The sequence below is a fragment of the Nannobrachium achirus genome (genome assembly GCF_963921795.1).
Source record: "Nannobrachium achirus genome assembly, chromosome: 6".
Classification (NCBI taxonomy): domain Eukaryota; kingdom Metazoa; phylum Chordata; class Actinopteri; order Myctophiformes; family Myctophidae; genus Nannobrachium; species Nannobrachium achirus.
Genome location: NC_137815.1, coordinates 58,862,471 through 58,982,470, shown reverse-complemented (window position 1 = coordinate 58,982,470; position 120,000 = coordinate 58,862,471). Strand labels below are relative to the sequence as shown.

The window sequence follows — 120,000 nt, the reverse complement described above, 5'->3', positions numbered from 1 at the left end:
GGTACAGAATCATTCAGTGTGTCATTATGTTGAGATGCTGCAGAGCAACATCCTTGGCTGTAGTTGCTACAGTCAATACCTTGTAGAAAAGCATCACCAGATGAGTGGAAATAGTGGAACTCCAAAATAAAAATGCTTTTAGCATTCTATATTGTGCTACTTCAGGGCAGGCTGCTTACGCATTTTGGCATAGTGCCTTCATCAGAGCATCATAAAACATGATGGTATAATTCTGCAACACGCACAGTAAATGTTGGGTTTGACACAGCAAAACAGGATCTTGAAGCAAATCATGGTTATTATCCAATGAATAACCATGAAATCTAACCTAGACATCTAACCTAGAAATGACAGAGGATGTATGGATAATATCCATCCATACATCCTCTGTTATGTCTAGATGTAGAACAATTTACTGCCCCTAGAGGGGGCAACCTCCCCAAGTTGTCGCGAAGGGAGATTCGCCAATCGAAACCACATGCAGCCACAGGAACTTTTTCCATACCTTCATACCTTCTTATAAAACGGTAGTAGCCTGTTGGCTTGGATCATGTCATCCTCATGTCATGCTTTTTTTGCTCTTGCTCTTTTAGTTTTTTTTATGTAATTGAACTCTCACACAGCACATGTGCACTGAAGTGGATAGGTACAATAGCCTATAATTTGGTGGTTCCTTGAAATTGTCAATCTGTATGGCATCCCCATAACCTCCTATGCTGAGTTGACTTTTATCTATGAAGGATATTTTTATAGTCATTATACCTGTGGTGTAAAGTAATGAAGTCCTTTGTTACAGTACGGGGGAGGGGGTGGGGGTGCATTTGTGCTTGTCTGTAATGTATCCTCTCTAAGCATCATGCAATACAGCATGTTTATGCATTTGTGTTCACCTCATTACCAAGAGTGCTGTTGTTTTCATGTGTTTGTAATTAGCTATCTATTGCCACTGCCGCCAGTTCTACTGCTCATTTTCGTTTTACTCAAGCACTACTTTGGAACCCATTCAAAAAGCAAGCAGCAGTTTTTACAAAACCACAACTGGCCATTAACACCAAATCTCTTATTAATACTCATCATCCTCTTAGTATCCGGCTAAAATCATTGTCAATGCTATAAAATAATGTTTTGGTATCAAGTCATTTCCTCTTGCTGAGAAGGTTTTGAACCACTATTTGTGAAACAGTCATGACCACAGAACTCCTGGGGGTGAAAACAAATGTGATATGTGACAACGAGTCATCATTTGAAAACAAATGACAAACAAGTTTAAAGGCTGTGTGAGCCAAACTGAAGTAAAAAAAAAAAAAGCAATTCTTCTTTTTATTTCTTTGAACACCTGGGCTTTGCACGTTACTCAGCTGCAATGTTGGCTGTGCTAACTCAAGAATGAAGGTTTTATTACCGGGCAGTGAAGCAGGTTCCTAAATCAGGTCCTAAGGGCAGTCATCTCCCCTGCATGCACAGTGGGACCTGTTCGTTCCATTTATGTTATCTGTTATCTATCACTGTTTCTGGACACTGAGTTCTTGTTAGTCTGGCAGGAGTGGATCGACAGAGAGAGAGACAGAGAGACGGATAGGCAGACAGACGGACAGACAGACAGACAGACAGAAAGACAGAAACACAGACAGAGTGCGATTGGTGGGCACTGAGGGGTGACAACATGAAACTCAACACATCTGGCACTTCAGACAATGTCTGGGCCAGCTCTAAGATTTACCATGGGATGGTCAAAAGGGTTTCAGTCTATCAAAAGTGAACATAGACTTTGCAGACATGCAGGACATGTTGGTGCTGTATTTGATTTATTGCTGCATTATTATTATTGTGTAGTACTGTGTGTAGTATGTGTAGATAGTCCGACTGACAGACTGACCGACTGACCCACCCACCCACCCATCCATCCATCCATCCATCCATCCATCCATCCATCCATCCATCCATCCATGAATCCATCCAGTGGGGGAAATTCAGTACCACATGAAACACATCAGAGATACAGCAAAAGTGATACTACTAGGAATAAAATAATAATAATGATAATAACAATAACAACAATTAAAAAAGGAGTGAACAGGTTCTAACGAGGGATAGGAATAAAGTACCAGAACCAAAGGCTCAGGATTTGCATTTTGTATGAGCTATAAACAGATAATGAATCACAGAGTACAAAGTCACATCTGGTGCCAACCCCGAGTTTCCCGAGTTTGAAAAGGTACTACCGCTGTGCCAACCCCGAGTTTCCCGAGTTTGGGCCGTTTTTGAAAAAAAAAAAAAAAAAAAAAATCAAAATCTTTTTTTTTAAATCTTTTTTTTGGACCTCCAGAAATGTATTAGGCATGATCGCGATCGCGAAATTGCATGTTTAACCCCCATATCAACCCATTCTTTCAAACATGGCAGCCATGTTTGTTTACATCTGAAGAAAACATAATGGCTGATAAATCATGAATGCCTGAACGGATTTCCAAGCGGATTTTTTTGTTTGAAAGCTGTGAACAGTGTGCACACACGTGGTGCATCATCTAGGCATGGGTGAGCACTTTTTACACAATTGCGCAATTACATGGAAGTCTATGGTAACCATGGCAACGTGGGACATTGAAGAGAAAAAATCATAGCAACATAAGTGTTAACAGTATTGAGTATTGACATAACATGTTAAATATAGTAAAATTGTCAAAGTCTACATAAATAAATCCGTCCCCTGTAGTGTGGGTAAAATGAAGAGTCAGAGTAGAAAATATATATTTTAGCCCTTTCATGAAAATAGAGCAGTTGCTCCCATTGGTGTGCTGAAGCACACTCGTGTGCTGTGTCACAAGGCCAGGTGTGCCTTGGGATTTTGTGACCAGAACCACATATTATTGCAATACACTAGTATATTTGTGACATTTCTGGTTCAAATGGTTGTTGTTGCTACTGTGATGGAATTTGTTAATAAATATTAAGTGAAAAAAAAAAAAAAAAACATGTTTACAGAGAGTTACTGTAAGAGTAACAATGTTAAAGGCTATTATGGATTTGGGGATATGAACAGGTGTGCCTGTTTTTTACTTTCCCTGCTGTGCCCCGGCACAAAAAGTTTGAAAATCACTGAAATAGAGTAGGCTAAAATATAGCATTCACAAAGTTAGGATCTCTTAGCTTTTACTGTAACCATTTCACTATGAGTTGAGTAAAAACTCATCAAAGCACGGTAGCTGTTTCAGTATTCTTTGCATCTAATCTATTATAGGAACCTGGAATATTATACAGAAAGAAATTCATTTAAAATGGATCCTGCAGTGAAGCGTCCCTGCTACAGTATATGGTGTGATGCATGCAGCATAGACAACAAGGAGTCATTTGGAGCTACAGTACAGCATGTGATATGCTTGGTCTCCTCTAGTCTCACTACTCCATTACACCGTAAACTGATTTGATGGGCTATCGCTCTCAGTCTGTCTCCCCTGTTGCTTCCAATTTCTTTTTTTATCTCTCTTTATTTTCTATCTTTATTTTTGCTATCAGTTCAGCTCACAGTCTGCATTCCCGTCATTCAGCATTGTCGTTCTTTCTTCTGTATCTTCTCTGCTTTTATCTTCTCTACTTTACGGCAGTGGCTCAGGGCTAGAGAAACCATCATTAGAACACAGAGGGTTCCCGAAGGGTTCCCAGTTCAATCGAGTAAGTGTCGAATAGTCCTTGAACCTCTGTTGATCCCAGTGAGCAACTAGAGGCCTTGCATGGTTTGGTTTCCTCCGCCATCGGTGTATGAATGTGTGTGTGAATAGGTGAATGTAATGTGCAATCTCTGTAAAGAGCCTTGGATAAAGGCGCTATATAAAATGCACCATTTACTCAATTTGTTTTACTTAATACCACTACCACTATCTATAATACTAACTATACAACACCCCACTGCCCACCCACCCCACTCCCACTAGCTTATTAGGCATTTTCTCGAGAGGGGCAGCCAGCTGTGCAAGAGTGCATGCTGTTGACAGTGATTTGTGGGTATGTACTGTACAGTACTGTACTGCATGTGTGTGTACTGTGTATGGTAGGGATCCCAGACACAGGCTGAGGCTGAACTATCTTGGGGCCCGATGTTGCGAGGAAAATTGCAGTCCAAGAAATCGCCAAGAATTCCCACTGGGAAACTCATGTAAGCTGCAAAGAGAGAGTTGGCTCTCTGGGACGTGCTGTCAGGTTCGATTGCCTCCCTTGTGGTTGGTGGGTGGTGTTGGGATGGGTTAAGAGACAAGATGACACATGGCGCAAGGGAGTTTAGGCAACACCAAATGACAGCCATAGCATATGGGAAGGAAGGTTGAGGGAGATGAATATTAATTAAATAGGAGAACAATAACAAAAACAGTCAAATACAGTGTTAATTTAACAGTTAAATGAACACATTCTACACAGTGTTCTCCACTGTCTACTATAAGTGAATAAAACTGAATTTAGAATGGTAAGAAGAAAGTAGGAATCTGATCAAAGCCACCCTGTACCTCTGGGGTTTGTTTTCGACGAATATCTACTCCTATAGATGCAACGCGGCGACCTAGAGGGGAGGCCGTCGTAGCCGGCCGACCTTCTAGTTCATTACAGGAGTCCTGTGCCTGGGGGTGTGGGATGACTGAGGGATTGAATGTAGGAGTCTCAGAAGTAATGTTGGGGAAGCCAGACCGGTGCCCGTTGGGCAGAATAGTCAATATCGATGTCCAGTTGTGCAATACCCGTTGTATCTGTCTGGCTGGAACTCTTTTATGCCCATATATGGTGTTCCGTGTCCAGGCCAGTCTGTGATGTCATCTCCAAATTTGGGCACTGTAGTGATGTCAGTCTGTGATGTCAGTCAGTGATGTCAGTTGGGCTTTGTTGATGTCAGTTGGGCATTTTACCATGGTGGCGACACTGTGTAGTATCAGTGATGTCAGCATGCAGACAGACGGTCAGACGGCAGGCGGACAGACATGCGGTAAATTAATAGTTAGAAGCACATTTTAAAACAGGAGAAGCTAGACCCAACCTATAAAACAAAGCAATGAATGAACAATTAAAAAGTAATTATATTAACCTGTTTTTGGGGCTCAGTAAAAGGCAGCGTCTTCAGCTTTGAAATAACTGATGGTTGTGGGAGTTTGTTCCATAAATGTGGTGCATAAAAACTGAATGCGTCTGCATCATGTTTAGTTCTGACTGGTAGTATACTGTATACTGTATGTGCGCATATTATGCAGAAATGAGATCTAGTAATACAAAGACTGAATTTATGCAATGGTCTGTGTTTACGTGGATGTCATTGAATACCTTAGCAAGAGCAATACTAACTGGACTCTATAGTATATCAAAGCAGTTGTTTACTGCCAAGCAATTACTGTATGTTGTTGAATGACAGCCTTTTAAAAGATTTTATTTATGTTCATTAGTGACAGTAATGTTGTTCTTTTTTTAATTGTGGCTTGATTACGGCAATTGTCAGGGCCTTTGGGAAGCAACCCGAGAGAAAAGACATGTTGACAATTTGTAGAAGATCTGAGGCCATTTGAAGCATTATGGGGGGAAAAAAGCCTGTGGCAAGGCTGCAGGAGGAGGATTTCAGATGTTGTGTGATGTCCTCCAAATGTTTAATCTGCAGTAGTTTGTGGATGGAAAAACCATGAACTGAAAGTGAGTGAGGTTGAGATAATAAAGGAAACAGATCGATTGGAACAGAGTAAAAGGAAACCATAACCCATGGCTTTGTGTTCCAATAAACCAGGCTGTTGGTGCGGTTTCATGGTGTGTGGGTTGCGCTTGTTGGGCAGTGAAGTTACTGTATAGCACTGGTTCCCAAACAGTGGGTTGGGACCCATTTGTGGGTCGCAGACACATTTTTAAGGGTCCCTTAATAATTTTTTGTCCTACGTTTTGTTTTTAATTAATATTATTTTAAAAAACATTGCCCAAAAAGCTATTTTTCTTTTTTTCACGAATTTAAAACAAAATCCAATTATTTTATTTTTAATTTTTCCCCCCAGTAATTTCATGAAGAAATCAATGAAAATCTAAGAAAAATAATGTTTTCAAATAAATGTAGTGGAATGTAGCCTACAATATTTGGATCCGAGATGTAGTGGAGAGAAATTGGAAATTGGATTTACTCAAGTAAAGTAAAAATACCTCAACATTGTACGTAAGTACAGTACTTAAGTAAATGTACTTAGTTACTTTACACCACTGCACACGGTTCATGGGTTCACTGGTGGGGGGGGGGGGGGGGGGGTTGCATTTCACACACACACACACACACACACACACACACACACACACACACACACACACACACACACACACACATGCATAATGTTAGTTGGCTGTAATGATTGAAATGATTTGTACTTTATTTCCACAGATACTGATCAGACAGCCGGTCTGCCACCAGGTGTGACCACATCCCATTCTGGTCCCTTTGTGATCCAGTTCTAACCCTGGTGTGACTCTGCACCATGGAACACTTGCTGTGCCTTCTAGCTCTGAGCTCACTGGCTTTCAGCTATGCCATTGGTAAGTACATGCACATTTACAATTTAGGCATTTAGCAGATGCTCTTATAATCCATAGTGACTTACATAGGGTGACCAGATGTCCCGGGTTTGGCCGGGACTGTCCCGCTTTCAAGCTGCGTGTCCCGACAAATATCTCTAAAACACTAATATGTCCCGGTTTTCAACATTCACTACAAAATTGTCCCGGTTTTCGCCAGAATAGCTGTTTTCAGTGGTTGCATAGACATTTATCATGTTCTTTTCATGAAAACATGTTCACCTAACCAATCACAAAACACGAACAAATTCATTGCGTGTATGAATTCAATGCTGAGACTGTTTGTCAATCACTCACTGCCTGTATGCAACCCTGGGTGTATGTGCGCGTGCACAAATGTTAGAGAATGGGCACGTGCGTGCGCGGTAACGTGCACATTGCTTTTAGGGTCCTGGTTTTAGGCAACAGTGGGTCACGTCCCGGTTTGAGCGGCTGAAAATATGGTCATCCTAGACTTACAGTAAGCAAGGACACAACACAAGGTAATACATTACATGCATGGAAATAGTCATCTTTATCTAGGATCATAAGTAAACCAAGAACCATCAGTCTGAAAGCACACACTAGCAGGCACACATGCCTACCATTGTACTAGAAATATCAGTTTGGGTGTGATTGATGTGCCACGTTTAAGTATGTGCGCACGTGTGTGTGTGTGTGTGTGTGTGTGTGTGTGTGTGTGTGTGTGTGTGTGTGTGTGTGTGTGTGTGTGTGTGTGTGTGAGTGAGTGTGCGCGCGCGCGCGCGTCCGTGTGTGTCAAAACTCAGGGTGTGGCACATGGGGCGGTGGGGCAGTAGTGATGGTTGGGGGGACTGATTAAAATTTCATGATTGTTGTTTTAGACAGGCAGGTAGAAGGAGGACTTCGATTTTCTCTGCGATGCCCTTTTGCATTGGAGCTCTTTACAGTGAAATTCACCATTCCCATGAATGATAGATGGCAATGAGGTTGCAGCCGAGGTTTGCTGAAATTAACAGGCCGTGCCAAAAAAGTACTGAAATGTGCAGTCATGCATAGTCAGAGCCCCCTGGGCACAACACGTTTTACAGAGAAAGCTGTTCATTATCTGTCGATGGTGGGCTGAATAACATGCACGCACACACTTACAGTATGCACCTACTTCAACACATCCATGTGCAGGCACACGTGCATGAAAGCAAGGTAGAAGAGAATAAACTTTCATGTCAATGACTCAGAGGCACAAAAGTATACAAGCATTTTCAAAAACACACGCGCACACACACACACACACACACACACACACACACACACACACACACACGCACGTGCACATGCGCGCACGCGCACACACACACACACACACACACACACACACACACACACACACACACACACACACACACACACACACACACACACACACACACAACAAACATGTTTCTTGTGTTTCTTTGAAAAATCAGAGACTGTGAGCTGCTCTCAGAGTCTGCCTCACTGTCAGAATCAATATGCATTATTGATTCTAATAATGTCTTGACAATATACTACTGTCACGATCTGTATGGCTCTCTATAATTACATGTTTTGGAACTGCAGCAATATACTTGAATGTCATTTTCCAAGGTATTGAGTGAGAGTAGGAGACAGAGAGTGGAATGACAAAACAGTCCATAGCAGCAGCCTGCTTTACGTAGATGCAATGCATCACTAAGCCGAGGTGCACTGCATCTCAATTGTACCCCCTTGTGTATACCATACATGTACACATGCATAAATGCATACCTGTGCAAGTACACAGACCATGAGCATCTGCAAGAGGAGCTCAATTTGTTGCGTATGATGGATGGATTTTCTGAATAGGCCTACTATGCCACACAAATATATCACAGATGTTTCTCAAACTCTAGTTTTGCTTCTTAGTCTCTACCTCCAACAGCCTGGCCCATGCAGCCCAGCCAGGTCTCTCTGCCTCTCCTGCTTTTTAGTAAACTCCAAATACATTTTCAAGTGGGTCACCAATTTCATCCAGTCAGGAGGAGAGAGTACCCATTTATCAATTTAAAATGTGATTCCAATTCTAATTTTGTCAGCTCATTTGTTTATTTATTTCATCACTTTCAATTTCACTTGTTTGTCACTTGTATTCTGTTAGAAATCTCTGTCCTGATTGGTGTCTATGGTTGTGAGTTAAAGCCTTGGGTTTTTCCGGGATAAACAAGATAATGACTACTCAGGAATTGTGCTTTGTGGATTAGAGACATGATTTCAAAATATTTTAATTAAGATGTTTTCTGATTTCGTCTTGATGGTTTGCCACAATTATCTCTGTCTGTCTGTCTGTCTGTCTGTCTGTCTGTCTGTCTCTCTCTCTTTCTCCCCTCTCTCTCTCTCTCTAAATGTATTATGTCATTCTCGATTATTCATTAATTTATAAGTGGAGTACGTGGAGTATATATATTTTTTGTCAAATAAAATAATATAATATTGGAACTATTGAGCTGTTGAGCTATTGAGATTAACATTTTCTCTCCCACCTCATACACTTCCTCTCCAAAGTAGCCTTCGCTCCTCTCTCATCTTCCTTGTTTAATCTCCACCTTGAAGAAACCCAATTATTCGTTTCTATCTCACTCTTTCCATTTTACCCCCCCTTATCCGCTCCCTCTAATCCTGACATCTCCCTGCTCTCCACCTGTTGCCTCCACCCTAATCAACACATTCTCCTCCTCTCGCTGCACTGAAAGGTGTTCTCACCATTCTCCTTCCCTCCTTCTCCTCCTCTTCAGAAGAACAGTGTGATCTTGTGCGTTTCTCACCTGTGTCTCTTTCTCATGTTCTTTCTCTCTTCTTCTGCTCTCACTTTTGCGAAAGATTTTAAAACGATATCTTAATCGCAATGCTATAGAAGCTCATGGCTGAGAACCTGCTGGCTTATTGTTGTTTTTTTGACCAGCTGCTTTGCTGTGTTGCCAGGCGGAGACGTGTGCGTGTCTGGTCATGACAGTGGGCCGGTGTTTGAGGAGCAGCCAACTGGTCTGGTTTACCCAGAAGGCCTGAGTGAGGGCAAGGTCACACTCAGTTGTCAAGCCAGAGCTAACCCTGCTGCCACCTATAGGTCAGTAAAGCACTCATACCACACACATGCACTCACACACACACACACACACACACACACACACACACACACACACACACACACACACACACACACACACACACACACACACACACACACACACACACACACACACACACACACACGCAGTCACACACACGTTGTGAGCTTCAACAGATTTTAATAAATGTTACACATACGGGTTAGATTGAGGTAAGTACCTGTGACATACTAGCGTCATGTCCAGGGGGTGTATAGGCTTATACGTCAATGACAGACAATAGCTGGTTATATAAAAACGTATATTTTGATGCCAATACTTTTGTACTTTTACTCAAGTATATTTGGATTGTAACAGAGTATTTCTACATTGCAGTATTGATAGTTTTACCTAAGTAAACCCTTTTTTGGGGGGGTTCTAGGTGGCGTGTGAATGGCACTGAGGTCCCCCTGGGGTTGGATCCTCGCTACACTCTGGTCGCAGGAACCCTGGTGATCAGCAACCCTCAGCATGACCGAGATGGAGGCTCCTACCAGTGTTTGGCCATCAACCGCTGTGGCACCATCATCAGCCGTGCTGCCAACCTTAAATTTGGCTGTAAGTGACAACAGATGGTGGGGTCATCTTGTTTTTCTGCAGCATTGACGCATTTGGTCTTTATTGTGTTTGGCCCATTACTGTGTAATGGAAGCACCTGATAATGTTTTGCCCATGTCAAGAACTGGTTTCAGTCACTTTAGGATCTGAGCCTGTTTTATCGATTTGTGTTGTAAATCAACTTTAAAACTGGTCAATAATACACTTTTAATGATTTTCCTCGCAAATGCATGTGATTGCTTTCTTAGTATTTACATCCTTATTTTCTTCTAAGTTCTTAATCTGTTTTCTCTCTTCAGACCTCCATGACTTCCCTCCAGACAGCAGGAGTCCCCAGACGGCATACGAGGGTGTGGGGACCTTCCTGGCCTGTCAGCCCCCTCCCCATTACCCAGGTACCGAGAGCTCTCCACTGCATCCAAAAACAATGCTTAAAAATTGCTCATAACACATTTTTGTGAAATAAACGATTCAGCCTAACAATCACATTGAACCGTTCTTTACCCCATTAACTGTTTCCCAAATTGACCAATTCTTTTATGGTTCACGACTCGATAAAAAAAAAAAAAAAAAAAAAAAAAGATTAAAATACATTTTTATAATGAACAAACAAACATGAAATTCCATTTAAAAAAAATATATAATAATTAAGAAGTCGTGAAATAGACGATCTACAAGCTCGCAACGTGGCGCGACGCGTTATGTGCTTGTAGATCTACTATTTTCACTAGTTCCCGGCTAACGTCTCTCTTTTGGGACACGACCTGGTTTGGGAACCACTGCTTTACACCTAAGAAGAGCACCATTGTATAGCTCTGTAAGACTTATACAATACCATCAAATTGTTCTATAAAATAAAGAAGTTGTACAATAACTCCCTCCTGTCTTCTCCAGCGTTGTCCTACCGCTGGTTCATTAATGAGTTTCCCAACTTCATCAAGCCGGTGGACGGCAGGTGGTTCGTCTCCCAGGTGACAGGGAACCTGTACCTGGCCAAGGCGGAGCCTAATGACACGGGAAGCTACTTCTGCTTCACCACCATCAACCTGGACATCAGCACCAAGAGCACGTTCAGCAAGGCCAATCAGCTCACTGTCATGGCAGACGGTACGCGACTGTGTGTGTGTATGAGTGTGCGTGCGTGTGCGTGCGTGCGTGCGTGCATGCATGTGCGTATTTGCGTTTGTGTGTGGTTGTATCACAACATTAGAACCCACATACTGTATGTTCAACCCCCGAAACAATTGCATTTTTTTCTTGTGAGTCATAGACTAGTTACACTAGCACAAAGCAAGCCAGTGAGTGCAAAAGACTTTCGAGTGGATGGATAAGATAAGATCAATTTTACAGAAAGATGGATAACTTTAAAAGAGTGCCTATACATCACCAGTTGTTGGTTGTGAAGAAATAAACTGGATCGTTATCAAGGACCTTGCAGAATAAACACATCTCACAGACCAAATAGACAGAGATTTTTAGACAACATAATTATTTCAGACGGCCCTGCAGGAGACTGTTCTGTATTCAGTAATGGTATTGTCGCTGTCAGGCAGAAACCTTGTATGTCCATTGTGGTGGAGAAAATTCACAAAGGACTGGAGAAACACCTTGTATCAAGGAATAGATGAACTCAGAAATAAGTTAAGCGTCAAAACAGAGAAGGTTTAATCACATCTGTTCATGAACAGAGGTCAAAGCACAAAATGGCAGAGACATTTGAATGCAGGATGAGCTGTCCTAATATACGATTCTCTCGAATATGGAACTCGCTGGATGCGGAAGGGGAGTCTCTGGCACCGTTGACAGATGTCTGTGGGGTCAGAAAGGTTCTCAACGGTACCAACCACTATATGCTACGGTAAATGGCCTTGAGACAGTGCCGCCCGTGTGGGGGTACCAGGAAACATACAGTAGTTAAGGCAGGCATAAGTACTACAGTGCCTCTGTCTTATTCTGTGAGAAAGACATAAGATGTTTAATGAACCTTTACAGAAAAACATGTTCTCATTTTGGGAAGAACTCAAATTGACCTGTGAAAGGAAAGGACAAATAAGGCCATTTCCGTTGCTGCTGCAGCATTTTATCTAATGTGTTATAGCTGAACCTGTTCTATGTTCTGTATACACATGCATATTATATTTTGTTTGAATAGAAGTATTAAGAGTCGTTCATTAAGTCGCTAATTCAGTTTGTTTGAGCCTGCTCCAAACTAGAGTGTCTGTATGTGTCCATAATGGCCATAAACCACTCATACATACACACTATTATTTGTTGGGCTGTGTGTGTTGCTGCAAAGGAGAGCAGAAAAAAAAAAGTTACTAGAAAGGACAAAAATGTGTCCTTTCTAGTAACATCTGGAATAAGGGCCTACTGTATGGTGATGTTCTGGCCGACACACCTGGATGAACCTAAGTGAACAACAACAGAATCAGCATACAGATTCATCATAACTATATTCCCTCCACTACACCAGTACATCGTATCCATTGGAACACAGGTTCTTTTTTACATTTCATGAAAAGTGATAGTTTTGGACATACAAGGTTTCCGCACGTCAGCGGCGATAATAGTCAGACGGCAAACTGATCTGGTAGCAGGACAAGGACAAGCCTCTATCTTCTGCAGAGTCATAGCCTACAGTACATCTAGAAACAACAGAAACATGTTATCAGTAGAGAGGAGAAAGTACTGACTTGAAAACTATCACTTACGAATGATGAGAATGTTGCTGAACAGAAAATTGGTTGGTCCAGATAAAGATCTTATTTAACAATGAGTTATGTACCCAACAGTATATTAGAATGACCTTTTCCACTGAACCGTGGTGACAAATGCTTCTCATACTACCGGAGCATTATTGTTAATAACTTTTGACTTGTCTGGATACGAATGCACAAGACATTTTTTTCAACCCTCCAGCAATCTACAGTATATTACATTTACAACCCGAATGTGATTTAATAAGTAACCTTATACATTCCCTTCACAATAGCAAATCCCAGGAAGTCAGCTCCGAGCATCAAAGTGCGTTTCCCGGCAGAGACTTATGCACTCGCAGGACACACTGCCCAGTTAGAGTGCTTTGCATATGGAAAGTAAGTTCTTAGTCCAAACATTTTTCAGAAACCTTACTTTGTCCTTCTTTTTTTTTGCAAACCCTTTGCTTCCCTTTATTCTGCATATTATCTTGTTTCCAACTCTATTCTCTCCCTCACAATCAATCCATCCATCCATCCCACCCACCACTTTCCCAAACACTTCACTCCACAGTCCAATCCCAAAGCTGCGTTGGAGGAAGGTGGATGGCTTGCTCCCTGCCAAGGCAGGGGCCAGTGCAGAGAGCCCCATCCTCACCCTGCCTGACCTGTCGTTTGACGACGAGGGCACGTACGAGTGCGAAGCTTACAACTCAGAGGGAAGTGACATGCACCAGGGGCGCATCACTGTGCAAGGTGGGGCGAGAACATCAACATGTCATGCATTGATTGCATTCACAGGCACATTTACACATACTTTTACGAATGTCCAACTAGAGTACAGTACATGTCATTGTCCATCGACTCCTACAATATAAATGTTACAGTCACTAATGTCAAACACGTGTGCTGTGCATGGGACGGACAGGACATGCTAGGCATGTCCTAAAGCCAGGCAAACAGCTTTTGTATTGAATGAGAGCGGTACACAGTAAGTAACTGTGGTTCAGTTCAGAAAGAGAGAAATGAATTATAGAAATATACAGGGCACTTTGTCCTATGAAGACAATCGGGCAGATGCTCGGGCATTGGTTAGCTCTGTGTGCATATGCCTGCCTGACACAATACACCAAATGATGGATCCAAAACATGAATTTCGTTTTTGATTTTCTCCATTCTCCACTCTTCCAAATTTAGTCATTGCCAATTCCCCATGTGTACTGCGGTCCCTGACGTTGCCAGCCCACCCACTGTTGGGCTGGATAGGGTGTAGACAATCCTGTGCCTAATCCCATATGCATGGGGTTGCCAGCTGCAGCTTTTCACCACAATACACAAGGTGCCCGACCAAACAGCAGGGGTCGCTAATGCAGTGACAAGGACGTGGTCCCTTGCGGTTTCCCACCCGCAAACACCGCCAGATGTGTTTGTTGTGGCCAAGAGGGAGGCACCGCTGTTATACCTCTATACGCACAATCTCCCCCAAAACATGGCCCAACTAATTCCACCTGTTGGTATTGATTTGTCGACTAGACTGAGACAAACTAAAGCTGTTCCTGTTATGCCTAGACCCCATGTCAAGACACTTTATGCAGATACAAGTTTCCACACTCTCTGATCAAGTGTGCAGTTGTGTTGGGATAGTGTAACAAATGGCTACCTCATTTTTGGGTTCATAATACCATTCGGTGACCTGCAGATGGTGGCATTGTCATGTGGGAAGAGATTAGCTCATCTACTTTAGATAGACACCTACTTCACACTCCCATACACCTAACCCTAACCCCCAATAAAAGCACAGTCTTAAGGGATAATAATTGATGGTGAGCCAGTCATTGTTGAGAAATAAACCCCCACAGGATGATTAGATCCGGACGCGAAGCGGAGGGCTCTAATTATCCCGCTCATTACACAGCTACTTAATTAAGAAATTAATAAATTGACCCAAAAGTATCAAAACAAAGGATTTCATTGCTTACAGTAATGAAAGTAGTCCATTAATTTATGCCAGGTCACAATGTGTCCAGTGCAACGTGTCGCCTCGGAAAACAACAGGAAGTGCTGATCAAATAGAATACATTTTCGGGTTACTGCATATTGTATTGTCATTGTGTATTTCTTGCTTCAAATGTTTTCAAAAACATTCTTGAGAGCAATGTTTTGCTGTAAATTACATTGAGTTTTTGTCTACATAGCTGTCGTGTTCGGCTCGGCAAAAATGAAGCAGAGGTGGTTCTCCGATCCTCTCTAATAGGTTATTAGCCCTGAGTCCGATTCATCATACCCGAGTCTTATTTACGTGGAATGCACTATGCACTCTTACAGGTGGGCCACTGTGCCACCCCACTTGGTTGTTCTTTACCTTATGTTGAGGTTGGGTGGGCCTAAACATTACACATTACCCTTAAACCTTAAATATGCTCTGTACAGTATATTTTATTCATTAAAGATGGTGCCATGATTTTTTCCGCCTCTAAAACATGATTATCAGCTATTATGATTATACTAGGAGGAAGATTTTTTCCAAAAAAGTGTACTGAAAGAGTTCAAATTAGGTTTTTATGTGGCCACACCCACCAGTTCATTAAGTATGCCTGGTTGTCATGGTGGGTGGTGACCCAGCTGAAGTTGGCCACACCCACAGTGTTGGGTGAATGGTAAAAGGGGAGGGGTTGATTATATGATGTAATTGTATCTGTGTTTTGGACCGGCACTTTTGACCCACAATGTGGCAGCGTCCAGGAAAAAAACAAATACAAAGGGAATACATAGTTGCTCATAACAACCACACCAGTGGGTCTAATGAAGTATTGTCAACCTCCTAGACACATGAAAACCAGAAAAAGTACAAAACTATGGCACCACCTCTTTAAGGCAGGGGTCTTCAACGTTTTCAGGCCAAGGACCCCTTAGTTGAGAGAGAGATGAAGCAGGGACCCCCACAACCTTTTCATAGATTCCATATAGTTTCATCGTTTGATAGCACAATCATCAGTGTATTTTGGAATCATGTCAATTTGTGTTTTCAGATATTTAACCACTTGAACCGTCAACTTCACTTTTCACTCTGTACTTAGTCTGCTCTTTTTACCCTCTACACCAAACCTCTTAGCCGAAAATAGCCGATCTACAAGCTCAGCTATTTTTGGCTAAAGTTCTCAGAAAAAGAAAAAGTTTCTATCACACAATGATTTGGAGGACCCCCTGTAGTAACTCTGAGGACCCCCTGTTGAAGACCCCTGCATTAAGGTGTTACCTTTATCTTGGCTGTTACATTTAATGTGTTAAGTCTCTCCGCATTTAATGTGTTAAGTCTCTCTCTCTCTCTCTCTCTCTCTCCCCCACACTTGTCTCATCCCTCAGCCCAGCCAGATTGGCTGCAGGTGATGAGTGACTCTGAGGTGGAGATCAGCTCAGAGCTCCACTGGAGCTGTGTCGCTGCTGGCAAACCGCGGCCCTCCATCCGCTGGTTACGCAACGGGCAGCCCCTCAGCACACAGGTTCACATATTTCTATTTGCTCATTTGTGATTTCTTTACACCCACCCACACACGCACACACGCACGCACGCACGCACGCACGCACACACACGCACACGCACACACACACACACACACACACACACACACACACACACACACACATACAAGGTGAAGTTGTGTTGAAGTTTGTCTCTCTATTTGTCATGCTTTCATCTTCTTCACTTCCTTCTACCTCTGACACCAGGACCGAGTGGAGGTGAATGGGGGTCGCCTAAAGATTAATAACTTGGCCCTGGAAGATTCTGGGATGTACCAGTGTGTAGCTGAGAATAAACACGGCACCATCTATTCCAATGCTGAGCTCAGAGTCCAAGGTAGGTGAGCAGGGCTGGATGGACTGCAGTGAGTAAACATTTAATACACATACCCAAGTACTGACAAATCCAGTCACAACATAATGCATTTGGATTTCCCTGGCCTGAAAACATTGAAGACCCCTGCTCTAAAACATTATCCTTAAAAAAACCCCAAGGAAAATAGACTTAGACGGCTAAGTTGAAAGCTTGGTTTTGTGACAATATTCAGTCCCCTAAAACATTTGACATCTCTGAACAAATTTGACAGAGAAAAGTTGCCAGAATTGTCCCTCCCTCCCTTCCACTTATAAGGACCATATTATGGTCTTTAAAGAGCTGACAGCACCCTCTCCCATCTCTCTTCTCTCTTCATCCATCCATCCATCCATCCATTCCAGTCCAGGCCCCAGACTTCAGGTTGAACCCAGTGAGGAAGCTGGTACCTGCCGCCCGGGGCGGTCAGGTAATGATGGAATGTCGACCGCGGGCCGCCCCGAAACCTACCCTGTTCTGGAGCCGTGGCACAGAGTTGCTCACCAACAGCAGCAGGTATTGCACTGTATTAGATTGTCAACGTCATTATTCATAGTCATTATTCATAGTCGTTATTATCCTACCAATTTATTAATTGAGAACAAATGGATCGCAATGGAAACAAACAAGCCATAGTGCTAGACCTTGTATTGAACTCTACTTTCCGGTGCTTTTTTCTGCGAACTGCTAATAAAGTAGTCAATCAATCTATCAATCAATCAATACCACAGATTAACAAAGGGATTTTTGCTTTGGATTTTTGATAAGAAAATTTGCTGTAATTTGTCATAATCAAGTTTTTGAAACTCATTTTGTTCAACATGATAATCAACACAAATCAACACAATATGTGGGCAGTGTACTTGTACTGTATGTACAGTTCTTAAATTATTAATGGGGATGTTTCTATATATATTCTATATAGGTCATTTCATTTAGAGGTATCTACTGTACAGTACCACACCAAAAATATGGATGAAAGATATTAGAAGCGTCAATATCTTTACTTCAGTGGTAACATTTAAAAGAACGGTTCATTAAATTATAGAGAATAATGTAATGCTTATTGGATCTATAAACACTCGCTATTACTAGGCACTGATACAGTACATAGACCTCTACAACGTCACTACAATACTCACTACTTTTTAAATGCATAACCATCATAAATGGAAAAATGTGGTGTTTCAGTGTAAACTTATCACTGTGAAATATCCTATCACTGTGAAATATCCTAAGTGAGAAATGTAGTCAAAGACAACATGACACTGTATTTTGTACTATATCCCAAAAACGTTATAATTACACAGTCATGCAACTCTAGCACCACTTCTTATTCAGCACTTTACCCGTACACATCTGTTGGCCTGGGCCCTCCTACAGTAAACTGACTTCCCAAAACGCTGTTGATAAAACGGCATCAAACGGCATTTTGTTGATAGTAGATTACCTCTCAATTTGGCTCTTTTCTCCTCCTCTACTTTCCTCCATTTCCTCCAATGTGCACCTGAAGGCTTATATTGTCTTTTCATGGTGAGTGCACCGTGCAACTTACTTGTGCAAATTAATGCAGCTGAGTCACAGCTTTTTGGGTTGCCTGTTAAGTGCGCGTACATCCAACCTACGCTGTTTTTCCAAATGCTTGAATCAGCCCATCAATGCCAAAATGCAACTTCTTTAAAGATGTATTTATTTATTTAAAAAAAGGCACAAAAAGAAACATGACTAATTGAAAATAATCAGTACTCTACAAAGGTCTGTATTATTATTAGATCCATACACCCGCTGATCATGACAAATTCACAATGGAAAAATGCTTCTCTGGACATTTTTGAAAACCTTAGTTTTTCGTCTTTGCCAGGGTGACGGTGACTCCAGATGGAGTTCTGTGGATCCATAACATCAGCAGAGCTGATGAGGGCAAATACACCTGCTTTGCTGAAAACTACTTGGGCAAAGCAAACAGCACTGGACATCTGTCTGTTAGAGGTTAGATGCACACACGCACACACTAACACACACACCCACGCACCCACCCATGCATGCATGCACAGGCTAATCGTAAAACTAACCCTAACCCATATTTGTACTAATTGTAACCATAACTCTAAAATATTCACTATTTTCTAAGAACAATTCATGAAATTCTGAAAGAATATGCACCTCACTTTTTGGGGTGATAGTGTCAGAGAGAGTGGCAGAATCCTACTCCACACTCTCAAAGTTGTTCTTAACTCTCCATTCTACTGCTGTACAGCGTTCTATGCTGATCCTAGATCCCCCTCCCACTCTCAGTGCTCAGTGTGAAGAAAAAGAAAGTCGCATTGCATTTTGATGCGTTTTAGTTTCAGCATAATTAAACATGCAGTGCCATTTGGAAGCCCATTTCTCCACAATGTGCTCATTCGACATGAACACTTACCCTATAATCACATTGTCCAACCGTGACTATAGACTACCTCCTGATAGGTAGTCATGAACAGCGATGCTTTTGCAAAAGGCAAGCCATCCAAGTTCTAAAACCTATTATTATCTCTGACTGACCATGATGCAATGTGATGTGAGCTAATGCAGTACTGTAGATCAGCTATTTTCAGTACACGACACCAGCATGCAACTAAATAAAAGGCTTCAAGCTTTAGTTTGTACTTGTAGGCATTGCTTTCATTAATACTGAAAATAACAATCCTGCCGGCTAATGACCTTGCCCCCTCTCTGTTTCTTTATTTATTATTCCTCTCTCACTCAGGCTAGGGCAGTGTCTAGTGGAGACACTAGGTCCATGTTTTATGGTTTTACTATCCTCATGGTCCCCACAAAGCTAGTAAAGCATGTTACACACACACGCACACATGCGTGTATGTACACAGGCACGCACGCACGCACACGTGCGTGCATGTACACAGGCAAGCACAAACACACACACATGTAGACACGCACGGGCACGCGCACCCACTCACACACACACATGTAGACACGCACGGGCACGCGCACCCACTCACACACACACACACACACACACACACACACACACACACACACACACACACACACACACACACACACACACACACACACACACACACACACACACACACACACACACAAATCATGCAAGCGAATAACCTCTTTTCATACAGCCATCTCTAACCCCCCGACCTATCTATTTGTGTCCAGACGCCACCAAGATCACCCTGGCCCCTTCCAACGCTGACATTAATCAGGGGGACAATGTCACGTTGCAGTGCCACGCCTCCCACGACCCCACCATGGACCTGACCTTCACCTGGGCCCTCAATGGGGTCCTGTTGGACCTGGAGAATCCTGCTGGGCCCTTCCATCGTGTGCAAGGAGTGAGTATCATAGTACTACTCTAGAGGAAATGTTTTTTAATGGGATGATAATTTGTGGATTGCGACATGGACAGATGGAGTAAGCAGACTTTTGTGTGAACGAGGCCCTTCTTTAGGGGTTCTTTTGTTGGAGTGGGCACAATACTGATAGTGAAATGCACTGTACTACAGTTGAAGTAGACTCCATTGAAATAATACCCATGATTGGATGATGGGAGTCATTGTGGACAGTAACACTGTAGTAGTTAGGGTTTTAACAGATAAAGGGAGACTCCATGCCTGGTTCAATTTACTATTTGGTCATGGAAAGTTCCATGGTACCTGAGCACCAGACCAGACAGAATTAAACCTCGAATGAGATCGGGTATCCATTACATATGCTGCCATTTCATGTCTAAAACTGATAATACCTGTTGTACCCAGTCTGAAATAGGCTTTACTTAGCTCTCTTATGTGGATTGTTTTGCTTGTCTTCACTCACCTGTCCCTTCTTGTCCTCTGCCTGTGTGTCTTCAGAAGGAGACCATAGGTGACCTGTTGATAGTGAATGGCCAGCTGAGCCAGGCAGGACTGTACAGCTGTACGGCTCAGACGGTGGTGGACAGCTCTTCTGCTTCTGCCAAACTGGTGGTCCGAGGTAAGGCAGACCCTTAACACATCTGTTATTTAATAAGGAATTTGGAACAGATACAGCTTACACTAGGGGTCTTCAACGTTTTCAGGCCAGGGACCCCCAAACTTATGGGGATATGGAACATACGTTCATTATTTTGAACATAAGACATGTGGGAAAGGTTTACAAAAAATATTTAGAAATACAGTATTATGGGTTTTTTTTGTTTTTTTTTCTCCAAGCAACAATTTCGCAGACCCCCTGCAGTACCTCCGCGGACCCCCTAGGGGTCGCGGACCCCCTGTTGAAGACCTTTGGCTTACACGTTGTGAATAAGCAAATGGTGTCTTTTGTGATCTTATGCAGTAACCTTTTGTGTGTGTGTGTGTGTGTGTGTGTGTGTGTGTGTGTGTGTGTGTGTGTGTGTGTGTGTGTGTGTGTGTGTGTGTGTGTGTGTGTAGGCCCTCCAGGGCCCCCTGGAGGACTGGTGGTAAAGAACGTTGCAGAGTCGTCAGTAGAGCTCAGGTGGAGTCGCGGCTATGACAACCACAGTCCCATTGGGAAATATGTCATCATGGGACGATCATCGCTTTCATCCGAGTGGAAGAGGATGAGAACAGGTGCGTGTGTGTGCATGCGTACATGCGTGTCTGTACACATGCATTAGACCCTCCAGAAAAACGTGATTATGCTATTGCATAATTTCCCAGCAAAATCAGCCAAATGCCGCTGATCACTTGATTTCACAATCCCCGCACTTTTTCGCATAAAGTTATAAAATCTTCGCTCCACCCGTTCGCTCTCAACCATAACCCAGTTGCACGGAGCTTCCGGCGCCGCAGCCGAGTGTGATCTACAAGCTCACAATGGCTGCATCTGCGACGCGACGTGAGCTTGTATGTCTGCTGTTAACCGGAAGTGTGGTGCAAAAAAAATCTCCAGTAAATTCCCGCGGAAAGAGGTGAATACGTTTTGCTGGGGACCCCTAAAGGACCGCTGGGAGAACCAATACCATACCTCACTTTGAGAACCAATAGGGTGTAGGAAAATCAAGGATTTTCAATTTTTTCTGGAGGGTCTAAATGCATGTTGTGTGTCTATGTCTGACTCTTACTTTGAGTCAGACTGCTTTCCTACCAGTACTGCAACTGCAGGTGTGAGTTAGTGTGCTTAATGGTTGCCTTCCCCCTCCCGTTAGATCCTGTTAACATCGAGGGCAATGCAGAGTCGGCCCGTGTGATTGGACTGATGCCCTGGATGGATTATGAGTTCCAGGTCATCGCCAGCAACATCCTGGGCAGCGGAGAGCCCAGCATGCCCTCACACACCATCCGTACCCAGCAAGCAGGTGAGGGAACCATGGCAATAAGGATGTGACACAGAGGCGTCAATGGACCGTTTGTCAGCCTTCTGATTGGTCCCTGAGACTCCCTGATTGGCCAACCAGAAAAAATCATTCACTTTTTGCTATCGGGGGTGGAGTTGTGCAGTGAGAGAATGTTGCTTCAGGCTTTCAACAACGGTCCGCTCTGCGCGGCACGGAGAGCGTGCAGTACGGCGGCGCGATTTCGCTCATTATAATGAATAAGCTTCAACAAATTAGTTCACATGGACCTTATCAATGTAACTAAGAGTTTCGATTGGGTACATATATTTTAAATGGGCAGAATTACAAAAGCCAGCCTATTATGTGAGGAGAACTGTAGGCTGGCTGTCATTTTCCTACCCAAAATGCACTGCGCTTTCTCTTTCTATTTATCTTCTCTGTCTGATCCAGAGGATTAAACTAATTAAAACATATATTTTCGGGGGTAAACTACTGTTTTGCTATGTAACTACTGTACTTTTTTCTTCCCTTTTTATTAATATCACGTAGATGTGTTTTTTTTGGTACTTTATATAGCTGTAATGAGGCTATGAACAATCTTTTTTCCCCATCCACTTCCACTATAAAATAATCTGCAATGGTGATTCTGTCCCACTGGGATTAAACAAATTAAAACATATATTTTCGGGGGAAACCCCCTGTTTTGCAATGTAACTACTGTACCTTTGTCTTCCCTTTTTATTAATATCACCTAGATGTTTTTTCTTTGGTACTTTAAATTGCAATAATGAGGCAATGAAAATACCCTCTCCCCCCATTCACTGCCACTATAAAAACAATCTGCCCAGGGTCATTTGTACCACCATAGTAACAGGGCAGAATGGGGCGGGATTTGCAAATGAGAGAATTGGGTATGGCAGGGGTATGCAGCTGCCATACCCTGGGTCCAGGGGGGGAAATAAAAGTTACTTTTATATAAATCCATGAATGTCTCTTTGTCTATCTGTGCTGGTTATTATGTTGTTAAATTACAATAAAATAACTACAAATGCAAAATTTAACAAAATGGTCACTTTAACAAGGTATTATAATTATATTCTCCACACTTTTATTCTCCCCATCTTGACAGAATGGTATATTCCCAGGTTCCGCAGGTCAGCTGCACAGGTGCAATTCATTTAATATTGTTAATTGTGGCACGTTTACTAACATGCCAAGTTTATCTGCACTTTCTTGAACAGCCGTTCCAGGCTGCCATATCCAGCCCAAGAAACCGTAGAAATGGGGGGGGGGGGGGAATAGAATGTACTTCGTAAAATAAATGTATCATTCATGCCTGTCGCTAAGTCTTGCACGTGCAAGACACTAGTCATGTTGCCATTTCATGTCTGTTGCTAAGGTATGGCAACATGACATGTTGCTTTTTTTCTGAACTGTCGCCACTGATGTGACACTATGTGACGCTTGTTATCTCCCCTCCCTTTTAACCACATGAACCCTAGTGTCCGTATTCGGGGCATGTCACAAAACAGTAGGTGAACATTCTGGCCAAACATCAGATCTACAAGCTCACAAAGAAACGACTTAAAGAAATTAATAATACTCTAGCTTTGGTCAAGTGGACTGAGTTAATCAAAATGCCTGTGGTCAGATTCTTGGTGATAATATTAGCACATTTTAGAAGAAGAGAGTGAATTGGAGGTATCTTTTTATAGATGTATTTATTTATGTTTTGATCTTTGTTTCTCTTTATTCTTTGCAGTCTGTAAAGTACACAAGGAAAATGTAAAACTTTTGGAAAAGGCTGTATGTTTAATGTTATACAGTATATTATATAGCATTTTATTGGATACTTGATTGATACTACAATGTATAAATGGCAATACAGGAGTATTAAGGAACACATTGCTTTTGCATATACTGGAGCAGACAGTGAATGTGCATAATGTCTGTTGGCCAAACCTATGGTTTTATATTTGTGCACACACATTATCTCTCCCTTAGCTCCCACAGTGGCCCCGAGTGGACTAGGAGGAGGAGGAGGGGACCGCAATGAGCTCATCATCACTTGGACGGTGAGTGTATCAGAGGGTGTCAGCATGAGTGCTGCGCTGAATCAGTGGAGCGTGGCATTGTGAAATGTGCCATGTAAATGGCTCCTCAAAAAACATCTAAACTGCTATTACATTTTCTTGAATCCCCCAGACGATGGCCAGAGAGTACCAAAATGGGGATGGCTTTGGCTACATACTGGCATTTAAGAAGAAGGACGACCTGACATGGACGGTGGTGTCTGTTCCCCATGTGGAGTCATCACGATATGTCTACTCCAACCAGAGCCTGTCACCTTACATCCCCTTTGAGGTGAAGATCAAAGCCTACAACCGCAAGGGCGAGGGTCCCTTTAGCCAGATCGCTGTGGTGCATACGGCTGAGGAGGGTAAGTAAGCAGAGAAGACAAGATCAAGTTTGGAGTTACTGTAACGTTCGACTTCAGTTGTTCCTGTGCATAGTGCATATACTGTGGGAGTTTGCTGGGTTACGTATTTCATACAGAATCATTAAACCCATGTTTGTTGCATGCAGTGTTTAGGAACACCATAAGAGGGCATCCACCACATAGAGAGGACAACCACAGTCATTGTCAAATACTTTGTCAGTGTGAAATAGTGTGTTTGTAATTCCAGTCGTTCCCACACTGGCACAACATGCCAGGGCCCAGATTTATTGAAGTGCACATGAAGTCAGGACTGAGTTTCTTTTTTAATTCACAAAAGATTCTGCACACCTGTCTAGCCTTCTGGCAGGTACAGTGGAACAATTCTGCATTTAGTGTGTAACATTTTACAGAAGAAACTGCAAAAATGTATGATGTGCTTTAATAGATGACATGTCATACTGTACCTTGTGAAGATCTAAAAGTGCCTGCGGGCCTGGTAGAACACCTTGTGACTCACTTAGTTTGAGAGCCATTTCAATTATTAACCTTCATGATGATTCATGATGGCTCCTACTGAACTCCTACTGACCTCTTCCATAGTATACTATTATATGGGCCCTATCTTGCGTCCAAGTCACGCTACCCACTATTTGGGAATTTAGCATCGCACAAAGGGTGTTCCCGAAGCTGTGTTGCCATCTTGCGGCACCAGCCTTATCCCTAAAACACCTGCGCTACCCCTTACATTATGCGTTGGTAATTAATAAAACCAATCAGCGTGCCAGGTGCCATTGCCTATAAAAGCCGGCTGCACTGTGCCTTATGCCCAGTGCTATAGTAGACTCTCTCCCTCTCTGCACATGGAAGAGGCAGTCCGACATTGATTGCCTTGGAATAAAATAATATTTGATACACCAAATTATCACTCACACATTACTGAGAACTTAAAATTACAGCAATCACTTGTGTTCTGGATTCATCAAACTGAATGGTTTGGTGTGGTTATAGCAAACGCAGATCAAACAACATTTTATTTGTCTTTGCTTAACTGGCAACTGCTGATGAAAACACAATGTATTGACACAAGGAATTAACAATCACACTTTTGTGTGACTGTTAATTCCTTGTGTCACACTAAAATTGTAATGACTATCACGTTCACAATCACTTAATTCAGTGCAGCTGCATTTAGTGGGTAATGCTGCTGCACGATACCGTTTGTGCGTAAATATCGGATAGTGCATAGCGTCATGGCACTGCGCACGGTAGGGCCCTATACAGTATGTACTGTACCGTAATACACCTTTATTCGCCCCACCCTCAGAGCCCACAGTGGCACCATCCAGTATCAACGCCACAGCCCTGAGTGCCTTCGACATCCAAGTGTCATGGGAGTCTGTCCAGCAGCTCAGCGGCATCCTCAGGGGATATGAGGTCTGTGTGAAAGTAGCCAAACATCTCTTTTTGCAAGCTTTTAGGCTCTATGGATAATGGGAATAGCTTTTATTTTAGAATCCTGTCTTTGACATTGATTCTAAGCCTGTCATATAAAATGTGCTACATAGTATAGTATATAGCTAAACTTAACATAATTGTTTATTTTCATCACCTCTATTTCATGTTATTCTGTTCCAGTGTATCACATCCTGTGTCAAGGGTAAACTTCTTAGTTGGGGTCATTTCAAAGGGTCATTTTCAAAACAGGGTCATTTCAATCTGGCTAGATCCAGTTGACACATTGCTGAAGTATAATTACTGCATTAGGTTTAATTATGGAGGCATCGTAGTGCCTCCTTACCTCATCATCATCTTTGAGTATTTTGTTCCCTCCCTAATAAAAGTATTAAGGATTTATTAGCTTAATGCCAGGCGGAGACAGGAGCTGTTTATCTTGGTAAAGTTGAGTGGTTGCTATCAGTGTCTCTCTCTGGTGATTAAAGAAGAGCCCGCTACCTTATTATCACTATCAACAAGGTTATGTAATTACTTTTACGGCTATTACTCGTATGAGATGGAATTGTTCTCAAAGTTTTACTTTCAGTCCTACCCGTTGCTTGATTTCCAAGAGGCCATTTGGAATTAGAAAACACATAAAGTCTAATTCAATAATTTGTAAATGTCTTTTACAGAAGAGGTACAGTGTGGGACCTCAACTGTCAAGTTCGATATTAAATGAGCAGAATGGTGACAACACGCGTGTGTTTGTTTGTTTGTTTGTTTGCATACATTATAGATCCGCTACTGGCGGCAGCATGAGCGAGAGGCAGCGGCAGACCGAGTGCGCACAGCTGGACTCGAAACAACCGCACGGGTGTCAGGGCTTCGGCCCACCACTCGTTACCATGTGGCTGTGTTGGCTTACAACAGTGCCGGCACTGGACCCCCGTCACCACGGGCAACTGTCACTACCAGGAGACCACGTATGTCTGCCTGGCACATGCACGCATGCACGCACACATACACTCATATACTCTCATATTCATAGAGCATTGGAATTGGAAGGTTCCCGGTTTGATCCCTGGCTCCTCCTGGCTGCATGTCTAAGTGTCCTTGAGCAAGACAGTGAACCCCTAATCTCTCAAGCCAGACAATCTCTGAATGCTCCGTAGTCTCTAACTACGCCTCCTGAATAGGCGATAAAGGAAGCTGTCATCTGTTCTTCAGTTTCCGTTCACCAAAATATCTTTAAATAGCATTATGAGCATTAATGAGTTCTTATAACTATAATTATACAGTGTTATAAGCCGATTATAATACATTATAAGTATGTCTATAATGCATTATAGACATAGCTTAGCAAGTGTTACCCTTATTTTTTAATGTTCAGAAATATATCGTCACTGTCTGGCCAAAACCTCCGAACTCCATTTTTTAGGTTTTAGATTTTTTTGCATAAATCAGGGCTATTGTACACCCTTTACGTCTGTGTGTTGGTTAAAATAATATTTAACCAATGAAAATTAGGAAAAAGTGGTTCAGTCAGAAAAAAAAAGGAAATACATAATGCACCATTTTCCATTTTCCACATGCACAGATAGACTACGATCAACACCTCAGACATGCAATGTCAATCATATTCATGGTTATGATCACAGTTTCATAACTGCGTTAATGTATCCTTGAATATACTCTATTCAGGCTTAAATGTATCTAAATCTGTGTCAACTGTCCAGAGGTCATGTTCGCCTGTCGTTTGCGTGAGGGAAAGTACACAGTTTCTAGCCACCCCGGCCTTGGGGGATGTAAATAAATTCAGCAGGTCTGTTTCCGGATGTTAAACTTAGGGTGTCATTGACAGTGTGACGGAACCACTCCTCTCCCTGAAGCTAACTGTGGATGTGTTAACACCACGGTCCATTCCTGCTCATATGGCTGCCTTAGCTGTGTTTAACCCATTGATCCTGGGCCCCGCCCTCCCACAGGGTCCCTGAGTGACATAACTCTGTGTGCATGTGTGTGTTAATGTGTGTGTGTGTGTGTGTGTGTGTGCGTGCGTTGCTGTGTTGAGGATTTTACTGTGTCTGACCATGAGACCAGGCAGGCTCCAACATTTGGTAAGAGCGGCACCAGAGTGGCTCGGAGTGGAAGAGTTTTCAACTGTTTTGAAAACTCGCTCCTCTCAAAATCTGTCCGCTCTGCTCCGTGATGTGCTCCCAATCCGTTTCACACACCACATGCTCTGATACCACTATCTCTGTGGTAGTTATAGAGGGTATGCGCATGCATAAAGTGAATGGCAAATCGAGTGGCAAATCGAGTGATAAAGTGAGTGGCAAAGTGAGTTTAACGCTGTTTAATGTCGTTTAATGCAATCAGATCTCAACTTTTATGTTTGGACATATGGGCTGTCAAGGCCAGAAAGTCGCTTTTTGCCACTCAGTAGGCGTTCCTTCCCGCATAACTTCTGGCTATGATGATGATGTCACGCGCATACCCTCTATACTGAGACACATCTCTAAGTCTATGCTAATCCAGCCATTTATGGATAATGGATATAGTAAATGTAATTACATTATTTTGATAAATAACAGTTCATGATTTGTTATATCGTATCATTTGTTTCATTGCATTCCAGGTGAGATTCTTTCTTTTTATAGGCGTTTTTTATTACCTGCAGTGTCTTTCTGTGTTTCTTTGGAAATTAATACATTCAACTCAGTGTTTTTTTCCTTCGCAGCTCCAAATCGTCCTCCAGGCAACGTGTCTTGGAAGACAGATGGCTCATGGGTAACAGTGAGGTGGGACCATGTGAAGGCCATGCACAATGAGTCAGCCGTACTGGGCTACAAAGTGAGTGTTGGAGTGTGCTGTATTTGAACTAATCACATCTATTACACAATTTACATTTACAGTGGTTCCACGATACTGTATCTGATTTTGTTTCCCTTTTGATAAGTTACAGTGTGCTACTTGTAATCCAAGGTAGATATGGCTACATATCTCATAATCTTATAGCTGGTAATAAAGGATGGCAATTTAAGACCCAAAGATAATTTGGGCTGAGCTGCACAGTGCACACCTGACAGTTTTGTGTGTTGCATCACACAAAGGTAAAACAAACAGCAATCTGGGAACCCATTCAATAAAAAAAACAAGTGAATTAAAAGATTAATTGTTTGCAGAATCTGTCTTGAGAGATTAAACAAACAATGTTTTCAGAATAGTTTTACAACAACACAGGATTTATACTGTATAGGGAGTATAATAATATAATGGTATAACAATAATATAACTTTTATAGAGTTGCATTAAGAGGATAATGCTTTGGAGAGACCTTAAACACCCTTTACCTTTGTCTGATAATATGATTAGTTATTTCATAGTTTCTTTTTCCATCTATTCAATGATAGGTTCTGTACAAACATGAGGGCCAGACAGCGCTGAAGGTTCTGGACAAGGGGAAGACGTCAGTGAGTCTGCCATTGCCTAAAGACAACGGTTACGTAGTACTGGAGATCCGATCCTGGGGTGAGGGTGGAGATGGAGCAGCGCACGAAACCATTGTGTCCCGTGACTCAGGTGAGAAACATGCATACGAGTACACTTACAGTTGGATTGCAAGAGGGAGGTCTTTAATACTGTAGAAGACATTAAATAAGTCAGTGAGAACATTTCTAATGAGTCACATTTCATTAGGATCTTAATTCCAGTGTATTTGATGAAAGTAGGCTACTATAAAAATGTTCCAGAAATAACCTTTTTTCCACTGAATCTTAATGGCCTTGGCTTCATCAACTTAACATCTGCTGTTGTAGCCATGGAAACCTTTGGGCTGTCAAAAATCTTTAATGTTGAGCATATAAAAAACTCATTTATCTATGAGGTTATTATGATGTATTCTCTCTTAATCTTGAGGCTGTCAAGAAAAGAGCAGTATACTTTGGCATGTCACACATTAACATGTTTTTAGGATTGTACAGTTTGCACATGTACTTTAAGTACTCTGTGTTATTGCATACAGGAATGCGAGGGGAATGTTTTCATTAAAAGCATACAGTGTGCGCTAATATTACTATTCCAAAGGTTAGTTTGGAAGGTTAAAATACCTACACATACCAAATACCTCCATGTGGTCCTCTGTTTCCCTAATTCTAAGCATGAGAACACATTCTTAGCTCCTCAAATTCAGGTAGTTTCAACACCACCATTAAACATTGCCCTTATCAGTCCAAGAGGGGCGCATTGACTTTTCTTATTGCTGGTGATACTTACATTAGCTGTACAGCACTTCAGGTCTAATTAGTGGAGGTCAAACTCACTATTAGCTGTAGGTATGTTGTACTTCTGACAGCTGCTTAATTCACTGTGGGGCCATAGCTCTGTCCTTCAGCCCTGTTCTCTATTTGACCACCGCACAGGTATTTTGTTCATGAGTGACAGAAGGCCAGAGAGGTCAGATATTCTGTCTTAATAGGTTTTCCCTCTGGCTATTACGAGCTGTCAGTCACCACAGTAACATAACAGGCTAAGGGGCGAATGGCCCTAACAGCCCTGCTGCACTGCAGGAAAACTATCAGAGAACACTGGGCTGCTAGGCTACCAAGCCACGATATAGAAAGATGTCATGCATCCCCAGTCTTCATCAGTAGACCATATTCACAAGGCGGCCATCTTGCCATGAAGTTAATGAAATGCCTGCCCGTTGCCACCCGGGGGTTTTCAATGCAAAATGCAAACATGGCTACCAGGTGAATATGTCAGTTGTTATTCCTGTTCAGATACCGGCAGTGGTGTAAAATAACATAGTACATTTACTCAAGTACTGTACACTGTTAAGGTATTTTTACTTTTCTGGAGTATATTTCCATTTTTCAGTGCTTTTACTTTACTTGCGATTTCGATACGTTTTAATAATTTGAAAACTTGTGAAGTAGCACTTTCTACGTTTGGTACTTTAACGCATTTTGATACCAATACTTTTGTACTTTTACTCAAGTAAATTTAGAATTCCTGACTTTTACTTGCAGAAGAAATGGTCTCTCACTCTCTCACCCTTTTCTTTTTCCCCTTCCAGGAACTGGAATGATGGTCCAGAACAAGGCCTGCTCCTCACTGTCCCATCGTGGACTTCTTCTGCTCGCCAGCACAGTTTCCCTCACTCTCATTGGCTTATTGGGCCTGTGATCTCCTCTGCCAGTCCCAGGACATTTTTATTTTTCATATTCTAATCCTGTTGGTCAAAGTCTTATCAACCTGTGTCTTTTTTTGGTAGGGGGTGGGTTTCAGGACCGGTCAGGTAGGGAGTGCAACAAGACATGTTGCAGCACTGAGGGAGGTGGGGTACAGGCTGGGTGGGATGACAACAATTATTGAAACGTTTGTTTTTATAAGAAAATCAAAGAGGGGCTTTTTTTTTAAACTAAAAAAAGTGTCTGTGGGCATTACAGGGGGTGGGGTGGGTTTGACTACCTGATTGTGTATGTATGTACTGGTATTTATGTACTGGTGCCAATAGAGACCATGCCTTATGGGGACCATCACATTCGTGGCTAACGCTTCTCTTGTATCTGTGCTGTGGCCCTCTGGCTTTTCATACTGTATTTCCCTGAGTCAACAGCTAACAGTGTTATTGGTCGTGTCTCTATTCCAGTCAGTGTACATATAAGTGCTACAGTATATACAATGGACATTTTAGAGTCGCCCATTCAAGCACTGAGGAACTTTTTATTGTTGAATTTTAGGCCTCTATTCATGTCTGTATTTTAGACTGTACTTTTTGCTTCAGCTGTACTTACAGCAAAACTACAGAGAGACATAACTGGTCCGAATGATTGTTTACATTTTCTATCATTTAGGTTTTCTTTGAAAGAACTTTGACAGGGAAGAAAGAAAGTATGTAGAAATTCTTTGTTTACAGTTTTTGTGCCTGCGCCGTTTACATAATTCAGACACAAATCGCTGCTGTCGGGCAGAAACCCCATATTTCCATGTTTCTTTTAATGTTATTTTTTTATTTATTTTATTTTTTTTTGTAAATTACAAACTACTGTACATCATACAAAGATTTTGTGCAACACTTTTGCGTTGCACAAAAGTAGTGAAAATAGCTGATCGGCTATTTTCTTTTTGAATTAATAATCAAAGGAAAGGAAAGGTTTTGGACATGCAAGGTGTCCACCCGACACAGAAGAAATGCAAAAAAGGGTCTTCGGGTTGGTCACTAGGCTGCAGCCTTGTTGTCATGCTGGCTGATAGTACAGCAATAGTGCAGAGGTTGATTGTTGAGACGAGAAGAATAACTACTGATGATTAAAGAGCCGCTCAACAGTGTTCAGTGTTATCGCAGTTGTTACAGCTACCATTATCCTGTTAACATATCAGCTGTTATGCAATATGCCTTGTTCATTGTTTACATGACATCTAGCAACTGGATATTGTCCCGGTTAACAATGGCAGATGGCGTTCCTCTGGTCCTGAATGTGTCGTGCTGAATTGGTCATCTTATCAGCTTTACTCTTGAAGCTAATTTGCAAATTAGTTTTTTTCTGTTTTGTTAAGCTGTGCTTGTGTGGCTCAGAACATTCACATATTAGTTGTTCTCACTTTGGACTTTGTAACAAGCAAAACAGACTGGACACAAGTGTATGTAAAATATGTTTTGTGGAGGCTTATCTTCTTTTACTTGGTGTGTTATTGTAATTACTTTGCTGGAATACAAGGTTTGGTTCTCTGGAATATTGGTATTGAGGGTAATTTTCACCATGATATTTAATCATTTGTAGTAAAATGAGTGATAATCAGCATCACTTTGTTTATTTTACTCTCAAATGAAACCCATCAACCTGTCCATTTAATATTAGCATCAGCTCAAATTCAACTTCAAAAGGTTTGGTTTTACAGTATGTATACCAGATACAAGCTCCAAGTTCAACTATTTGCTGTTTACCGAGCAACAGTTCTGCCTACATACCACTTAACTTTTATGTTAACACACAGTAAGAGAAAGAAGAGACAATGTCTATCTATCTATCTATCTTTCTATCTTTCTTTTTTTGGTACACAGATTACTTTGGAAGTGGCAAAGATGGGTGAATGATTGATTGGCAGCTTTTTTTTCTTGCTTTTTTTACAATGCATTTTATAACATCAGATGATCAGAAAATAGTTGAGTTATTTACTTCAGTATGTTGCACCCATTATGCCAAAACTACAGTTTTCATGTAAATGAAATGGGACAGATTTGTTTGCTTTATTTTCAGTAGCTATAGGTGTATCCAATTCCAAACCAATACAGGATGAAGTACAATATGAACAAACACAGGGTAGCATGATAAAAGCAGATGTATCATGGATCTCACCTAATAGTTGTAGGGAATACTGTAATTCTTGTTGTACACACATATTCTTTCACTAGTGAAATGTACTGATGACAGCCAAATGTCGTGTCACCAAGCACTGTATAGGGAGAGACACAATGTACAATGTCATCGTTTAGCCTCTGAACAAGTCAGAAAGCCATGCATTGAACAATGTATTTGTTTTGTTTTTTAAATGCTTATTATGTATTAAGTGTGTTTATTTATTTTTTATCGCAGAAGCTTTCTTATTCAGCCATAAAAATCATAGCAGTTTCACACCCTGTCTAAAGCCTAACGACTGCTCCATTTTACAGCCTGTGTCACATGACAAAAATAGCCAGTCTACGAGCTTGTAGACCAGCGACACCCACATAAAAAAAATTATAAATCAGGCTTAAGGTGACCTGTGACCAGTTACTGATTGTTGAACTTGAAAGTGACACACTTCCTGGTGGAAACAATGAGGCGGTCTTTCTTCTGGCAGGGTCTGAAATACACTGGACTGGATAATGCCGTTACGCCTTTCCAAATGTGTGATTGAATGGAAATGTGAAGAGGGGGGAGGGCGGGGGGGTTTGATCACTTGTACTGTAAATATTATTCAATAAACACCATGGGATTGTATTTAAAAAATACATGCATTTATTATTGTCAGCGTTGTGTCGTTATGCCCAATAAGTACAAAAGTGTACCTGTGCATGTACTGTACCTTTTCCAGTAAAAGGGCAGCACCTTTTCCAGTAAGCCGGTCATATCATTAGGTAATCGGCCAGACTCCCACTACCCTGATTACTTATCAATTGCACTTTGCCACCAGTTATTGTTCGCTAATAAGGAAAGTATAAATCACAAAGGACAGGGACAGTCACTGAACTCTCTCTCTCTGTTCTTCTTGGAGAAAGGTACTGTATCATCTCTGGATTTGTAGTACTGTATGTATCAATCTCAATGTGGACTGTACATTTTGTAAATCCCATGTTAATCTAAATTGGTTTGACAGCATTTGGCTGTATATTGCTGTGGCCTTATTAATGTTAATCATTATTAATGTTTGGTATTTCTTGTAGTTCCTGATAAAAGTGTCTGGATTCGAAAAAGACAATGGTGAAACTTTCTCTCCTCACAGGTATAAACACTGTTCTGTTCATTCTGTTATACAGTTATTATGTTGTTAATAGTTGTGTTTATGCATCATCTTGTTGGGTTCATATTCAATTAACTAGTCTGTTTTATTTATGTTTGTATTACTTTTTATAGCCCTTGGGGTTCTGCTTACTCTGCACTTCGGTAAGCATTTTACTCTTTTCTATCTCATGTTAACTCCAGGGAGCCACAGTTTTAGATTTGATTCTCTTACTACCTCGATTTGCTACAAGAACAATTGGTGACAGAACAGCATTTTGTGATATTGATTTTAAGAATGCTACACAAAAATATGTAAATGATGAAAATAACAATAGATCGGTTGCTAGTAGCATGCTATGAACAGTGACTGTTGCAGTATTACGATTAGTATAAACACTGTATCATAAGGATCAGAATTTAAACAAATGAAAACTTGAGATTCTTTCCCGTTTCAGTATCCTCCTCTAATCTGGTGTGCCACATGACCAACTGGGCCCAGTACAGGCCTGGCAATGCTAAATTCACCCCAGGAAACGTGGATCCCTTCCTGTGCACTCATGTGATCTATGGCCTGGCCACCATCAACAGCTTTAATCAGATCACCAACATTGAATGGAATGATGTAGAGCAGTACCGCGGCCTTAACCAGCTGAAGACTGTGTGAGTTCATCTAGTCAACATGGTTAGGCCGTATTTCAAGAATAACTGAAATAGCCTATCTACAAGCTCACACGCTGTCATACGGAATGTGAGCTTGTGAATTGCTTTTTACAATTTCTGTTTTTAAAAATATTTGACAATATGAAAATTGCCCAAGAGATAATGGAAAGTGGTTTGCTGTTCATAGAGAACGGGGTTAGGTAGGCCACCTATTTATCTCCACCAAGGGTTCCCACTGGAATATCCAATGGAATCTTTGCTTTGAATTTTGGATAAATTAAGAAACTATCTCTAGCAAACAAAGGCTTATGATTTTAACATGTTTTGTTCGATAAGATAATTTTCACAAATCAACACACTTTATCAATATTTTTAACCACACAGGAAATGTTTTAAAAAGCAAATAACAGCTTCAAAATTCACGTTTGGGATATTAACAGGTGTAATTTATGTCATATTACAAAACATAAATGGTTCATACACCTTACATAAAAAATAAATACATAAAGAAAAGAAAAACAGCGGTAAAATAAACATTACAAATCTGGCAAAGAGCAGGGTTTTATAACTACAGACTGTAACACTCTATTTGACTATTCTTTCTCTCCCTCTCTACCCTTAGTAATCCTATACTGCAGACTTTGCTGTCTGTCGGAGGCACAGTCAATGGACTCAGCCCGTAAGTCTGATTATAACACAGTGTCAACAGTTATAGCAGAGTAGCCCTGCCTGTAGCCCAGAATGGACAGAGGGCATTACCCTTTTATGGGCACCATATGTTTGATTTCTGACTATCCTCTGTAGCTTAGTTTAGTCCTCGCCAATTTCAGTGGTTTGGTTCTTACATCCCACCAGATTCATCAGCATGGTCGGCCGGCCTGAGAGCCGTGCAATGTTCATCAGGTCTGCCATCAGCTACCTCCGTGCCCATAACTTTGACGGGTTGAACCTGGCATGGGAGTACCCAGGGCACAACGGCAGTCCACCTGAGGACAAGCAGAGGTTCACTACGTTGATCAAGGCGAGCAGGCTTTTGTTCTTCCAAAATACATTTTGTGCATTAATGTCCTCATCGCTTTCAAAAAGACAAACTAATGTTGGACTACACTGTGATATTCGATTTCCAATATTAAAACAAAACAAAAGCAACTGAGCGAAGGAATCAGTTATTTTCACCTAGTGACATAATGTAAAAATGTAAAAAAAATAATAATACAAACCCCATTGTGAAATAGGGGGGTCTCCAGTAACAAAGGCTTTTTGGGTCTGTAATCTGTGTGTTTGTATATTCTCCCAACAGGAGTTGGACCAGGCCTTTGTGGATGAGGCAAAAGACAACAGGAGGACCCAGCTACTGCTGACAGCTAACGTGGGCGCTTTCCTCCCCACCATCGAAAGAGCCTATGAGGTTGAAGAGATCGCACCGTAAGTTCAAATTGGCAGGAATTCACTTGTCTCACTTGTTTCTAGGAATTCACTTGTCTCACTTGTTTCTTGTGTCACAGCGAAGTACAGTACAGTACAGAGGGAGTTAACGACATAAACCATGGTGTCCCTAATTAGAACATATTACAATATTACATATTTCTTTTTAAGATTTGTTTTTGGGCTTTTTATGCCTTTATTTTGATAGGATAGTAGACTGACAGGAAATGGGGAGAGAGATTGGGAATGACATGTGGAAAAGATCGTCCGGATTGGGAATCGAACCGGCGACGCCAGCAGGCATCATAGCCTAGTATGTGGTATGCACCTTGACCACTAGGCCAGCGGGCACCCCCACAATATTACATTAGTCACTCCCCCCTCCCCCCTCCCCCAAATAAATGTAAAAAAAATAGCAGCTCTACAAATTCACAAGCGACGTGTTGTCAGGTTGTAGATCCGCTATTTCCGCAAATTTGCCATACGTATAAGGGCTTAAACAGTTAAGTGAAGCTACAGTATAGTTATGGAGTGACCATTCCACTCCCCTTTGTATATTTTGAAAAGTGAGAGGGTGAGGTCCAGAAGCAAGGCATTAATGGGATTAAATGCCTGGTCGTCAAAGATCATGTGGGGCCAACGATCATGTGATTCCTAACACCAGGCATTACTAATTAGATGTAGTGTTGTTAATGTTTTACTACTTTTAGTAAAATTACGATATATATTTTACATTAACAGTCACTTGGACTTCATCAATGTGATGACCTATGATTTCCACGGCCACTGGGAGCCAGTTACTGGACACAACAGCCCACTGTCCTACAGCAGGGTTGACTCTGGCTCACATATTTACCACAATGTAGTAAGTACAAATGCATGCACGGATTGCACGCACGCACGCACGCACGCACGCACGCACGCACGCACGCACGCACGCACGCACGCACGCACGCACGCACGCACGCACGCACGCACGCACACACACACACACACACACACACAGGTACCGGTATGCATGCTCACCCACAGGCACGCACTAATGACAATACATGCGGTTAAATTACTCCCTACAATCTCTACTGTCTTCCTCTGTCTCTTTCTCATATTCATTGTCTACCTCTCTCAGAAATTTGACAGTCAAGTTTCTGCAGTCATTGTAATATCATGCCAACCGTGCCATCATAGTCTGAGGAAAAGACCTCAGAAATTAAAGAGAGATTGGTCTCTCTACCAAACACACACAACATTTAAAGAACAGACGAACAGACTATAACTACCGGTATACTTATTTACTTGTTTTTTCAGAATGCCTCCATCTCCCACTGGCTGGCTAAGGGTGCTCCAGCTGAGAAACTGCTGTTTGGCTTCCCTACCTACGGACGTACCTATCGCCTCAGCAGCTCATCCAACAGCCTTGGAGCCCCAGCCAATGGACCCGCTGATGCTGGACCCTACACACGCACGGCTGGCTTCTGGGCCTACTATGAGGTGCCTCCTACTAGAGCTAACTTTAAATGAAACAGAATGCCTCCCTGATATTTGCTGATAAATTGAGATGGTGATGAAATACAAATACAGTAATACAAGGTCCAATCTCTTTTTTTTTTAGATCTCTTGAGATCGTTCTCAAGCGTAATAGTTGTGCTTTTCTTTTCCCATCAAAGTTTTATTTTTCATTAGAGATTTTCTTTTCCTGGCTAGGGATGATGTTTGTTTCTTTTGTTAAATGTGGGCCCATAAGTGCCCTTTGAGACTGTAACCATGATTCAGGCTATACAGGTAACCTTGACTTGACTTTTCAGTCTGATAACTGTGTAATGATGCGTCCCTGTGCTTCTAGGTATGTGGCTTTGTTGGCAGTGCTGTTGTTGATTGGATTCCTGAACAGTCCGTGCCCTATGCCACCTATGGAAGTGCCTGGGTGGGCTATGATGACAAACGCAGTGTAGCTGCTAAGGTACATCCACTCTCACCAAAAACGAACACTAAAAAAACATCCACTCTCACCAAATTTCAATTTATCTCTCATGAACATCTGTATGTTACAAAGGAAAGGACAGATAAAACAGAAAGATTTTCTGCACAGAAAGATCCTTAGTGTTAATTTAGACCTAAGAGTGTATCAGTATATTTGTTGCTGTTTTTGATCTCTTATATTTCAACATCCTGCAGGTCCAGTGGATGAATAATATCAACCTGGGTGGTGCACATGTGTGGACACTGGACATGGATGACTTTGATGGGGCATTTTGCTCAGAGGGGCCCTATCCTCTGGTCAACCACCTGAGGAACTCAATGGGTAAATACTGTACCTACATACACACTCTGCACATGCATATGACACACTCAAAAAACCAGGGTGTGGGTGCCAGTGCCCCCTACCTAACATGAAGGTACCATACAGCCCCCCACACCCAATTCAAATGTAAGCTTTATTTTTATTGTGAATTGTGACGAGGGCTGTACCGTCCTAGTTGAGAAAACACTACTCTAAACACTCTGCAGTCACCCCACCCACCGACTGGGAGAGGTTAATGTGTTACGGTCAACATGGAAAACATTCTAATACATCATCAAAATAGCAAAGATATGTTAGATTTAACTCATTGTCTGCCAGCTAGGATTCAGAGCATTTTTCACCAACCTGAAAAATCGCTGAATATTCTGCGTCTCGCCGATCCGCGCGCGGGAGCATTCAAAAGAAGCCCACGGGTGTCCTAGAATGGGAAAATAATCCTTGTCCAGACGCGACCATCCATTTGAAAGATAGAGGCTTCCACATCAACTTTGCCTCATTGCCATATAACAACCATTGGGCTATGTGTTGTTTTTTCCCCTTTTAATTCCGGTTACGTCATCGACGTGTCAGGAGACGTCCAGTGGAATCCGAAAATAATTGGTGACCCCTAGTCTAGCGAACAGCGCCATCCAGTGTCGAAACTCGTCAAACTCGTCCTGTGGCAGGCAATTTAGTTGGGATCAAGAATCAGAATTACAATCCCTTAATTACATCAAACTACAGTGACAACATATTTTTAAAAACCAGTGTTTCTTTTATTTTCACGCTGTGTGCATCTTTTCTATAGGCTTCCCCCCTAAGCCCACCACTACACCAGCCCCGACCACTACCAAGGATCCCGTGGCCTCGTTCTGTCAAGGTCGACCTGACGGCCTGTATGAGAACATCGCTGACAAGACCACCTACTTCCAGTGCTTTCATGGGAATACGTACCTGCACAGATGCCAGCCTGGCCTTATCTACTGGGACTCCTGCAAGTGTTGCAACTGGCCTTGAGACCGCCTGGGCCTCTCGTCACAAACATCATACTCACCTGACAATCAAATCTGCTTTATTTGTATGTACTGTATTGTAAACATACAGTATGATAGTAGACCGCAGCAGGAAAAGTAACAACAAGATTATTTTTTCCTGTTAGTCACAATCTCCAATCCAATCTCCAACTGCCGACAGTAGATAAATGTATGTTCCTTAATAAAATAACGTGTAATGTATCATTTCACTGCTCATTTTTATTGGTAAAAAGTCAAAGCTCTGTATTCTGATAGTAATATTTATGGTGTTTGTTCAAAAGAGTGTAGCAACTCAATGTAAACACTCATAATCTGTTCAAAATGTAATCAAATCATGAGCACACAACGCAATAATGGATTTTTTTTGTTTTTGTTATATATGTGTTTCATTAAGAACCTTACGTAGCCGCTCATAATGTAATGTAATACGGCTCATATTGCTGAGAAAAGTGTTATATCGTATCAGTATCATGTCAGCATCACGTTCAGTATCATGGTCAGTATTTTTTTTTCTTTATTTATTTTATTAAAAAATAATGTAAAAAGAAATGACACGCCCAAATTCAGTCAAAATGTGAGGGAGAATGCATAAAAAACGGCTTTAGAAGTGGCATTCTCCAGGAAACATGAATTTTACATGAATTGATAAAACTACATTACGTTACTATTGACTATAGAGGGTATGGACGTGCAATCGTACCCGAAAGTTATGTGGGAACGCCTACTGAGTGAGGAGTGCGCTTCCTGCTGCTATATGTTTTGCCACTCAGTCTGTCCATGGTGCTGATCCTGAGTGGCATATGCATTGCATACCCTCTATTACAAAGAAAACATTAATATTACAGAATAAAAAAACAATATAGACTTATTGTACCAAAGAAAAGAAACAAAAGTATGTTACAACAATAAAAGCCATAGCCCATAGGCTTCCAGTATGTACATTTCCTACTTTCAGGTCTTGTATTTTCTCTATTTATTAAATAAATACATAAAATATGTCATTTTATTTTCATTTTAAAAATGTACACAGGTGTATACTGTGGAATACATACATACATAAATACAAGGGCTGGTCAGTGTCCTGGTCAGTATTTTCATTTAATTTCATTTTATTTAAAAAAATCCCTTGAGATGCTTCATCAATCAACAGTAACATCAACAAAACATAGCCTACACACGAGGGCTCTCACACCATCCCAGATCATTCTACATGTTACAAACGTCATCTTAAAAACATAAAAATAAATAAATGAAAATATCCTGGTGTCAGTATCCTGGTCAGTATTCTGGTGTCAGTATCCTTGTGTCAGTATCCTGGTCAGTGGTCAGTATTCTGGTCAGTATCAATTATAACAATATCGCGGTGCGAGGCTTTGTAAGCTTGGATCGGCTATTTTCAACATTTTAAATCATTATTAAATTGCTAAATACAAGAGCACGCACAGAAACCTTACTTAGTCATTCGCTACAGTAAAGAAGTTCTTCAAATCTAACACATTAACAAAAACTGTGACATTATTGAAAGTGACAGTTCTCTATGGGAGGTATTCAGAGAACCCCCGGGTATTAGTTTTAGAAGGGCCCCGACCATCAAAGATAAATTCGTCAGGAGTTAATCTTCCTGCTTCCAAACCTACTGTAACACATGGCTTTGCCGACCTAAGGGCAATTTTTGTTGTGGTCACTGCAATTATTGTACAAACAACTGACACTTTCAAAGATGTGTGATGCAACAAGACCTATCCTATCACAAGCTTTATAAACTGCAACACCACCCATGAAGTACCCCATGGCCAAACATTATATTGAAGCTCAACATGGGCGTGATGCAACTCTAAGAGTATCTGGTATCGAAGTCATCAGCTCTGATGCCTGGGGTGGGGATGAAATCAAACGCCTCAAACAAAGAGAGGCATACTGAATGTACACTCTCAAGGGCACTTATTACCCGGGTCTCAATGAGGACTTTGACCTCTCATCATTCTTATAATTATTGCTTTCTGAATTATTACATTGTATACATCTTTTTATTTGTTTGATTTCCCCTTTTTGTCATTGGTTTAAAGTTATGTAAAGAGTTAAAGCTGCTTTAAGAAACTACTCAACTGGGTTCCTATATATGGTGTATCTGTACTTCTGACTCACTTAAGTTGATGTTTTAACTGTTGTATTGTACACTGGTCTTAATGTTTCCCTTTAATCCTCTATAACCACGGTAAAGCTTTTTTAACAGACTGTAGGTATACCTGTTTTTGTGCTTTCATTCTAGACAACATGTGTAGGATGCCACCAGGGGGCCTGTAGGCTGCAGACAGACAATGACAATATGCTTAACTACTTGAACCCCAGTCCCCCTGCAGGGTCCTATACTAGAGACACTAGATTAGATAGCTCTGCCACCCCAGCATCCCCCAATAGGGATGCTACAGTTCATGTGGTTGATATGACATAATAAAACATGATGAATCATGCTTAATGTGACATTTTATTCTCCCCTCCTGTAGTACTAGTACTACAACATATCCATCGCCACATACTGTAACTATAAATTACAGTTGCACCATATTGGCTATGAACTTAAGCACCTGAAGACAGTTCATCTCAGTAGTTCGATACATTCCGAGCCTTTGAAGTGCTCTTTTATCAAGCTTATCTCCGGTTTGTCTAGCACACGAGTGGAATAACACACAAAATAATCATCGTAATTGGCCTTGGCTGGTCTGATAAATAACATATCAGTAGCTGAGCCTCAGTCTGCACATAGACCTGAGATGGCAAACCAGGCCTGGCATTGTTGGATTCAAGGTCTTATAGATAGACCTTTATTGCAATGTTTGTGTTCATGCATTATGCATTTACCTAACAGTCCTTAGTCCTTTTGATAGTGTGTGTGTGTGTGGGTGTGTGTGTGTGTGTGTGTGTGTGTGTGTGTGTGTGTGTGTGTGTGTGTGTGTGTGTGTGTGTGTGTGTGTGTGTGTGTGTGTGTGTGTGTGCGCGTGCGTGTGTGCGCGCGTGTGTGCGTGTGCACGTGCGAGAGTGCGTATATATAACTATGCAATAAAATTATCAGTTAATTTTAAAACCAACAATCCCCATTATTTATGCCCCTCAGCAGCATTCATGTAAGATAAGAATCTGCAGTAACAGTGAGTGAGTGAGTGAGTGAGTGAGTGAGTGAGTGAGTGAGTGAGTGAGTGAGTGAGTGAGTGAGTGAGTGAGTGAGTGCAGCAGCAGCAGCAGCAGCACAGTCTGGTGATGTGAGATGGAAATAGAGATATCTTGAAAGTCTTCAAGCATCTGATATTAATTCTAGTTGAGTATCAAAAGTAATTATCTGAAAACGGTACCTGACCAGAACCCTAATGTTGATCTACATTGCTCCTCAGGTTTAATGTTTCAAATATTTACATTTAAATATATTTGTCAGGACAATGATAGGTCATCAGGTTTAATGGTGTCCAGGTGTAGAAGTTCAAAGTACACAAGACAATGCTGACATTATCTGCTGATCTAAGATATGACAGTTAATGGACTAGTGACAGACTGTGGTCACTGCTATTGACCTGCAGGACAAATGATTGAAACAAGTTGGCATTGTGCTTGAATGCAGATCTTTATGTGTGCACTGTAAATCATTTGAGCGTTAATTTACAAATGGAACCAAATGGACCCCCAAGTTCCATTTGGTTTCATGTTGGATAGATAGAGAGACCTTTATTGATCCTTCAGAGGAAATTCAGTTGTCATACCGAAGTAAAGCAGGCCAGCTATGAAACACAGTGCAGATACAGAAAACATACAAGTAAAAAAAAAAGGGGGGGAAATAAATAAATAAATAAAACTAGTAAGACGCCTCAGGGCGACAGTCATATGCAAGGTTGCGCCAATTCTTGGCGATCTGGCCAGCAATGTATATTGGACCAGTTACCCATATATGGTATAGTAGTATAGTACATCCCTTTTATGCCCATACTGTACATGGAGATCCCTGTCTGAACCAGCCACACATATATGGGCTGTCTTCCTCCATATATGGGCATTCCCATATGAAGTCCTGTTAGATATGGGCTTAATATTGATGACATCAGGGTTCTATATATGGGCATAAAAGGGATTATGTTAGAGTGGTTCCCATGACATCACAACATACAAAATCTTTTATGCCCATACATGGAGATCCCTATCTGAACCAGCCAACATATATGGGCCATGTCTTGGCCATCTGGCCAGAGATATACAGGGGTCTTCATATATGGGCATAAAGGGGATTCTGGGGAATACCCATATATGGACTTTTACATAGGTGATGTCACCTGTGATATCACCTGTGATGTGTCAAGGGAACCACAGTGTCAGGCGTGACCTTCAGAGATACACATATACGTGGACAAGATGTGCCGGACATCACAGTGACATCAGAGCATAATGTCAGAGCAGCAAACCCATAGACCGTAAAAATGTGTACAATTTCAATTTCTCAAAGTAAACTTGCGACCTACGGTCGCAATAAGACTAAGCAGATAGACTATAAAAAGTGCCAAAAAACAAAGATAAAAACAATTATAATCATTTAAAACCGTCAAAACATTGTATGTGCGTACATGCTCGGCACGCGTGCACACACCAGGACCATTCGTTTTCCGGTTGCTTTTCAGGACTGGTGATTCTTACATTACTACATAACCCACATATGGTCAGAGTCAGGTGGCTTGTCTAATATTTGATTATTTTATAATTGTTATCATGCTATGTGTCAGTATCCTGGAGTCAGTATCCTGGTGTTAGTATCCTGCTCACCCAGTAAGTAACATGGGTGAAATCCTTCATTATGCAGGCCCATCAATGCAGTTAAAAGAGCATTAGAGCATAGAAGAAGAATTAAGTGCATAAAATAAAATATTTGCTAAATCAGCATGTTGATGAATGGTTACTAACAGTCAATGTTTGGTGCATTTTAGTTCAAGGACACATCTTATCACAAAACCTGTACATGTCAGTGTTTTCTTTCAGTAGATTAAGTCTGTACATATACAGTACATAACAATGAACGCACTCAACAACCTCTCTGAACTCCTCCACCCTCATGTCCCCTCCCATCCCCTCAGGTGGTGATGCTCAGATCCCGGTGGCCAAAGAAACGCTTCCAAACCGCTCTCAAAACCCACCTCTTCATTGCTTTCCCCAGATAAACACTCAACTCTTGTTTTAGCTTTACTAGCCCTTACCCGTTCAAAGATATGAGCTCCGAAATGATGTGCAGTGTATGGGTTATGGGATGTGCACTGTGCACACAGTATATGAGGGATGGAAAGTAACTTTAACTGGTGCTTGCATGATAATATGTAGGAGCATCAATGTAAGAAATACCCGTTTCGTTTAATGGCTACAGAGATACTGTCCCCCCGCCCGCCTGCACACACACCCGCCTGCCTGCACACACACACACACACACACACACACACACACACACACACACACACACACACACACACACACACACACACACACACACACACACACACACACACACACACACACACACACACACACACACACAGAGCTGGTTAAACATGCTGCCTCATGCTAGATCTAGATGCAGAATAGATATGCCTCATGCTAGATGCAGAATAGATAGTAGATACACCATAAAAATGCTAATATACAGCATATGATTTGTGAAAGTGACAAACGGGCTTCACAGTTATGTCAGGTGTGTTCATATGCTAATGGTGATGCGATTTCAGATCAATTGCTCCAGCCACTGAGGAGAAACGCTGTTTCAGACAGACAGACAGACAGACAGACAGACAGACAGACAGACAGACAGACAGACACTCACTCAGACATTTGGAAAATTATATGTTTGATATTGTTATTGATTTGACTCTTTAGATTATTTGTGCTTTTTCTTAATGAAGTTGATTCCATGTAAAGCAATGTTGAGTACCAAGAAAAGTGCTATATAAATCTGGTATATTATTATTATTATTAATAATGTATTACTGTAAAGATGAAGTTCATTTTGTTAGTGAAAATCACCTATAGACAGAGATTAGCGATGAGTTTGAATCTGCATTTCCAATTCCACTCCAATCTACAGATTCTCTGAGGCTGAATGAAAAAATATTGAATGTTTAACAGTAGTTTTTTGATGAAATAGGCTGATTCATGAGAGGATTTTACACATTTTATTATTTTAATTTCAAATCAGTTTTAGTTAAAAGAACGACTGATTTAACCCAATAGTTATACAAATAGGCTATAGTAAATAGAACCCATCACAGAGTTAGTCACTTATAAAGAATGTGATGCCACTAAACAGACTTCAGAAGCTTTATTAACCATGTACAAAGGTAGAAGGAATGTACCGTATCTTGGTGCAGGTATAAATAAAAATGACAAAAAGATTAAAAGATAACACACGCCTCAAAGCTTGGACAGTGTCTATCATTGTCAGGCTAAAGGGCCGTCGACAGAGATTATTTTTCTTCTCGCCCCGTCTGTGTGTGCATGTGTGTCTGCAGAGCTAACCTCCAAAACGCTGCAGCATCAGCACCAAACCTTTTGTGTATGTTGCCAGTAGCAACTTGAAAAAGAGAATGCAAGTACTCGTCCTTATGGACAGGCAATACTTCATTTAATCGGGTGCCAGGCTCTGAACAGAATTCAGTGAAATCACCAGCACTCACTTAAAAAGTCCTTCTAGGCTCTCTTTATTTCACGATCCAGCGGCAGCACCGTGGATGTTTTGGCCGGAGCCTTCCTCAGCGTGAATGTTAACGCGTGGTGGCTTCTGTTGGTTACGCCGTGGGGTGGCGATGCCCCGTCCCACAGCACTGGGCATGATACTTGGGCCCGGTGGTGTGGGCAGAGGTTTTTGGCATCTGCTGCAGCTGGATCGTTAAATTAATAGAGCCTAAAAGGACTTATGGTTGACCGGAGTTCCTCAGGATTCTCTAGACTATTCCACCCTAGCACCCTGGTATCCTTGACCTCAATTTGAAAAACCATATCTGCAATGTTACTGAGATAGCCTTTTACCACCTGAGACCCTACCTCTCCCTATAGAGGATTTTCTTCAAAACACAGTTTTTGCCACTACTCTTGTCCAAAAATTATCTCTGTCTCATATTGTAGGATATACATTTTTGATATTCCATACTGATTGGCAAAAAATGATTTCCAATGTTTATCGACCCCAAAATTACATTATGTCTTGTGTAGTGTAGGACAAATGTGACAAATGCCACTGTTTGTTGCGTGTGCTTGTGTGCATGCATGTGTGTTTGAGTGTGTGTGTGTGTGTGTGTGTGTGTGTGTGTGTGTGTGTGTGTGTGTGTGTGTGTGTGTGTGTGTGTGTGTGTGTGTGTGTGTGTGTGTGTGTGTGCGCGCGCGCGCGCGCGTGTATGTGTGTGTATGTGTGTGTGTGTGTACACCACCAATATTGTAATTTTGTCAAACTTTCGTGAAACTACTTGACCTCCACTGGGTCACATATTGTTTGTGTCTGTGTACTAGGCATATATTATGCTATGTGCAACATTATGCTATGCCATATACTGTACCTTATCATTAGCCATATAGTTTTAGGTCAGATTTCACACTATCTTATCCTTTTCTGTGAGTCACGACCAATCCCCACCACCCATTTTCCTTTGACAGCATGTGGCAACTTCCGTTTCTAGTTGTTGTAAAATCTCGAGACATTGCCTATAAAAGGAGCTGGATGTCACTGGCATTTTGCGGTGCTCATCATCATTCAGAGGTTGTAAGGTCAACTTACAGGTATGGATGGTTATTTTCTTCTTTAAACCTTCCCAGAATAAGGTGCCTTAAATGTATTTTCCTGCTCCTTTAGTTGGCAGAGAGAGTTGAGTACTGTACTTAATAATACTGGAACTTGTCATTTGGGATCAGTAGATCAGTAGAGGTGGCATATACAGTAGAGTAGCTACTGTGGGAATGTATAAGGTCATTAGAATGTAAGGTCATTAAAATAATTAGAATGTAAGGTCATTTTAATATATACAGTAGTTACTGTTGGAATGTAAGGTCATTAGTGTGAGCCGCATGTAAGACAAAACCAATGGTGTAAAGTAAGTACATTTACTTAAGTCCTGCTGTACAATTTTGAGGTATTTGTACTTTACTTGAGTATTTCCAATTTCCAATACTTTTACTCCACTAAATCTCTGATCCAAATAATTACTTTTACTCCACTACGTTTATTTGAAAACTTTAGTTACTAGTTACTTTGCAGATATACATTATAATCTTATAATAAACCACTTTATCCCTATTTTACAGTATACCTTGTATATCTATCTACAAGCTCACAATTTATCGCATCTTGACGCGTTGTTATTGCCACTATACATTAGTATTAGTATGTTACTGATGTGATGTGTTGTGCAATTATGCTGTCTTGGCTGTTATATTATATTATATTATATTATATTATATTATATTATATTATATTATATATTTTTTTCTGTTATTGACAATCCTATGATAGATATTTGCATAATGATTAGAATAATTATCATGATTAATGTCTGTATAGCCTGGCTATTATGGATTGAACTTGAATGTTGTGCCATAATCCATTCAAACATCTTCAATGGATCAAACTCCCCATTGCAGTTAGAACTGCAGATTTCACGTAAACTGACGTCTCACCTCTTCAGACTCCACCTTAGCCCGTAGCTTTTGACCTAGTCTTGACAATCATGCAGACTTATGCAGAGGTTCAATTTTTATTATGTTATTTACAGTAGACAGATGCTACTGTGGGTTCTATGTTTCAATGTACAGATTAATATTTTGATACCGGTTAGTAGGCTATATTGTTTAGAGACTGATGCTACAGTATGTTCTTGGTTTACCTGTGATCCTAATTACTGAGGCTCTATACGTACAATGTCTCTCTGAAGTTTTTATTGTAAGTCGCTCCAGATAGGATCGTCTGCTAAATGCCTAAATTGTAAATTGTAAAGCTTATATATTGACAAATCTTACATCTCCTCTGGTATCTTAGAGACTTGTGAAGTTGTGACCTCTCAGATCAAGATGACCAAGCTTACTGTCCTAGCAGGTACATTTCACCATCAGCTACACAGATGTCACACATCATCATAGCCTCAAGGAATTATAAATACTGTAATTTACCATATGCTATTGACTGCCCGGATCTAACATGCATAGCTACTGGTTTCTGATTTTCCTTTTCCCCCCCTCCTTAGGCTTGTGCTTGGCCATGTGCCAGCTGGGTAAGTATAGTAACAGGTCATAAAATAACATCTGCTTCTGCTGTTGCATAACACTTCACTCACACTTTTACCGTTAACATTTACTGTTTATGACAACCGTTTTTCTTCCAATTCCAGCCACTGCCTCCCAAATGGTGTGCTACTTCACTAACTGGTCGCAGTATAGACCTGGGGAAGGGAAATACACGCCCCAAAATGTGGACCCCTTCCTGTGCACCCATTTGATTTATGCATTCTCCATCATCAACCCTAACAATGAACTTGTCACCTATGAATGGAACGATGAGGTTCTCTACAAGACCTTCAATGGCTTGAAGAAAACGTAAGCGGGTGCTATTTTATACAAAGTACAGTACACTACAGTAACACGTTTTTATATGAAATTCAGTGCAGAGTTATAAACAATTGTCTCATAAAAACTAAAAATGTATGTATATTGCTATTGCTGATGTAATGAATACCTACAGTAGCATGTCTGTTATTTCACAGGAACCCTGAGCTGAAGACTCTGCTGGCCGTGGGTGGATGGAACTTTGGTTCAACCCAGTGAGAATCTCTTCATTCTTTACAGAATTATGTTACCAATGCCTGAAAAAGAAAAGTTTTGAACAGCAGTAAGATGTTGTACTTAAATACAAAAAAAGAAATAGGACGATGAAGTATTTATATCAACCACATTAATCCTGGTGACCCTATTTTGTTGATCAAAAATCCTCAAAAGTAACCTAGTCCTATCATACTTAATTTATACTCTTTTGTATACCTTGAGCTTGTAGATTAGCTATTTTTGCCATGATACACCATCGTATGACAAAGTATAAATCAGGTTTAAGTGGTTAAAGTACCGGCTTCATTGGGGATGCTTATCCATCCCCAATTATTGTTCAGCTGAAGTAAGAAAAACATATTCACATTTTGTTTATAGGTTCTCCATCATGGTGTCCAATGCTGCCAACCGTCAGAAGTTCATCCAGTCGTCCATCAGATTCCTGAGGACTCATGGCTTTGATGGTCTGGATCTGGACTGGGAGTATCCTGGTTCCCGTGGAAGTCCACCTGTGGACAAGCAGAGGTTCACTCTGCTCTGCAGGGTGGGTCTTCAGCTCAGTCTTTATGTTCAATTTTCACTTTAGGTTCACAGCTGTGGTTCAGTTACATAATTTAGTTTGTATAAGGCAGGCCTGACTCTTATTGTCAAATTCCTCACAAAGGATGACAGTATTAATTCACTCTTTTAAATCTGACAAACTGCCTTACCAGTTGTGGTTTCAATTTACAGGAGCTGGTTGCCGCCTATGAGGCTGAGGCTGCATCGACTGGAAACAGCCAGCTCATGCTGACTGCTGCTGTGTCTGCAGGAAAGGGAACCATTGATGCTGGATACGAGATCGCTGAGATTGCAAAGTAGGTTGTTGTGTAATTTGAACAAATAATTTACTTTTTGTAAGAAAATGAAAGAGTCTGTCATCATCTACTTTTTATACCTGTTTATTATGTTTCTCCAGGGTTCTGGACTTTATTAATGTGATGACCTATGACTTCCACGGAACTTGGGAACGAGTGACAGGACACAACAGCCCACTGTACCGTGGCTCTCAGGACAAGGGTGATCTCATCTACTTCAACACTGTAAGGATGGCAAAACATGACCATAGTAGATGTTATCATTATAATTTTAATGATCTGTATCCTGCAACCTTAGTACTTTGATACAAGGTCAATAGTGAACAGTCACAGTTCAGACAACAGCTCGGGGATATACGCATAATGTACTGTATATTGCTAAGCGATATACAACTTCATCCTCAGGATTATGCCATGAAATACTGGAGAGACCAGGGAACCCCCGTGGAGAAGCTGATGATGGGTTTCGCCACTTACGGCCGCACCTTCCGTCTGACATCATCAAACACTGGTGTTGGAGCTCCGGCTGGCGGTGCTGCATCAGCTGGACCATTCACACGGGAAGCAGGCTTCTGGTCCTACTATGAGGTGAGTGTCTCACAGTGGTGTAAAGTTAAGTGCATTTACTTAAGCACTGTACTTGAGTACAATTTTGAGGTATTTTAGTACCTCCAATTTCCGATTACTTTACTTTACTTCTACTCCACTACATCTCGGAGGCAAATATTGTACTTTTACTCCACTACAATTATTTTAAAGTAACTTTTTACTAGTTACTTTGTAGATTTTGATAATTATTACAAAATATACATTACCCACTGCCCTATATACATTTGAAAATAGACGATCTACAAGCTCACAATGTGTCGTATTTTGTGAGCTTGTGGATCTACTATTTTCAAATATTTGTATGCATTTGAAAACTTGTGAAAATGGGACATTCTGCATAATGAGTACTCTTTACTTTTGTACCATTTTGATAACAATACTTTTGTACTTTTACTCAAGTAAATTTTGAATTCTGGACTTTTACTTGTAAGGGTGCCCTCACACCAAAATACCTATGAGAATGGAATCCAAGTTCCGCCAATGCATTTCAATGAGAGTGAAGCGGTTTCATGCCAGCAGAAGATTTCTGCAAAAAACACTCCCTTATCATTGAAATGCATTGGCGGAACGCGGATTCCACTCTCATAGGTATTTTGGTGTGAGGGCACCCTAACAGAGTATTTCTACTTTGCAGTATTGATACTTTTACTTAAGTAAAACATTTCAGTACTATTCCACCACTGATGTTTACATTAACACAACTGTAAAAAAATGAATTCTAATTATGATTAGTAGATCTACCTATATATTTACTTGGTCTGACAAGGGAATTAAAGGCCACAGATCTATTTGCATACAGTAAAATAAGATTAGAATCCAACACTGTTCTTTTTAGGTCCTTTGATATACTGTACATGGTTATGGATTACATACAGTACATGTCGGTTATACTACTTGTATATCCCTACCTTTTTTTATTTCCTTTTTTGTGGTTCACACAGGCACAGGTAATTCAAAATGGTAATTAAAACATTCCTTTATTTTGTCTCTTTCAGGTCTGCACCTTCTTGAAGGGCGCAAACATGGGGTGGATTGACGACCAGAAAGTTCCCTATGCCCACAAGAACAACGAGTGGGTTGGCTTTGATAGCAAGGAGAGCTTTGCAATCAAAGTAAGTGATCAATGGCAATAACTCATTTAAACAAGATACAGTAGCCATGGAGAAATGTGGGGTAGGGGACTTTCATATGGGGATATGGACATGGAGGATTTTGTCCACTCACTGTTACTTTTCAGGAAATGGAAAAAAACACCTGTGTCAATGGATCTAATGTAGTTATTGCGACTGTCAGGTCGCAGTTACTATCAAAACCTCCACCGGCTGTCAGTCTGTCACGTCACGTCACGTCACGTCACGTCACGTCACGTCACGTCACGTCACGTCACGTCAAAGCCAAAGATCCTGTGTGCAAAGCGGTACACAGTATCTCTACAGTCATGTCATCCAAATGCATCTGTCCCATCTAGCGCCACCATCTGGCCGATTTTCTAAAACACATTTTTGGACACTGCTCCTACAGATTTTGCCCTAAAATCACGCAAAGCGGTACACAGTATCTCTAAAGTCATGTCATCAACATGGATCTGTCCCATTTCCCATATTCCCTCCTGATTGGCTACCATTGCCTACTAAAGGTTGTGTATGCTTATCTCCCGATTTAGGGAGTCTTACTGGTTATTTGGGGACAAACTATCCTCATGGATGTACTCGTACATCAAGCCGCCTCACTCTACAGGAGTAGGAGTTGGGCCACATGGCTCGTCAAGGCTACTTACTTCCCGTAGTGGGATATCTTCACACTAAAGTAATATGAGTAATGAGTCAGTGTACACTTTGCTTGTATGGAAAAGGTCAGAGGATACTACGACAGAGGATGTCTTAATCTACTGTACCTAGTTCGGTCGTTAATGTTGTTGTCCTGCAATCTACAGGTTCAATACATGAAGGACAACAAGTTTGGTGGTGCCTTTGTGTGGGCCCTGGATCTCGATGACTTTAAGGGAGACTTCTGTGGTGAGGGAAACCACCCTCTGCTGGGCCATCTGCGCAGCCTTATTAATTCTGGTAAGCAGAGTTGTTTCTCATCTTTCTTTCTGTGCTCATAAGTGTTGCACAATGAGAGGTGACAAGGAAGATGATTAAGTTGTCAAGATTCAAGATGTTTTATTTGTCACTGACTTAAATAGGTACAGGCTGCGAAATATTGTTGTGACTTGTCCTTCAGATTGTGCAACATACTGTACATGTAACCAAAATATTAAAACTATTTTTTTTAAATAAAATAGAATGGCAACAATGAAAAACAATATATTAATAATAATAACATTAAGCGTTAACCCATAACACTTAAGTTAAATCTTGCACAATGAGAGAACACAAGGAATATGGTGCTATACGTTATCTCACTTTACTTATACTTTACACAGAACGAGGAATATAGCTTGTTAATTCTCCCTTACTCAATATCTTAGTAAAACATGCACTTTCTGCTCCTGTCAAACCCTCAGATCTGCCTCCTACGCCAACCACAACCAAAAAACCTGGTGTTACCACCCAAAAGCCAGCCACTACCACTACCAAACCTGTTGTGACCACCAGCAGGCCCACACCACCTGTCCCAGGGAAGGGATTTTGCAAAGACAAAGCTGATGGAATCTATGCCAACCCAGAGGACAGGAACACCTACTATGTGTGTGCAGGTGGCAGGACCTACCTTCAGTCGTGTGGAGGTGGCACTGTCTTTGAAGACAGCTGCAAGTGCTGTGTGTGGCCCTGAGCATTAGCCAGCCCAGATGAGTCGTTTTTTGCTGCTAAAAGTCTCTTGGAAAATAACTTAATTTCGGTTATGTAGACAAAGTGTTGTAAATGTGGTTTCATTTTTTGTGAAATTTGTATTTAATTACATAACAATAAAATAATTTATCATACAGTTGGAAGTTAATTTCTTTAACTGCTGGAGGTGTGAAACATATTTTTGACACAAACTTTGACGTATACAAATGATCTACTACGTAAGTCATACATCACTCACTAATTCGTCCTCAGACGAGCCCCACGGTGGCATATCCAGTCATCTTCTTCCTCTATCTGTCTAGCTCATCACTTTACTTTACAACTATGCTTTGTAACCATGAGATAGCAGTCATATTGAGCAATTTAAAAAAATACTGTGCACATTTGTTAATGACCCAGCAAAAGGACACCAATTCAATCTTTCAATGGGCAGAATTGTTAGCAGAGTTATGGAAGGGAAAATTAATTGGCCAAGGACATAATGTAGCTGGAGTTTTTCCTCTGCATTTAACCCATTCTAACTATTAGGAGCAGTGTACAGCTAACATCACCCAGGGAGCAGTTAAGGTTTCAGTGCACCATCCGCTAACCTCCAAATTATCCTACTCTTGAACCAGTGTGATACACCAGATTAAAAAGTAGATGACTATTGGCAGGCAGCAATGTATAATAATAATAATAATAATAGTAGGGGTAATAATAAGGGTAATAATAATACATAATAAAAGGGTCCTAAGGGGCTACCAGTGGTTGCCCCTTAGGAGGACCCTTTTAGGGGGTTGGACTGGGATATAAACTCAGCCCTGGCATCTTGGCCGAGTTGGCCCAGACCGGCCCACCACAACCAGCATGAACCGAACATAGAATATCTATAAGCCAACACGTTGAGGCAGCGATGCGTTGTGGGCTGTGGGATGTTATATGTTTGGGTGGGACTCCTGGGCCACAGTAACCTGTGACTGGGCTACCAGGGCGGTACAGATGATAGAGAAGCCAGTGGGTCAATCATGTGATGTCTCTCTGCTCCGTGGGCTGGTGCTACTGAATGATTGGCCCTCTCCTCGCCGCCCAGCCCAAAAACTACTGTAACTAGTCCACCCCTGGCTACCACACTGAAGTGAAAGCTGTGTCGTCGAATGTCCGCTTATTGATACGAGGGATGAGGGGAGCCTCAAGTCAGAAGACTGCAGATTCTGTGCTGAGGTATAACCATGGAAGAGGTCTGTAGGTGATGCATAACTTAACCAGAAGCCAGGGGAGGTGCAAGGCTGGGAGTGATGTACTGGCTGCCAAGGCTTGGTATGGGTGAGCACTCTGGAAGCTGAGTTCTGCATAGCCTACTCCAGTCTGTGCAGAGCTTTGTTGGGGAGCCCGAACAGGACACTATTACTCTCGTCCGAGTGGGAGGTGATGAATGCATGGATGAGGGTCTCAACCAACGGAGTCAGAGAATGACGGACAGAATCTGGCTATGTATTTGAGGTTGAAGAAAGTCGATTTGGTAACAGATTTGATTCATAAGAGAGAGTATTTATGTATGTATACATGATGCCATGTAAACAATATCTGAGGATCAATGGTCAGGTCGGTCATGTTACATCAATCAATTATCAATCTTGGAGCAAAAGCAGTAGCATGGATATGATTAATTTGACAGGACCCTAAAGCAATTTGGATTTATATTATTAATATTGGCCTATTCATGTCACTATCACTTAGCACTCACTTTAAATCATCTTGGAATTGTATTTGATTTATATTTGTATGCAAAGGCCAAGTGTGCTCAATTAGTCCAATAACATAAGTAAAAACCAAAAGTAAATGTAATAGTCCAAAGGTATAATCCATAAGATGTCATAGTTATCTATTCATGTTGATCAATTTGTTAGAGAGAACAACTGATTTACCAGTCACTAAAGCTCTGAGAGTGCTAGATGGTCTTTTACACCAAGTAAATAATTGACTAATTTAGTTTCACTCTTAACATTATCTTATCAACTCATGTTCACATTTTTATAACACCCCACTCACACAAGTTAATCAATTAATTACTTTACAATCCCTCCCTCACTTGTCCTGAATCAATAGTATAAAAAGCTAAATATACTGTAACTGCTATTCACTGGTATTTCATCTGATGAAGGTTCTGAGGTAAGCTTGGGGGAAAATTCATCAGGGTCGACAGAATTGATGTAACATTTTCACCAGGTTTTCAGGACTGAAAGTTGAAGTTGTATGCTAATTAAATTGAGACTGAAGTAAGTTATATCTGTGAGAAATACTTACTATTGTATTACTGATATAAAGTATACAGTAGGCTATATCAGAAGGTGTTATGTCTTGCTGTCCATTTGTGTATATTATACTGTACGCTGAGAAAATAGTGTACAATTACATATTGCATTGTTGAGCTCTGTTCTGTTTTAAGTGCTTTATATATATTTGTTTTTTATTAATGCAGTGAGCCAATAAAGTAAGAGTCTACAAAGCAAAACATTAAGTGTCTGACCTGTTATGTTCCCCAAACTTGACAATAATGAATTTTCTGATACTCATGTTTTGTCTTACAGTAACATTATGAAGTTGTGAAATTTAATATCAAAATGACCAGACTCACCATTATTGCAGGTAACACAAATGCATCTGCCATCGTGTAGGCAGGCTGTTTTGTTGTTATATTTCTGAACATTTTTAAAGGTGTTACATTCACAACAACTCTATGATACATGGCTTTTTTGACATAATGTAGCAGACAGATTCCTCAATGTTCCCAAATGACAGATTGTGTGTAATTTGTCTCTTTCCATAGGCCTATGCCTGGTGTTATGCCATCTGGGTAAGTACAAATTCAATCAGATCAATAAGTAATTTGTCTGGGGACTTGATTTGGACACTAGCAGCAAGTAGCCTAAATATGTGCAAAACAATACGCATACAGTTTCACGATATGTAGCACTCAACATGACTTTTCCTAAATCTGCTCTCTTTGCTTCAAACTGTCGACTACAGCAATTGCCAACCACCAGATGATATGCTACTTCACCAACTGGTCCCAGTACAGACCTAATGAAGGAAAATACATGCCAAAAGATGTGGACCCCTTCCTGTGTACCACCCTGATCTATGCATTTGCCATGATCAACCATGCCAATGAAATTGTCACCTATGAATGGAATGATGACGTTCTCTACAAGTCCTTCAATGAACTGAAGATAAAGTAAGTAACATACGGTATTCAAAGTACAAACAGTAGATTTCTCCATTTTCAGAAAAGGCTAGGGAGCTTTTGTCGCTAATGTGTTGTGCACCGGAAAGCAAATAACAGACTCAAGGCATCAGAATGTACATGTGACAATACCCCATCATGTAGAGATAACATCAGTCTAACTAATCTCTCCTGCTCGGGTTTAGGAATCCCCATCTGAGGACTCTGTTGGCTGTTGGTGGCTGGACCTTCGGCTCAAGACAGTGAGTATTCTTTTAAATAACATGTATATGCACAACCTGCTGAAAGGTTATCATGACGGTTCTTCTTTTTTCTGGAATTATTATTTATTCAAGGGGTCTTCAACGTTTTCAGGCCAAGGACCCCTTAGCTGAGAGAGAGATGAAGCAGGGACCCCACTACATATTGTTGCAGATTATAAAAGGTTAATAGATTTCTTAGACAGACAGCACTGTCATCATGTTGGAGTAATGTGTATTTTCAGTCATTTAACCACTTGAACCGTGAAATACTTTGGTCTTCTCTTCTTTCCGTCTACAAACCTCTTTGCCAAAAATAGCCGATTTACAAGCGCCAGGCTATCAGCTATCAGCTATTATTGGCTGATGTTCCACTCAGAATAAGGATGCTAGGGTTCACGTGGTTAATGTAAAAAAACACGATCCTATCACACAAAGATTTGGCGGCCCCCTTGTAGTAACTCTGAGGACCCCCTCGGGGTCCCGGACCCCCTGTTGAAGACCCCTGATTTATTCTATTCTATTTTTTATTTATTCGATTATTTTGCTATAGCTATAAGCCATGAACAGGATGGAACATTAGACCATAATTGCGATACCTCAACCACCCAGGTTCTCCATCATGGTGTCCAGTGCAGCCAACCGTCAAAAGTTCATCCAGTCGACCATCACATTCCTGAGGACTCATGGCTTTGATGGTCTGGATCTGGACTGGGAGTATCCTGGAGCTCGTGGAAGTCCACCTGAGGACAAGCAGAGGTTCACTCTGCTCTGCAGGGTGGGTCTTCAGCTCAGTCTTTATGTTCCATTTTCACTTTAGGTTCACAGCTGTGGTTCAGTTACATAATTTAGTTTGTATAATTTAGTTTTTTGGGATGCATTGTGGCATTTGCAGGAACTTGTTGTTGCCTATGCTGCTGAGGCCAAATCTACTGGCAACACTCAGCTAATGGTGACCGCTGCTGTGTCTGCAGGAAAGGGAACCATTGATGGTGGATATGAAATCGCTGAGATTGCCAAGTGAGTCTGATGTACCTCATTAGAGAAGAAGGGGACTGCTAATAGCATATCAAAGCTTTTCATAGTGATCATTTCCATCATTTCCTCATGTGTCCCCTGCAGGGAATTGGACTTCATCAATGTGATGACCTATGACTTCCATGGGACTTGGGAATCGTTCACTGGACACAATAGCCCACTGTACCGTGGTTCCCATGACACGGGTGACCTCATCAACTTCAACACTGTAAGGAAACATACTGTACTGTAACCACATCAGCATACACTTTACCGGTTGTTTTAAATCCAACCTCCTTTCCCATTTTAGGACTTTGCCATGAAGTACTGGAGAGACAACGGCACCCCAGTAGAGAAGCTGAGGATGGGTTTCGCCACTTACGGCCGCACCTTCCGTCTGACAACATCAAACACTGGTGTTGGAGCCCCGGCTAGCGGCCCAGCATCAGCTGGACCATACACACGGGAAGCTGGCTTCTGGTCCTACTATGAGGTGGGTCTGGAGAATGATAACGGTAATTAAATAATTCTGAGGGTGAGCAGCTAATTTGACAGACAAGAACATAGAAAGACACTGATTAATTCCATAAGATTACTCTTTTCGTTCTTCGTTCCTTTTTCTAGTGACATACAATGTATACTACGTGATTGTCAGGTATAGCCTATACTGTATCCCTTATAACTTTAGTTTTTCGTTTGTGGTTTAGATCTGTGGCTTTTTAAAAGGCACCACCCTGCAGTGGATTGAAGACCAGAAAGTTCCATATGCCACCAAGAACAATGAATGGGTTGGCTTTGATACCAGGGAGAGCTATGATATCAAGGTAGGAGACATATTATCACCATATATTACACACATCCATGGTGCAATCTTTATGGCATAGTTCAGTGAATCATTCTTTCACCCCTTTGTCCTTCCACCCCACAGGTCCGCTACCTGAAGGAGAATAAATTTGGTGGTGCATTTGTGTGGGCACTAGATCTGGACGACTTTGCTGGACGATTCTGTGGAGAGGGCAACCACCCTCTACTGTCACATCTCCACAAAATCCTTGATATTGGTAATGGCGAAGAATTTCATGAATAAAACATAGAAGACAATATCTAATGTATAATATTTCTGTTATTCACTCAATATTACATAAATAACAATACTTTTTTCCACTGCTCAGAGCTGCCCCCCTTGCCCCCCACCACTACACCAAAACCTGGTGCTAGCACAACCAGACCCACAACTACCACCACCACCACCACACATGCCCCAGGACCCGGTTTCTGCAATGGCAAACCAGACGGCATCTACCCTAACCCAGATGACAAGTCCAGCTTCTACCTGTGTGCAGGTGGCGTCACCCACATTAGGCACTGTGATTCTGGCACCATCTATGATGAGAGCTGCAAGTGCTGTGCCTGGCCCTGAGCAATGAATGGGTGAACAATATGGCTAATATTCACTTGAAACACTGGATATTATGTTCTCATCTTAAGGCACGATAAAAGATATTATATTTGCTGTGTAAATAATTATCACCTGAAATCTTGTTGTGTCTTGATTCGTTTTGTAACGTTAAAATTGTGTTTTCTTTTGAAATGTTGTGTACATATTATAGCTAAACAGATTAAAGTACTTATTTTGCATGCTGTTGAGTATTATTTCAATCCACAGATTATGATTTGAGATATTCCCCCCAAAATAAATGCATTCTATGGAGATAGTGCCTAATATTCGTCTTTATCTAATATGCCCCTCCCCCTATGCACTAGCCTAGTAAATTACCAACTTCCGTAATCCAGGAGGAAATGAAATAGTTTCCAGAAGAGGGCGGTTTACGAGGCTACCTACCGGTATGCACAGGGGACATGGTGCAGTCCAATCACACAATTGGGTCCTTAAAAGCCCCTCTGAAGCAGTTTGTAGAGCTCATGCCTTTGGACCACAAGGTCATGGGTGCGATGCCGGGCACTGACCTACAGACCTGCCTCCCAAAAAGAATGCATACCTTTTTAGATGATTTACCTGTGGGAATAGATGCTGTGGGTCTTGTGCCCAGTGTCACTTCACAGAAAATTGTAACTTATTTTATCATCCAACTACAGGACAACAGGTTAAAATAAGAGGCAAAATAACCTGCTCAACTACTCATGTTATCTACATGCTCAAGTGCCCCTGTGGGAAAGCATATGTTGGAAAAACTACACGGGCCTTAAAGACCTGCATTGCAGAACACAGGAGTACTATTCGAAATGGGGACGAGAAAAGCCCAGTAGCAGTACATTTTAAACAGGCACACCACAATGTCTCATCATTAAGATATCTAGGAATAGAGAAAGTGCAATCTCCAAGACGGGGAGGAGACATAGATAATCTCCTTTTGAAGAGAGAAGTGTGGTGGATCGACTACCTGAAAACAATGGCACCTGTAGGCCTAAACGAAGATTTTGATATTAGGCCTTTTTTGTAAAGAAACTAATAGAGGGTTTACTGTTGTGATAGTTTGTCTATTATTCTGTGACTTGATCAACATGAAGCTTTGAATCAAGTCAGGATCTGATTTCCTTTAAGAGAGGTTTTTAATTCTCTACATTTTTATAAAAAAAGAAAAAAACATATAAATATTGCTAGAAAATCATGTATATTCATATGTAATCATGTCCTTTTAAATCATACTTCTGAATCATGTCTATAATGTATCACTGATATTCGCTCCAGCTCACCAGGTGGGGCTAATAATCACCAGTGTTGAAAATGTATATAAAGACATTGTTTCCTATATATATATATATATATATATATATATATATATATATATATATATATATAAATATATATATATATATATTCCTATATGTTATACTGAAGAAGACCCCAACAGGTCGAAACGCCTATATTTTTTGCTGCTTGTTAAATAAAAAATTGGAGCGACCAAGAAAGTGAGTGCGAACTACCTTCTTTGTTTCTGCGATGCCGGGCACTGCCAACTCAGCATATGAGTAGCATAGCTTTGGTTCGGCAAGTCATGCGGCAAGTACTGGGAGCTGATGGTAGGTGTGGCGCTGGCGCGCCACTACAGCAATCCATCTCCCAGGGGTCTAGCGCATCGTAACAGGGACAGACTCCCACTTGTTACTGACTGATACAGACAGCGGCAGCTGGTCATTTCTTGGCCAACCCTAAATTCCAGTACTAATCCGAACTGATAACAAAAAACGAATAAACCTAAATACAAATGAAATAAACAAGTAAGATGCCCTAAGGCAGAGAAGACAAACTAAATGGCCCTGATAAAACAACTTGCTTGGCCTTGATAAGAGAAAATGCAATGGATGTACACTCCAGTCCAGTCCTTAACTTTATCACCAAACTTGCAATAAAAAGTATGTCCTTTTTGTGTGTAGTATGTAGTGCTGAAAATATAAACTAAATTAATAAACCAAAAAAGACAAGCATCCACTATGTTTTACCAACTTTGTATGGCTGCTGGTGTGGCCATCACATGTGGCCATCACAGTTCCATTAACAAAGAAAGATAGTATTTCCCTCATACTGTACAAATTACAAAACTCACTCTGTAATGTCTTTCTATTATCTTTCTCAAATGTGTAATAGCCAATGTAAACGTTTTTACATGGTCAAAATATGTAAACATGTCTAACTAACCCATCAACTTTTGGCTTATTCAAAATATCAATCAACTCAATCAACCAATTTGAGAAATGTTTTCTATTTCAGTTGATAGTTACAATTCACATTTACAGCAAAGTTCCATGACCATATTATTTCCTGCCGTTCTGACCAGAACGTGAGATTTATTTTTCACTGTCAGTTGTCAGTCTGTCCAAATCAGCTGATGATGATGCCATAACGTAAAATGGACTCTACAGTCGCTCTATATCAAATCAACACAATAGTCTGAGTCTACAAAGAAAGTGCCACAGTCCGGGCACCTAGGCTCTAGCCTGGTTTCAAGCCCTTTTCCCAAAGATCTTTACTGCATGGCACGTTTCTCCCCATCTCTCTCTCTCTCTCATCTCTTCCTGTCCTTCTCCACTTTCCACTATAACAAATAAAGGCAGAAAAAAACAAAAAATATCTTAAAAAAAAGGGGGGGGGGGGGGGGGGGGGGGAGAAAGTGAAGGTGGATGATGGATTCTTGCACTAACACTTGTCCCATACATGTGCCAGTTAAGTTTCCCATTAAAGTGGACACCTAAGTACCTGCTTGATGTCATGGTCATGTACAGTATGGCAGTCGTACTGGGATTGACTTTGGATCCACCGCAATCTCCTCAGTTTTACGTACACTGATTTAGATACCTTTATTATCCCAAGGGGGAAATTCAGTAATTTTAAATTTTAAATTCAGTAATTTTTTGATTTGTATTTACAGTTCGTGGTGCTCATCACACCAACCCACAAAGATAACGGTGTGATCAGAAAATGTTACTACGAACTGAATGGATTGTGAGATGAGATGACACAGTAGTAAACAAAGTAACAGTTCCCAGAGGGGCCCAGTGCTGCTTATTGCATATCAGAAAGCGCTGAATTAAATTTCTCCTGTTGTGGATAATAAAGAGATATACCACTTCATCAAGAAAGTATTCTAACCAAGCTAATTTATTAAGAAGAACATCTGGAAGGATTGTTACTGAACACTCTAGTATAGCTCTATTTTCTGATATAGAGCATATCAGAAAATAGAGCTATTTTAAACATATTTTAACAAAGGAATACAACAGTATTTGCTTATTTTTACAGCACGTTCAATGTCAATTTTATGTGTTTATGCATCCCACATTTACAAATTGCAACCATACAAAGCAGATGAAACCATGTATAATTGCCATCTGTAGTCAAGCACATCATTTGAGTACAAAGCTGAGAGGTCAATGGGATCTGCTATTCCAGGTCCAAATTATGATAATGAAAGATAAGCTTGTTTATTCAGTAACATTTATGACATTAATACTTTGGCCCAACAATATAAATTTCCATTTTATTGATTAGAGTGATGTGTTTGTTCTTGTAATGGGCATCAGTAGGTTCACTGGACAAAGTCTGCAAGTCACTGACATAAAAACAGGAATGACCTAAAGGAGGCATAATACATTTCGACATTGTCTAATTGTCTAAATAACGTTAAAACATTTAAGTGTATGTTTTGTGTCTTGGTTCTTTCATCAGGTCAACTATCACTTGTGTCCTGGATCGTTGACTACAGTGGCAGACCACGTTATGTGTGCCAGAGATGGGATGTATTTGAAATACGTCATTTTATTCTCTATTCTGAGATGCGGGTCATGAGACAAACTTCATATAACCTTGCCTCAACTAGTGAATGAAGTGTTGTGGAAATGTCCTTATGCATTAAAGATTGTTTACTTCTGTGATAACTACACAACCCATAAATGGACAGCCAAGCCTAATATTTGATTGATATTTGATTTGTGATGATAGGTGTCAGTACCCTGATGTCAGTATTCTGGTGTCAGCATCATGTAAGCGCAGTATCATGCTCAACATGGATACCAGTACTGGTAGCCTGGTCCTGGTGTCAGTATACTGGTCAGCATCCTGGCAATGTCCTGGTGTCAGTATCTTGATCAGTGTCCTGGTGTCAGTATCTTGATCAGTATCCTTGACATTATACTGGTGTTAGTGTCCTGGTATCAATATCCTGGTCAGTATACTTGTCAGGATCCTAGGGTCAGTCAGTATCCTGTTCAGTATCCTTGAGTCAATATCATGGTCAGTATCCTGGTGTCAGTATTATGGTATCTGTACAGGCGTAGAGGCAGCTCTGTGTTGTATTGTGCATTCGGTTTCATGCCATAGTTCTCTTTTAGCTTTCAACGATAAAATGGTGCTGGTGGTGTGAGCAAAACCACCTGCAGCTCAATGTGACAAAGACCAAGGAGCTGGTCATAGATTGGAGGTAAAAGAAAACACTGGTGTCCCCCATTTCCATCGATGGGGGTCAATGTGGACATTGTGGAGGACATTAGTTCTGTGCCAATCAGACAAATAGAAACACCTGTGTTGGTCCTCAACATGGCCGTTTAGGACTACAAATGCATCCCATGAATAGTGGCGTCTAGTCTATGTCCAAGCGTGTCTATGAAGGGAGCGCTCGTTTTATGGTTAGATGTCACAGTTTTTGTCCACGACGCTCAGTTATTGTCCACGACATTGCAAGCGGCGCGAAGGCCAGCGGACAGGGCCGCGCGGCCGGCGGAGCGCTGCGCGAGTTACGAAGCCGTGGTGAATGCAATAGTTATATTTATGCCCACGATAAACGCCACGATAACCTCCTAACGCATTCTATTCACCTCCTCTGCGCGGTCCAAGTGACTACAATGGAGCGCTCCCTACCTCCAGTTCAGCCAATCACAGGGGGCTCGGCGGGGACCGGAACTTGGACAAGCTTGCGTATCAGCCAGACGCTGAATAGTGGCCGGTGCCTTATTTTTTGCTGTGACGTCTGACGTGTAGGGGAAGTGCAGTACAGTATAGGCCTACAGCTGTGGTGTTTTTAATGTGTTGATTTTATCTTATGTTTTATACGTTATATGTCACCCACTTTTCTCCCCCACTGTAGTCATTATGCAAATTGACTCCTCCCCAAAAATATTTCTGTGTGTTGTCACTACTGGTGGTGTATCCTACTGTACTACTGGCTACTGGCTCACCTGCCAGTCAGTTGTGCCATAAGTGAACACAATGTCTAATGATATGTGCAGTAAATATCACAGTAACACAAACACATCATTACATGTGTCCCAATCTGGGGACCCATCCAGTAAAATTAATATATATATTTCTTTCTTTGACCATCCTTCCGTCTAGACATTTTCAATGTCCTTTTCACTTGCATCAATAAGGATGTTCTTATTTGTCTTCAGTTGGTATCAGTGTGCATCAGAATTGAGTTCAATTAAACTACCAAATTCCAAACTACACTTATGAACTTCAAAGTCTCTCAGTCTTCTAATCAATGCATTTTATAGCTATCTTCATCAAGATTGATGTTGAGAAGCATTTCTACAGTGGAGGCAATATGATGCTATTAGTGCTAACAGTGGACAAAGTTCATCTGTATCTAACCAGTGTGGAAAATAGATAAAGCAATCTGAAGATTATACTGCGAGTATTGGAACATGACTTTCAAGTGTTTTTTTTAGCTAAATATGACCTTCAGATGCCTGAAGAAGGTCATGACCGAAACGTTGCATTATTAAATAAAAAATAGTTCTTTTGCCAAGTGTAAGATGGTGTGCGGGTCATACATCTATTTGTGCATGATTGAAAGTATACATTGATCCCTGCCTACGCACACGTCTCTAAGCCTATCAGGTGATGTGCATAAGACCTCTAAATATGATAAAAGAAATGGAGGTTGAGATTGTCCATTAACCTTTTGGTTTTGTTGTAAAATTAATATGTAGCAACATTGTATCTCCAATATTGTTGCTGTCGGGAAGAAACCTTGTATCTCCATATTTCCACTATATTGAAATTAATTAAACACACCACGATGTGACTATTTTCACTATTTCATTTTCTTTTAATAATTATAAAAAAGGAACTGTTTTGGACATTCAAGGTTTCCAACTGTCAGCAACGATATAATATGAAAAAAGTAATTGAATAAGGATTACATTAAATTACTTACAGTGCAGAGCTGGATATTTCAGTATTTGTCTACCGTGTCAAAATCACTACATGCACTTGTATGACTCAAATGACCACTCATCACAGGGGCATAATACTGTACTGTAAATATAGACTGCAGGCAGCACAACATGTTGTGCTGGAAAGACATACATTTGTCATATATCTTTTATTTTCATATGATACATCATGCTGCATCATGATGCAGAATGCATCACTAGTCATGCTGAAATACTAAAATATATCAAAACACAGATTGAACACAAAAAAATAACTCAGGGTTGTGTTGATCGTGTCCCAAACAACAATAAAATAAGATCTGGTTGTCCCAGAGGTGAACTGGGCCTTTAATGTTGATGACATCAGGGATCTCCATATGGGCATAAAAGGATAGAATACACTTGCAAATGAATTCTGTCTTGGCCATATATGGAGTGTGACATGAGGTGTGACTGACTGATGCACATGAGCTGCAGGTTTTCATAGTAAATGTGATACTTTATATTTATTATCATGATGGATGGATTTGATAATGTTACACAATGATGTGACTAAAGGGCCCACCTTATGACACTGACCCATCAAGTCATACTGTACATTGTGTAAGAGCGTTGCATGCGATGACCATAAATTAACTTACTTATCTCAACAGTTTATTATGACCCAATCATGTTTATCACTCGGTGTCCTTTCCACATCTGTTTGCTACAATGTGGGGGTTCACTAACGCCCACTATGGTGTCCTAGTTTACACAGTATAAAAAGCTTGATGGTATTGTTTTTCACTGGCTCTTTCTTTGATTATTGGAGTACCTACAGTATAAGCACGGAGCACGGTAAGGAGTTGGTGGTGACGCACACAGATTTCTCCTTAATCTCCTAATCTTGACTGGATTGGGCTTCATTGTAATTGTTGGATTATATCATTAATATGCTGGCGGGTAGATGCTGCAAATATTGCCATGAAAATACATGCTAAAGATTTCTGAAAGTGAATGATTAGATACTGTATATATTCTACCATGTTTACAATATCACTTTAATCTGCTTTATCAGAACAAACGTTCCGAGTGAAGGCTCGAGAGCTTTAATATCAAGATGACCAAGCTCACCATTCTAGCAGGTAAATGGTTGCACTAAATGTATTGCATGTACATGGAATGGGTGTAACCATCAGTTATTAACCCCAGGTGTCTGTTTCTTTCCTTAGGCTTATGTCTGGTGTTATGCCACATGGGTAAGTAATGTCAGTATACTGTATATGACATCAGTGTTATTTTTTGTTTCGGTTATACAGTAGGTATTAGGTAACCAACAGCTGACAGGTATCCAACCTGTCATACAAAGTATTTCTGTATTTGCTTGAACATATATATGGTTGACAGTGACGAAGTTCTGAATTTGAGTACATTACTCTTGAATTTAATTAATTGTATTGTTTTTATATACTTATGAACTTCACTCCACTACATTTCAAAGACAAATATTGTACTTTTAAATCCATTACTTTTCTTTGAAGGGAATAAGAATCTTGAATTAACCATTATTAAAATAAACTAGCCGATGTACAAGCTCACAACGTGACATTTCTGGAAAATCTTTAAATGTTTTTGAAAAATGTCCCAATTTGAATACAGCAACACATTGATATCAAAAGATATATTGAATACTTTTTACTGAGCAACATTCACTTGTAGTTGAGTAATATTTGAATATCTATCTATATTTTAACTCAAGTGCTGGGGTTGAATACTCAAATCCACAACTGCATTTTAGTTTTTCATATTCTGCTTATTTAAATGCAAAAAATAAGATCTGCATGCTTTCTCTCAACGATACAGCAACTGCCGACCACCAGATGATATGCTACTTCACCAACTGGTCCCAGTACAGACCTAATGAAGGAAAGTACATGCCCCAAAGTGTGGACCCCTTCCTGTGCACCACCCTGATCTATGCCTTCTCAGTAATCAACACCAACAACGAAATGGTCACCTTTGAATGGAATGATGAGGTTCTCTACAGGGCATTCAATGGCCTGAAGACCAGGTATGTGATCTAGGACAGATCTGCAAGCACATACTTCTCAATATGCCTTGAAATGCTTTTGATGATTCGAAACCTCACACCTAATCTTATCTGACCACATCTAGAAGAATACAATATGAATAGAATAGCCTACTTCAACAATGCACAGGTCAATAAATGCTTGATAATTTGACAACATAAGAATTCAACTCCTGTCTTCTTTAGGAATCCTCAACTGAAGACTCTACTAGGTGTCGGAGGATGGAACTTCGGTTCAAAACAGTGAGAATTTTTTTTCCTCACATCCCTTATTATATGATTATAAATATACTCTGCATATCCTAGTTGCATCACAAGTTTAACGTTTTATAGTAAGGCTATCAAGTTATTTTTCAGGTTTTTGTGAGCATCACACTGTAGGCTACTGGATAACTGCAACAACTTTTCTTCTCACTAGGTTCTCCATCATGGTGTCCAGTGCAGCCAACCGTCAGAGGTTCATCCAGTCAACCATCAGATTCCTGAGGACTCATGGCTTTGATGGTCTGGATCTGGACTGGGAGTATCCTGGTTCCCGTGGAAGTCCACCTGAGGACAAGCAGAGGTTCACTCTGCTTGTCAAGGTGGGGTATTTTCTCCATGACCACTTTTTCAACCCATCTTCTTATAGTTGGTCCTCATTAATGTGATAAAATGGTAAAAAGAATCTACCCTGTCTGTGTCTCACGGAGGGATGTGAACAGAAACTCGCCTACGAGTGACTTTTATTAACGCAAGAACAATGGCTTCCATTATAGCTAGCTAACTTCCCAGGGATAGAAAGCCCACAGTTAGCTTGGTTTCCCCATCGATGATGTCACTGGTAGGCGGAATGAGACACAGACAGAGTAGTCAAAAATACTACCATATTATAACGAGCATTAGTGAGGATCAAATGAAGACAGGTTGAAAATGGGTGAAGTACGTCATCCTTTAACTTAAAATCACAAACATCACTATGTTCATTCACTGCTAGGGCTATTAAAACATACCTATGGTGGTTTCAATTTACAGGAGCTATTTGCTGCCTATGAGGCTGAGGCTGCAGCGACTAGAAACACCCAGCTCATGCTGACTGCTGCTGTGGCTGCAGGAAAGCCAACCATTGATGCTGGATACGAGATCGCTGAGATTGCAAAGTGAGTCTAGCATCAACGGCTTCTGGAACAGGAAGAGGAAGTGGAAATTTCCACAGCAAACAATTCTTAATATTCTGTGGTGAATAATGTTTGTGTGTTTAATGTGTTTCCCCAGGTATCTGGACTTTATTAATGTGATGACCTATGACTTCCATGGTGGATCTTGGGAGAAATCCACTGGACACAATAGCCCACTGTACCGTGGCTCTGAGGACAAGGGGGACCTAATCTACTTCAACATTGTAAGGAAACATGCAGGCATATTTAGCATATAGAGCAAGAGGCTTTTAAAGCTGAAGCTGGTGATTGGCACAGGTTCTACTGTGTTATATACTGTAGGTTCCAAGTAGGTTGGTAGAATAGAATAGAATAGAATAGAATTATTTGCCATTTGCATGAATGCATAAGAAATCTTGGAGCTCAGCTCCCAGGTTCAGCATTTAAAAAGAGACAGGAAATACAGAAAAGACAGAAAAAACATACAGTACATCCTACAATCCTACATACTGTATATCCTACCATACTCTTTAAAAGGCAAATAGAATAATTACCGCAAGTAATTCATAGTCCAACTAAAAACATCTGTCATGATTCAGTTCATCTGTCATGATTCATATTCATTCTTCCTTCAGGATTATGCCATGAAGTACTGGAGAGACAATGGAACCCCATTGGAGAAGCTGAGGATGGGTTTCCCCACTTACGGCCGAACCTTCACTCTGACTACATCAAACACTGGTGTTGGAGCTCCGGCTAGCGGCGTTGCATCAGCTGGACCATACTCACGGGAAGCTGGCTTCTGGTCCTACTATGAGGTGATGTGAATACAAATATCTATCATCTGGTCCAGCACAAATTAAACTAATATTTATCATTAGCTTTGTAAGGGGCACCACCGTGTTTTTGAGTGGTGCTCCTGTAAGGAGCGAACTGCTCCTACATCTGGCTTTGTCCGTTTGTCCCGCGTCTGTTTGTACGCCCAGGGTCACATTGGCCAAGCTTCGCAGGACACTTAATGAAATTAACTCATAAATAGCACCGCTCACTTCACACTGGGTGTGATTTTTATGCAAAAACTGAGCTCCTTTCTCTGGTGACATTACAATGTATAACACAGCAGGCATTCTATATATTTTTCTAAATGTTCTTTTTTGTGGTCTAGATCTGTGGCTTTTTAAAGGGCACCACCGTGCAGTGGATTGAAGACCAGAAAGTTCCATATGCCACCAAGAACGATGAATGGGTTGGTTTTGATACCAAGGAGAGCTATGATATCAAGGTAGGAGGCATTTTGTCGCTCTATATTCCACACATCCACGGTGCATTTGTTAGAGCAATTGTTGAGTGCTCTAGCAGTGAATCATTCTTTAACCATTGTCTTTTCAACCCAGGTCCGCTACCTGAAGGAGAATAAATTTGGTGGTGCCTTTGTGTGGGCACTAGATCTGGACGACTTTGCTGGACGGTTCTGCGGACAAGGCCCTCACCCCCTAATATCACATCTCCGCAAACTCCTATCCTCCGATAGTGGTACATTTTTAAGAAGCTTTGCCTCATTCCATACTCCAGATCAGATTTTTGGTCATCTTTCTGGTCAGCTTATAATAAATGTACAAAATCTCATCCGTCTGTTGTTCTCGTATCTCGAGAACTGTCCAACTTCAAATTCACTGCGTGCGTCGCAGACAACCCGAGGGATTGTCATGCCCGGTGTTGAGCCGGTCGGATAGCAATACGCCCAAATATAGGCATATGGAGATCCAGTTGTGCAAAAACTGAAGATCCGACCGCTATGAGCAGATGGTACTGACCGGCTACGATGTGTGTCGGCATATTCGGCGAGGACCCGAGGGCATGATGCACCCTTATTGGGAAGTCGGTCAGAACTGCAGATCCAAAATATAATATGACGTCATAGATTGGCCTATAGCTCCGTATTTAACCGTGCCTTATATGATACCCCCATATGGGTATAAAAGGGACACAGACAGACGGGTACACTGACAACGGGTACAACGGGTATTGCATAACTGGGATTGTTTGTGACTTGCATTGGTCCCGACAGAGTAGGCTATAGGCCAGCACCGGTCTAGTATTTACTAACCTGTGATTACAAATGGTTGCTGTTGCTTTACACCCACCATAGACACAGTACCGTTATCGCCACTAAGTATGATGCAAAACTTATCTTCCATTTTTGATAGATTAGAATTTTTTTAAATACATATTATTTGCTTTTACATGGCTATCGAGTTGTTGCTGGTCATCCTTGATTGGAAAGCACTTTGGGTCAAATGCTGTTGTTTTTAAATGTTCTATATGTATAAAGATGACTAGTCTTACTCTTGACTTCCATATTCTCTTCTGCCCATTTAGAGCTGCCACCCCTGCCCGCCACTACTACCCCAACACCCGGTGCTAGCACAACCACCAGACGGCCCACAACTACCACCGCCACCACGCGCGCCCCAGGATCCGGTTTTTGCAGCGGCAGGCCAGATGGCTACTACACTAACCCAGACAACAAGAGCAGCTTCTACCAGTGTGCAGGTGGTGTCACCAACCTGAGGCCCTGTGCCGCTGGCACCATCTTTGTTGAAAGTTGCAAGTGCTGCAACTGGGCCTGAGCAATCCCTTATAGTGTTTGTTTGCTGGTGAACACTCTCAGTGGTATATAATTATATTCTTTAGATATTATATTCTCATCTTAACAGTTTGCCAGCCGAAATAGAATGGTTGTTGGTAGATTAGCCGTGAAATTTCTATTATTGTATTGTGATCTGAGACATAATATTATGTTTATAAACATGAGCCTGCCACCACTCCTTCTTGGACCGCATCGTTGTTTTTTCTTTTTTTTCCCCCCAGGTCATTAGCTCACCGTGATTATCTGGATCTCCGTTGGGATAGAGTGGTAGTTTTGTCCGAGCATCGATCTCCCTGTGCGTTTCGCGTGCGCGATCCGTGCGCATAATAATCCATGCATATAATCCAAGAATGACTGAACAGTCGATGTGACCATTTTGGCTAGCTTAGCCCTTAGCACTCCAGCTATGCTAAGGTTATCCTCCAGACAGTAAACGGACAGTGTCAAGGAAGCATGAAGAAGGAAAGGCCATGACGTCACCTCTGCTTCATGTCAGAGCAGCCATGAGCTATCGATGGACGAGCGGTGACTAGGGAAGGTTAGACGATCGCCGATTTTCAGATAAAAATCATTTATTTCGGTTTTAATGACCCAGTACGGGAAAAGACGACGCGGCTGAGACTCCTTGCTCAGATGTCCGATATATTCCGGTTTTAATATTAAGGGGCTCCCTGTGGCTTGGAAAGGGTTAAGGCTGATCAAAAATAAATATATATTTACTGTGTAAACAATGTTTCCTTGATTAGTTAGAATTCAGTTTTCTAGAGAAATGTTACTGTATATTTTAAAGTATAATATAAATATTAAAGTACATCTTTGCATATTGCTGAGTATTATTCCATTATTCCATTCTGCAGATTTATTTTTTACGAAAGCATTTTATTCTATGCATTTTGTTTCCTTAAACGCACATCACATAGTTTTGAATTCATAAATGGTTTGTAATAGATAACAAAGATGAACAAATAGGCATCCCCGGTCCGGGTACTAACGTATAATTTGTTTTTCTCTTCAAAATAAAACTCGAAAAAGGCCAAATTCCCATTTTTAACTTTAAAATGTAAAATGAAAAACAGAAAACAGGACCATAGACCGTTTTTCTAAATGTCTGTAAACATTGGAAATCAGGTGGAACCAAGTTGAAAAACGCTCTGTTTTCCTTTAAAGCCATTTGTGTTTTCTTAATTTCCCTTCAAAAACAGAAAACAGAAAACAGAACACTGACCCCCGTGTTCCGTTGTTATATTATCCATCTGCACTCAAAGTCAAGTGCAAAAGACGGCTTGTTCCATAGTTCGCTTTGATTCACCGTCATTGTCAATGAAACCAACCAAAAGGACGTGGCGGAGGACCTTCAAAATAAAAGTCACGCCAGCTGAGCTACCAGTCCAAGCGCCAACGACTTGCTGCGTGTCTCTCTCCCATTTTCTGTCAGTCTACTCTCCTATCAATAAAGCTATAAAAGCCCCCAAATAAAATAAAAATAAAAGTCACATGTTTGAGGATTTTACTGTCAGGAAACTTTGCCAATTAATTGGTTGCCTGTAGCTTCAGATGAAACAAACGTGTTTATGTGATATATTGCTATATATAGACCCTATAGTTATATTATTTTAAGAGCCATATTAATTAATAATTAGGTGGGGAATTGTAGGCTTAACCTATTGCATTATGCCAGTGGTTCTCAACCTGTGGGTCGAGACCCCCTGGGGGGTCCCCAAATTATTTCGGGGGGTCCCCAGATGATTAACCTAATTGTTTTTCTCTCTCAACAAACCAACATAAAGTTTAAGTGTGAAGCGGGTTTATAAAATGACAATTTAAGGACTTTCTAATACCTCTAAAATGACAAATTAAACATTGGCCAAACTGTCAAATATTAGAAAATTTGAAATTGTGAATATAGCCGATTTACATGCTCACTGAGCATGTAGATCTGCTATTTTCACAATAGAACTGTGTTATACAAAATGTAATGCTTCAACTCTTAGTGCTCGTCAGGGTGGGGGGGTCCCCAGTGAAAATATGATTATTTTGGGGGTCGCGGCCTGAAGAGGTTGAGAACCACTTAATTATGCAATATAGGCCTACCTTTCCCCTTTTAATTGCTCTCCTTTTTGGGTAGGTAGGTCATATGCAATTTACTCATGACCTACCTACCCAAAGACATCTAGTAAAAGTCAGCAGCAAAGGCTCCCATAACCCACCTTAAAGGTCATATTTGGCATGTTTATGTATAGGCTATATAAGACACCCTAAGGGCGAAAAGCGCCCTCGCCCTAAAGGGTGAGGTCGCACAAAACGGAATTCATTTGCAAGTGTGATTCGAGTTGCGGTTGGTTGTTTAAGTTGGACAAAATGTGGACAAAATATTTTCCAAAATATGGATATGATGTCCATATATCAGGGATCTCCATATATGGGCAGGTCAGCTATAGACATTGAGGCATTTGTAAATGAATTCTGTCTTGGCCATATATGGAGCTTCCATATATGGGCATTGCCAAATATGGGTCAACTGAGGCGTTAAGCTGCCTTATGCACACAAACACACGCACGCACGCACGCACGCACGCACGCACGCACGCACACACACACACACACACACACACACACACACACACACACACACACACACACACACACACACACACACACACACACACACACACACACACACACACACACTCTCTCTCTCTCTCTCTCTCTCTTGGAGTTGGAGAGGTGGGCACCTGGACAACTGGGTACTAGGGACATTCAAACGTTTCAAATGTTCTGTAGAAGTTAATCATGTTCATTTTGTCACATGATAAATGTTTTGCACTTATACATAGGACTTTTCCCAAACATCATGAAAGCAGAAAAACATTGTGAAGCACTGATCAATGACAAAACTTCGCATTTAACGGTAGAGCTATAGATTTTAAATGTAATTTAAAAGGTAGGCCTATAAAGGGCCATTCACACTGAGCAGTAGCAATATAAGTATATAACAATAAAAAATATAGTTTTTAAATCGTTCTAAGCCAAGTATATATACCGGTAGGCCTATATATATATATATATATATATATATATATATATATATATATATACAATGGTGAAATATAGTTATAGTTATCTTTATAGTTATGTGCCCAGTGGGAAAGGCGCTTAAGCACGATTATAATTGCGACCGTACGGAGCATTTACTATCAAACCCGTCAGAACCTTGACCGTCAGTGGGTAAGTAGATAGGTAACACCTCAATGTCTATATCCGACCTGTTGTGACATCACATCGTTGACTCATTGACCAAGGCAGCTTAACGCCTCGATGTCATAGCTGACCTGTTGTGACATCACATTGTTGACCCATATTTGGCAATGTCCATATATGGACGCTCCATATATGGCCACTTTTCGCCCTTAGGGCGTCTTACTGCCAAAGATGACCTTTAAGGTGGGTTATGGGGGCCTTTGCTGCTGACTTTTACTAGATGTATTTGGGTAGGTAGGTCATAAGTAAATTGAAATTGCATAATGACCTACCAGTACCTACCCAAAAAGGAGAGCAATTAAAAGGGGAGTGGTAAGCCTATATGTATATTGCATAATGCAGTGGTTCTCAGTCAACCTTTTCAGGCCGCGACCCCCAAAATAATCATATTTTCACTGGGGACCCCCCCCCCCCCCCACCCTGACGAGCACTAAGAGTTGAAGCATTACATTTTGTATAACACAGTTCTATTGTGAAAATAGCAGATCTACATGCTCAGTGAGCATGTAAATCGGCTATATTCACAATTTCAAATTTTCTAATATTTGACAGTTTGGCCAATGTTTAATTTGTCATTTTAGAGGTATTAGAAAGTCCTTAAATTGTCACTTTATAAACCCGCTTTACACTTAAACTTTATGTTGGTTTGTTGAGAGAGAAAAACAATTAGGTTAATCATCTGGGGACCCCCCAAAATAATTTGGGGACCCCCCTGGGGGTCTCGACCCACAGGTTGAGAACCACTGGCATAATGCAATAGGTTAAGCCTACAATTCCCCACCTAATTATTAATTAATATGGCTCTTAAAATAATATAACTATATATAGCTATATATCACACAAACACGTTTGCTTCATCTGAAGCTACCCTATGGTATGGAAGCTACAGGCAACCAATTAATTGGCAAAGTATCCTGACAGTAAAATCCTCAAACATGTGACTTTTATTTTTATTTTATTTGGGGGCTTTTATAGCTTTATTGATAGGAGAGTAGACTGACAGAAAATGGGAGAGAGACACGCAGCAAGTCGTTGGCGCTTGGACTGGTAGCTCAGCTGGCGTGACTTTTATTTTGAAGGTCCTCCGCCACGTCCTTTTGGTTGGTTTCATTGACAATGACGGTGAATCAAAGCGAACTATGGAACAAGCCGTTTTTTGCACTTGACTTTGAGTGCAGATGGATAATATAACAACGGAACACGGGGGTCAGTGTTCTGTTTTCTGTTTTCTGTTTTTGAAGGGAAATTAAGAAAACACAAATGGCTTTAAAGGAAAACAGAGCGTTTTTCAACTTGGTTCCACCTGATTTCCAATGTTTACAGACATTTAGAAAAACGGTTTATGGTCCTGTTTTCTGTTTTTCATTTTACATTTTAAAGTTAAAAATGGGAATTTGGCCTTTTTCGAGTTTTATTTTGAAGAGAAAAACAAATTATACGTTAGTACCCGGACCCAAGGTCTGACTGGTTAATGTCATGTTGGGTTTTTATTACAGAGGAAAAAGAAAATTGAACTAGTGTAGAAAAGCATGTTCCATGGATCTACCACAATTTGTACCAATGGTCAGGGAATAATTATTCTCCTCATGTGGTCTATTGGTCACACTACTCTAAAACAGCAGTAGAGATGAGATCGTTTTTAATGAGGGATGATATACGATTTCAGCATCACCAGTGTGCAGAGTCTGCAGACTCTATTATTTTTTATGATACAATTTGCTTGTCTTGCACCTGGTCCACGGATGTGCATGCACTACCTTCTTCATGATATACGATGAAAACATTGCATCCTTAACGGTGGAGTAAATCATATATTTGTTCAAATAAGCCTTAAATAGTTGAATTAATCATTAATAAGGAGTGTTGGTTCAGTAACATGTGTCTTCCCTTCTCTCCAGCTCTCCAAAATAACATAACACTCAATGATTAATTACTATCAGCATGGAGCTTTAACTTTTGAAAAACCTTTTTTAACCAAATATATCACTTACTGAACACAACCTTTATCTATTCTGTAAATACATTTTCACTCGATCATAAAAAAACAATAAGTAGTAGTTATATTATATAATAATACACTTGTGACTTTATATGTTTACAATCAATTCAATCAACCAATTAAAAAAAGCCCACCTGATGGATTAACAGACAATAATCATCAATTAAACAAGATTAACATAAACATAATAGGCCCCACATGTTAGAGGTTGTGATGAAAACATGGTGCCATTCCCCTTGTTGGGGGTGATAGTGCATGCACAAATCCACTCTAGCCCAGGTGCTGGACAAACGGCAATACAAGAGAAGGATAGAGTCCGCAACACTGGTAATACTCAGCTCTGCTTTATTGCTTCAAGCAATAAAGCAGAGCGTGTTGCGGACTCTATCCTTCTCTTGCCATTCCCCTTGTTCTCTGCTCCCCAGATAAGACCTCACCCTATAAATATTCTAAAGATTCACTGTTAAAGCTCAAAGCTTGGGCAAAAGAACATACTTATTTATGTTTGGAATACCTTACACAACTACTATTTTATGTGTGTCTATGCAAAATGCAGGTTTGACAAATTTCCACCTTTAATTTGAATTTCATGTTTACAGATTGCAACCATGACAGACAAAGTAGATGCCATCTACTTTGAATCTACTTTACATCATAGTACAAACCTCAGATTTATGGGATCTGCTTTTGTTATCACAAACAAAAAATGCTCCTCGGAGCATAGGTCTCCACCAGGTGGGTTATTCTGGGCCATTAGTAGCATTATCTACTGGTAGGTTATTGTGGGCCAGCAATGTTCGGAATTCAGTCATTATATAGGTGAGTGGAATCTGTAGCAGTTGAGGGATTAATGTTGATGAACTTTAGATGCCAATCCTATCAGGATGGAATATGAAACATCTGACAGTTCCGTCTTGATCACATGACTATATAGATACTGGGTACCTTGCGTGATGTTTGGAAAGAATCTGTAGGAGTAATATAAAAAAGATTGGCCTCCTGGTGGCACGAAAAATGCAGGGCAGAGGTTTTTCCTTGGCCTCTAGGGAGTGTGCATGCAAAGTTTCACACTATTCTGTCCAGTTATAAGTAAAAACGTGAACCGACCTCATGATTTGAGGCATCTTGTTCAAAACGGACCACTCTTTTTTTATTTTTTATTTTTATCCCACAATTTTGTAACCCATTTTTTCACCCAGTGCTAATTGCCTATGTAATCCTGGGCTCTGCTCTCCCTCTGCCGCGCCTGGGGAGACAACAGACTGACCTCATGCTTCCTTCTATGCATGAGGAGTCCAAGTTGCTTCTTTTCACCTGACAGTGGAGATTTCCCTGGTTTGGACGTAGCACGTGGAAGGAACACGTTATTCCAACCAGTTCCTTTCCATCAGGCGCCCCGGCTGGCCAGGGGGAGGCATTATTGAGACCAGGATTACGTGCATGTTTTTGTGAGGGTATCAACCCTAGGAGACACGGAGAGAACATGCAAACTCCACACAGAAAGGCCCTATCGCCAACCCCACCTAGGGTGTGGGCGCTGATGACGCGGAGGAGGAACACGCCGCCAGCGCCCACAGCGTCCCCCGGCGGGAATCGAACCCAGGACCTTCTAGCTGTGAGGAGAAGCGCTAACCACTGCGCCACCGTGTCCCCTAAAACAGACCACTCCTGAGTCCTGACCTGCCAACTTTGGAAGTCAATCGTACCCAATCAGGTTGGAAAATGACAAATTGGACAGATCCGTCTTGATCACATGGCTATAGAGATACTGTGTAACAATTTGCGTGATATTTGGACAAAATCAGATCTTCAGCCATGCCTTCAGCCTGGCGGAGACAATGAAAGAAATGAGCTTGCTGTTTCAGTAACCTTTGTGTCATCAATGCTCTGGTCAATCTATATAATTAATTGATAAGAGGGTAGAGCCATGTGTTTGTTCTTATCTAATTGGCATCAGTAGGTTCGCTGGACAAAGTCTGCAAATTACTGACATAATAACTTGCCCAAGGTCTCCCAGCTGCACAGCTTTGAGCTTGCGGTGGTCTATTTTTTTGAGTGGCCTAATAAAGGAGGCATAACAATAGGTAGACATTTTGACATGTGCGCGCACGCACACACACACACACACACACACACACACACACACACACACACACACACACACACACACACACACACACACACACACACACACACACGCTCTATGCCAAATTTCTTGTGCACAGTTACTAGGCTAACGTTGAATCCCAGTCATTTTTGTTCATACATTTGCTCTATCCATCCATTCATCTTCAACTGCTTATCCAGAGTCCGTGGAGTCCACAGTTTCAGCATAGAGCTCCAGATGTACCTTTCCCGCAACATTAGCCACTTCCTCCTCCAGGGGCATTCCAAGGCCAGTGTGGAGATATAAAACCCCCATCTGGACCTTGGTCTACCAGGGAGCCTCCTCCCAGTGGAACGTGCAGCACTCCCTGGTGCACCTGTTTCGAATAATATCAACGCACTTAATGCGAAATTCTCACGTGTTTTCAGACGCTTCAATGCAGAGGTATCCGTAGATACCGGATACTGGGTATCCCGGTATCTCACAGTGGATGGTTGAGAAAAAAACAATGAAACAGTGGCTTGATTAGTAGTGAAATGTCGACATCTAGTGGTCAACCTCAGAGGTACACAATAATAAAACCTGAGCTGAATTCCTGCATCGAACTAGAGGCCATGGATTCTCTGTTCCCCGGTGTAATGCTCCACGCCACAGACCCCGACGCTCCGTCGCGGCAACTCGGCTCGCTAGCGCTCGCCTCGGTGGCGACTCACGGGGGTCATCGGCGCCCAATACCACTCAGCCGTGTTACCGAGATATGTGCCGTTATGGACAGAATAGTAAATATTCAGTCCCTCACTATCCACGTCTACCCCACTGCACGTCTACCCCACTATCCACGTCAAAGATAAATGCACAAAAAAGGAGTCACATCATCCGTTCATTAGCTCAGTCAGTAGAGCACGGATGCAACAAACCCACGGCTTGGGTTCGATTCCCGTGAGGGGAATATAATATTCAAGGCGACAGATGTCGGCGCATGCATACATCAAAGTGCATGGAAACAGTATACCCCGTGGATACTCTGTGGATACTCTCTGCATTCAAACGTCTGAGAAATGGTGAAAAAGTCCGATTGAATGCGAAGAGAGCAGTCGAAGCTGGTGCCTAGGGAGACGCTCGGGAGGCGTCCAAACTTTTTAAAATAATTTTAAATTTCTTTTAATTTGACCAAATTTGGCAATGAATGATCTCATCGACTAGACTCTTGTAGAGCCAAGCTGTCTTTACTTGGCTCCAAAAAGGAAGCGACTGCCAGTCGAACTGGACTGAACCCTTGCTCAAATTACATCACCATCTGGACTCAGTATAGACCTGGAAAGTGAAATACTTGGGAAAAATGTGGACCTCTTCACGTGCCCCCATCTAATCTATGCCTTTCTCCATCATCATGTGAGGAGAGTCATGAGATCATCCAATATATAGTTTAGGCGCGACATTTGAACATCAAGACCAACTAGATCTGTAAATTGAGCGAGCACATGCTGCCTTTCAAACATGAAAGCGGCAGTTCCGAAAATACAACAGAAAATAACAGAAAAGGGTAGAAAAGCTCCCTAAATTTTTAAAACTAGGCTTAAAACACTTTTATTTTCACAAGCCTTTGAATCCCCATGATGAACTTTTTCGATTAGAGGCCTTTTCTTTTCTTTTTCTCCCTTACTATTTTTAATGTTTTTAATGTAAACTACCATGGTTACGTTGTCAATTCTATTTTTATTTAAATTTTTTGATTGTTTGTAATGATGCATTTTTAACCTGTGAAGCACTTTGGTACAATGAGAATTGTTTTTAAATGTGCTATATAAATAAATTTGATTTGATTTGATTTGATTTAAATTAGATTCATTTGTTTATGAACAGTGCGACTACCTAGTACCCACCCCCCCCCCCCCCCCCCCACCCACACTTACACACATACCGTGACATCCAGTAATAGCATTGCAATTTCCATGATGATCATAAATGAACTTATCTCAACAGTTTATTATGACCCAATCATGTTTATCACTCGGTGTCCTTTCCCATGTTCGTTACAATGTGGGGGTTCAATAACGCCCACTATGCTGTCCTAGTTTACACAGTATAAAAGCTTGATGTTATGGTTGTTCACTCTTTGATTATTGGAGTACCCATAGGTAAGTACGGTGGAGGAATTGGTGGTAGCGCACTGTGACTGTCGCACACAGATTTCTCCTTTATGTCTCTTAATACTTACTGAGATTTATATTCAAATCAAAATTCAAGTCATTTTTTGTTTTAGTGAGGTTATATAGGCAGTAGCTTGTGTTTACTAATATTTAATACAACCATGACCTGTAATTATGGATTAAGCTGTATTGAGTTGACAAGATTAGGCTTCATTGTAATTGTTGCCAGTGGGTAGATTCTACAAACGTTGTCATGAAAATGCATGCCAAAGATTTCTGAAAGTGAATGATTACATATATATTCTACCATATTTACAATATAACTTTCATATTTATCAGAACAACGGAGAGTGAAGGCTTGAGAGCTTTAATCAAGATGACCAAGCTCACCATCCTGGCAGGTAAAATGGTTGCCATAAACCTTCTGTAAACCAGATTAAATGTAGGCATATTGCGTGTAGAATGGGTGTAACCATCAGTTATTAACCCCAGGTGTCTGTTTCTTTCCTTAGGCTTGTGCCTGGTGCTATGCCACATGGGTAAGTCAGAATCTCTATGACATCAGTAGCCAATTGCTTCAAATAATCATACCTGTCACGAAATTTGTGTTGGCCTACATTAAATGTAGGATTAAAAAGAATAGAGGTCCGCACAACAGCTGATGCTCACAGTGTTTATTAGATTTAAAACACTGCAGACGTTTCACCTGATGAAGGCCAGCTGATGGCCGAAACGTCGTCATACTTTATGCCAGTGTTTTAAACCTAATAAACACTGTGGAGCATCAGCTGTTGTGCGGACTTCTATTCTTTTTAATCCTATGTAGACCTGAGCCCAGCACCAGCACCTTTGTTCTTCTACATTAAATGTAGGCCAACAAAAATGCATGTTCAAGCAAATCCACCAAATGTTATAATACAAGTTTAACTTAAAGTGATAGTTCACCTATTTTTGACATAAAGCTGTGTGAAATACTTGCCATTAAAACAATGGTTAAAAATGTATTAATTGATTACCAGAGTCCCGTGGTCAGAGTTCTGGTCGTTCCAATGGGGTGGGGGCCATTTGGCATGGCCCAATCATTGAAAATAGATTAATCCACAAAACTAGCGTCATTTGTATTGTTGGCCTATTTCTACCATACAGAGCGAGGTTTCGTTCTGATCAGCTGCCTGCAAAGCACCTTGTTTTGGGGAAATACGTTGCAGCGGCGTAGTGATACTGGACACAAAAAATAGTACCATGTGACAGAGGGGTCAAAGTGGAACGAAAGTTGGTCTATTTGGTAGAAATAGGTCAATCATACAAATGAAGCTAGTTTTGTGGATTCATCTATTTTTAATGATTGGGCCATGAGCCCCTGCCAAATCACCGGAACTACTTTATATTCATCTAAAACTGACCAGAACTCTGACCACGGGACTCTGGTAATTAATTAATATACATTTGTAACCACTATTTTAATGGCAAGTATTTCACACAGCTTCATGTCAAAAATAGGTGAACTATCACTTTAACTTCCTTTAGACAGAGGACAGAAAATAAGACCAGTGACACGTCTGCTTTCTCTCAATACAGCAACTGCCAACCACCAGATGATATGCTACTTCACCAACTGGTCCCAATACAGACCTAACGAAGGGAAGTACATGCCCCAAAGTGTGGACCCCTTCCTGTGCACCACCCTGATTTATGCCTTCTCGATTATTAACACCAACAATGAACTGGTCACATATGAATGGAATGACGATGTTCTCTACAGGGCATTCAATGACCTGAAGACCAAGTAAGTTACGGTATCTAGGACAGATTTGCAAAGCACCTACTTCTCAAATATCCTTGAAATGCACAGGTCGAATAATATTTGCTAATTGTGCATACATTTCTCTCCTGTCTTTAGGAATCCTCATCTCAAGACTCTACTAGCTGTTGGTGGATGGAACTTTGGTTCAGCCCAGTAAGAATTCCTTTTCAACCCAAGTTATATGACTATAAATATGCTCTACATATTTTACTTAGTTGAATCACCAGTTTTACTGATATTGTAAAGCTATCAAGTAATTTTTCAGGTTTTTGTGAGCCGCACTGGACAACTTTAACAACTTTTCTTCTCACTAGGTTCTCCATCATGGTATCCAATGCGGCCAACCGTCAGAGGTTCATCCAGTCAACCATCACATTCCTGAGGACTCATGGCTTTGATGGTCTGGATCTGGACTGGGAGTATCCTGGAGCTCGTGGAAGTCCACCTGAGGACAAGCAGAGGTTCACTCTGCTCTGCAGGGTGGGGCATTTTCTCTTAAGTCCATTGCTTAACTAAACATTATAATATTCATTCACTGTGCTAGATCTAAAAAAAACGTACCAACGGTGGTTTAAATATACAGGAGCTGGTTGCTGCCTACGAGGCTGAGGCTGCAGCGACTGGAAACACCCAGCTCATGCTGACTGCTGCTGTGTCTGCAGGAAAGGGAACCATTGATGCTGGATATGAGATCGCTGAGATTGCAAAGTCAGTCTAGCATCAACAGCTCTTATTTAAAAAAGCAGGAATTGTAAATTACCACAGCAAATAATTCTTATGGTGGCTAAGCGTTTGTGTGTTCATGTGTTTCCACAGGTATCTGGACTTTATTAATGTGATGACCTATGACTTCCATGGAACTTGGGAGAAATTCACTGGACACAATAGTCCTCTGTTCCGTGGCTCTCAGGACAAGGGTGACCTCATCTACTTCAACACTGTAAGGAAACATGTTTAGCATATACTGTAGAACAAGAGGCATGGGCTGAAGTGATGGTGATTGCCACATGTCCTACTGTGTCACAATGGTGCCATGTTTGTTGGTGTGTTGCACTCATTCATGACGACTTCTATTGTTCACCTTCATTCGCCCTTTAGGATTATGCCATGAAGTACTGGAGAGACCAGGGAACCCCAGTTGAGAAGCTGAGGATGGGTTTCGCCGCTTACGGCCGAACCTTCCGTCTGACTACATCAAACACTGGTGTTGGAGCCCCGGCTAACGGTGCTGCATCAGCTGGACCATACACACGGGAAGCTGGCTTCTGGTCCTACTATGAGGTGATGTGAATCTAATGTCTTGTTTAGCACAGGTGAAAGCATTTAGCTGTTTTATTGCGCTTCTCAGATCTGTGGCTTTGTAAAGGGCACAACCCTCGTTTTAAAGAAAATACTGAGAACTGCTTTCTCTGGTGACATTACAATGTGTAACATGACTGTCAAGTATTCTATATGCCTAACTTTTCTTATTTGTGGTTTAGATCTGTGGCTTTTTAAAAGGCACCACCCTGCAGTGGATTGAAGACCAGAAGGTTCCATATGCTACCAAGAACAATGAATGGGTTGGCTTTGATACCAGGGAGAGCTATGATATCAAGGTAGGAGACATATTATCAGCATATATTCCAGCCACACCTCCATGGTGCATTTGTTAGAGCATATAGTTCTGTGAATCGTTCTTTCAGCTTTTTCCTTCCACCCCACAGGTCCGCTACCTGAAGGAGAATAAATTTGGTGGTGCCTTTGTGTGGGCCCTAGATCTGGACGACTTTGCTGGACGATTTTGTGGACAAGGCAACCACCCTCTACTGTCACATCTCCACAAACTGCTTGATATTGGTAATGGCAAAGAATTTCATGAGTAAAACATACGATACTGTTATTCATTAAATATTACATAATTAACAATGATTTCTCTTTTTTTTCACGGCTCAGAGCTGCCCCCCTTGCCCCCCACCACTACACCAAAACCTGGTGCTAGCACAACCAGACCCACAACTACCACCACCACCACCACACATGCCCCAGGACCCGGTTTCTGCAACGGCAAGCCAGACGGCTACTATGCTATCCCAGATGACAAGACCTACTTCTACCAGTGTGCAGGTGGCGTCACCCACATTAGGAAATGTGGCCCTGGCACCATCTATGATGAGAGCTGCACGTGCTGTGTCTGGCCCTGAACACTACCTACTAGAATATTTGACAATACAGTAATGTTTTATTTTTATTACATTTTTTAGCCTTTTTATTATTTTTGTGTAAAATGTCAGTGAATGTATACCTATTTTCTCTCTGAATCTAAACATCTTTCTCATGTGACAAAGACATTTTTGAGATTGTGTTAGTTGTTTGTGTCTGAAGCTATTAAATAATAAACAAGTATTTTTCCTGCAAAATGCGATTGTCATTGCAGTCCTTTAACCCTGTAAAATATACATAAATATATGCCCATGAACTTGTAACTCGAAACTTAAGTGGCTTTAGTGAGGCTCATTGTACTGGGCGTCATAATACAGGTCAAAGTTTAGCACACAGCTGATTCTCTTAACACTTCTGTTACAGCCTCAGCTCATGTCTGAGGGTGACAGGTCCAGGGGGGGTGTATCACCATCACCACAGAGCAGAGGGTGTGAGAATTACCCAGGCTAGAGGGGACAGTTGGATTTCAGACAAATCCTCTCAAAATGATATTCTTCTAGCGTGGCTCAAAGGCTGTCAGATATTGGATGACCCCTTCATGACATCATCACAGGATATTTGAAGTGTCTTTTGACATTTCTGTTGGATGGTCAAGAAACTTGTTTTAACAACAACAGCAGCAAAGTCTTACTGACAGAACGTCTTGAGATTGCAAGGCTATCAAATTATACACAGCAACAATTGTTTTCCCGCGCATCCTCCACCAACATCTAGCATGTTTATGCCAACAGTTGTACAACACTACCCTTGAGGTAGATCCAACAGAGTTTAGTGTGACATCTCTTTGTCTCACATGTCTGCGTCTGTGAAGCACTATGTCACCAGCCACATATCATTACACCATTGGATATTAAAATGTACAGGTAAAGGCTTTGGGTTTCGTGTAAGGCTACAATGTCAGCAGCGCTCTAGGTGGGGGAAAAAAGCATGTAATTGGGTCACTCTGGGAACATTCTGACAGCAGTATAATAAATAAGAATATCCCATATCCACTGCTTTTTGTCAAAGTGGTGGTGTATAATATGAGATTTTTTAAAACATCCTCACACAAGAGTTTTTTTTTTTTGTGTGTGTGTGCCACACTAAATTGGTCGTTTATTTTATCTCCTGCCCTTCTTGTAAATCATACGTCGGAAAGGCGAGTAAGATCACTGAAAGCTTTTATTGCAGCACTATTAGAAGCAAAAACATAAATTATCCAGTAACAGCACATTTTGTTGAATTTAGTCATCCTGTTCCCTCTCTAAGACTAAGATACAGTATAGTGGTATTGAGAAGGAATCACTGCCCCCAAGAGGAGGTAACTGGGATGTTTCTGAGAAACCTGTCACCTCATGGATTGAATATAACTTAGGTCAGTGTTTCTCAAACTTTCAAATTTCAAGGTCTCCCCTTTACTCTGACAGTGTGCAAATGGAACCAAATTCATTTGTTTCCATTTGTGCACTGTCAGAGTTACAGACTTGTACGGGTCAATTTAGACGCCCCTAAATTAACCCACAGTGTCCCTGGAATCCACTTTGAGAACCAATGACTTACATTACGTAGATTATGACTTGTAGTGTTTCTCGTAATGTAACTCTATTTATTGGACATTTAGATTAAGTTGTTTATGGTTCATCTAGAACTGAGGTTTAACTTAATTGTAATCTATTAGAAATACTACAAATAAATGTTTTTTAACAATGTTTAATGTTCCTATGCTTGGCCAAGCAATTTAAGGTAACATTGTAATCTGTAGTATGAGACATAGGCCTAATGCTTCTTGTTAATTTCTTTCAAGTGATTTGATTACTGTATTTCACTGATCGTTAAGAGTTTAAAATTCACTGAAGGCCACATGATTGTTTTTCTCACCCTAATGGTGGAAGGTTATTGTCTGATCTCCATCACATTACTACACAGTAAAATCCTCAGGCCAGATTTTACTCCAAGAGTGTGCAGTAGGTCACCTGAAGGGTCCATTTGGTTCCATGTACTCCCTTGGAGTTAAATTAACATTATGGATTTTACTGCAGGGTGTCAGGTGCAGCCTAACATAACATGTGCTATATTATTGTTGATCTTAAAGAAGGCCTGAGGGCCACAACAGCATCCAAATGAAAGAGATATGCATATGGAGCCAGAGTGTGCAACAATTTCCCCTACTTGAGAGTAGGGGAGATTTGTTTTATACATAGGCCTACTTGATGGGTTGCAAGGAATCTCACATTAACCTTTTCATGTGATTTTCTTTTCTTCATTTTTTTCAAAAAGAATATTATTGTACTTTAATGAAAATAAATATATACACCAACACTGGTATTTTTGCTGTATGTTTAACCGTGAAAACGTAGTGTACTGTCCTATACAAAATATATCACCAGTACAAACTATATAATATACTGCATCTCAAATTATGACTTTAAGTTGATTAATACCGTAGGTCATATTACCTTTACATAAGGTATGTGAGATAACAAAAGACAGATGCTATAACTCTACCCATGGGCCCAGCCCATGTCCAATACATCATAATGTCGTTGTCGGGTGAAAACCTTGTATGTCCAAAACCGTTCGTTTAGCATTTTATATTTTAAAAATGATTTAAACTAGTGAAAACAGACGATCTACAACCACACAACGCCTCGCACCGCGAGTGTACTTGTAGATCAGTTGTTTTCACTACTTTTGTGAGATGGCCTTGAAGCAGGGCTTTACTTTGCGAAAAACATTTACAAATTTGAAACTTGGAGATACAAGGTCTCTGCCCGACAGTGACGATATGTATAATTATGTCTCTCGTGGGAACATCTAATTTTAATGTAGATGCTGTGACCATTGCAATGCTGTTCCCACGTGACTTAAGAGTAATCGGAGAGGTTGTGTGACGTTAGAGTATGAATACATATTGTTGTTGTTGCTCTGTGTGCAGTCTGTGAGGTAGTGCTCCAGGATGGGACTTACCCTCTCCCCAGCGCTCAAACTGTGTGGAATAAGCAAGGGCTGCTAACATGAATGCAGGAATAGCATGCATAATTGGTGAGCACTTCTCTGTTGTTTTTGCCATCTTGTGTCCGTGAATGCCCTGTCTTATAGTCATCTTAAAATTAAATCAATTATGTGTGTAACTTTAGTTTGAATACAGCACTGTTGAATTGATATCTGCATTGTGTCTTCTACAGTTGGTCTGCAACTTTTCATTCAGATCGGTGAGTGACAAAATACATTTTTGTCAAAAACGAATGGCAAAAAATTTAAAAATTTAAATATGTATTTTTCTGTTTTGTTGTTTTTACACACAATCTACACGTCATTACAAAACTAATAGTTCTATTCTGTTTCTCGTCCCAGCAACCACCACCAAACTTGTTTGTTACTTCACCAACTGGTCTCAGTATAGAACTGGCATAGGGAAGTTCCTACCAGAGAATGTTGATCCTTTTCTGTGTACCCACGTGGTTTATGCCTTTGCCATCATCAATTATGCTAGTGAGATCACTGAATCTGCCTGGAATGAGAACACTCTCTACAAATCATTTAATAAGCTCAAGGAGAGGTATGAATACACTTCTCTCTAAAATGTTGCACACTTGTGTAGGCTATATTGTACATGCCATGTGTAAAAACTTCACTCAGAGTCAAATAAACACTTAGAATTTTGAATTTGAAATGGTCTATGGTCTATATAGAAGTTAAATACTATATTTAATATCTATTTCACTATTTAAGACCATTTCACTGTCTTGTACAATGTTCAAAATCTGCATCTTAATTCAGAACACTTAGTTTTTTGTTGATGTCCACTGGAGAGAATTTTACCAAACATATTAGTTAAAGGGATATTCCACTTTCGGGAAAAAAAAAAGAACTTTTGGTCATTTTATCGTCTAATCAGGCTTTTATGAACACCCTGAACAGTTTTTAATTTGCTTGATTTAATATTTAGATATTTGATGTAAAGATTATCAGGCCCTCCAGGCCCAGGTTCTCTCCCCATACACACCCATTGTAACTTCAAACTCCATTTTAACCATAATAGATTCATTAAAAACACCCATTATGTTTTCTGGTGACTCATAATACCCTCCTAATACGTGAGCAGGCTGTGTTTTTTCAGTAACTTTTTTTATTTATTTTTAATCATTCTTTGGGAAAATGGAAAAAAAATAATTACAATAACAAATCATTAAAAATAAATGAAAAGAGTTACCGACCTGGAGGACCTGATAACATTTACATCAAATATCTAAATATTTAATCAAGCAAATTAAAAACTGTCCAGGGTGTTCATAAAAGCCTGGTTAGATGATAAAATTACCAAATGTTTTTTTTTAAAGTGAAATATCCCTTTAATATAGGTTTTAAGTATGGGAAAAAGAAGGAGAAAAAAGCTGAATTTCCTTTTTGGGCAAGCAAAGTTGGCATTTTAACTAAGTAGGAAAGACATAATGGATGGAGGGCAGAGGTGTGACTGTTAAGCAGAGTTTTTAGAATCTAGTTAAATAGTTAATATAAATACTATGGAATAATTGAGGACTTTAATGTGTTCAAAAATATATGGGGCTATGAAGGTGTACTGTTTTTCTGTAAATGATATGGGAATCAATTTTGATGTTTCTCTAAATGAACTTTTGTTTGAAAAAGTTAATCTAGAACACACTCTTAAGAATATGTTGGAATAAATTACATGGTTAAAACATCTCTCTCTCTCTCTCTCTCTCCCCCCCCCCCCCCCCCTTCTGCATTACCAACCAATGTAGAAATTCAAGTCTAAAGACTTTACTGTCTGTCAGAGAAGCGACTGATGGTGGATCCCAGTGAGTGAATCTCTCATGCTAACTATTTCTGAAAGCCATCTAGTAATGTATCATTACTTGTCTCTTGGGTAGAAGTGTGACAGTAAAATTATGTATGTTTGTACCATAGAATTTATTACATTTCATGATTTTCTGAATGTACTGTAATATGACTTGTTTGACAGCTTCTCCACAATGATGTCCAAAGCAGCAAACCGTCAGACATTCATCCAGTCCACCATCAAATTCTTGAGAGCTCATGGCTTTGATGGTCTAGATCTGGACTGGGAACACCCTGGACATTCCCCAGAAGACAAGCAAAGGTTCACACTTCTCTGTAAGGTACAGTGACTCGAGTGTCTGTATTTTGCCTACATACCCTATACATTCTATTTTTTGAGCGGTGCTAACCGCTCCTACGTCTGACTTTGTGTGTAGGTCTCTATTATCCCTATGTCCGTATGTCTGAGATTAACATGAGATTAACGTTAAAGAAAATACGCAGAGACTGACATCACCACAGCTGATGTCACAGACAGAACGACCAATACAAGGAGATATGCACGTGTGTCATGTCAAACATGGGTGGAACCAAAACAAAGCGATGCCGCTTCTTCTGCTTGTGGTTTCCGCCTAGACTGGATCAAACGGCCCGTTGTAAACGAATACCAGGCTTTCGTCCGAGAAAGCCTGGTGAAGCGAGGTTAATGATATACTGTACTGTTTTATGTAGGAAATAGTCACTCCCTGCCCACACATTTCGAAATATTTTGTTGTTACAACCTACGGTTCTAGATCAAAATGTAAAGCTTCCAGTTATAGTTCCACCATGAGACAGATTTAAAAGTGTCTACTGGGTGTGCGCATGCAGTTTGACGCACATTGGTCGAGCAGTGTGAACAAGACTGGCTGTACACAGACTGGCTGTACACATTCACACTCGCACAAAAACTAGTTTTTGCCCCCCGGCCTGTCAAAGACAATTAACACAGATCTAAAAGATAGTTCAATTAGTATCTCAGATCATTATTGCCATATTGTGGCTGGTACCTGGATGGAGACATGTGGAGACACACCCTCCTTTGTACTGAACGAAAATCCGTGTCACATGACACTACACTCCATTTCAGTATGTTAAACACTTACTTTCCCTCTTTCATCCTACAGTACCATTCAAGTTGATAATAGTCACAAAGATAGAACTAAGAAGTTCAAAGAAAGGCTTCCTATTTCAGGTAGAACGAGGACACAGAGTATCGTCAAACAATAACAGATGACGTTGCCCTTGAACATAATTTACTCTCGATCATTTCCCGGGGCAACCAAGGAAATGGAATCGCTTAAATGATTTGCCTCCTTTTTCACACCACCTTATAAGCATCTTCACCTCAGGTTTAACGTCCTTCAGATGAAAAAGAAAACACACAATATCTTTTTTCTAGGAGCTTTCAGAGGCATATGAAGCTGAAAGAAAGGCCAGAGGGAGACAACGACGGCTCATTTTATCTGCAGTAGTCACAGCAGAGATAGGTGCCATTGAGATGGGATATGAAGTCGCTGCGATGTCAAAGTAAGGCTTGCAATGCTGTCAACAATTTAGATATAACCGGATGAAGGCCTGTGAACCAAAACATTGTTGTCTCGGTTCCAAATAAATATATTTTAATTGGAAGTGAAGAAGACTGTGCAGGAGTCCTTTCTTATAAGTTAAGGAATGTGTTATTGATTGATTGTGTGTGTGTGTGTGTGTGTGTGTGTGTGTGTGTGTGTGTGTGTGTGTGTGTGTGTGTGTGCGTGTGTGCGCGTGTGTGTGTGTGTGTGTGTGTGTGTGTGTGTGTGTGTGTGTGTGTCTCTGTAGATACCTGGACTTCATCAGCGTTAAAACATTTGATCTTCATGATGGTCAAACCAATGTGACAGTCCACCACAGCACCTTGTACCACGGAACAGCTGCTACTGAAAATGACACCAACATAGTAAGAAATATGCAATATATCACAGTGCTTAAAGGACAACTTTGTTTTTTTTACAACAAGGGTTCATATTTTAGATTGTAATTAGAGAAAAGAAAAAGTGAGTGTTAAAATGTTTTCATTTGCTTAGTTCTATTGTTTTATCGCGTTTACTGTGCTAAAATGTGGGGCATGCGTACGCATGGGGGCATGCGTACAAGTGGCTAAATATGTCTTTTTAGACACAATAAGCCAGCAGTTTCTTTATTGCTATTTACAGTAACACTTCCAGCCCCCATAAGTCACATCTAACCATGAAAGGTTGCGTTGTATCTTGGGAATGGGCTTATGCTGTGTACAATGACATATTTAGCCACTTGTACGCATGACCCCAGCCACTGAAAAAAGAATCTCTAAAACAATAGAAAGAAGTAAATTAAATAGTTTTATAACACTCATCTTTTGATATTCTTTAATTACAATCTAAAATATGAACCCATGTTGTAAAAAACTAAAGTTGTCCTTTAACTATTTTTATGGTAGGAGACCTGCATACTGTAGGATGAGCCCTCAATTATACAATTGACTGGATCTCAACCAGGTCTATGAGTTTGCCTTGTCAATAAAAGCAATGCATTGGCTATAGCACTCAACAGCCTATCCTCTTTTTGGTCCTCTCAGGATTATGTTATGCAGTACTGGCTGGACCGAGGAGCCCCTGCAGGGAAGCTGTTAATGGGCTTCCCCACACATGGGTGTTCCTTTGCCTTGTCCACAGCGGAGAGAGGCCTGGGTGCCCCGGTCAGTGGCCCTGCTGTACCTGGCCCGTATACCCAGCAGATGGGTATCTGGTCCTACTACGAGGTAAGGCAATGTAGGAGCCAATGGATAGTTGTAAAGTTCGCAACTTGCTTAGAAAAGCGCTATAAAAATGCAATCCATTATTATTATTATTATGGCTAATTAACTTCAAGTTGACAAAGCACTCAAAGCATCACACTGCAATGTGTTGTGAGCTTATCGTCTATTTTAGCGCAATGTTTACCTATTATGCCATGCCTAGAATTGGGATGCTATAAGGTATGTGTAGTTAAGATGCTTGTTTCCCCTTTAGATATGCTCTTTCATCAGAGGGTCCTCCGTCTACTGGATTGATGCTCAGAGTGTCCCATATGCCGTCAAGGGGAACCTATGGGTGGGCTTTGACAACCAAGCCAGCTATGAAGCCAAGGTCTGACCCTGCTGGCGGACGCAGACAAGATACATTTTTAAATTACTCTCCTGTTTAGATTAACTACTTATAATGGATAGTTATTATAAAGTGTTACCAAATTATTTTCAGATGGACCAAAGTGTCCTACTTCCAACCCAGCTTCTCTCCGTTCTCCCTTATACAGGTGGAGTATCTGAAGAGCAGGGCGTTTGGAGGGGCCGTGGTATGGACACTGGACATGGATGACTTCTCTGGACAGTTCTGTGAGCTGGGCAGATACCCACTGATAGCCCACCTGAAAACTCTACTCTTTAATTGTAAGACCTACAGCCTACAGACAGAGTCATGTGCAGTACAGTACAGTACAGTACAGTACAGTACAGTACAGTACAGTACAGTACAGTACAGTACAGTCAACAACATTTTAAAATGTTTCTTATTTCATCGTATGACAAAGTCGCTCTTTGGGAGTAATGTGGTCATACACCTAATGGTTTATATTTGGCCACACTCGTCGCTGACTACGGTGTTGAGGAACACATATTGATCAATTTTTTCCCTTACTTTCCTAGACTCGATTGCAACAACATCACCACATCAAGCCACTAACCCCACAACCTCTTCCTCGTCCTTCCCTTCTGAAGTCACACACGCGACACCAGAGCAGCACACCACCGGGAAAGTCCCCATTACCACAACAAGACCAGGAAGCACCTGCCAGCAAAACATCACTGTTGTGTTTCCCAATGCACGCTTCTGCAAAGGAAAACCTAATGGATTGTACACAAGATCACATGTTCCACAGAGCTATTACAAATGTGTGCATGGGAAGACATCACAAGTGAGATGCCACAGCATCCACACTGTTATAAAGGACCCGGTGCACAGCAAGGGAGAACAGGCTGTGCCACTGGGGAGTATAGTTTTAATTCATCTTGCCATAGCCACACTACCCCATGTGTTGAGAGTGTGGTGCAACAGGTGATTTTATATTGTATGGGAGAATTCAAACACTCCTGTTCCTACGCTATGGAGGAGTGAACTTGGCGTGGACAGAATTGCCAATTAATTAAGAACAAATATATATCAAATATTTTTTAATAGTTTTTATGACCAGAGATTCCAGTATACAATAACTCACTGCTGTAATAATCTTGCTAAGAATCTATATTCATACTATATACACTAAATGATGTCAAAGAAATTAAGACTATATATTGACTGGTACTGAATAAAATATTTAATTCTCACTTGAGCCATGTGAAAGAAAACTGGTTTCATTCCTCAAAAAAGTTGATAACTTCACAATCAAAGTGGGTGACAAGGTCATAACACGAAAAAACGAAATCTCTTACTTAGGATGTATCCTTGAAGCTAATCTTTCCAGCGAAAAGATGACTTCTAAAGTAATAAATAAAATCAACCAACGAACTCGCTTCCTACAGAGGATCGCCCCAATGGTCAATTTCAACACACTGAAGACCATAGCTGGTGCAATACTCCAGCCCCTATTTGACTACGGAGTTCAGGTATGGTATCGTGACGCCCCACAAGCCCTTAAAACTAAACTCCAAACAGCCCAAAATAAACTAATTAGGGTCCTGCTTACCCTTCCCTATCAGACTCACCTCACCGCTACTCACCAGTTAAGAGTGGGGTGGCTCAGAGTAGATGACAGAGTACAGCAACTTGCAATGGGCCTGGTGTACAAGATACACTACACCACTATGATACCCAAGTACCTGTCAAAATACTTTATAAACATTAAGGATGTCCATAACTACAACACCAGAGGCAGCGCCACAGATCACTTCCAACCCAGAGTCAAAACCAACAAAGGGTCAAACTCGTTTTTCTGCTATACCACCAAAATGTGGAAAGCCTTACCGAAGGCCATAAAGGAGTGTGGATCACTAGCATCCTTTAAAATTGCCCTAAAAACCACTTACAGGCAGCAGCCGTTCGCAACTGGTAAAAAAATGAACCTAGCCCAACCCTACCCTCCCCTGCCCCTTCTTTGTATATACTGTTTGTTTAGACTTACTGTTTTCTTTTTTGTTTTTCTTTACATATCTACTGCATAGTACTGTGTTCTATTTGTCTGTCATTCAATGTTATATGAGATACTTAAATGGTTTCCAGTGGAAATAAGCTTAGTCTTTTCATGGATCTCCTTTTAGTAGACCTTGTACCAGTGAACTGTACCGTCATGAAACTGTACCTTTTCCTATGCAAACTTCTAATAAAGTCTTCAATCAATCAATCAAATAATAAAACTGCATCACATTAACAATACAGCATTTTGCACCCCTTCTCCCAACACAAAGCGACCCCTGCTCATTCATTGACCTTACCGAAAGGGGTCATTTACAAAACATTTCTGTTACAAATTAGTTTCAAAATAAACTGGTCCAATAAAGTTAAAATGTTCACACAATTGCAAGTTACTTCTTGTATTATCATAACTCATTACATTCTATACCTTGCTTATTGCAGCAAACAGTCCAAATGGAGTGTGTATTAACTTATTAAGACCACCAGATGGAGTCAGAGGGCACTGGCTCAATGAAGGTACATTGTATCACCCATTACTCTGCTCATGGCTCCATCTTCAGTAATGTAGATTCGAGTACGTTCACGTAATGAGGATGATTATTCTCACGACTGGTTGACAGTAACTATTCTCAGGACCTGATTTATCCTTGGTGAGATGTTCTACAATAGGCTACATCAGTACCACCTCAGAAAATATGTGTCTCTCCAAGTACCACCATAATAACTGGTGTTAAAATACAGGCGCGTAGACCTATCCCATCCTACTCAGCTATTCACAGTTAACACAGGAGTCCAATTTATTCATTAAATTCATGGAGATTATTTATTTTTTTGTTGCATTTCTAAGCCAATAATTTGATGACCAGGTCATCAGACAGATTTAGCTACTACATTTGTTAAGTTCCCATGCAAACTGATGATTTCTAATGTGACTAATCCGTTCTAAAATCCTCTATTAACAGCTAGGTGTGCCCTCATCCTCATTTCAGCATGGCTTGAGCCTATTTCAACCAATTGCTTGGTCAGAAGAACTACTGTATAAATATTTCACTCCACTTATGTTTTTTTTTTCTTTTCTTATTTTTGGGAAACTCCTCTGAGTAGGCCTACCACCAGAGGGTGGCCCATGTACCACCAGTGGTACACGTACCACAGGTTGAGAACCACTGGGCTACATCAAAGACACACATTCCACATGACTGTGTCTTGTGTTGTGACATGGATGTTGGCTGTGCAAGGATGGTGGAATGAGAGTGCCTGGCAGCTGCCCATCTTGCTTGATCTTCTGGCTACTGATCTGGTGTTTATATGCTGTGCAAGCAAACCAAGGGCAAGGATGGATGGTCATTGATTCTCTCAAAGGCTTCTACAGCAGTGATGACGCTGTGAAGGCAGTGTCGCTAGACACCATGGCTGACAGGTCCTGGCACATTGTGCAAAACTTGCTGCAGCAGCTTCATGTGACACTGGGACATACCAAATATAGGCCTTTTTTTACAAAGTGCTTTATGAAAATGGAAACTATAAAATGCCACGGTTAACACCATTAAAAGAGCAATTAAGTACATTATTTTAAAAGATATAATAATAATAATAACACACTTATAGATGGATAGACACCTGCAGAGCCACAGCGTAAAAAAAGGAAGGAAGACAAAATAATCTGCAACACTAAAGCTTATCTTTTTCAAGGTCGAGAAAACTGGGAGTACACACAGCATCTAAACTCCTTCACACGGTGGGAAGTCATAATAGAGACTATTATAATATAAACTCTATGCTAGACTGTAACTGCTTGTTAGATTAAGGTCCTTTTTTCAAAACCTGCCAATACAGTAATGCTTGACTGCACTGCTACAGCTTACAAAATATCTGCTGTATAGGTAAGAAACTATTAGGACACACTACAGCTATGCTTGAACAACAAATAGTAGCTAACAATATGATACACATACAAGAGAGATTGCTCCTTTGCTCTGATCAGGGCAGTGGTGTAAAGTAAATAAGTACATTTACTCAAGTACTGCATTTATTGTGAGGTATCTTTACTTCACAGGAGTATTTCCAATTTTCTGTACTTTTACTTCTACTCCACCACATCTCAGAGGCAAATATTATACTTTTGGAATTATTTTAAAACTTTAGTTACCAGTTACTTTGTTGATTTTGATTATTACAAAACATACAGCCCTAGGATTTGAAAACTTGTGAAACGGGACATTGTGCATAATGAGTACCTTTACTGTTGTACTTTAAGTAGCCTATATATTTGATATCAATACTTTAATACTTATCGTAAATTGACTTAAGTACATTTTGAAATCTGGACTTTTACTTGTAACAAAGTATTTCTACAGTGCAGTATAATCCGTGTACAAAAAAATGACTTTTTCCCCACCACTGTATCAGAGGTATCACTTAATTTCCTACAGGGTGTGTCCTCAGCAGGAAAGTTTCCATGGTGTTTACTTCAACCTTGCACTTTAAGACATATATTCATGTTTTGAGCGTTGGCACCAGCAACTAGAAGCAAATAAAACAAAAAAATAAATACATTCCTGAAAGGCACTGACCTTTCTCTGATTCATCCTGGTCAGGTCCGTTCATCAGATCGGTAGATGTTATCCAGAAGACTGACTAGGTGTCTTCTCCTCCCTTCCTTTTTACTGAAAATAAAATACATCACAGTTTAACATGCAGTTAACTATGACAAAATAAAGAAAACAAACCACAATAGCTGTCTTAATTCCCTGAAATGTGCACTCAATCTTTCTTTCTTATTTTCTTTCTTTAAAAAAAAAGAAAAAAAAGAAAAAGAAAAGACAATGGATTAATGGAGTGTATGTGGTGTGGTAGACAATAATAGAAACAGCAACCATGACAAAGGAGTATTGACCTTGGTCTGGTCGTACTGGCTGGTCTGGAGTAGGCCTACTGGCTGGTTTGTGTACAGTAGCCTACACACAGTCAGTCAGTCAGTCACACACACTAGACTAGACTAGACTGCTCAACCCAATGCAACTGAATGTGAACAGAATGCAGCGAAATGGTTTCTGTGGGGAAGGTAAGGATAAGGATTAAGGAAGGATCAAGATGTTGATGAAGTAGTCTACACAGTACGACGAGACCCCCCACGAGACCATAGCACGAGACACGAGAGTAAACTGATTGAAAAACTCAAAGCTATTGGTCTTGATAGCACAGCAGTGAGATGGATGCACTCTTACATGGGGAGGGAACAGATGGTGGAAGTCAACGGAACCCTGTCCCCCCCCCTCCCAGTAAACTGTGGAGTACCTCAAGGGAGTATACTAGGACCACTGTTGTTCTTAATATACGTAAACGACATGTCATCTGCTTGTGACTGCAATCTGTTTCTGTTCGCGGATGACCCGGCTCTCCTAGTCTCAGGCAGAGACATTTTGCAGGTTGAAAAGGCCCTTAACTGTGAACTTAACAAGATCTGCACCTGGCTCAATGACAACAGACTCTCAATTCACCTAGGCAAAACTGAATGTATCCTCTTTGGATCTAGTCAGAAACTTAGCCTAGTTGAGAACTTCACAATTAAAGTAGGTGACACTGTGATAGAAAGAAAAAATCAAACCTCGGTTCGAAGTGGAGCGGTGAATCTGAGCAGCTATACCCTGCGTGTGTTTTGCTAAATGCCTAAACTGTAAACTGTAAACTGTGCCTGTGAGTGAGTGGTGAGTGTGCCTGCCCTGGCCTGCACAAAACAGCGCCCCTCCTTTAACTAGTGTGTTGTGTGTGGCCACTCAAGGTATTGCCAGGCTACGGACACGGCCAGCCACCCAGCCACCCACCCACCCACCCAGGGACATACCCACGGACATACCTGTCTATTGGGAGCGCTTTCACCGCTCCAAAAACCACATCTGCTACCTGGGTTGCATCCTGGAGGCTAACCTATCCAGTGAAAAAATGACCACCAAGGTAATCAATAAAGTCAATCAACGAATTCGCTTCTTGCAAAGAGTTGCCCCACTGATCAATATTAAATCCCGAAAGACACTAGGAGGTGCTCTTATTGGGCCCCTCATTGATTACGGAGTCCTTGTCTGGTATCGCCCCAGCTGCCTTAAAGCTAAAGCTCCAAACAGCCCAAAACAAACTAATTAGGGTTGTGCTTGGTCTCCCTCCTCTGACCCACCTTACCGAGCATCACCACGAAAGCGTGGGATGGCTCAAAGTAGCTGACAGAGTACAGCATCTTGCAATGGGCCTGGTGTACAAGATACACTACACCTCCAAGATAGGTCAAGGATGTTCACGATCATAACACCAGAGGCAGCTCCACTAATCATCATCAAGCGTAGATTTAACACTAAACAAGGCGCTAACTCGTTCTCCTGCTATACCATCAACATGTGGAACGCCCTTCCACAAGCCCTAAAGGAGAGCAAATCCCTAGCCTCCTTCAAAATTGGTATGAAAAGTCACCTTCAGACAGCAGCTACCCGTGACTTGTAAATAGACTAAGCCCCCATGCTCCCCCCCCCTTTTCTTTGTATTCTGCCTTTTGTATTTGATGTTATGCTTCTGAAACTGATATTATCCTAGATAAAGTACTATGTTCTATCCGTCTGTCTTTCAATGTTATATGAGATACTTAAAGTGTGGTTCCTGTGGAAATAAGCCTCGGCTTTCTAGGATCTCCTTTTAGTTGACCTTGTACCAGTGATTTGTACTGTCATGAAACTGTACTTTTTTCTATTGCAAACTTCTAATAAATTCTTCAATCAATCAATCAAAACCCAACAGTACAAACTTGTGAACTTCAATTCCCACAATTCCACGTTAGTGTATTTACTTCCGGTTTAAATTACACGTAGTACCCCATACTCTATGGTAGTACCACGGCTCAAGCTGAGTGAGAACAGAGCAAACATCATTTGAGAAGTAGCTGTGTATTCTCAACATATTTATGTACTTTAAAGTTGTATAAATGAACATAACCCGGTGTGGCTGGCCGGGTCAGTCATGAGCAGCACTATATCTCCTCATGTATCTCCTGCCTGTTTTGGCTTCGCGTATCATCAGCTGAGCTAGCTAGCTAGCTAAGTAGCTAATTAACGTTAGCCAGAGTTAGCGAGTTTGTTTACATTTAGTTTGCGAAGATGTATACTTTACTCTCTGGCTTATATAAATACATGTTTCAAAAGGACGAATATTGCATATTGATCCTTGGACTGGATAATGCAGGCAAAACGGTGCGTAGCTGTCAAGTTATTGATATTTCGCACTTTACAGTACACAGTATTAGACTATTAGCCTTGAGTCCAGCTTATCATAAATGTATTTTATCGAGTCTGACGACTTGATAAAATACATCTATGTATTCTGACGGCAACTAATCCAAGTCTATTTTTTATGTAGAATGCTGCTTCTATGTATAAATGTATATTCTAATCTTTAGCGGGTTTGTACTAGCGCTTTTTGTATGCAAACTTCTAATAAAGTCTTCAATCAATCAAAAGAATGTATGTGATGTGATATTACATAAGACATTAGTCTAATATTCCATATTAGACAAATGTCTTATATGTAATATCACAGACATTTTAGGTCTAGGTTTGTACTAGGTATGAGATGAGATGTTGATAAGAAAATAGTATCATGTTATTGTTGTGATTTGTAAAATAAAGATGCATTGTAGTCATGTAACTTGTACGTGACATACTTGTTTTTTTAAACATGTTTCCCCTGCAGACCTTTCTAGAACAGACCAAAACTAAGTTCAGTAAGAACTACAAAGGAATGAATTTGTCCAAGATCACCACTACTGTTGGCCTGAACAGTAAGTACATGCTAATATGTGTCCTCTCCTAAATAATAAAGTATATATTAAGTATGAATTCAGGCTGAGTGGTCACATTGGGCACCTGCTCAGTGTTCAGGCAAATGTTTCCTAAATGTAAAAAAGAAAAGTAGAAGTATGCTTTGGAAAATTGTCAGAAAATGTTTTTTGATTGATTACAGTTACATGATTTGAATATGTGTGGTACTTCATTATCAGGCTTAAATTTACCATTCGACTTTTTAAATCCCCCAAATCCACAGTTTTGTTTTGCAATCTGTAGTCATTTAGAAATATTGGGCCATAAATGTCATACAGAATTTACATAGAATTTACATATAAAATATTACCAATCAATATTAGGGGTGGGCATAGCTGAATAGATGGATAATAGAGGCCCTCAGGGAATCAGAAGGTCTCCGATATAGGGCTGTCACAATTATTACATAATCGTCTAATCACAATTATTTGAGGTAATCGCAATATTTTGCATAATCGTTTCCATGTTGAGAAATGTTAATATAGTTTCAAACACTTTCAAAAAGTATTGGAAATAGCAGATCTACAAGCTCATGCGACGCGTTGTGAGCTTGTAGATCGGCTATTTCCACTATCAATGTTCTTTAAGTATAAAATTGTCAAATATGTCAGTAATTCTTATGTGTCATGAACTCATGATTGCCATGTGCAACTTCAAAGCCTAAAAGCCAAGCAGAAATGTAATTGTAAACGACAAATACACAATTAAATTAAATTAATAATTAATCGCAATTATTTGAGTGACAATTAATCGTCATGTAAAATGTCATAATCGTGACAGCCCTACTCCGATATACCCCCCAGTCTGCCAACTCTGTGTGTCTAAATATCCTTGAGTAAGACTATTAACCCATTAAAACCGGGAAAGCAGTGCCCACTGCTCCTAATGGTTAAATGCAGAGGACATGTACAATTGTACAGTGACAAAAAAATATATATATATCCCAAAGGAGTGCGGGTGGTATCAACTTATATACTAAGGTGCTATGGTCACTTGTAAATTATTATAGCATCATGATTATTATGCAGATTAGCTTGCTCTTATTCTCAGTCAAAGTAAACCTATTAACCCACCAACAATCAATCCCCCTTCACAGTTGGCACAATTGATGTTGGCAAGGCTCGTCTAATGTTTTGGGATCTTGGAGGACAAGAGGAACTTCAGTCATTATGGGACAAAGTAAGTTGCTAATTACCGGTACTACTGTATGTCACATATGCCATACTAAGAACAAGAAAGGTAGCTCGCAACTCACTTTTGGTAGCTCCAATATTTATTTGTGACAAGCAGCAGTGATAAACGTTTCAACCGTTTAGGTCTTCTTCAGTATACTGTAAGTGATGCTCTGGCTCACCAGGTGGGGCTAATAATCACTTGAATCGAATGTGTATATTTAAAGACATTGTTAACTGTTTCCGGTTATACTGAAGAAGACCTAAACGGTCGAAACGTTTATCACTGCTGCTTGTCACAAATAAATATTGGAGCTACCAAAAGTGAGTTGCGAGCTACCTTTCTTGTTATTAGTAATACTGCTTCGGCAGTTTCAGCTCAGCACCAAACAATAGAGGATGTGCGTTATTTTTTCTTTGAACATATTCCATACTACCCTGGCAAACTTGCAAATCTGTGTGTATATTGTTGGAGTTTCTGAACACCATGCTTGATCTGTTTTCTTTTTAGTTTTTCTGTTTTGATTAGACAGTTTGGAGATTGGTCAATGTAGAGATCTCGTCATAAGACGAGATCTTTTGTAATGCCTGCACTCTTGTTATTGATCCCCAAATTGTCCTTGCAAGCGTTATCCAGTCAGCTGTAAATTTCACTGCCTAAAAGTCTGCTATCACTTTGTGATATCCTACTAATTGTATGTTCTTAGTACTATGCGGAATCCCATGGAGTGATCTATGTGATTGATTCAACTGATGAAGAGCGTCTGTCAGAATCAAAGGAGGCCTTTGGTCAGTATCGGTGTGTGTGTGTGTGTGTGTGTGTGTGTGTCTGTGTGTCTGTGTGTGCGTGTGCGTGCGTGTGTGTGTGCAGTGTTGAATTAGTCCAGGGGGCGCGTTCCCCCGCCGCCCCTTATCTTTTCTGAGCAGGGGTCTTGCCTCTCAACGGACATGCATTGATGCCAGAAAAACCCAAGTACACACTTCAACAACGCTTTAGTGTCACAACAGGGTGTTTTAACACAGAAACAAGCATGTATGCATTTCAATAGACATGTATAGTAGGTGTTAAGCGGCGTGTGCGTGACGTCATGAAAACCACGTACCCCTAAACAATAGCAAATTTAAGGAGCCCGTTTCTACTACCGCGACGTGAGGCGGGACTACGGCTGCAATGACGCAAACGCCGTTGTGGTCCAAATCGTTAAGTAAACAGTCGTCGGCGACGGGGTCCCACCCCTTTTACTGAACTCTTTGGTTCCCATGGCGACGCGTCTATACAGCAGACGTTTTAGGCGCAATGTGGAAAGGGAGCTTCTAGTGTAGTACAGACGGCTGCTACGGCGGCAGGTTTATCTATCGAGCGCTGATCATTTCCGGTTACCGTTGTTATCTGCCGTAGCCGTCCAAAGCTTAAATTGCCTATTGAATCAGCACTGCATCTGTGTGTGTGCACGTGCACAAAATACTGATGAAACTTGCTATTCCTTCCAGAGAAAATGATTAGCAGCGAGGTTTTGGAGGGCGTTCCACTTCTCGTGCTGGCCAATAAGCAAGATGTAGCGGTATGGTGCCATTCTTTTTTTTTTTGGTCATTAACTGATCTCCACTATGCTAAATGATTTGTAAACAGTATAGCCCTTGTCTTGTTGATGTTTTATACATTATTCTTCTAGTGAGGTCTTTAATCATGTCATGTCTTCCTTTCCCAGAACTGTTTATCTGTACCAGATATAAAAACAGCATTTAGTGACTGTGCTCCAAAGATCGGAAAGCGAGATTGTCTAGTGCAGCCTTGCACTGCCCTGACGGGGTAAGATTCCATGATTCTTCCTGGATAAATGTTAAAACATCCAGTCTATTTTGTCTGACTGGATTGTTTTGTGAGCTTCTAAGTCAGTCATCGCTTCTCTTTTCAAAAAACAAAGTAGTGCACTTCCTGCCACAAAAGCTGCATGGCCATTATATCATAATATCTCAAACCAGACAACCATTCCACAATCTGCAAGTGCTTTATAGAGTCTGTATCTACAACTATGGGCTATATTTGAAAATATATATTGTCAAAATATGATATCTACGACGATCAATATCGTTGTATATTGTCAAAAGTGGCATGATAATTGATATTGTCTATCGCCATGTCCACGTCTTCATTTAGAAACTCCCTTCTCTTTCAGGGAAGGGGTCAATGAAGGCATCGAGTGGATGGTGAAGTGTGTGGTCAGGAATATCCACCGGCCTCCAAGACAGAAGGACATCACATAAGAGGACATCTTTGACAACCAACACCCAGCTCTTGACACTCATTTTGTGACTGTGATTTTCCTCCTTAAAGACTTTCAACACAGTTAAACCCTGGGAGCCTGAACAGCTTTCCTGTCTCCTTGTGTTTGGGCATCTCTGCAGTGGCTTCAAGAAGTCTCTCCATCGGATGAGAGTTTTTGGACTGAGTGGCATGATATTTATATCAGACTGACGGGATTGAGAAAAGTAAACATTTTCAAAGCAGTATTTTGGTTTACCCTGCTTTGTGTGCAAAGGATGTGTTCACTTTTGTTTTGCCACCACCAAACCTTTTCAACATTTTATCCGATTTTCATCCTTTTCACCTTTTTGTGTTAAATATTGAACTATGGACCTGCCATCAATCTATTCTATTCAGGGGATCTGAGGTGGATTTAATGAGCATTGAATGGTTTGTGCATTTTATGCAAAGGGACTACATTATAAATTGTGGGCTAACAGGAACACTATAGCTACTAAATGCACAAAGCCTCCAGTAATGGACATTGAACACAAACTAATTTTATCATTGGAAGTGACTTGTAGTAGATCACTTTATACTGACTTTTAAGTTTAACTTGATGTATAGCAAGTCTGAAATGATGTCCTCATTGAAAAATACAATATTGTAATAAATCTAAAAAGGAAAACAAACTATTTGTCATTTCTGAATTGCTCTAGACTACAGCTTATGAGTGTGGCCTGTTGTCATTGTAACCAGTGTGTATAGAAATGTTGGTTTTCTTGAGTTATATGATCAATAATTGGAAGGGGTCTGAAGTATCATTCTTGTCTTGTACCTTGTCCTTGATGAGGTGAGAACTTATTGAAATGTTGGCGGTTATTAGGCAAACATCTTTTGTAAACAAAGTTGTCCAGAAAGCAAAACAGTTACATTGCATTAAAGGACTACAACTTCACTTTTCAACCTATTCATATAATTGGTCCTCACTAATGTAAAAAAAGAAAATGTATATTTATATACTCGTCTGTGTCTCTAGGAGGGCTGTGGACAGTTCAGAAACCCTTCTATCATGACATCATCGTTAAGCAGATTTTAAGCAAGATACTGCGCGAACATGGCTTCCATTATAGCATGGTAACTTCTGTTAGCTTGGATTCTCCATCGATGATGTCACTGGTAGACAGGTTTCTGAACTGCCCACAGCCCTCCTATGAGACAGCTTCTTTTTTTCAATTGCTATGTATTTGCTGTATGTTTTTGGAGTCACTGCTGTTTTCTTGTGTTGTATAGCACTTAAGTTGACCTCGGCCACTGGAAATGTGCTTTATAAATAAAATTTGAGTTGAGCTTGAGACAGAGTAGAACATTTTTTTTTTGCTTTTTTATCATGAACATTATTGAGTGATATGAAGATAGGTTGAAAAGTAGTTAAGTCCTTTAATGGCATGCACTGCTTTCAGACTTCTGATTGCATGTGTGGTTCATAATATTACTTCCGTGACTTTCTGTCTAGCCGATATGAGAAGAACCCTAGTAATGACCTGCCAGTCAACAGGATGTTTTACTGCTACTTCCAGAGGCCTTAATTGCTGCTCATGCTCATAAAACTGAATCAATGACACAGGGTTATGGTAAAATAACCTCTCCCACTCATGGATCCTAAAAGCCTTCATTTTAATTCATCGCTTTTTTTCCCCTTAAGCATCTAATTCACCTATAGTGTTTACTTGAAGTGAAGGAGTGAAAGTACATTATGCATACAGGTTAAACGACATTGAATCATACTTTGGCATGGATCCATCATTCACTGACTGAGAGGGTTGGCACATAAAAGACTACATCAGTGTCTCCTCATCATGCTGATCTCTGAAAAACATGAGAATCTCAGACTTATCCTGATTGGTTGTAAATGGAGTAAGCAGCAAAGGGTGTAAATAATGGATTGGCTGTGTGAGAGTCTTCTTGATGGATTAGAGCAGGGGTCTTCAACGTTTTCAGGCCAAGGAAGGACCCCTTAGTTGAGAGAGAGATGAAGCAGGGACCCCCACAACATGTTCATGGATTCCATATAGTGTCATTGTTTGACAGCACAATCATCAGTGTATTTTGGATTCATGTCAATTTGTGTTTTCAGATATTTAACCACTTGAACCATTAATACTTAATACATTTGACCTTTCACTCTGTACTTAGTCTGCTCTTTTCCCCCTCTACACCAAACCTCTTTGCCGAAAATAGCCGATCTACAAGCTCACAACGCCTCGCAGCGCTTGTAGATCTGCTATTTTTGGCTAAAGTTCTCCAAGAATATGGACACCAGAGTTCAAGTGTTTAAAATAAAAAAAGGTGAAAAACGGTTCTATCACTCAGTTTTGGAGGACCCCCTGTAGTAACTCTGAGGGGTCCCGGACCCCCTGTTGAAGAACCCTGGATTAGAGGTTATGCTAGGGGGGATGCTGATGTTGTATAAGTTTCTTTATCCCCAATGCCAATTTTGAAAATGTCCCCAGACTCCCCACCTATATATTACAGACTACAGATGTAAGAGGCTACATGTGCTAAATTACGTTCAATATTATGCTGGTATATCCAACTAGATGGACATTAACACATTGAACACATGGTTATGTCCTCCCTCACCCCAATTACATGTCAAAGAAATATTGTTAATGTATTTATAATTTAATGTCTAAGTATATAAACCACATACAGGTATGTACATGACAAAGACATAGATGTATACACTGTATACTATATATAGCCTACTTTAATAACCTATGAAGCAACATGTGATGACAATGTCTGAAGAGACAAATTGTTTTGAATAATGCTCTTTTAATTTACATTTTACAGGACTGATTTTTCATGATGCTTATCTTATTTGGCAGTCGGACACAACTGAAACACCTACCATAGGTTAGTGGTGGCTAAAAAGGTGACTTGTTCATTTCAGTTTCCCTCACTGGTTTATTTAAAACCCACATGATTTTAGTAGGAATCAATGAGGCATGTGACAGCACCATTGATGTTACAGTAAATCAATAGAGGAATGGTGGGATATAATGTGATTGATTTAATTGAACCGTGACTTGCAGCACCAAATTGGAATGGCTAGACTGCTGCTTTTGACACATCCTTTAGATTGATAATGTCTGGTAAAAGAGAGAAAGACACTAGCCATTTTATATATGTTATGCTCGCCCCTCTGATGCTGGGAAAAAAAGTACTTGTTCTTTTAAAGATTTTCTCGTAAAATGCAAACGCATCCAATCCATTCCACCATCGTTCTGACTGGCCTCCATCCTATCTCCAATCTATAGCATTGAGTCACAAGAAGTGAGTCATGCCCTGTGCTGTCAGCCTAGATGACCTATAACCCCCACTGGCCCCTCCTTACTCACCCTCCTTACGGTCAGCTGCACTCTGAAAGCTTTCCCATTCAGACACCACAGAGGTGTCACAAGGGGTAGGAAAGTGGGACTGAGTTACTAGGGCCCAAGGTGTTGGAGGGGCCTTAATTATTTTATACTTTAGCTATTGAAAAATAGCAGATATATGCGAGCTTGTAGATCTGCTATTTTTGAAAAGTCGTGAAAATGTGTGCAAATCTTTGAATATATGTATTTTTGAAGCGAACATTTTGTAACTCAAATTTTGTTTCTGGGGGGTCCCTGGAACTAAATATTTTGAGATGGGGGTCTGTGGCCAAATACATACCATTTTGGGGGTCCTGCACATGAAAAGGTTTGAGCTCCACTGACATCGAAACATAGGTTTTTTTTAAAAACCTTTAAATATTCAAAGATTTTCATGATTTTTCAAAAATAGTAGATCTACAAGCTCACAGCGCGGCTGTGAGCTTGTATATCTGCTATTTTTCAATAGTTAAAGCACAGGGGCCCCACAGTGAATCCTTGTACCCAGGGCCCAGAATTTGGTGCGACACCCCTGCAGCCACCACAGGAGGGATTTCCTGTCTGAACACTCCTCCTTGATATACCAAACAAAAAAATGATTATTTGTTGCCTTTTTTCCTCATTGATTGTATACAGTAATTAGAACAGCAAGGTCAATATAACAAATATTGTAATATACGGTAATTATGTAACAGAACCAATGACAAAATGGATGTTAGGGTAAAGTTAATTAAAACCCATTTAGAACTGAGGCCGATTCTAAAAACGCCTTGAAAGCCTGACCTAAGCTTTCTGAAAAACTTCAAACATTACAAAAACAAATTTGTTGCTACATACTGTACAAAAATGTATTCCCGGCCTGAGGGGTAAAAGCACAAATATGTGTTCCCGTCCACAATGGTTTCCACAATGTAGATTGAATTTTCTTCATGTAAATTTCATTATGTTATATAGGAAAATCTTTCAAAGTATGAATATGTTGAATAGCTAATTATAAAAAGATGGATGGTTGTTCCTGCTCATTCTGTCTTGTATTAAACATTGGGAAACTGTTTTCAACACAGCATATAGTCAAATTAGAGATGGGGAGGGCTTATAAGCTTCCTTATCCTTCCTTAAGGTTTGGAGAATATGTGTGTGAGAGATATACACTAGTTTTGTTCTGTGTGTGTGTGTGTGTGTGTGTGTGTGTGTGTGCGTGTGTGCGTGCGTGCGTGCGTGCGTGCGTGCGCGCACGTCTTCTTGTACCCCACCGCCTTCTTGGCTGATGGCAGGTTGCAACCCCTTTACCACACACACACACACACACACACACACACACACACACACACACACACACACACACACACAGTCCCACCGGCTGCCCATTGTTCAGAGTGACCAGTGGCGTCAGTTCAGTAAAAGCTAAGGTATGGCAACATGACTGGTGTCTTTCACGCGCCACCAGTCATACACCAGTCATGTTGCCATACCTTAGCAACAGGCATGATGAATTTATTTTAAGAAGTAAAATTTTTTTTTCCCCCCTGTAGCCAAGGTATGGCTGCTACCATACCTTGCCATACCCAATTGACGCCTCTGAGAGTGACGCGTTGAGCCTTGTGCACTGCACCACTCAGGGGCACAGACAAACGCCCAGCCCTGTCTCCCCTCCTCTTTCTCCCTCACATTCTCTCCTCTCCTCCATCCGGCAACATCCGTCTGCACTCTCCTCCTCCACCCATAGGAATCATGGCTACTACAGTGTCAGGTAAGAGCAGAGCATCTGATCTGACACAGAGAATCTGTTTCATCCCAGCTGTTAAATGTGTGCATAATTATGTTAGGGTTGTTTATTTAGAACTGGTAGGTCTACTGGCACTTCATTCTAAGGATGGAGATAGCATAAAGCTACAAAGATGGTGTCTATCTTTGTAGCTTGTCATGGCGACTGGGATTTTCTTTTTCTCTCTCAGATGCAACTGGAACTACAACATAGATACAGTACTTGAATGTATACTGGAATTCTGCCAAAGTCATACTGTACATTAGTCATACCCATAAACAGCTATATAAGCTCTATGATTGCTTTCGGAGAGAGCATATACTGTAATATTGTTCCTTTAATAGAAACCTTCCTGCCTATTTCCTGATTATGTTAAGGTGTGTCTAAACATCTGCTATGAAGCAGAAAAGTGCAGTAGATGATGTAGAAGTCATATATTAAAAAAACAGGACAGCAACACTGAGCATGCAGTGCGGCAAACTAAATATACTGTTGGTGCCACATGCAGGTGACTCCATCCAGCATCCAACATGGTGACTGTCTCAGGAGAATTCTGGATGGAGTCTGCTCCATCACTTTTGAGGGCATCATCAGCATCATCATCACCACCACCCTAAATGCACATTATACTTAACCAATTGGTTTACTGGAGTCCCTCAGGACTCTATACTTTTATGTTTTCATGCTACATTAAATATCTTTACTGAAAAAAGCAGATCTACAACCACACAACGCGTCGCAACTTGTGAGCTTGTGTGTGTGTGTGTGTGTACATGTGTCTGCACTCGCTCATTTGTCTTTACAGTATACAGTAAATTATTACCATTGTGATGACATATGGTTGACAATCTATTATCAATACCGTAAAATGTGTTGGTTTATGTTTATTATATTACTGTTGTTAAATAACATATTAATCAATCCCTACTGGTTAGTTATGTTTTCCTTATACCATATGTTCCTCTTAGATACACTGTAGGCTTGAGGTACCGTTTAGACCCCCCAGAAAGCAACTGTGAGAAGTTGCTTGCTACAGGAAAAAGGAAGGAATTCATAATTGATGCAGTTTTATGACAGAAGCCTGCGAATTAACCGTGACTGGCACATTTGCTTTACGTTTTTCAGCAAATATTCTACAGTAACTAGTAATTATCTTGCCCTGCTTCAGAATGACACAGATGAAATGATGCAGTTTCATTTGATTGATTTATTGATTGATTCAAAGTGTGCCTTCCTGCACACTCACGACTGACTCATTCTGTTGAGTATTTGGGCTTTGTGAATGCACACATGCACTGCAGTCACATAAACCAACTGTAGAAATATATTTCTGTCACCAATTTTTAAAATGTTCTTCCTTCTTCAAAGTGTAGACCAGCAGGTAAAGTACAGTATATCTCTAATGCAACTGCAGTTACGGCACATGGGTTCATCTGTACAAATCGGGTTTGTCTTACCCCCAGAGGAGCAGATGATCAGATTGAATTGCAATAAAGCAGAGTGATTTAGCAGTGTGCTACAGTATACCAACCTAAAGCGGGTCTGTTTCACCCAAGGCTAATAGGCTGTAAAACAGCAGACAGCTCCCTGCAGGGAACTGACAAAGGGCATGTGATTTAAAGGCAGTGTAACAAATTAGTGATATTGTTTTTGTTAAAAAGTTAAAGCTCTATTCTGATATAGTTATCCATTATGTTTGTTCTGTTGAGTTTGTGAGTGTTTGTTCAGTAACAGCTTTATCTCTGCAGCTCTTTAATGAACATAAAATACATTTCCAGGGGGGTTGCCAATTCAATCAGGAAAGGGAACCCGTTTATTATCTGCTCACCTCTTTGTGTCATTACTTCCTATTTAACTTGTTTATCATGTATCCTGTGTGAGGTCTCTCTCCTGATTGGATGACATGGGTATCCAATCCTGACCTGAAAAGGCATTTTCTGTTACGAGAGACAGCAGGGAGATCCCTGTTACTGAACAAACACGATACCAATGATTGCAGTCAGAATATAGGGCTATTTAACAATTATTTTTAACACACATAAAAGAATCACTGCACCTTGAAGAACACAGGAAGGAAGGACACAGCCTTGCTCCGTTATCTAACATACCACCCTGCTCCTGTGAATGTGTGAGAGAGAGTACATACCGTACTGCTCAGTGAGATTTATGTGTCTTGTTTCTGCTGAGCTGAACCCTGATGAGCATCTCAATAATGAATGACCTCCCAGCGCACGCATCCTAACTCACTCACCATGTCAGCCAGTGATTCTCAACCTTTGTAATTTCAAGGACCCCGTTTGATATGCATTAGGCCATGGATCCCCATTTGTTACAATTATATATATATATATATATATATATATATATATATATATATATATATATATATACATATATATATATATTAGTGCTGTGCGAGTTAACTAAATTAATCGCGATTAACTCACCATTATGTTAATCGCGATTAATTATTTTAATCGCAATTAATCGCATATTTATATATTATAGCCATTTGGCCTTTGGACACCGTTTCTCAACATTATTATCTCAACTATTGTTTGGGGAGGTCTCCAGATGATTAGCTTAATGTGCAATATTGTTTTCTCACTCAACAGTAAACAATCCACCATACATATACAGGGTATCTGCACATCTATAAAGTGACAATTTAATTGTTTTATTAATATCTTTAATTGTCTCACAAGTAATTAACTAAAATGGTCAAACATTGGCTACACTATTGGCTATTTTGGCTACAAGGTCCATCCCTCTTGATATAACATATAATTAAAGCATAAAGGTGGACACAACAGTAATCAGATTAAGTAAATTTAGCAGATCCTTATACCCATCAGCTGCAGTCTGTTTAATGCAATACCATTATGATTTATGATTTTATGATTGATTTTGAATTAAAGATTAACATACTTTAGCATAAAGCCAGCATATTTTTCCACTCCCAAGTTAATAGGGCCACGAAAGACTTGAAAGATATCCTTCTAAGTTACATTGTGAACTGATAAAAGCTGATGACTTATTTGCGATTAATCGCACGATTAACTAGCTAAATCATGCGATTAATCGCGATTAAAATATTTAATCGTTGGACAGCACTAATATATATATACATATATATATATATACTGTATATATATATATATATATATATATATATATATATATATATTTGGTGTTAATGTATCTATGAGAGTGTACAAATTAAAACATAAATAGACAAAACAAAAACACCTGTAATTACCTTGTTTACTAGGCCTATGTTTTTGCTTGGCATTTCGGTGTCAAATCACTGAAATGTACTGAATGACAGGAGGTGTATTTCAAGTAACTGCACTTCAAGTTATATAGCCTGTAAACAGCGTACAACATAACAGATAGCCTTCAGTTACCTTAGTGGATACAGACCTACCCTTACAATGTAGGCTACTGTACTTGTAGCCTGCTTACATTTTATACATCAATACAGTATGTATGTATGTACCCATGCCAAATACAACGAGAAAGTAAGTCACTGATCAGTTACAAGACAAGTGTGCCACGTACATTATTTTCTCCCCTCCATCTGAGACTACAAACATGTCCTTAAGCTGTTGCAGCTCCTACACGGTTTTTACTTTGCTTTTAGCTGGCTGATTGTTAGATTGAAATCCTTAGATAAAATGGAATAACCTGCACACCATCCTCACTTTCTCAATAGAGAAAACCTTTAGGTGGTGCCATAATATGCAAATATGTCTTCCCTGTGTATTTTTGGTTACTTCCTGAAAGCTGAAAGCCTCCGAGTCAAAAGGCCCAGTTGAAATACACAGATATAATGACGTCATAATATCATCCCCTCCCCTTTTCACCATCCACATCACTTCAGCTGGGTCACCACCCACCTGACAACCAGGCATACTTAATGAACTGGTGGGTTTGGCCACATAAAAACATATTTTCAACACTTTCTGTACACCATTTTGGAAAACATCTTCCTCCTCCTAGTATAATCATAATATATTATCATCATGTTTTAGAGGGGGAAGTCATTCATGGATTCTGATGAGCCTTCCTCTGGCATCTCATGCCTCAGAAGGTTCATGAGGATTATTCTATTTCTATATCTCAACAGCTGTAATCGTTGCCTAACAATCATTAATTTATGGGCAGAATGTCAAGGATTTCAAGCTCGTAAACCAAAGTCTTTTGCACACCTGATCAACTCAGGGACGGGTGCATAAAATACTTTGGTTTACTAGCTTGAAATCCTTGACATTCTGCCAATAAATCCATCTGTCAGGTAACGATTACTTCACAATACTAGGTGCCAGGGTTATGCCTGGTGTCACAATACTGACATCATACTGTAGGCAGCTGAGCTAACTGACATCTCATTTCTTCTTCACTCTTGTCCATATTAGGACATTAATCAATTTGCACTGACATCGGGGTTCTCCATTTTTGGATGTGTCAGAGGCAACATTAATCGCCCAAATACTAGATTTGTGTAGACACAGCCTGCATCTTTCTGTTATATCTGTCTGGTAGAGACAATTCAGAATCACACTTCTGGGCAAATCTGGGCAAAAACGAAAACGTTTTTTTCCCCCCTTCTGACAGTTTCTTCTGCTTAATATATATAGGCACCACTCCTACATTTCACAATGACCTTAATCCTCATAAGCACCAATGTAATAAGGATTTCCCCATCTAAAAGAGTCACCACCTTGTTTTGACATCATTATGGTTTGACTGGTGAGTTGAGTGTAGAACTCATTGTGGGTTCATTAATACTGATGATTCTCTTCCTGGGAAGGTAGACACCAGATTCTCAGAAGGATGATATTTTTAGGCATGTATTCAATGAACAATTGAATCATAACTTTGTACAGGATCAGTACATGGCAGCAGGTGGAATGACAATGAATGCTCTGTAGTGCAGTACCCGTTATCAAAGTATTTGGAGGCAACAAATTAACAATGTAATGATGCAACAAAGCAGTGCCAGGAATTGATGGAAAACTGGTTTATCTTGATTGGTGCTATTACGTAAATCATGTGTTTGATCCAGGAGCAGTGGAGCACCACTGATACTTAAAGGTGTATTCAGTGATAATGAAAGTGGCCGGGCGTCATCTTGTTCCTTACTGGCCTTACAGCGTGGAAATGTTTAGTTTTTTATAGATTTTTTACACCATTATAATGTTCTCGTTTTGATCATTAGACCCAATCACTGAATATCGCTCGGCCTACGTCTCCAGCTTCAGGATATGTATGATACTGATTTACTACGAGACTGGCATTTTATGAGTTCAGTAGTTTACAATCTAGGCATTTAGCAGACGTTCTTAATTCAGAGCGACTGTGGTTCTCAAAACTTTTATGTTTGACCATCATAACTAAACATCATAACATAACTACGGCCATACTCTACCCTGATTGGTCGAGGACTGGCTGGCCACCTCTGAAACCCGAATCTAGCTATGCTCGTAACACGGGCCATGGTGGAAGTCCTCATATGGTGAATGAATGAAATGAATGAATGGAAAATGTACCAATTATATTTTTATTTGAATGAAATACAATCACTGAATATACCTTTAAATTACCACTCTTATTTGTAGAAAAAAGAGAGATGAGATCCGAGCACTCGAGGAGTTTAAAATAAAACAAAGTTCAGTTCTTTGCCCTGATGAAGACCGCAAGGTCGAAACATGTTGGTTTTTAGACAATAAACTTTGTTTTATTTTAAACTCCTCGAGTGCTCGGATCTCATCTCTTTTTTCTACAAAGTTTTAATCCCACCGATCCTCGAAGCACCATTTACACACTTTTTTACTATAAGATTTTATTCTCCCTTGAGCACCCGGTTAATCTCTGCTTTTTGATCTACCACTCTTATTTCCTGTGAGCACACTGGTTGCATTATGTCTCCACCAGCCGAAAGGCATGGGAGAGACTATGTTTTCGTCTCCGTCCGTCCGTGCGTCCGTCCGTCCGTGCGTGCGTGTGTGTGTGCGTCCGTCTGTCTGTTACCAGCTAATCTCCAGCGCCGTTGGCCTGGTCGCTGCCAAACTGTGCAAACTCACTGCCTGGATACCAACTCAGAACCTCTGTCCAACATTTTTCACATGGGCCTGTTCTAGCGCCACCAGGAGGCCGATTTTTGCTAAACTAACTTTTGCCAGTACTCCTACAGATTTTGTCCAAAAATCATGCAAATCGGTAGACAGTATGTCTACAGCCTTGTGATCGACATGGATCTATCCGATTTTCCATAGTCCATCCTGATTGGCTAAAACTGTCTTCCAAAGTTTGCAGGATTGGTCCGTTTTGAATAAAATGCCTGAAATCATGAACGCAGTGTGCGATTTTGGTGAAATTGGGCATGCACATTCCCAATAGGCCGAGGAATAAATGCCACTTAAAAAAAATAAAATCAGCCTCATGGTGGCGCTATAACAGGCCGATTCGTGTTTTTACCTATAACTCCACTGATTAGTGTACAAGTTAACTTTGTATGTGCACTACCTAGAGGCCAAGGAAAAACCTTTGCCCTGCATTTTTCATATCTGCCTTTTATAGCGCCACCAGAAGGCCAACTTATGTAAAAACATTTTTTCCTATTATTCCCTGAGATTTTATCCAAAAATCATGCAAATCAGTACACAGTATCTCTATAGTCATGTGATCAAGACGGATCTGTCCAATATTTCATATTATTCCATCCTAATTGGCTAACATTGGCTTCCAAAGTTTGCGGGATTGGTCCATTTTGAACAAAATGACTTCAATCATGAACGCAACTTGTGATTACAGAAAGATTCTGCACGCACATTCCCACTAGGTCAAGGAACAAATTACACTCTTTTCATATTGGCCTGTTATAGCGCCACCAGCAGGTCGACTTTTGCCAAACTCATTTTTGGATCAAAATGCCTCAAATCATGCATGCAGTGTCACCATTAAAGGCCAAATAACACATGGCACCCTTTTCACATTTAGCGCCACCAGGAGGCCACAATAACTAATACCTGACCTGGTGGAGACCCGTGCTCGGAATAGCACTGCTTCTAGTTGTATTACATTTTGAACAAATCCGTCTTCAGGAAGTGCATACTGCATTAAATGTACACTGTGTAGATACTTGCTTAGTTGTCGTTCTGGTCAAACTGCATGAGTGGTCATGGTTGAACGGCAAGAAATCCAACACACTTCCTCGTACTTTGGCCTGATGAAGAAAACAATAATACTCAATCTTGTCTAAGATCTAACTTGAAACTCAGAGAGAACTCAGCATGATGACGTCTTTATTCAATTCACAGGGTACATGCAGAAGCATTGAATCATTTAAATAGCATATGTGTGTGTGTGTGTGTGTGTGTGTGTGTGTGTGTGTGTGTGTGTGTGTGTGTGTGTGTGTGTGTGTGTGTGTGTGTGTGTGTGTGTGTGTGTGTGTGTATATGAATGCACTCATATATAATAATAACGGTAGCAACCAGGCTTCCGCAACTTTTAATTATGTCCGTAATTTAGTAAGGACAATAAACGCGTCATAAAAGGAGACTGTCACAAGCCTGGCAGTTATATTGTTTTATAGGTTTGTACTGACACAAACATCAGGAAATGTTTGTGGCATGATAGCTCTGCTGCAGTTATTGTACTTTATCTATTTTCTTTCCTTGTGCCACAGCCTACACAGACAAGATCAAGGAGATGTCCATGCTGTCCCTGATCTGTTCCTGCTTTTACACACAGCCACATGCGAACAGCCTCTATCAGTATGGAGGTCAGTGGTCCTACTGATGTGTCTACCTACCGTCTAATATATCTGTCTCAAGTCTAACAAACATAAATACGTCTAATGTCTCCCTATTTGATCATGTGCACAGAAGTGAAAAACAAACTTAAGGTCTAAAAGACAACTTCACAAGTTTAAATGCTGTCATCCCAAATTCTTCCATTGTCAGATCTGGAAGTGAAGAGCATCAACAAGCGTGCATCCGGCCAAGCATTCGAGGTGATCCTTAAGGACGTGGCAGATCGATCCCCGGACAAGTCTCATTCCCCGCCCCTTCCCTCCCCGCTGAAGAGGGACATATCCCTGGAAGAGCTCCAGAAGAGGCTTGAGGTGGCCGAAGAGAGGAGGAAGGTAAAGACATGGAATTCATCTTATGCCATATATCAGCCGGTACGCGACACATCGAGCTTGTAGATCGGCTATTTTCAAATGGCAGAAATGTATCCTATAGCCAAAATGTATAGGCCTGATAGGGTTGACGTGATTTGCAATCATAATCAAAATCTACAAAGTAACCAGTAACTAAAATAAGCCAGTCTTTTGAACGGCTCTTTGAAAGATCCGGCTCACTTCAAAGAACCATAAATCCCATCTCTATTAGTAGTGTCCAGGTTAGTCACATGGTCATGCAGTTAGTAGTGTCCAGGTTAGTCAAGTGATTATGTAGTACAGTAAGCTAGCCATGTAGCTACATTATAGTTAATATATACTAATTTGTTGTATGTCTCATCTCACTATTATAAACTTCTCTCTCTCTCCTTCCATTTTCATCCCAATCTCCTGGTAGTCCCAGGAGGCTCTGGTGCTGAAGCAGCTGGCAGAGAAGAGGGAGCATGAGCTGGAGGTCCTCCGCAGGGCCCGCGAGGAGAGCAAGAACTTCAGCAAGAAGGCAGAGGAAAAGCTCAACCACAAGATGGAGGTCAACAAGGAGAACCGGGAAGCCTACCTTAATGCACTCAAACAGCGGCTCCGTGAGAAGGTTCTGTGATTAGTGACATATGCGCTCATTGCTAAACTATTTGTCTTTACTGAATATAAATAATTAATTAAATTTCAGTAGCCTAGATAAAGAACCATATTTTTCCCCCCTTTGAACTAACCTGTTTTCTCAGAAATGTAATATTCACAGCTAACACTCTCAGATGAAATCTACTACTGTATATAGTAATTGCGACCGTAGGTCACAGCTTGTCCGTGTCTGTCTGGTCGCCTGACATATCACTGTGACATCACAGGTGACATCAAAGTGATGTCAGATACTCAGAGCAGGGATCTCCATATATGGGCATAAAAGGGATTCTGTTAGGGATCTCCATATATGCGCATGAAAGGGAATTGTATCCCAGATGATACCCTGTTAGGAGAACCACACTAACAGAATCCATTATGGCCAAGACGGGCGAGGTCGCTTTTCGCCCATAGGCGTCTTACTAGTTTAATATAAGCTCATTCAAAATCCACAAGAGTGATTAGTTCCATTCCGTTGCAAAATCGCTACTTTGTCCCTTGAGTTGATTATGGTGATGTGGAGAGAAATTATGAAAACCCAGAGTGACAAGTCATCAGCAGTAGGAAAACAGACAATGCATTGTCAGAGAACAGACTGAAGCAACAAACAGGTGTTGGAGTTCAATATGTTCAGTGTTTATTCACTCAGACAAGATATTATATACACAGTAGGAAGTTCGTCCCAGTGGTAGTCACGTGGGGTAAGGTGAACAAAAGGATACATATTAAGAAACATCAAAAGATACATTGGTTAACTTTTCGGAATAAGCGCTCGCTGTGGTTCACAAATAGGTCTACAAGGCAAGTTGAATAGGAGATGGAGCGACAGTGCAGGAAAACATTATCTGGGTCGCGGCATCTCACTCCACAAGCAACAGTCTTTCAGAGAAACATTAGAAAAACACATGGAAACTTATTGAGAAACACTGCATGAACCATGCCGCACCAGACCAGACAGTAGATGTCTCAGGCAGCGGCCACAGAGATCACAGGAGGTCACAGGAATAAAGCAAGGGTTAGAATGAACTGTCTAAGTGAGATTGCATTGTGTCTGATCAACAACACATTCCCATCTTGCCCTTGGTCATACCTGGGTCATGTACCTCCTTATCACTATACAACCTCACACAAAACCTTGAAACCTTGATACATACTGAAACCTTAAAACTGACTCACTTGCTGAATAAGCATACACTTATTAAACAGCTGAAGATACAGTAGCAATAAAAAACAATATTATCTTAAATAATTATGCCACTGGGT

The 120,000-nt window shown here is 40.7% G+C and overlaps 8 protein-coding genes across 9 annotated transcripts; all 8 read left to right on the top strand.

The window, feature by feature from the left end:
- Positions 1–6,476: 6,476 nt before the first annotated feature.
- On the top strand, positions 6,477–31,171 carry cntn2 (contactin 2; the record flags this gene model as incomplete). The annotated part of the gene is made up of 22 exons (XM_080727856.1): positions 6,477–6,534; positions 9,508–9,649; positions 10,072–10,247; positions 10,547–10,642; positions 11,142–11,354; positions 13,240–13,342; positions 13,518–13,699; positions 16,307–16,443; positions 16,670–16,799; positions 17,180–17,330; positions 18,676–18,803; positions 19,992–20,167; positions 20,684–20,804; positions 21,242–21,400; positions 21,979–22,128; positions 24,112–24,182; positions 24,313–24,547; positions 25,872–25,981; positions 26,781–26,967; positions 28,725–28,837; positions 29,398–29,566; positions 31,062–31,171. 22 exons carry the CDS (start codon positions 6,477–6,479, stop codon positions 31,169–31,171), a joined length of 3,117 nt encoding a protein of 1,038 aa, XP_080583982.1.
- A 3,163-nt stretch (positions 31,172–34,334) lies between these two features.
- Positions 34,335–39,853, top strand: LOC308287211 (acidic mammalian chitinase-like; the record flags this gene model as incomplete). Its single annotated transcript, XM_080728328.1, has 11 exons — positions 34,335–34,471; positions 34,603–34,632; positions 34,926–35,130; positions 35,753–35,809; positions 35,986–36,151; positions 36,431–36,555; positions 37,297–37,420; positions 37,864–38,046; positions 38,399–38,515; positions 38,731–38,857; positions 39,645–39,853. The coding sequence occupies exons 1-11, from the start codon at positions 34,447–34,449 to the stop codon at positions 39,851–39,853; spliced, it is 1,368 nt and encodes a 455-aa protein (XP_080584454.1). The 5' UTR covers positions 34,335–34,446.
- Positions 39,854–48,939: 9,086 nt separating this feature from the next.
- LOC308287505 (chitotriosidase-1-like) lies at positions 48,940–53,930 on the top strand (the record flags this gene model as incomplete). Its single annotated transcript, XM_080728701.1, has 11 exons — positions 48,940–48,964; positions 49,113–49,139; positions 49,257–49,461; positions 49,629–49,685; positions 50,065–50,230; positions 50,419–50,543; positions 50,645–50,768; positions 50,949–51,131; positions 52,148–52,264; positions 53,086–53,218; positions 53,662–53,930. The coding sequence occupies 11 exons, from the start codon at positions 48,940–48,942 to the stop codon at positions 53,928–53,930; spliced, it is 1,431 nt and encodes a 476-aa protein (XP_080584827.1).
- A 3,043-nt stretch (positions 53,931–56,973) lies between these two features.
- LOC308287507 (acidic mammalian chitinase-like) lies at positions 56,974–59,849 on the top strand (the record flags this gene model as incomplete). The annotated part of the gene is made up of 9 exons (XM_080728703.1): positions 56,974–57,164; positions 57,359–57,415; positions 58,025–58,190; positions 58,308–58,432; positions 58,535–58,658; positions 58,740–58,922; positions 59,137–59,253; positions 59,358–59,490; positions 59,602–59,849. The coding sequence occupies 9 exons, from the start codon at positions 56,974–56,976 to the stop codon at positions 59,847–59,849; spliced, it is 1,344 nt and encodes a 447-aa protein (XP_080584829.1).
- Positions 59,850–67,199: 7,350 nt separating this feature from the next.
- On the top strand, positions 67,200–85,455 carry LOC308287210 (acidic mammalian chitinase-like; the record flags this gene model as incomplete). Its single annotated transcript, XM_080728327.1, has 20 exons — positions 67,200–67,224; positions 67,312–67,338; positions 67,943–68,150; positions 68,355–68,411; positions 68,587–68,752; positions 69,183–69,307; positions 69,423–69,549; positions 69,940–70,122; positions 70,470–70,586; positions 70,699–70,834; positions 71,684–71,928; positions 83,064–83,254; positions 83,369–83,425; positions 83,587–83,752; positions 83,856–83,980; positions 84,089–84,212; positions 84,371–84,553; positions 84,754–84,870; positions 84,979–85,111; positions 85,208–85,455. 20 exons carry the CDS (start codon positions 67,200–67,202, stop codon positions 85,453–85,455), a joined length of 2,760 nt encoding a protein of 919 aa, XP_080584453.1.
- A 1,880-nt stretch (positions 85,456–87,335) lies between these two features.
- LOC308287209 (acidic mammalian chitinase-like) lies at positions 87,336–96,471 on the top strand (the record flags this gene model as incomplete). Its single annotated transcript, XM_080728326.1, has 8 exons — positions 87,336–87,345; positions 88,808–89,012; positions 90,438–90,594; positions 92,886–93,068; positions 93,319–93,435; positions 93,602–93,680; positions 94,062–94,197; positions 96,462–96,471. The coding sequence occupies 8 exons, from the start codon at positions 87,336–87,338 to the stop codon at positions 96,469–96,471; spliced, it is 897 nt and encodes a 298-aa protein (XP_080584452.1).
- Positions 96,472–100,364: 3,893 nt separating this feature from the next.
- arfrp1 (ADP-ribosylation factor related protein 1) lies at positions 100,365–105,756 on the top strand. 2 transcript variants are annotated; one of them, XM_080727754.1, is made up of 7 exons: positions 100,365–100,392; positions 101,203–101,290; positions 102,427–102,509; positions 103,210–103,291; positions 103,994–104,064; positions 104,212–104,312; positions 104,680–105,756. In XM_080727754.1, exons 2-7 carry the CDS (start codon positions 101,251–101,253, stop codon positions 104,765–104,767), a joined length of 465 nt encoding a protein of 154 aa, XP_080583880.1. In that variant the 5' UTR covers positions 100,365–100,392; positions 101,203–101,250; the 3' UTR covers positions 104,768–105,756. The 2 variants fall into 2 exon arrangements, with proteins under 2 accessions (XP_080583880.1, XP_080583879.1); XM_080727753.1 differs by having other exon boundaries at positions 100,374–100,703.
- Positions 105,757–108,115: 2,359 nt separating this feature from the next.
- LOC308287208 (stathmin-3-like) lies at positions 108,116–118,717 on the top strand (the record flags this gene model as incomplete). The annotated part of the gene is made up of 5 exons (XM_080728325.1): positions 108,116–108,216; positions 109,786–109,916; positions 117,622–117,717; positions 117,899–118,080; positions 118,517–118,717. 5 exons carry the CDS (start codon positions 108,116–108,118, stop codon positions 118,715–118,717), a joined length of 711 nt encoding a protein of 236 aa, XP_080584451.1.
- Between the last annotated feature and the right edge of the window lie 1,283 nt (positions 118,718–120,000).

Coding starts and splice junctions, on each gene's coding strand:
- arfrp1 (XM_080727753.1), top strand. CDS start 100,611: ATGTATACTTTACTCTCTGGCTTATATAAATACATGTTTCAAAAGGAC. Junction 100,704..101,202: donor TGGATAATGCAGGCAAAACG/GTGCGTAGCTGT, acceptor TTTCCCCTGCAG/ACCTTTCTAGAACAGACCAA. Junction 104,065..104,211: donor CCAATAAGCAAGATGTAGCG/GTATGGTGCCAT, acceptor TTCCTTTCCCAG/AACTGTTTATCTGTACCAGA.